At 45.6% G+C, this 144,179-nt stretch overlaps 1 protein-coding gene across 3 annotated transcripts; it reads left to right on the forward strand.

Moving 5' to 3' along the window:
* Positions 1–7,039: 7,039 nt before the first annotated feature.
* On the forward strand, positions 7,040–97,148 carry ZDHHC22 (zinc finger DHHC-type palmitoyltransferase 22). Of its 3 annotated transcripts, none has more exons than XM_069638014.1 (3): positions 7,040–7,480; positions 44,552–45,069; positions 89,911–97,148. In XM_069638014.1, the coding sequence occupies exons 1-3, from the start codon at positions 7,401–7,403 to the stop codon at positions 90,159–90,161; spliced, it is 849 nt and encodes a 282-aa protein (XP_069494115.1). In that variant the 5' UTR covers positions 7,040–7,400; the 3' UTR covers positions 90,162–97,148. The 3 variants fall into 3 exon arrangements, with proteins under 3 accessions (XP_069494115.1, XP_069494116.1, XP_069494117.1); XM_069638015.1 differs by lacking the exon at positions 7,040–7,480 and adding an exon at positions 7,502–9,147; XM_069638016.1 differs by lacking the exon at positions 7,040–7,480 and adding an exon at positions 7,502–9,115.
* The last annotated feature ends 47,031 nt before the right edge of the window (positions 97,149–144,179 follow it).

Genomic DNA, 144,179 nt, shown 5'->3' on the forward strand with positions numbered 1-144,179 from the left:
CGATTTGGGCTTTCAAGGGTAATTTGGTCGGACAATGGTCCCCATTTTGTTGCAGCAGTAATTTTGCAGATATGCACAGCGTTAAACATTGAAAAACGATTTCACTCAGCTAGACATCCTCAAAGTACTGGGTTGGTAGAGAGACATAACGGCATCCTAAAGAATAAGCTTGCAAAAACATGTGCCGACACCAAACTGAAATGGCCAGATGCCTTACCTATTGTATTGTTAGCCATGCGTACCACACCTCAAACTAAGACTGGGCTCTCTCCGTTTGAGGTAGTGATGGGGAGACCTGCTAATTTTTGGGGTCTTCCGAAGTCTAAAGCATTGAGGGAGGTTGACAATGCATTTCTTGTAGACTACTGCAACCAGTTGACTAAAAATCTGTATTTCATTTACCATCAGGTCCAATCAGCTTTACCTGTACAGTTTACGGGCCCAGGACACGATATTCAGCCTGGAAGTTGGGTCCTAGTGAAGGCCTACGAAAGGTCTTCCTGTCTCGCTCCTCGCTGGAGGGGACCCTACCAGGTGCTGTTGGTCACCCAGAGAGCAGTGTGGGTGGCTGGAAAGAAGCATTGGATCCACGCGACGCATGTCAAGAAACTTCCTCACCCGACGCCACACGTTACAGAAGAAGCAGAACCCCTCGCTGATGCTACAATCTCTGATCCTGGAGTAGCAAACAGCGCTGTGAGTGCGTCGGAGAATTTCTCTGAGCCCGTGGAGCTTGGGGAACAGTCCATTTCGTCTCCGCACTCTTTGAAAAAGTCACTTCCGGAAAACATTGTTACAAGTTCTGCGACTTCCGTCGCCTCCGATACGTCGCTTCCCTCAGGAAGTGACGTTACCTTGTTTCCGGATCAAACAGTTCTGGGTACCATCAGGTACGACCTTCGACGAAGAAAATAGAACTACGGCACGGGTCTTTTCCACGCACCTGGAAAAAGGAAGTGGTTGAAAGTTTTCTCTTGTAAAAGAAAGTTCCTTTCGAACAAAAGGAAAAAAAGGGATTCTGCTGGCTAGGGTTGGAAAGGACTAAGAAGTCGCGCAACCGTAGTGTCGCCAGCAACAAACATTGGGGTCGTCGATTGAGAAACTACGATGCCTGCCACCTCCACCGCTGCTCCCCGCATTGGACTTGTAAATAAGGGGGTGACCAACTCGGACAACGAACAATGTGCCTGGGCCCCGAAAACGTATTGCTGTGTTGTGTTAATAATAATTGGAATATGTGTAATTACTGCTGTGGGACTTTGGTATTTCAAAGAAATTTACCCTCTAAAACCTCTACTGCCAATTGAGATTGTACCTACTGCTTTGACTCCCTCTGTACACCTTCACACCTTGTCACCTAGAGACTCCCAGCATAGACGAAGGTATCATAATACGTTAATGATAGTAATGAATGCAACGCATGCCATCTTTAATAAGAGTAATTGCTGGATTTGCACCCATTTATCGCAACATGGAAACAAGGGGCTAGGATGGTATATTCACCCTTTACCTTTAACGACTGCTTGCTATGCTTCTCGTAGGGCACTATTCTTTGGCCGTTGGAATGATAGCATCTCAGGGAACTTTGATGGAACTAATTTAAATGATTTTGAGAAACGTGAATTGATTCCCCTGCGGTGCTCGCTTTTCGCAAATAGAAGTAGGCCTAATGTCACTTCTATTAGGCCATCTGATACACTATCTCTTCCTTTTCAAACTCTAATTTCCTTTAAAATGGCTCCGATAGGCAATAAGGACGCTGTGCCCCCTTCCTACTCTATTAATCATAGCCCCGATTCAGTCCCCTTTTGTTTACAAAGAAATGGCACTCGGCCAATGGGAGATTTTGAAGGTCGTGTGAATATTGTAAATTTGACCGGGGAGAACAGGCCTCTGTATGTAGGGGGGGCTGTTTATTTCGTTTGTGGTAGTTCAGCATTTCCCTGGTTGCCCAAGGATTGGCAGGGAACCTGTTATTTAGGAATCCTGTTGCCTGGGGTATTCATAGCTAGTACATTGGAAGTTTCTAAGGCTCGCCCACGGCGAGACGAGAACGTAGATACCCCTGGGGAAGTATTGGGAGATATAGCGAAATCAGTTGTGCCATTTTGGGGACAGATAGCAAACTCTGAAAACATTAGGGGGCTAGCAAGAGTACTGGAGAGAACCATCAACCGGACCACGGATATACTCTACAATATGACACTAGAACAAAAGGCAATAAGATTGGTAGCACTCCAAAATCGGATGGCATTAGATGTCATCCTGGCAGAACGTGGTGGAGTATGCAAATTAGTGGGGTCCGCTTGCTGTGTTTTCGTACCAGATTCCTCACCGACAATTTTCAAAGCAATACAGAACTTGCACATCCTTAGTTCTGAGGTGCATGTTCCTGTGGGAGATTGGAATATTAGCGCCTGGTTCTGGGATTCTCTACGATCCTGGGGTTGGAAGGTGCTTTCTGTTATCCTGGTTATTTTGGGAATCCTGCTATTCCTTTGTTGCTGTTTCCAATGTCTACCTAGTATATGTGCAATGCTAGGGGGATGTTGTGCTCAAGCGGTGAGCACAGATGCACAAAATGTATGCCCCAGATACAGCATCTAAAGAGTTTGTGTTACAAGAGGTTCTGATGAACGACCTAATGGCTATAGACATTACAGATAATGATTCAGGATGTATAGACGACAATGCATGGAGTTATTTACAGAAGTATTAGAAATGATATTAGCACTTGGCATAGGCCAAAAGGAGGGTTTGTCGGAATTGAAACAATATTATGCCTCCTATCGCAACAATTGTATGTGTATTGGCCTACGCCAAGTTGTCTAAAAACTGAACATCAAAATGGAGGCCGAATGACATTCTGAGTAAAATTCTGGCCGTAGTGACCTCCGTACACATGAATGATTAATATGCCTGCAGGCCACTTGTCGGGGTCGCAAACTGAGACCTTGTCCTACCGTTGACCTATGTGTAAATGTACAACTATATCAGCGAAACTAATCAAAATGCATATATTATAGGATTGACCTGGCAAGGAATCCATAGGCCCGACTCCTAGAATGGTTAACCCGCGGGGGGGTTGGCCAAGGGCTGGATAAAGAGTATAAAAAGCCCAAGTATTTCAATGTATGGTCTCTCTCACTAATGCATCGAACCTTCGTTGAAGTTTGTTACGTTACTCTGAGAGCCGAATAGCTATCTGTTTGTCAATTGACTTTGGTAACTGTTGTAGCTTTTAAATAAAGCACTTGTATGTTCTTTGTAACCTGTGTTGGTGTGTTTCCTTTTGGGCTTCCCTGCCTCATATTATCTTTCTGTTTCCACAGAGTCTGTGGTTCATTGGAGGTGGTGCGTTTTAATTCAAGCTCTTTTAGACGTTGTTCCCTGCTCGCCAGTTCGCGTCGAATCAGTTTCAGGATACCATTCTCTTTTGCCATGCATACTCCACGTATATAGCATTTTAGTGTTTCCCATAAAGTGCCAGCGGAGCTGATAGAGTTTTGATTTACCTCAAGGAATGATGTGATTTCTTGTTGTAGTTCTATTGCGAACACCTGGTCCGATAGCGATCTTGGTTTGAATCTCCAATTGAATACTGGTGTTTTAGAGCTAGGTAGAGCGTATTCAAGTGTCACCATCGAGTGGTCGGAGAAGGATCTTGGGAGGATTTGGCCACATCCCCATCGGAACGGGTTGCGAGCAGACACCATAATATAGTCTATATGCGAGCTGGTGTTGTGGACGGCTGAGTGGAACGTGTATTCTGTTACGTCTTGGTTGGAATATCTCCATATGTCAATTAGGTTAAATGCTTGGCAAATCTCCTTAACCTGGAGACTTGCTTTGGAGGGTCTACTAGTTGTGTTGTGCAATTTATCTACCAGGGGGTCCATTGGCATATTAAGATCCGCTCCCCAGATGATTGTCGCTGAGCTGATTACTCCCAGGTATGACATAACCCAGTTGAAATTGTTCGGTCCATCTGTATTTGGGGCGTACGAGTTCACTAGTGCTATTTCTTTCCCCGTGAGGATCCCTCTTACCAGCAATGTTCTTTCCTCTGTGTCTTTCTTTGATTCGATCAGACTGAAGTTGGCCTTCTTGTCAGTTAGGATGGCCACTCCTCTTTGCATAGGATGGGTATGACGAGAAGTACCTATGACATCCCCAGGACCGGGCCCAGACCCGGGCGTGATATGAGATTTGATCTCATATCGATGGAAGTGTGAACAGCCCCAAGGACACTATCTGGAGAGTTGGAGGTGGGAGCTATGTTCACCTCGCTGCTTCGGGGTCCCTTTTCCCTTTACTGCAGCTTGGCAGCACCCCAAGTCATGGCTAACTCAACGTGGACCCCATTTCTCCTGCATTAGCCACAGACGTGGGAGTCCCTCCATTGAGCACAATCATGGCCAAACCTGTTCTACGGGAGAGCTCCCAGCTGTGGGGCAAGGGAGGACGTGATTCGGTGGGAAATCCGCACCCACGTTTTAGCTCACTGTGCCTATCACAGAGGAGGAATGCCCATTTGCATATCAGGCTGGTCCCATCCACAAGAGCAATCCAGCGCCGAAATGCCAGGCAGGTACAACATGTAGAAGTGCTTTATTTGAGTTTCAGGGCATACGTTAGAAGAAGAGGGAGAGCAGAGATAACACCCTCCTCTTAGTCGTGTCTCCTATCCTGAATCCCGTCCATGGAAACCTGAGGGACCCCAGGGATCCACCACTAGTCAACATTCCATGGCTTGCATTGCAGATGGCAATGCAAGCCCCATACTACAGGCATCCGTGAGATGAAGCTACGGGGCACAGAGATCAAGGGATCCGGGTCTGGATTACCCTTCTAAGGTAGGGGGAGACCCCAAGTCTTCCAAGAATAGAGAGACATGCCAGAAGCCCTCCACTCAGAGAACCAAGACTGCTCAAATAGCCTGCTCTGCAGCAGGAAAGGTCCCCACTCTGGATGCTGCCTCCTGCACCCGTGCTCCCCTGTTTGTGAAATGATGCCGGGACAGACTTGCCGGCACAGCAAGACGAATGTGTATCCCAAAGTCCAGCTCGCGCGGTATTGCCTGGAATCATTATCTGTGATGTTGACCAGGTCAAGTCCAAACACATGCTTGTTTTTGACATTCAAGACTCCATCCTCTGGACAACCTATGGAGATATCATCGGTGACCTGTGGCTCCCTTAACCAACCGTGAAGGAACAAGGGCTAGTCTTGATTTGTCGATGGTTATGAAGACAGGATAGAGCGCCTGCACGGTGCACCGTGCTACGTGCTATTATGTGCGGTGTGCTGGGCAAGCCAAGCATTGACCGCTGTTCTTTGTAGAAATTGCTTGACATATTTCCTTCAGGCTGCTGCTCGGTGGAGCATATAAGGGTTATGGATTTAGAAGGCAACTGCCCTCGTGGGATGCTGTCATGCAAGACCTTGGCGGAGGATTTCTGCTCTAGAACTTTCCATGAAGGTCTTGGGGCAATGTTTGTTCACGGGGTTTGCTGCTTTGAACATGGCTGCCGCTAAATAGTGCCCACTGCTTGCATTTATTTAGAGAAGGGATGGGGAAAAGGAAGGAAGGAAGGAAGGAAGGAAGGAAGGAAGGAAGGAAGGAAGGAAGGAAGGAAGGAAGGAAGGAAGGAAGGAAGGAAGGAAGGAAGGAAGGAAGGAAGGAAGGAAGGAAGGAAGGAAGGAAGGAAGGAAGGAAGGAAGGAAGGAAGGAAGGAAGGAAGGAAGGAAGGAAGGAAGGAAGGAAGGAAGGAAGGAAGGAAGGAAGGAAGGAAGGAAGGAAGGAAGGAAGGAAGGAAGGAAGGAAGGAAGGAAGGAAGGAAGGAAGGAAGGTAGATCTCTGGGCAAAATATAAAATCAGCGATTGGTCATCAACAAATGAAAGATTTATAATAAAATATAGCCTGGTCTGAAATGAGTGAATAAAGGGAGACAGATGAAAAGCCGGAGAGGAACCGGGGAAGGGAGAGGGTGTAATAAGGGAAAGGTTGTGGACAGTTTATAAAGGAAGGTCATTCCTGGGACGGTCCAGCTTAGAGGGGAAGAGACATGGAAAGGCGGGGGGGGGGGCATTGGGGGCATGTGAGAGACGATGGATGGGAATTAGCCGGATTTGAGTTATAGAAGTGTGAATGCGGGGCAGGTAGATATCAAGGGAGGTATGACGGTGAGAAGGGCGAGAAGGATGGATGGGACTTTGAGGGGATGGAGGGGAGAAGGGAGAGGGGCACGAGGGAGGCACACTCCAGGCAGGGAAATACGAAAAAGAGGGATATGATGTTAGGGATGGGGGCATAGGAAGGAAAGAGGCGTGACTGAGGGATATCGAGCTGTGAGAGGGATGCGAGGGAGGAGGGCATTAATGAAGATAACCGACCACCTGAGAAACATAGAGCCAGCTGTGGGGAGGTGAGAAAGATGGGGATGGGGAATATAGGTGTTAATTTACAGGAAGCAACAGAGAGGGGGGAGAGGAAAAGCAAATGACGGTAGGAGAGTCCCTGGCCGGGGGAGAGAGGGAGTGGGAAGAAGGACGGCGGAGAGAGGGCAGGGAATGAGTGAGGAGAGGAAAGAGACAGCACTGGCCGGAAAGTTTGAATGAGGGATGAGGGGTGGCGGAGGGCAAGAGAGAGAAAGAGACGTCTGAGGGGGTGGGAGGAAGAGGTAGATACAAGAAAGGAGGAAGCGCCGCAGAGGGGAGAAAACACTCAAAAGGGAGAGACAAAAAAATGTCAAGGTGCAAAGAGGCGAAAGGTCTGGAGAGGGAGAAAAAAGGGAGGCAGTGGGGATGTAACAGGGCGAGGTGAGAAGGTTAGGGGGGAAGAGGATGACACGTTCAGGCGGATGCAGATAATGTGGGGCGAAGAGAGCTAGTGGCAGGGAGGGAGGAGGGGCAGAGGCAGAGGCATAGAGGGTGGAGTGAGGGAAGGAGACGTGGAGGCAGAGGAGAAAGATAAGAGCGACAGAGAGACAGGGGGAGGGGAAGAGGAGTGACACGGGAGAGGGAACAGGGGCTAGCAGGAGGGACAAAATAGAGGCGGGAGAGCCAAAGGAGAAGAGAGGGTGGGGCAGAGGGGGCCCGGGGAGTCTGCCTCCTCCCCCTCATCCAATCAGCGCCTTCCCCTAGTAATTGGGGGGAGTTCTCCGGCAGTTTTGGGATTCTGTGCCCGGCTGACGCAGCGGATTGCAGGTACCCCGGCCTCTGCCTGCCCGGCTTACAGCCGCGTGAAGGACACCTCCCACAGCATTCCTCCAGGGACGGAAGCATCCTCTGCCGGAGACAGACCCGAAGCGAGGGGTGCCGCTGGGCCAGGGGTGCTGAGCATGAGCAGGGGCGCAGCACGGACAGCAGTGGGTGCTGGGCGAGCAGACTCGAGTGAATGGCATGGGGCGCTGACTGGCCAGCCCCAAGACAGGCGTGCCAAGCCAAAGCATGGGGGCTGGGCGAACAGCTCTTAAGGTGGGTATAGAGTACAAGTAGCCCCAGGAAGTAGCTCTGAGGGGCCGGTGTGGGTGCTGCAGGGGCAGCTGCAGGGCATGGGTGCCGAACGGACAGCTCCTGGGCATGGGTGCTGAAAGGACAGCTCCAGGGCATGGGTGCTGAACGGACAGGTGCAGGGCATGGGTGCTGAAAGGACAGCTCCAGGGCATGGGTGCTGAACGGACAGGTGCAGGGCATGGGTGCTGAAAGGACAGCTCCAGGGCAAAAATGCTGAACGGACAGCTCCAGGGCAGAGGCGCTGAACGGACAGCTCCAGGGTATGGGTGCTGAACGGACAGCTCCAGGGCAGAGGCGCTGAACGGACAGCTCCAGGGCATGGCTGCTGAACGGACAGCTCCAGGGCATGGGTGCTGAACGGACAGCTCCAGGGCATGGGTGCTGAACGGACAGCTCCAGGGCAGAGGCGCTGAACGGACAGCTCCAGGGCATGGCTGCTGAACGGACAGCTCCAGGGCATGGGTGCTGAACGGACAGCTCCAGGGCATGGGTGCTGAACGGACAGCTCCAGGGCATAGGTGGTGAACAGGACAGCTCCAGGGCATGGGTGTTGAACGGACAGCTCCAGGGCAGAGGTGCTAAATCCACAGCTCCTCAACAAAAGGGCTCCACAAACAGCTCCAGGGCAGAGGTGTTGAAGGGACAGCCACAAAGCATGGGGCGGTGAGCTCACAGCTCCAGAGCAGAAGTGCTGAGCGGGCAGCCCTAGGACAGAGGGTGCTAAGCTCCAGAAGACAAAGGGTGTCCAAAACCAGTTCGAAAGTCGGTTTGATGAACGAAATGCTTAAAGGCATATAGTGGGCGCTTAGCACACAACATCCCCCTCCCCCCACCCCGACCCTCACGCCACAAAAGCAGGGAGTGCTAAAAAGGCAGCTTCGGACAGAGGGTTTGAGCCCAGAAAAAGAGGTACGAGGCTAACAGCCCTGGACACTGGAGCAAGACCTGGTAGGCAGGCAAGCTAGGAAGAGGGCGTTCTACAGAGCAAGAGGTGCAGATCCCTGAAGAGGGGTTGCCCAGTAGAAACACGCAGAGTAGGGCATGCACCGTGGGCTGCCCCAGAGCAGGAGTGCTGCCCCAGAGCAGGAGCGCCGCCCAGAGCAGGAGTGCTGCGCGTGCACCACCGGGGCAGCGGGCGCTGAGCCCAGAAAGGGGCGCATTCACTGGACGCCTTGAGAGGAGGAGAAGCGGAGGGGTTGCAGTTTCAGAAGCGGGCGATAGACCCAGAGCGGGGGGTGCAGAGCAGACTCTGCTCCAGGACCGGAGGTCTGAGTGGGCATCTCCTCTGCCTAGCCCGCCTGATGCAGGGAGACAAAGCAATGGGCACTGCCAGCTCCCCGCCAACTGCCACACAGGGCCATTAAGGAACTCCTCAAAGCTGCACCTGCAAGGGGACTCCAAGGTTAGCCTCGGCATCCCTGGCTGCCAGCCGAGCGCACAGGGCTCCAAGAAGCCCCGGCACTGAAGCGCTCAAGCAGAGAACTTGCGCCCGCCGCTGCCAGAGAGTTGGCTCTGCCTGTGCAGGTGGGCTGGCACACACGCTCGGTGCCACATACCGAGAGAGGTGGCGCTAGTGCGGCCTGGTGGAGCAGGAAGGTGAGCAGGGGACTGCACATCCGTGCCCCAGGGTAATATGTCTTGCATATGTGATGACGGCATGTTCTGTGTTCTTAAGTGATGTGAGATTATCTTAAATCATGGCAGGTGTTGTTATGTCATGTGTTCGTATGTGATATTACCTGTTGCTATGTGATGTGGCACGACGTTGGGCCGGATTTACAAACATGTTTTTCGATGGGAAAGTCCCATTGAAAATGCTTTCGTTAATCAGGCCCTTTATGTTCTGCTGTGTTCTTATATGATGTGCTGTTTAGTCCCAAATCCACCAACCACACAATTGCATCCCAACACAATAGACATCCGGGAGTCTGGCCCCTCATGGATGCAACTAACCAGTGCCCACAACCACATTCCACCCCAACATAACACGACACATCACCAACTCCCACATGCAAAACTGCGCTCACAGACCCAAGTTCCTCCTGGTTCTGGACTTATCCTTTCATCCTATCCTCACTAACACTCCCAGCCCCCTCTCTTGCAGAGCCACGTGAGCGCCTGGAGACCGATGGTAGCGGTGCGCGGTATACATCAACATAGCATAACATATCAAGTAAGGTCATGTCTTATGTCATGCCACGTTATGTTTTTTTGATTTGACATTATGTTGTCATAATGTGTTAGGCCAATAAGCTTTTGTACTGCACCCATCACTACCCTAGTGGCCTTACGGTGCTGAGGCGTGTCCAAATGGTGCACATGTTGTCCCCGCCCGGGGTAACAAGACAGTGGCATACTGCGTCCCCACCAGGGGTAACTGACTGTGGCATATCGTATCACCACTCGGTGTAACCAGACTGTGGCATACTATACTGCGTCGCATCCAGGGGTAACCAGACAGTGGCATACTGCGTCCCCACCAGGGGTAACTGACTGTGGCATATTGTATCACCACTAGGTGTAACCAGACTGTGGAATACTATAGTGCGTCGCATCCAGGGGTAACCAGACTGTGGCATACGGTGTCACCGCCACTGGTAATATCACTGTGGAATGCTGCGTCCACGCCAGTGATAACCACACTGTGGCATACTGCGTCCCAGCCATTGGTAACTGACTGTGGCATGTTGTATCACCACTAGGGGTAACTAGACTGTGGCATACTGTGTCACCGCCAGTGGTAATATGACTGCGGCATACTGCGTCCCCACCAGGGGTAACTGACTGTGGCATATTGTATCACCACTAGGTGTAACCAGACTGTGGAATACTATACTGCGTCGCATCCAGGGGTAACTATGCTGTGGCACACTGTACTGCGTCGCATCCAGGGGTAACCAGACTGCGTCCCAGCCATTGGTAACTGACTGTGGCATGTTGTATCACCACTAGGGGTAACTAGACTGTGGCATACTGTGTCACCGCCAGTGGTAATATGACTGTGGCATACTGCATTGTATCCCAGCCAGGGTAACCAGACTGCGGCATACTGTGTCACCGCCAGTGGTATTTTTTTTAAAATTAAATTGGCATATTGATTAGTTATAACCTTTAACACTAAAAGGAACTAGTATTTTATATGCATACATGTTAAGAATATTTCATATAAACATTTCAAGTCGGTAATAAAATAAGTTAAAATGTTATAGAAAGTTAAAACATACAGTTCGTAAACCACATATAGATTGATCTAACATCCAAGGTAAAGCCTTGTATTGGTTAGTCTGCGTGATAAAACATATAAGGACAATCATTTCATAATTTTTTGCCAGATGTAATAAACAGTCAAATTCATGATCAGATTTCTTCCCTCGTATATGAGGGACCAAAACTGGTTCATATGCATGACATTCATATCGTGTACTAGTTTCATGTAACCTTTTTCATGCAGAGGTGTTAAAACAGTGCAGTCAGTTAGAAGGCGCGAGAGCTCTCAAGTTCTTTCCCACATAATCTACATACGCAACCTTTGGTGGGAATGTTCCCACGCTCCCCCTTTTCTAGCGCTGGGAGCTTATTCGGCCTCAGTAGGAGGATTCATCTTCTTCCTTTGGTGTTCTGTAGGTGAATAATATATGCACATGCAGGGTCAATGGGGAACGCCTGCATAGAATACATCACGTGGCTGGATTTCCCAGCTAAGTAGGTAGTCTGTGTGCTCCAGTCCCAGGCCATTGACCTTTTATTTATTGCTAAACATTTAATTGCCATGTTGTCCTCAGGCAGACACGAACACCCTATTGCTTCAAGAAACCCCTCCATCTCTTTGCGGCAAGCCTTCAAGGCTGGGTGTGTGCTCAGCCTGCCATCATGATCTAGAAGGTATGAATAGACAGAATTGGGGTTTCCTTGGCTCAGCATCAATTTGATATACAAATTGCAGGCTGCTATCATTTTTCTTGTAGATATGGAGATAAGAACCAATTCAAAACAGATAGCCTTCACTGGTAAAGATTGCAGTAGTCCCAGAGCCCTCCTCCAGTGCTTCCCCTCAAGGACCTTTAACCAACAAGTTTCCTTGGCTGAGAATACCTCAAGGCCATATAGTGCGCTTGGAATTACACAGGAGTTATATCATTTCAGTAATCCCTCTATCGAGAACCCACCAGATTTAGATATAAAAGACCTGATTGCCTTAAATGTAGTAATGGTTTTACAGGTTACAGCTTTTTGAAAGGGCCTCCTTACCCAGTTCATTCGATATTATCATTCCGCGATAGGAATAACTGGATACCTCTTCCAAGATGGTATTTTGGACAGTCCAATTTGATCTCTTTATCGTTTTTACAACTAGCTTTCATTGTCATAATTTTTGTTTTAGATATATTGATAATTAGGCCATGTTGTACGGAGTGCCTTCTTAATGTATCTAAACTGTGTTGCAGTCCTAACGCACTATGGTCAAAAATGACGATGTCGTCTGCGTGGGAGGCCCAGGCAATAGGGTGAGTCGCGATACGTCGCAGGTGATTATTACAGTTTTTAAAAGCTCCTTCAAGATCTGAAATATATAAATTAAAAAATACTGGGGCGAGTGCACAGTCTTGTTTTAGGCCGTAGTGGACAGGTATTATTTGTTCTCCAACTGTAGCTTCTTGCTGCACTCTAATCTGTACAGTATTATCAGCGTATAGACATTTTGCTAACTATATTTCAGGGTGTAAACCACCTTTCTCAATTTTTCCCAAAGAGCCTCCTATCCACTAAATAGAAAGCCTTGCTAAAATCAATGTAACATATGTAAAGTGCGTTCGTTTTAGAAAGTTAGATGCCACGAATAAAGTGCATTAAAGTCCAGATGTTTTTGACAAAGTACTATGAACTTTTTTCGAAACCCGGATAGTTGGTTACTGAAAATCCTCTTTTCATCGATCACATATTTATATGGCTCAGGAGTAGTTTGCTAAAGATTTTGGCACTAGAATCTAACATCGCCAGAATTCTATATCTGGATGGGTAGTTTCCTGGGCCCTTTTTGTATACTGGGATTAGCACTGACGTTCTCCAGGACATAGGGTTTTGACCAGTGCATACGATCTCGCAAAAGATGACATAAAGTATAAAAGCCCATACTTTTGCATTGGTCTTATAAAGTGAGTTCGGGAGGCCATCAGGCCCGGGTGCTCTAGAGGCCTTCAGGTCTCCTATAACTTCTTCAATTTCAAATCTCTGTGAATTTAAAGTATTCTTTGTCCCCCAATGGAACTTATCGATTGTTTCCCTCAATAATTTTGCACGATGATATAGGGATAATATTTATGTTTTCCACATGGCACCAGAGATCGGATTAATTTCCCTGATGCCTAACATGCCAAAGTAATGTTTTTTTATAAATGTGCCGAAATCTTTGCATTTCATTGTCCTTTAAAGCCAGATACATTCATGTCCATTGAATTGAGGCCATAGACCCTCTCTGCAACCTGTACCAATGTTTATATTGCATTTTCAAATGTTCTTTCCTGGATCGACCTAATTTCAGGATCATGTACATTTCTATGTATCCAGTGGATATTAGTTCTTAACTCTTTTTTCCTACTTGCCACTAGTTGATCATGTACATTTCTATGTATCCAGCGGATATTAGTTCTTAGCTCTTTTTTCCTACTTGCCACTAGTTGATCATGTACATTTCTATGTATCCAGCGGATATTAGTTCTTAACTCTTTTTTCCTACTTGCCACTAGTTGATCATGTACATTTCTATGTATCCAGCGGATATTAGTTCTTAACTCTTTTTTCCTACTTGCCACTAGTTGATCATGTACATTTCTATGCAGGCAATTAAAGAAAAGTCATTCTGTTTTGGAACTTTACACTTTTGTGTACAGAGTCCTATACTATTGTGTAATAATCCTCTATGCTACCAAAAATAGGATCAGAATTATTAGTTAACGCATCCAACATTTCATTGATTCTACACAATTTGTTCTCTGATTATTTTATACAGTTTCCATTATTGTTTAAGCAATAGTCACCTTCTAGTTTCTCCCTTATAGGCTTGTCATCAGTTGTCAGGGAGAATTCTAAGATAACATGGTCACTGAGTTTGTTATGAATACGCCTAAACCTATTCATTTATGTGAAACCAGAAAGTTCTGTTAATATAAAATCAATCCAATAGGATTGCAAGCCATTTGCCCAAGTATACTGCAAGTCTTTTTTTCGTCCACATTGATCATTTGATGTATTTGGCAACTCCCGACTAAGGATAACCAAGGGCTGCCATCCACAATAGTATCTTCCTCCTCTGGTCCAATGGCCCACACCTGAAATTAATTTTTTGATACAGGAATAGTCTTTTAGGACCTCTACCCACTTATCTGGGAACCAGGGCCGCTGATGGGTTGGGTCTACTACAATACAATAATAGCCTTTAGGCGGTGCATAGTGTTTATATCAAAAATTAAATATTGAAAGAACATATATTGAATATTTTATATCGAACTTTTTTTATAGTGAATGCATTTAGTAGTGGGGTAAAGGGTTCAATATTTTTAGGAAATGGTTCGGTGGGTTTTTAGGGGTCGGAAATGAGGGTTTGAGGGGGATTCCGCCCCCCAAAAAGTGCAATCACTATAAAAAAAAGTGATATAAAATATTCCATACATATTCTTTCAATATATAATTTCCCAATATAAAGACATGTAACCCCTTTAGGGTAGATACGTTTCCAGGATTCTATCAGCAAGTCAATTTGGTTTATTACCAAGTCTGTGTTACCATTTCCTGGAGGGTTGGAGACATTTTATCAGCAGGAAGGCTTACTTCCCTCCCATCAGCGGAATTTCCACCATGATAGCTAACACGTGATCTGATCGACTGGCCAGAAGAAGCTCTGAAGCTCTCAGGTGGGTAGAGACGGCAGTGATCAGACCCACAAACGGTCTACCAGATTAATTTTTCCATGCAGGCACTTGACATGTAGTGTAGCCATCTATGAATAAATGTGCCCTCAAACAGGCTTCTTGCAAAAGATGATGTCTGCAGCAAGTAACAGATGGGTACCTAGGGGGTTAGATACAAAAGAGTGATAGCCCCTGCAAGACCTGATTTTAATCAGCTGGGATGAAAGGCTCCGACCGTCAATCGACTTCATCGAAATGTTTGACTTCTGATGGATAATTGGCTCATCTCACAGACGGGATACGTCTTGTTTGTAGCGCAAGGAAGACTCTAGTAACTATTATCTCTTTTATGAAATTCTCAGATGGTTGAGTTACCGACCAAGGGGAACGGCTGGCTTTATTTATCAAAGCCTTAGGTTTCATCACTTTTACAAATTCATAGCCAAGATTTAAAAAATTGGGTACCTGTGTCATGATGAGTTCGATGATGATCGAGGACACGAAATGCAATATAGTCCAATTAGGTTCCCATAATTGTAATTGTAAGGGGTTAGTTATAACGTGCTTAATACGCAGAGGTTTCTTAGCGCGTTCCCTGGGATCGAACCCTTGATGCTCTGCGTCATCTTGCTTCCAAGACGAGCGGGTTGCCCTTGAGCTAGCCTCTCAAAAGGAGCGAGGTATTTAAACTCTTTTTAACGCGTGGGTAGTGATCTTCCTCAATGCTGGTAGTTGATGCATTAATTCTAGGACATTGGGCTGGTCCAAAAAAGAACTGGCTGAGGTGGCAAATAAGTCAGTAATCTTTATTTTGTCAGAGCTTGTGTTATTCACACTCCATCAGAATATTATTAGATTGTACCATTTTAACAGAGGGGTGCGATGGATCATTTGCTTCCTCTGATCGCTGACTTACGTTTCTTTTCTGGGGTATTAATAGTTTACTCGGTCAACTTAATTCCCTTACCTCTAATTCTAATTCCACTAGAGCAGCTTCCTTCGTCACGGTGGGCTCTTGTGTACTTAAGGGACTTGAAGAGGTTTTCTCTAGTGGTCTCATTTCCTCCTGGGATTTCAGTATTAGGCTGTTTAGTAGATGCTAACTTTAAGCCAGGGATATATCCCTGTTGTTTATTTTTCAATTTTGGGTTTTCCACTATTATAAAGTCTTTAGAGGTTTCTTGGCATATCATATTGCTAGGCAGGACAGAGGCTAGTGCCTGTGATACAATCGTGGCATTAGTGGTCCCATTGGTCCTGGCAGAAGTGTGTGGTATTCTATGTAATGTCTTATGCGTATGTTTCTTACCAGCCTGGGGGTGTTAAAGCAAAAGGAAATATCGAGGCTGAGTACCCCAAAAGGAAATACACCAAACACGGGTTTATAAAGAGTCACAGATCTTTATTCTATTACTACGTAGGTTAAAAAAAAAAGTTTTATTGAATTTTAACAAACATTACAAACCAAAAACTGCAGTAAATACAACAACTTCTCATGTATACATTGGTCAAATATGTTCACTGCTTCCCTTTACCCTCCCCCCGTTCTGAGCCTACTACTGCTGACGTTCCTTTCCTGCGTTTTATGGTGAGGTTCCGCTTTCCGTTATATCTGCAGGGTCCTGGGTTGTGCCAAATAGTTCTGCTATAAGCAGTCTCCAGGCTATCAGGGTCTCAGTTTCGCCTTCTTCCCCACTGCTGCTACCTTCTTGCCATACCATGGTTTCAGCCTCCGCCCACTTTTGCAGGTCCATCCACCATAACTCCAGCCTCGGCTTGTGGCATGTCTTCCACCCCATAGCAATGCTTCGCTTAGCAAGCGCATATGCTAAATCTTTTAATTTGCTAATATGCCTAAGTTTTTGCGGCCTAGGGAACCCCCTTAACAAGCAGGCCCACACAGAATCCACTACAAGGCCAATACCCTCTACTTCTAAGGCGCACACAACTTCTCCCCAAAAGCCTTCAATAACCGGGCATGACCAGAACATATGTACCATGCTCGCATTCTCCTCATCGCACTTGGGACAAGCCTGCCGTCCCACATTCTTAAACTTGGCCATTTCTTCGGGTGTCAGGTACGCTCTATGCGTAATGTACAATTGCATCTGTTGTAGCCTAGCATTTCTTGACACTTTCTTGTGATACCCCTGAACTTGTTCCCACATCCCATCCTGCATCGAGATACCCACTTCTTCCATTCCAGTCTTAATTGCACTAACTCCCTTCCCACTCTAGACATCACCAACTCATATATCCTAGATATCTCGTGTCCCCCTTCGGCTATATCATAGTAATATCTGGTTCTTCCTCAAGTACCAGTTCAGACCACGTTCCCTTAAGTTCCCTCACCAGTCTATGGTACGTAATATACTGGCCGGTGTGCAACCCTGTTTCTACCCCCAACTCCTCAAAATCTGTTATGGTCCCGCCCTGCCAGATATCTCCCACTGTCACTATCCCAACTGACTCCCATCGGTTTCTAATTGTCGCCCTAAATTGTACATCTCCGCCCGCCAGCGCAACCAACGGTATCAGAGGGGAGCATGGGGATGGGTTCCCCATCAGTTGGCACGCCCTGCGCCACATCTTCCAGCCTAGCACCATCATCTTGGGGGTCCCTTCTAATACAACCCGGGGCAACCACATCATCTCTCTCAAGTAAAATGGGGGACAGTCCCGTCGGAACAGCCTGATTTCGGTGGTCACCTCCTCCGAGAGCCATTTAGCCACATATTGCAGCTGGCTCGCTACATAATAGGCTTCATAATTGGGCAATTTTATACCGCCTTTTTCACAGGGGTTCTGCAGCTTCCATAGTGCTACTCGCTTTCGCGTGCCCTGCCAAATGAAGTCCAAACACATACTGGCTAGCCTGCAGAAAAACTTCTTAGGTATCCAATACAGGATGTTCCCAAAGTATTGGAGAAGCCTGGGCAGAACCACCATCTTCAGCATAGCGCTACGTCCCAACATTGCCAGGGGGAGCTTAACCCAGAACCGCATGCAGTTTTCAATTTTCATGACCGCTACTTCTGTATTGCGCCTGTGTTCTTCCTCTACAGAGTGGTAGATATCTATTCCTAAATAGCAGAATGTGTTGGCAACCCATGGAACCAGTAGCACTGGGAGGTGATCCAGGGGAATCCCTCTATACATACCCAGTGGGAACATGCTTGACTTCTGAGGGTTCCCCGCTATACCAGACATATCTGTATATCTTCACATCACCCCCAGTATGTGCTGAAGGTTCTCTTCTGGATATCGCAGATACAGTAGTATATCGTCAGCATACAATGATATCAGGTGTCGCTCATCTCCCACAGGGATGCCTATTGTGTCATACTGTTGTCTCAAATAAATAGCAAGAGGTTCTAGAGCCAATATGTAGAGCATGGGGGACCATGCGCAGCCGTGTCTGGTACCTCTGCTGAGTTTCCACTTCTCTGATATTACTGTCCCTGTCTTAACCGTAGCAAGCGGTTCTCTATATAGCAATTTGTCCCACCGTAGGTATCCCGGACCCATCCCGTAACCAGCAAGGGTCGCCAAGAGCCACGACCATTTGACTGAGTCAAAGGCCTTTATTGCATCCAGCGACACCACCGCCAGGTCATCTCCACTCGTGTTCCCATATTCAATGACTCTGTGGAGCCTTCTAAGATTGCGAGATATGTTCCTGTTTGGGACATAACCCGTCTGATCCGGGTGTTTCAATTTATCTTTGACTTTACGCAGCCTATTAGCCAGGATAGCAGTCAGAATTTTACTATCTTGATTCAACATTGACAGAGGTCTATAAGAACTACAGCTGTGTCCAGGCTTGTTAGGTTTGAGGAGCGGTATTATGATCGCTTCTCTTAATGGCTCTGGCAGTCTGCCTCGCTCGTGCGCCTCATTTAGCATGTCTAACAGCGGGGGGAGTACCTCCTCCTTGAATGCTTTATAGAACTCGCTTGGTAACCCATCAGCTCCCGGGGGCTTACTGGTCGGCAACTGCCTTACCACTTCTCCCAGCACCTCCAACATAATGGGTGCGTCCATTTCCTCTCTCTCATCTGCACTAATCTGTGGCAATCCTATGTCCTCCAGTGTTTCTTCTATTCTCTCGCGATCATCCCCCCCGTCATCACAGTACAACAACTCATAGTATTTCGCAAATTCCTGATTTACTCCTTCCTGGGTGTCTGCCTCCCCTCCATCCTCCCGTTCTATCACTCTAATCGGGGGTCTCGGAGTTTTGCTCTTGTATAGCCATGCCAAAATCCGACCTGGCTTGTCACCCCCTGCATGTTGCCTCTCTATATACTTCCTATAATTAAGGTTACTCAGTCTTTCCCAGCGCTCAGCACACGTTTGCTGCAGTCTCAGTAACAGGTCACTGTCCAGAGTGGCCTCATTCCCGCCCCTCAGTGCCTTTTCCAATTCTCTTTCAGCTTCCTGTTATTCCGCGAGGATCCCTCCCTGCAGACCCTTAGACTTCGCTATAGCCACTCCTCTAATCACAACCTTGAAGGCCTCCCACAGAGTACCCGCCGAGTCTACGCTGCCCGTGTTTGTCTCAAAATAGCTGACCATTTCCTCCCTTGTGTCTTCCCTAAAGATGGGATCTCTAAGCGCCTCTGCTCTGAGGCGCCATGTCGGTATCCTTGCTCTAGGTGGACAACATTGCCAATGGAGGAGGAGGGGCAGATGCTAAAATTAATAAATTACAAACAAAAATGGAGATTAAGCATTCCTTTGAAGAGTTATCAAACAACGTGTGTGGAGGAAACACCCCGTACTAAGCTGTACAAAAGATTAAGCAATTTTCGTGGAAATCCAACATTTATTTGCATTAAGGATCTGAGAGCGAGTTACATAAACATTATAAGGTGTGAAGAAAACACCAAATTTGAAGTACTTTTCGTTTGTATATCTTTTAATAAATTGTGAAAAATAATAAGAAATGACTGACTCACCTTGAATAATTTTTGAAAGGTTGGCGCATTTGAGCAACTTCTCTAAACCTTCTCTTTCACTGTCCAGAGTGGCCTCATTCCCGCCCCTCAGTGCCTTTTCCAATTCTCTTTCAGCTTCCTGTAATTCCGCGAGGATCACTCCCTGCAGACCCTTAGACTTCGCTATAGCAACTGCTCTAATCACAACCTTGAAGGCCTCCCACAGAGTACCCGCCGAGTCTACATTGCCCATGTTTGTCTTCCAAGTAATTATTCTAAGGTCCCCCATGGCACAACTGAATCCCTCTCCTCCTCCCACCAGCGCAGTACGATCCGACTCTTCTATGTAGGCTCGTATTTAAACTAGAACTCCCCAAAACTATATACACCACAAACATTCCCTCCTCCCTCCCACCCATCTCCCCATCCGCACCCAGCAACACCCTCCCCAACCGTTGCCCAGCTCCATCCCTGGATCTCAGGCACCCCCACATCTAGCCCTGCCTAGCAAGTCTATACTCAGGGCTCAGCAGGGTGAAGTCGCCCTAATGGCCACTTAACTACTAATTCTCAAGGGTAGGTTGCTTCCATCCCTTTGCTCCTATTTCCCATACTACTACGCATGATGTTAATGCTATTCAGCTCCAGCATGCATTTAATTCTCTATATTGTAGTCCAGCCAGCGCACAAGGTCCAAAGGCTACACAAATGTCAATCAAATCTCCCATGTTCTCATAACAAGTCCACCTTCCCACTTAATGTCCGCGACACAGACTCCTCACTTATCATGCTCCAGACGATCTCGATCAGCCTCCTGTTCCAGGCAGCCCTGCAGATCCAGCCACGACGCCGCCTCCTCCGGAGTGTCGAAGAAAAGCACCTTGCTCTTGTGCAACACCTTTAGCCTCGCCGGGTACAGAAGCACATATTTGATGCCCGCTGCACGCAGCCTCCTCTTGATGGCCACGTAACTGTACCTTTGCCTCTGCACCAGCATCGTGTAATCCGGGTACGCCGTGATGTTGGTGGATGCTCTCTCAATTGTTCCGCCCTTACAAAAATACTCCAGGATCTTCTCCCTGTCTTTGTAGTTCAGGATCCTTGCAATTATCGGCCTCAGCGGGGCCCCAGGTCGTGGTTTCCTCACCAAGGCTCAATGTGCACGCTCAACAGTAAACCCATGTGAGAGTTTGTCTGCTCCTATCTCCTGGAGAATCATGTTCACCACATAGTCCGTGGGGTCATGGCCTTCTTCCCCCTCGGGCAGGCCGACCACCCGTATGTTGTTCCTTCTCGCCCGTCCCTCCGCTTCTTCCACTCGATTTTCAAGGTTGGCGACCTGCCGTTTTAGCACGTGGACCTCCTTTGCATTGTTTGTGCTGACATCCGTGTTAACCTTCACTGCGCTTTCCAAGCCACTTGTTCTCTCCGCCAGCACTCGGACATCTTGTCGCAGCAGGGTAACTTCGATTCCCACAGCATCAATTTTGTTCTCCAGGGCTGTCCGCAGGTCCGCCATTGCTGTGCCCCATTTGGTGCTCAATTCTGTTATGGCCGCTAGGACCTGGGTCCGCTGCGTTTTCTCAAAGACCTCCATTGTGGATTGTTTAGATTTGGCTCTCAGTCCTTTCACAGACATCTCGCAATTCCCCTTCGTATCTGGTTCCCACAATGCAGTGACGTTGTGTCGTGCTCAGGTCTTCTGGGCGCTAGGGCGCTAGCCACGGGGGGATGCGTTATTTTGCGGCGCGCGACAATATGTTTCCAATGGACTGTCTTCTCCCACGTTTTCCTACTGCGCACAATTATCCACGCGCCATCAGCGTGTTGCGGGGGATCACACCGAACACAACATTACTTCACACCCTCCTTGCATTGGCCTGCCAGGTCACGTGTAGGTTTTCGCAATGTTACAGTATGTCCTTGTCAGAATGTGTCACGCGGTCACATGCCTCAGCCGCCAGTTAATATCCATTACTCTCAATTTTCCTCATCAGGAGGTACTGCGACGCTCCACTTCCCAGGTTGCCTCCAATGTTCTTATAGCCAGCAGGGTCTATCATATGTGACTGTAATCTGCTACTTTTTTGGTGCAGGACCTCCCTAGGTCGTAATGTCCAGATGTAATGTGGCAGGGGGTCTACTCGCGCTCCACGTAGCATACAGCACTATGCTCCATCCCTGTGCACCCACTAACCTGCTATTTATTGGCTCTTATGAGTGTGGTGTGCTCCGTTTTGTTTCAAGGGGTGATCTACCAGGGATCACGCTCCAGTGCGCACAGCACGTAGTGCCTGTTTCAAGGACTCCCAGCCGCGTGCCGACATCAGCTGTTTATGGAAGTGGCAGCCCACTGTTGTGCTGGGTCAGCCGCTGCTGTCCGCCTCGGGCCTCGCGCACAGCGGGCGCAGCCCCTTCATCAGGATTTCAGGATCGGGCTCGCGCACCCGACGTGCCCCTCCGGTGCAGTGCTGTCCAAGGCTGCGCCGGCAGACGAGGCACGCTGTCAGCAGCCCGGAGCAGCTGCGAATGTCTTTTCAATTATTTGTAGCCGCCGCGTGATACTGTAGCTGAATAATGGAACCGGCAACTCCATTACGGAGACGCATCCTGCGGGATCCCTTTGTTCTCTGGGGTCGCCGCCATATTAATGTTGCATTCACGGCCGCTCTCAAGGATACAAAGTATCTGTCTAGCTGCTCCTCGGTCTCTCATGTGCCGCTCGCTCGCTCATGCTCTGCCAGGTGCCTTCCGACACGTTTAGATGTGTTCTGCTGCTCGAATCATGTAAAATAAAATGCGTTTTCAGGCGGATCTGGATGCCGGATCACGGAGCACACAGGGCCCGCAGACTATTCCATGGCTGCCCAAGCCACGCCCCTTCTATTACTACGTAGTTACAAAGAAACAAAAACAGATCTGATGCAGATGGCTATCTGGCTCTCTGTGCATAACAGCAAATACCAGCCCTTTCGGTGTGAGAAGTGAGAGGTACTGGACATCTAAACAGTTGTGCATTTTATACATTTTCGATAATAATGTCCAGCCCCTCTGCAAGTTAATAATCCATGGTCTAGAGTTCGTGCCGAGTTCACTTATGGCTTGTCCGACAATATGCACATGGATCATCCTCGGCTTAAATGCAAACAAGTTACAATGGCAACAGTGTATTCTTGGATTTAGCAATAAGCCTTAGCACATGTCCTTTGCAATGCAGTTCAGCCAGTGTCCACGTTAGATATTTGCTCAAAATTGTGGTCGATGTATGTCCGCGGATCAGACTTATTGGTGTAGACAATCCTTAGTATACAAGTCAGGCATGGGCTAAGGTCTCTTTACACAACCCAAACATTTGGCCAACGGACAGTCTAAACATTAACTTCAGTACAAGGTTCAGAATGGCTCAGTTACAAGCGGGAAACACTGTCCACAATTTTAGAATACAGAGTTACATTTGAATGGGAAATCAAAATGGGTGATAGACCTAAAATGGCGGCGAAGTCGATCTAAAATCGGAACTTTGCAACGCGGTTTTCTTCGCAGAGCAACTGCGCTTAGGCCAATATATACAGGAAAGGAGGCACAATATGATATCCCGTTTAACGGGGGGGGAAGCGGATCAACCAACCTTCTTTGTTTGTCTTTGGAATATTTATGGGTGGCACACCATCATCGTATTCTATCGACTGTCTTGCTTCGTCTGATCTATGCTGTACAATTCTCAGTGGTAATTGTGAGTCCTGGCTAATTATAATAGATCGATCGCCATGAGGTCAGATGCTGAGATTTCTTTCAACACAAATTCGGTGGTCATTTTCTCAGGGGCGCATACCTTGTGTCCTAATGTACCCATTGCCTGTGCACAACATCCTCCTAACACCGAACACATGCCAGGAAGACATTGTGTACAACAACAGAAAAGCGACAGAATAATCAAAATGATCAGCAAGATCGAGAGTAGCTTCCATCCCCAAGATCGCAAGAAGTCCCAGAACCAAGCGCTAAGATCCCAGTTTCCCTCGGGAACATGCACTTCTGAACTAAGGACGTGCAGATTTTGTATTGCCCTAAAGATAGTTGCGGAGGAATCTGGCACGAAAATGCAACAAGCGGATCCCACTCATTTTCATACCCCACCACGCTCAGCCAGGATGACGTCTAATGCCATCCGGTTCTGAAGTGCCACTAACCTTATCGCTTTTTGTTCTAGAGTCATGTTATAGAGTATGTCAGTGGTCCGGTTGATGGCCCTCACCAGTACTCTCGCTAGTCTTCTGATATCTTCAGAGTTCAATATTTGGCCACAAAATGGTACAAAGGATTTAGCTACGTCCCCCAGAACTTGTGCTGAAGTATCGCCATTCTCGTTTCGCCTTGGACAAGCCTTTGAAATTTCTACACTGCTTGAAATGAATATCCCGGCTAACAGAATCCCTAAATAACAGGTTCCCTGCCAATCCCTAGGTAACCAGGGGAAAGCTACATTACCGCAAACAAAGTAGACAGGTTCGCCTAAATACAAAGGTCTGTCCTCACTAGTCAAGTTCGCAACGTTGGCGCAACCCTTGAAATCACCCATTGACTGAGTACCATTCCTCTGTATGCAGAAAGAACCTGAATTGGAGCTGTGGTTAACGGTATAAGAATGTGGCGTGGCATCCCTATTGCCTATATGATCCATCTTGAAAGAGATCAAAGATTGAAAACGACAGGACAGTCTATCAGAAGGCCTAATAGAAGCAACATTAGGCTTGCTCCTATTCGCAAAGAGTGAGCATCCCAGGGGCGTTGGAACACGTTTCTCAAAGTCATTCAAATTAGTCCCATCGAAGTTCCCCGAGATGCTATCATTCCATCGGCCAAAGAATAGTGCCTTTAAAGAAGCATAGCATGCAGTAGTCAAAGGTAAAGGATGAATATACCAACACAGCCCCTTATCCCCGTGTTGCGGTAAATGCGAGCAGACCCAACAATTAGATTTGTTAAAAATGGCATGTGTGGTATTCATGATGAGTAATAGAGTATTGTTATGGTAACTCTGTCTATGCTCTCTCTGTCTCTAGAAGATAGAGTGTGCAGATGCACGAAAGGTGTAGAAACAGTAGGTACCTTTTCAGTGGGTAACAGAATTTCAAGCGGATGTACTTCTTCCAAATACCAAAACCCTAAGGCAATTACTATTGTGAAACCAGTTAACAAGATCACAAGGCAACAATACGCTTTCGGGGCCCACGCATTCGATTGTACATTTTTACGGTCAGTCACACAGTCTCTTATCTGTTCCGTACGAGTGGGAGCGGTTGCAGGTATTGTTTCTTCAAACAAATACACTAAAGTTAGTTTGCTGGCAATCTCCAGATCAAGCGTTTTCTTAGTCCTTTCCCAAACCCTAGCCAACGGAATTCCCTTACGTGCAAAAGAACGGGCCAAAAAGACAAGCCCTTGGATGATTTTACCCTTGATGGTAGAGCCGAACAGTGCAGTAAGTCTAACTCCTCGGATGCAGATCGTACCTTGTGACTCCTGGCACTGCATGATCTGCGAACAATGTGTCGTTGCTTCCTGATGGAAGTGGTGACTTCAAAACAGGATTTGACACAGGTTTTGACAATGGTGCAAAAGGATCTGTTGGAGAGTGTGGAGAAAAAGCAACTGTTTCCCCATGCCCCACGGGCTCAGGGAGAGTCTCCGACGCACTCTCGATACTGCTTGATGCTTCGTGATCGTTGGTTGTAGCACAGGTAGGGGAATCTGTGTCTTCTGTATCGTGTGGGAAAGGGAAGGGAATCCTCTTGATGTGGGACGCGTGGATCCAGTGTTTCTGCCCTGCCACTCGCACAGCGGTGTGTGAGCAAGAGAACTTGATGTGGGCCCCGCCAACGAGGTGCGAGGCAAGATGATCTTTCAAACGATTTGACTAAGACCCAACTGCCTGGCCGTATGCTGTAGCCTGGGCCCTCGTACGTAATGGGGAGAGCTTCTCTCACCTGTTGGTAAATCAAATACAGATTTTTAGTTAACTGGCAACAGTAATCGGAAAGAAGTACATGCTCAATGTCACGCAATGATCGGGGTTTAGGGAGATTCCAAATGTTAGCTGGCCTACCCAGGACCACCTCAAATGGAGAGAGCCCAGTCTTAGTTTGAGGGGTCGTTCCCATAGACAATAACACAATCAGTAAGGCGTCCGGCCATTTCAGTTTGGTGCCAGCACACGTCTTAGCGAGCTTGCTCTTGATGATGCCATTGTGTCTTTATACCAAACCGGCACTCTGAGCGTGTCTAGCCGAATGGAACCGTTTATCGATCTGTAATCCCGCACATATCTGCAGAATTAAAGCAGCGATAAAATGTGGACCATTGTCCGACCAGATGACTCTTGGCAAACCAAACCTAGGAAAATATTCCTTTAGTATGGTCTTTGCCGTTGTCATGGCTGTGGCATCTTTAACAGGAAAGGCTTCAACCCATTTACTAAAAGCGCAGACAACCACTAGTACGTACTTGTAGTTGTTGCAACGCTCCATTTCAATAAAGTCAAAATGTATCAGCTCGAAGGGGACAGAAGGTGGACCAAAACTACCCCTAGGAGTCGATGTGCCCTTTCCCACATTATGCTGCAAACAGATCATACAACTCTGGACGAAGCGTTCAGCTACTTTGGAGATTTTATCGTTCACCCAGACATTTTGCAACATTTTGGTAACTTTTGTGCACAGATATGGGTGGGACCATGAGCCATAGCTACCATCATCGTAATGTACGCATCTGGCAACAACCATTTCCCTTCTACCTTGTCCACCCAACACCTGTCATCATCCAATTTTGCCAAACCCTCAGCCCATTGTTTAGAGTCCTCTAAAGTGGCATCAGCTTGAATATTTTTCACAGATTCAATACCCTCATCCAAAGTACAAACATTTGTGGCTTCCCTTGAAGTATACATTTCTGAAGAGAGATCAGCAGCAGTCTGTTTGGCTATCTGGTCAGCGAAAGCATTCCATTTTCCCACGTTATCTATTATCTTCTGATGTGCTGCGCATTTCATAATCGCTAACTGAGTGGGGAGTGCAAGCGCTGAGAGTAACCGTACTATCAAGAAGCCATACTGGATTTTAGTGCCATGTGAGGTCAAGAAACCTCGTTCTGCCCAAAGTCTGCCGAAGTTGTGAATCACCCGAAAAGCATACTGACTATCAGTATATATATTTACGGTAAGCCCTTCGGAAAGTTCACAAGCTCGAGTCAATGAATAATCTCTGCGGCCTGCACGGAGTTATGTGTGATTCTTTTGGTCTCCACAACCGTGCTCAATGTGGTGACTGCGTAATCAGCCATGGATGTACCATCCGTAAGTTTGAAGCAGGACCCATCACAAAACAGCTCCCCTTGTGGATTGTTCAAAGGAGTGTCTTTCAAATCGATTCTGCCTTTCGTCTGTTGCTCTGTGGTGTAGACACAGTCATTTGACTCTTAGTCACTGCAAGCAGTACCTTGCGGGAAAGGTAAAAGTTCAGCCGGATTGAGAACACAACATCTCTGAATTTTAATGTGCAGTGCAAACAAGATCAATTTGTATCTCGTTAATCGTGCGGATGTGAGATGTTGCGTTTGTGTTCTGTTTAATAGAACATCTACAGAGTGAGGTACCATCAGGGTTAAAGCATGGCTTAGGACCATTCCCTCACTCTGTTTCACGGACGCAGCAGCAGCAGCGACAGCTCTCAAACACCTTGGCAAAGCGCATGCAACAGGATCAAGGGCGGAAGAAAAGTAGCCGCACGGCCTATTCTTCCCTCCATGTTCCTGCGTTAATACAGCCAAAGCACATCCATCACGTTCATGCACATACAACACAAAGGCCTTTTCATAATTTGGTGTGCCCAAAACTGGTGCTGAACACAGTGCAGTCTTGAGCAGATCAAACGCTTGCTGGTGTTCCAAGTTCCACGGCAATGGCTAAGAAATGCCCTTCTTCGTCAAAGCCAACATTGGTTTAATCGTTAACGAGAAGTTCGGGATCCACTGCCTACAGTAAGAAGCCATTCCTATCAAGGCTCTGACTTCCTTCTGTGTATTTAGGACAGACATGCTAGAAATGATTTTTATCCGCTCAGGTGTCAACCTTGTTCCCTCCTTTGACAGGAGATAGCCTAAATAGGCGACCTCCTGTCGACAATACTGAAACTTTTTGAGTGAAGCTGTATGTCCAAGTTTAGCTAGATGAATAAGCAATAACACGGTGCCCTCCTTACAGGCACTCTCTGAGTCAGCAGCTAGGAGTAGATCGTCTACATACTGGAGCAGTGTACAAGTGGTGGGCAACTCGAGTGTATCGAGCTGCCCTTTCAAAGCCCTACTATAGATACTAGGACTCTCCCTGTAACCTTGTGGTGCACGGGTAAAGGTAAACGAGCGCCCCCCTAAGGTGAACGCGAACAGATATCTACTATCTTTGTGTATATGAATACTAAAGAAAGCGTTCTTGAGGTCCACAACACTAAAGTAAGTAGCAGAAGCCGGAATCATGGTTAATATTGTCGTCTCATCAGGTACAATGGGAAATTGTGGAGCAACAATTTTATTGATGGCACGTAAATCAATAATGAAATGAAAAGGAATTGCATTATCGCCTTTTTTGTACACAGGCAAAATCGGACTATTGCACAAACTACCTGCAATTTCCTCGATTACCCCACGATGCACAAAATCGGACACTATGCATTTCAAAGCTTGCTCACCATCGACCGAAATCTTATACTGGGGAATACGTGGCAACTTTATTCCATGTTTCAAAATAATCTTAACAGGCTCAATTTGTAGAACACCGACATCATTATCATCAATTGCCCACAAACACTCCGGAACATCACTAAATTCTGGCGGCAAAGGTCTGGCCAGGAACTGAGAGACAGAAAGTTGCTGTGGTGAAATCGTCAAACGCACTCCATCCGAAAGAACAATGAATTAATGCATTTAATCCCTTCATCAGATTCAACCCCAATAAATTCTCTCCACAATTCGTAGTCTAAAGGAATGGACAGTGGCCCGTACATGGAACCAATGTAATCGGTACCGGTGAAGAAACCAGACAGACTACTGGTGTACCAGAAAACCCTACAGAAACATTGGTTTGCCCTGACAGTTGAATGTTTGGAACCCATGAATGGTCAATGGCACACTTCTGTGCTCCTGTATCTATCAAGAATAGATGTTTCCTATTTCCCACTATCATCTCAACGTAGGGACCTTTCTGATTAACGGCAATAGGCGTCGGTTCAAAACCCTGCTTCGGGCAATCCTAATGAAACAGAATGTCGTCAAAAGGAAGTTCTTCACAGAGGTAAGCAGCAGAAGCATGATCAAAAATGTTTCTATTATCCACCCTCGGTGCCTGATTATCCTGTGAAAAAGTTTGCAGATTTTGTGACAACTGACTTCTACCAGGACCCCCAGCCCCAGGGCGGCCTCTGGATTGTCTACCCATGGCACCAAATGCATCATTCGACCTCTGCTGGAGGATCAGGCATTGTCATGCCAATGACCCTCTTGATCGTCTACATACTGGAGCAGTGTACAAGTGGTGGGCAACTCGAGTGTATCGAGCTGCTCTTTCAAAGCCCTACTATAGATACTAGGACTCTCCCTGTAACCTTGTGGTGCACGGGTAAAGGTAAACGAGCGCCCCCCTAAGGTGAACGCGAACAGATATCTACTATCTTTGTGTATAGGAATACTAAAGAAAGCGTTCTTGAGGTCCACAACACTAAAGTAAGTAGCAGAAGCCGGAATCATGGTTAATATTCTCGTCTCATCAGGTACAATGGGAAATTGTGGAGCAACAATTTTATTGATGGCACGTAAATCAATAATGAAATGAAAAGGAATTGCATTATCGCCTTTTTTGTACACAGGCAAAATCGGACTATTGCACAAACTACCTGCAATTTCCTCGATTACCCCACGATGCACAAAATCGGACACTATGCATTTCAAAGCTTGCTCACCATCGACCGAAATCTTATACTGGGGAATACGTGGCAACTTTATTCCATGTTTCAAAATAATCTTAACAGGCTCAATTTGGTCGAACACCGACATCATTATCATCAATTGCCCACAAACACTCCGGAACATCACTAAATTCTGGCGGCAAAGGTCTGGCCAGGAACTGAGAGACAGAAAGTTGCTGTGGTGAAATCGTCAAACGCACTCCATCCGAAAGAACAATGAATTAATGCATTTAATCCCTTCATCAGATTCAACCCCAATAAATTCTCTCCACAATTCGTAGTCTAAAGGAATGGACAGTGGCCCGTACATGGAACCAATGTAATCGGTACCGGTGAAGAAACCAGACAGACTACTGGTGTACCAGAAAACCCTACAGAAACATTGGTTTGCCCTGACAGTTGAATGTTTGGAACCCATGAATGGTCAATGGCACACTTCTGTGCTCCTGTATCTATCAAGAATAGATGTTTCCTATTTCCCACTATCATCTCAACGTAGGGACCTTTCTGATTAACGGCAATAGGCGTCGGTTCAAAACCCTGCTTCGGGCAATCCTAATGAAACAGAATGTCGTCAAAAGGAAGTTCTTCACAGAGGTAAGCAGCAGAAGCATGATCAAAAATGTTTCTATTATCCACCCTCGGTGCCTGATTATCCTGTGAAAAAGTTTGCAGATTTTGTGACAACTGACTTCTACCAGGACCCCCAGCCCCAGGGCGGCCTCTGGATTGTCTACCCATGGCACCAAATGCATCATTCGACCTCTGCTGGAGGATCAGGCATTGTCATGCCAATGACCCTCTTGATCGTCTACATACTGGAGCAGTGTACAAGTGGTGGGCAACTCGAGTGTATCGAGCTGCTCTTTCAAAGCCCTACTATAGATACTAGGACTCTCCCTGTAACCTTGTGGTGCACGGGTAAAGGTAAACGAGCGCCCCCCTAAGGTGAACGCGAACAGATATCTACTATCTTTGTGTATAGGAATACTAAAGAAAGCGTTCTTGAGGTCCACAACACTAAAGTAAGTAGCAGAAGCCGAAATCATGGTTAATATTCTCGTCTCATCAGGTACAATGGGAAATTGTGGAGCAACAATTTTATTGATGGCACGTAAATCAATAATGAAATGAAAAGGAATTGCATTATCGCCTTTTTTGTACACAGGCAAAATCGGACTATTGCACAAACTACCTGCAATTTCCTCGATTACCCCACGATGCACAAAATCGGACACTATGCATTTCAAAGCTTGCTCACCATCGACCGAAATCTTATACTGGGGAATACGTGGCAACTTTATTCCATGTTTCAAAATAATCTTAACAGGCTCAATTTGTAGAACACCGACATCATTATCATCAATTGCCCACAAACACTCCGGAACATCACTAAATTCTGGCGGCAAAGGTCTGGCCAGGAACTGAGAGACAGAAAGTTGCTGTGGTGAAATCGTCAAACGCACTCCATCCGAAAGAACAATGAATTAATGCATTTAATCCCTTCATCAGATTCAACCCCAATAAATTCTCTCCACAATTCGTAGTCTAAAGGAATGGACAGTGGCCCGTACATGGAACCAATGTAATCGGTACCGGTGAAGAAACCAGACAGACTACTGGTGTACCAGAAAACCCTACAGAAACATTGGTTTGCCCTGACAGTTGAATGTTTGGAACCCATGAATGGTCAATGGCACACTTCTGTGCTCCTGTATCTATCAAGAATAGATGTTTCCTATTTCCCACTATCATCTCAACGTAGGGACCTTTCTGATTAACGGCAATAGGCGTCGGTTCAAAACCCTGCTTCGGGCAATCCTAATGAAACAGAATGTCGTCAAAAGGAAGTTCTTCACAGAGGTAAGCAGCAGAAGCATGATCAAAAATGTTTCTATTATCCACCCTCGGTGCCTGATTATCCTGTGAAAAAGTTTGCAGATTTTGTGACAACTGACTTCTACCAGGACCCCCAGCCCCAGGGCGGCCTCTGGATTGTCTACCCATGGCACCAAATGCATCATTCGACCTCTGCTGGAGGATCAGGCATTGTCATGCCAATGACCCTCTTGATCGTCTACATACTGGAGCAGTGTACAAGTGGTGGGCAACTCGAGTGTATCGAGCTGCTCTTTCAAAGCCCTACTATAGATACTAGGACTCTCCCTGTAACCTTGTGGTGCACGGGTAAAGGTAAACGAGCGCCCCCCTAAGGTGAACGCGAACAGATATCTACTATCTTTGTGTATAGGAATACTAAAGAAAGCGTTCTTGAGGTCCACAACACTAAAGTAAGTAGCAGAAGCCGGAATCATGGTTAATATTCTCGTCTCATCAGGTACAATGGGAAATTGTGGAGCAACAATTTTATTGATGGCACGTAAATCAATAATGAAATGAAAAGGAATTGCATTATCGCCTTTTTTGTACACAGGCAAAATCGGACTATTGCACAAACTACCTGCAATTTCCTCAATTACCCCACGATGCACAAAATCGGACACTATGCATTTCAAAGCTTGCTCACCATCGACCGAAATCTTATACTGGGGAATACGTGGCAACTTTATTCCATGTTTCAAAATAATCTTAACAGGCTCAATTTGTAGAACACCGACATCATTATCATCAATTGCCCACAAACACTCCGGAACATCACTAAATTCTGGCGGCAAAGGTCTGGCCAGGAACTGAGAGTCAGAAAGTTGCTGTGGTGAAATCGTCAAACGCACTCCATCCGAAAGAACAATGAATTAATGCATTTAATCCCTTCATCAGATTCAACCCCAACAAATTCTCTCCACAATTCATAGTCTAAAGGAATGGACAGTGGCCCGTACATGGAACCAATGTAATCGGTACCGGTGAAGAAACCAGACAGACTACTGGTGTACCAGAAAACCCTACAGAAACATTGGTTTGCCCTGACAGTTGAATGTTTGGAACCCATGAATGGTCAATGGCACACTTCTGTGCTCCTGTATCTATCAAGAATAGATGTTTCCTATTTCCCACTATCATCTCAACGTAGGGACCTTTCTGATTAACGGCAATAGGCGTCGGTTCAAAACCCTGCTTCGGGCAATCCTAATGAAACAGAATGTCGTCAAAAGGAAGTTCTTCACAGAGGTAAGCAGCAGAAGCATGATCAAAAATGTTTCTATTATCCACACTCGGTGCCTGATTATCCTGTGAAAAAGTTTGCAGATTTTGTGACAACTGACTTCTACCAGGACCCCCAGCCCCAGGGCGGCCTCTGGATCGTCTACCCATGGCACCAAATGCATCATTCGACCTCTGCTGGAGGATCAGGCATTGTGCATGCCAATGACCCTCTTGTCTGCAATAAGCACACTGGTTTATGTTTACAAGACCCAATGGCGCATTTCCCTGTGGTGCATACTGACCCCCAAATTGTGAAGTACCCCCTCTAGGGCCTCTGACAATTTGCTGTGATAAAACCTTTGTTTTCATGTCTCACTTTCATTTTTCAATTGTTTCTTTTTCATTGTTGACACGATTCTCATAGTACTGAGCCATATGCAACACTTCAGTCTGAAATTTAGCTTGCCAAGCGCTCTCCAAAGACATAATTTGCGACTGGATCGCAGGCAACAATCCACGCACAAATCTGTCCACAAATAATCGTTTCCCAGACTCTGTGCTCAAATCTTGTCCACTGAAATCTGAAAATACTTGTTTGAACCAATTAAAGAATTCGTTAGCACCCTCAGACTTCCCTTGGACGCAAGCAGTAAGTTTGTCCCAAATAATCCTTCTTTCAGGAATTATAGCTTTCAGCTTTGTAACTATTCTATTAGGCAAAGTCAGTATTACCTGCGGCGGTCTCTCACCAGCTGGCCTTTTTCTATCTAGTCTAACCATATTATCCCATGTATCTCCTAACCCTGGTACATCGTCTACAGTCCTCATCTGTTTCCACAAATCGACAGGTAGGAGCACAGGAAATAACAAATCAATATCGCTCAAGGTAAATACTGATGACTGCAAGACAGCTTCTATTTCTTTGTAGAACCCTGTCGGATTTTTCCTAATAGGAATGGATTGTTTAATGGTGTTCACTTCCTGTCTCGAGAACTGGACGTGAACAAACTGCGACACATAATGTGCAGGGATTTCTTGAGTAGGTGTACCTGCTGCGACATTAGCGGGAATCTCAACTTTTGGGACAAATGCCGGTGGAACCTCTCTCATAGGCAACTGAGAAGTAGGCAACTCCGAACGCTTGCTGAGCAACTGAACTAAATCAAGCGCTAAAGCAGCTGAAGGAGTGCCAAACGAAAAAGCTCTCTTGTTGATATTCAATAATTCTGTGGGAAAACAAATCTTTCTTTTTATACATTCATCCTGCAGGTATTCTACCATTAGCTGTATCACTTTCCTCTGCATTTCTGGCGTATACTGACTATACGTGTCGTATACTTCTACGTGAGTTATCGTCATGTCTGAAATCCACCTAATCGCATCTTTTGTGCAAATTTGTGTTTCCTCATTTATCAACTTATGACAAGGAAGGAACCGTTTCTGTATTAACATACCGTCCAAACTATCACCATCTACATCTTCATTCCATAACTTTTCCAATTCCCTTCTATACTCAAAAACCCTCTCGACGTGCTCATGTACTTTCTCCGCAGTATCTCTTGAATATGCAAAAATATTCAGATCCCTCAACCCTTGTGGGAGATCTATATCATTTAATCTGTTCCATATTATACGTAAATGAACTCCCAACCCTTCAATAAAAAACGTTTTTCTCAGGGATATTGTCTAAGTTAGAGAGTGTGGCAAAAACATCAGCTTGTTCACTCCTCTCCATACAATGTCTAGCCCATGCAGTCAATTCATGCTTTCTCTCTGGAGACACAGTATTACGAGTTACAATCCTTGATCCCGTTCCCCGATCAACTACAAGCGGTGCAGAACCACTTGGAAGAGGACGAGTAGGCAAATCTTGTAGATTTGGTAACAGAGGTGCTATTACTGGTGCAGTAGGCAAACCCATCAAACCCGTAACGCAGGCAAAGGTGGAGGAGCAGGTGGAGGAACAAAAATAGGAGGAGGAACAACAGCCGGAGGAAGAGGAACAACAAGAAGAACGAAAGGAGGAGCAGGAGGAACTACGGGAGGAGGAATAACAACAGGAAGAGGTAAAACAGCAGGAATAGGAACAATCGGAGGTGGCGCAGTGGCACCAGGCCTTCGTTCATTTAGAAGTTTGTCAATCAGCTCATCAGATACATGAAAGTCTTTAGATGGATACATTTTATGGATACCAAGTGAAAAAGCCCTATCCATATTCCTAATTGACTCAGACTGTTTATTTTGATCATACAACAATGCTTTTTCGGCATTAGTCATATGACGGCGCGCATGTTTTTCCCTACTTTTAAGTTGCTGCATAGCTTCTTCCTTCGAATTTTGTAATACATCAAATGCTGCAGGTCTAGCCTTTTTCTTTAATAATATAGTTTCTAAGTATTCTATGCGAGGAATTTCAAAACTACCATTGATTGGCCACTGAAGTTCGGAAGCATGTCTAGTTTGTCTGTGCAAAATATCATTAAACACTATACTACCAATGCCATGCTTACAGTACATAGTACACGCCAGCGACCCCTCCATTGTCGCCGGTCGGCCAAATTCCAAAGATTGTCTGTCACTGCGGAATAACGCCCTGAAGCAGGCTGACAATTTCCCAGGCATATCAGATTACTGGTGTTACCTGGTCAATAATTGTACTTGCGAGTGCAATGCGCAAAAACAAATTATCAGGATACTTAAGAATCGGGTCACGACTCACCTGATCAAAGGACAAAGGAGGTCCGATCAGATTTCTAAGAACTCAAAGGACCTACGTGGTTGGTGATTTCGGCAAATCTGCCCGCCTCGATATATGGACCCTCGTCAAGATGCCGTCTCGGACCGTGGGCTCACTGTCCAGGGATCGGGTCGTGCAGTACTGTCAAGGTATCGCGTCTCATCCAAGAAAGGGGCCGCCTTTTTTCACCGTCCAATCCCGGTCCGATAGCCGCGTCAACCTTCAACGAGATGGCATCAATTTTGAGGGTCCCTATTCGGGCGCCAATCCGTAAAAGAAAAGGAAATATCGAGGCTGAGTACCCCAAAAGAAATACACCAAACACAGGTTTATAAAGATTCACAGATCTTTATTCTATTACTACGTAGTTACAAAGAAACAAAAACAGATCTGATACAGATAGCTATCTGGCCCTCAGTACATCACAGCGAATACCAGCCCTTTAGGTGTGAGAAGTGAGAGGTACTGGACTTCTAAACAGTTTTGCATTTTATACATTTTCGATAATAATGTCCAGCCCCTCTGCAAGTTAATAATCCATGGTCTAGGGTTTGTGCCGAGTTCACTTATGGCTTGTCCGACAATATGCACATGGATCATCCTCGGTTTACATGCAAACAAGTTGCAATGGCAACAGTGTATTCTTGGATTTAACAATAAGCCTTAGCACATGTCCTTTGCAATGCAGTTCAGCCAGTGTCCACGTTAGATATTTGCTCAATATTGTGGTCGATGTATGTCCGCGGATCAGACTTATTAGTGCAGACAATCCTTAGTATACAAGTCAGGCATGGGACATGGTCTCTTTACACAACCCAAACATTCGGCCAATGGACAGTCTAAACATTAACTTCAGTACAAGGTTCAGAACGGCTCAGTTACAAGCGGGAAATACTGTCCTCCATTTTCAAATGCAGAGTTACATTTGCATGGAAAATCAAAATGGGGGATAGACCTAAAATGGCGGCGAAGTCGATCTAAAATCGGAACTTTGCAACGCGGTTTTCTTCGCAGAGCGACTCGCCTTAGGCCAATATATACAGGAAAGGAGGCACAATATGATATCCCGTTTAACGGGGGGGGGGGAAGCGGATCAACCAACCTTCTTTAATTCTTTGTTTGTCTCTGGAATATTTATGGGTGGCACACCATCATCGTATTCTATCGACTGTCTTGCTTCGTCTGGTCTATGCTGTACAATTCTCAGTGGTAAATCTGAGTCCTGGCTAATTATAATAAGGCAGCTATCGACCCTCGTCTTCATATTGTTTTGTGCCACGATATCTTGTGTGTGTAAGATTTCCTTTCATCGCGGGATGTTTTTACTGTGATTTTTTTACCAAAATAAACGTATTTAATTTTTAGGGGGGTTAGGCAAATATATATATGGGCTGTGGGTGTTCCAGAATAGCAAAGAAATTAAAGGGGATGGGGGTTGGGGGCAGAACCCCCACAAAAAAAATACAAATTCAATGAGTTTTTTTCATTAAGAAATCCGCTGTAAAAACCCCTGTGAAAAAACATCCTGCGATAAAATGACATGGAACCCTTGTGTGGAGGAAATTAGCTTGATTGCCTTAGCAAGTACATTTTTCAAGTGTTGTTGGTCATTGTACATGTGTTTACACAATAAAAACAAAGAGTTCAAGGTAGTTAAAAATTCTGGTTCCATTCTGGTATTTTCTATACATGAGTAGTCGAAAGAGGAGGAACTGTCCTCATTATATGACAGTGATTTCTACGCATTTGTTGCAATCGCCATCAGATTAGGGGAACTGGACAGGTCCGTTGCAGCAATGCAATGTGGATCCGGCAATAGATGTGGATTTCCTATAATAGGGGTTCTTGGAACCTCAAAATCTGACTCAGATTGCAAACTCATGGCTATGTCCATCACCTGAGCATCAGATAGTGTGGTTATGGGCTGGGCAATAGACACAGGAGGTGTAATCAGTCTGGTTTTTCGTCGGTTACAGGTTTACTCTTAAGTTTGAGTAAAGGTGTTCTCTTCCCTGGGTCACTTTGATCGATAACATTTAAATCACAGATTGAGCTGGTGGTGCCGGCCAGAGTAGATTTAACTTGTTGCCTCAGTCTCTTTGTAGCTTGTTTTTTCAAAGTGCGTGCAGCATTAAGTGCTCCAGTGCACGCGGCGCGGTCACAAGAACGTAGTTATTACTGGCATTTCCACTTGAATATTCAAATGTCAAAAGTTTGGCCGCTGAAATGTATTGAATTTGCGCGGAGGTGCCTGGGAACACTTTGCCGAGGCTCAAGGGTCAGAGACACGCAGTCGCCTCCTAAGTGCATTGCAAAGCTTCCTCTGTAAGGGAGTTTTGCGGAACACTGCTTACCGGCAATACTCAGGGCCTCATTACATGGTAGGCGGTAAACCATGGCGCTATTAGCGCCATGGTTCATGCCGGTTATTTACCGGTACCGCCTTGGAGGAAAGGGGAATTACCGCCCTATTCCAAGGTTGGGAAGGCGGTAAATCCTCCTTCCTCCATTGCCCTTCCCCATTCCCATTTTTGCCCCATAGGGCATAATGGGAATGGGGAAGGCGCTAATTACGGTACTGCAAATTGCGGTACCGTAATTAGCATCCTGGTCCCTTTGCGGGTTGGATTTTTAACGCCTGCAAAAAGCAGGCGTTAAATTCCCCAACCCGCAAAGGGACCTCGTAGTAAGGCGGTAAGGATTTACCGGTACCGGTAAAATACCAGACTGTGGCATACTGTGTCACTACCAGTGGTAATATGACTGTGGCATACTGCGTCACAGCCAGGGGTAGCCAGTCTGTGGCATACTGCATCCCAGCCAGGGGTAACCAGATTGTGGTATACTGCATCCCCGCCAGGGGTAACCAGACTGTGGCATACAGCGTCCCCGCCAGGTGTAACCAGAATGTGGTGTACTGCATCCCCGCCAGGGGTAACCAGACTGTGGTGTACTGCATCCCTGCCAGGGGTAACCAGACTGTGGAGTACTGCGTCCCCGCCAGGGCTAACCAGACTGTGGCGTACTGCGTCTCTGCCAGGGGTAACCAGACTGTGGTGTACTGCGTCCCCGCCAGGGTTAACAAGACTGTGGCATACTGCGTCCCCACTAGGGGTAACCAGGCTGTGGTGTACTGCGTCCCTGCCAGGGGTAACCAGACTGTGGAGTACTGCATCCCCGCCAGGGCTAACCAGACTGTGGCGTACTGCGTCTCTGCCAGGGATAACCAGACTGTGGTGTACTGCGTCCCCGCCAGGGTTAACAAGACTGTGGCATACTGCGTCCCCACTAGGGGTAACCAGGCTGTGGTGTACTGCGTCCCTGCCAGGGCTAACCAGACTGTGGTGTACGTACTGCATCCCCGCCATGGGTAACCAGACTGTGGTGTACTGGCGCCCCACCAGGGGTAACCAGACTGTGGTGTACTGTGTCCCCGCCATGGGTAACCAGAGTGTGGCATACTGCATTCCCACCAGGGGTAACCAGACTGTGGCATACAGCGTCCCCCCAGGGGTAACCAGACTGTAGTGTACTGCGTTCCTGCCAGGGGTAACCAGACTGTGGCGTACTGCATCCCCACCAGGGGTAACCAGAGTGTGGCATACTGCGTCCCCGCCAGGGGTAACCAGACTGTGGCATACAGCGTCCCCACCAGGGGTAATCAGACTGTGGCTTACTGCGTCCCCACCAGGGGTAACCAGACTGTGGCATTCTGCGTCCCCGCCAGGGTTAACCAGACTGTGGTGTACTGCGTCCCTGCCAGGGTTAACCAGACTGTGGTGTACTGCATCCCTGCCAGGGGTAACCAGACTGTGGTGTACTGCGTCCCCGCCAGGGGTAACCAGACTGTGGTGTACTGCGTCCCCACCAGGGGTAACCAGACTGTGGTGTACTGTGTCCCCGCCAGGGGTAACCAGAGTGTGGCATACTGCATTCCCACCAGGGGTAACCAGACTGTGGCATACAGCGTCCCCCCCCAGGGGTAACCAGACTGTAGTGTACTGCGTTCCTGCCAGGGGTAACCAGACTGTGGCGTACTGCATCCCCACCAGGGGTAACCAGAGTGTGGCGTACTGCGTCCCCGCCAGGGGTAACCAGACTGTGGCATACAGCGTCCCCACCTGGGGTAATCAGACTGTGACTTACTGCGTCCCCACCAGGGGTAACCAGACTGTGGCATTCTGCGTCCCCGCCAGGATTAACCAGACTGTGGTGTACTGCGTCCCTGCCAGGGTTAACCAGACTATGGTGTACTGCATCCCTGCCAGGGGTCACCACACTGTGGTGTACTGCGTCCCTGCCAGGGGTCACCACACTGTGGTGTACTGCGTCCCTGCCAGGGGTAACCAGACTGTGGTGTACTGCGTCCCTGCCAGGGTTAACCAGACTGTGGCATACAGCGTCACCGCCAGAGGTAACCAGACTGTGGCGTACTGCGTCCCCGCCAGAGGTAACCAGACTGTGGCGTACTGCGTCCCCGCCAGGGGTAACCAGACTGTGGTCTGTGGGGGAATGGAATAGGGGAGGACAGCTGTAGTGGGAGCAGGATAAAAAGAAAACATTATGTTTAAATGTTCTGATGAATGAGGGGCAGTGATGCTGCATTATGCTACGCTCTGCTATGTGATATGACGTCATGTCATGACACAGAGCGTGCCATCAGTTGGGTTGGTCAGGTGAAGTTTAGCAGAGGCGAGACCACGCACTTTTCCCTCCTAAAACGCTCCTTTCGCATGTCCCTGCACGCTCGTCCCCGCTTTCACCCGTGGGCATGTCTAGCACCTACGAGCAGCCTGACCGTTTCTAAGCACTTTACACATTTCCCAGAATAAGAATAAAATTAGGTAATGTCACAACTACCACAAAAGAGTGCTAATGCTGCACTTTGAGACAAAATGCTGCCACGTGGCATTCTCTTGGCTTTATTTGGCCGCGTGCTATGTTGCTACTGTTGTTATGCTTTGTTGTATGAAGAGATGTGGGGCCAGATGCCACGGACCGCACTGGGCGGCGCATGTCAAGAGTGTGGTGTTGCGTTGCACGACTGGGAAGTGAAACCGCCCAGAGCAAGAGTGCACGTGCTAGGGAGAAAATGCACGGGGGGACCCTCGCTACCGAGAGGACGTTTCCAGCTGGATTCTAATCCTGGCATTCATGCTTTATCCAACTGTGTGATCCTGGGGAATTTGCATTAACGCCTTATGACTTAGTTCCTTTATCTGCCTAAACTGGGAGTGCTTAGAAATGAGCTAATGCTGATATTGAGCAGCAGATCAAGTAATCTTTAGATCACTGAATTCCTGAGAGTGATACTTCAGTGCCACGAAGACTAAGCACTAAGCACCACACGACAACCACCCCTTGCACTTCACCTGCAGTCCGGAGTCACTGAGCAATGCACTGTGGGTCTGCCTATCAGCCCAAAAGCACACAGTTTGCTCCAGAAAATTGTCTTTTTCTTATAGGGCACAGCGATTTTATACGTAGCATGGCCAATCCAAGACAGATTGCTCTTAAAGATGCTAATTTGCATACCCACAATGCATTTCTCTTTGGCTCCGTCCTGGAGGAGAACTTGCAGGGATTGTTACTGGCCAGTGCAGTGACATATGTGGCTTTTTAGCTGGAATAGCCTTTTCGACTCTCGCATTCCAGACAGAAGTTTTGTCATGCTTTTTTTTCAAACCCACCAGAACACTGATGGTGTTTGCTAAACATACCCCAATCCTCCAATCACAAGGATGCCAGACTATGGGACACCGACAATCCATGATGGAGTGAAGCACTTTGTGGTTGTCTGCATCCTTGAGAACTGTCTGTCTCGGGTTGATAAAGGTAGGTTGATGTTTTTAAGCTCTTAATGTACCGCACAGTGGCTTTGAACTGGAAGAGAACTTTCAGTGATGGCTGCTGGTGGCCCCGTGGCGTGGCATTTTAGCTGAAATGTAGTGGTTGGAGGGAGCCATAGAACTGTGGGACTGCCGCGCTTCCAGGTGAGATATGATCGTGTCCTGCTGCGCGTGTACCTGGTCTAATAGAAACAGTGCCCCACTGTTTCTGGATGGGAGATCGGGATTGGTGGTTAAAACCAGACACCTACGCGCCAGACACTAAGAGGTGTCAAGCGAGTATTTCGCTCCTAATAGATTCCATAGAAACACGGCATCAGTATCACCAGGTACCAACCTGCACCGTGGATAGCCACACTCCTGAATGAATCCATCCTCTAACTAAAGAATTACTGCCTTGATAATGACCCTTGAGGTCGAAACACATGTCGGTGAAATCGCAATGAATATCACAGCACTAGAATCCAATGCCTAGCTTTTGTGGAATTTATTAAGAGCAAAATACTCTCTTGACACCTCTTAGTGTCTGGCGCGTAGGTGTCTGGTTTTAACCACCAATCCCGATATTAGCTGAAATGGCCTATTTCATTATCTATTTTAGCAGTGCTGGTGGATTCCGATGTTCGGACTCTGTTAACATTGTGCGGGTGGCTAGTAACTCCAAACGCCACCATACTAGTGAGGAGGTCAAGGGGAAGTTCGGGCATCCATGTTCACTCCTTAACCAAAGAGGGATTAATCCGCACTTGCAAAAAACTAAAGTGAGCAGCGATTGGGAAAAGTACCTTGAAAAAGCACAGTCAGTGCGAAACACGAGCTGGCAAATTTCGAGCAAATCGGCAAATGTTATCGGAATGTAGTTCTTATATTAATGAATATTTTGGTTTCCGATTGAATGAGCGCCTTTGAAAAAATACCAAGAATATGCACATGTGAGAAGCATAAATGGCAACTTCCACAGGAAACCTAGATTGACGACAGAATGATGTAATAATTACAGTAAATTTGCCGATTGAAAGATAAGAACATAATTGGTTATTTATAACGCGCTGAATACCTAGGGGTTTCTAAGCGCGGACTCAGGGATCGAACCTATGGTGCTCCGTGTAGTCTTGCTTCCAAGGCGAGCACGTTGCCCCTGAGCTATCCTCCCGAGACTAATGCATTGCACATGATGTGTTTTTAGTGCATGCTACCTGGAAGACTACTTTTGTGCATCATGAAATAGGCTGTGTGGCAGCTCTCTGGCCATCTGGATAAGGCGATGCAGAGCACACGCCATTGGTTCCAGACTATTAGCTGCCTATTGTCTCGCCAATATTGTGTGTGTTCCATCACTCCTCTCTACTGGAGGCAGAGCCCTGCCTGTGTTTGCCGGGGATTCCAGAGTCGCGGGGGATTACTGGCTCTGCCTGGAGCCGGGTTGGCAGCAGCTGGCATGCGGGCCTCAGGCTGGCACTGAATCTCTACAATCAAGCATTTGCTGTCAATTGACTGCAGCGGGGGTGACCCTGGCAGGCTGGCGGAGCAGGAAGCGGGGGTGGCAGGTGCTCAGCTTGACAAGCCTGGGGTATGGTGCACACTTCACTCAGAACACTAAAAGGTCATGGCTGAACATGCTCAAGCAAGGTGTTCTTCTGGAACATTCTTCTGGCCATCATTTGATTCCATTGTCACTTACATTATACAATGTGACCCCCCTGAATAGGCACCCGTCCTCATACCCCCTAAACTTGCACCCAAAGGGAACTGTTGAACACCAGCACCCCAAGTTTAGCACCCCATTAGTGGGGTGAAGAAGAATCCCGCCATGGGTTTCGGGACATAGCCATCCCACTTAGGAAGCCAAAAAGGGATCTGTCGAGATGGCGCGACAACACTTCTCAGAGCGCCAGGAATTCTGGTTAACATTAAGTTGCATCAAGGGCGGTCAAGCTCCGCCTCCTGATGAAGTGGAGCAAGGCAGAAACACGCATTGGCCTCGTCGATGAGCATTTTTTCTCAAGTGGTTCCCTTTGGGAGTGCGACAACGCCTAGTTGCCCTATGGTTTCGCACCTTCTGCAACAGCACACACAAAGCCTAAAAATGAAATGGAAGACAGACCACAGAAACCCCCCATGCTAAGATCCGCTGGCGCCGGCATTTCCACCCATGGCTTTTCGCTCTTCCCAATATCTGGCACGGTACTGCCGTGGCATAATGTGAACCCACAAGTCCCGGGTTCAATTCCCAGCTGGGTGGACACAAACTTGCATCTTCCCTTAGTCCAACCAGTGGTCTTCAAAGGATGTCCGGGGGAGAAGCGGACGGTCCCCGACTCTTTAAAAAGGGATTAAGATGACTGTTTTTAATAGAATATATAATCAGTAAACAATCTGCTTATATTCCAAAGAACCTGCCCCCTCTTCCCACCCAGGCCCCCTGGACATCCTTTGGGCTCCCTAGCGACCCACCCCCTAGGTGAGAGGGGGGGCAGAAACTATATTTCTACTCCAACGGGGGGGGGTCTAAGTTTGATAAAGTTTGAATACCACTGGGTTAACAAAATGGCGGCCAAGGAGTTCGGAAATAGGAGCCACTCTTAATCCCTGGATAGAGAAATAACGTTTTTGTCTAATTGCTACACGTGTGGATTCCATGGGTTAAAATCGCAACAAAAAATGGCCGTTGACACAAATAATTGCTGCAAAAAGGCAGTGGTTTTGCCGCCGAAATCCATGCAAAGGATGCAGGGGGACACCCCCGCAAGCCCCACTCCCCTTAAATGGTATAATGGGGTACACCTTTACCGGGTCAAATCACAGCATTTTTGCGGCGATTTTTTGTAAAGGCGATATTTTTGCCACGGTTGCATTACTGCATTACTGCATTACTGCTTACCCACATGTGACAAGAATATCTCAGAATTTAGGAAAGAACTTCATTGGTTGCCCAAAGTTGCCAGAGTACAATTTAAGAAGATTACTCTGATACACAAATGTGTATATGGCAAGGCCTCTATATTGTAGGGACAGATTGATTAGATACGAACCAAAAAGAATTCTGCAGTCAAGCAACTCTAATCTTCTTTTGTGTCCCAGACATATCAATGGAAAAGGCAAGTTCTTTCCTGTCCTGGCAGCTTGTGCCTGGAACTCCTTGCCATCGAGTCTGCGCCAGGGAAGAAGCCTGTCACTGTTTCGGGGAATCTTGAAAACCCTCGTATTCAAATTACTTCCTAATCTGTTATCCTATATCCTTTCTGTCCTGAGCTTGACATTGTGTCTTATGTGTTTTGTGCTCCCTGATGCCTGTGGGCTATGGTGCGTAATAAATAAATAAATAAATACATAAATAAATAAATAAAATCAATGTGCTCCAGCGAGCCCTGTCAAGCATGCACCTTACCTCCCCCACCTATGCTTGGTCTTGGTTGGGTCTACGCGTCTGGCGTACATGCAATATGTAGTTTACTAACCAGCACCCCCCTCTCTTCTCTCCAGGAATGTGGACCCTACCATGCTGATACTCCGACTGCTCAATGTGATTGCTCCATTCTACTTCCTCGCACTCTGCTTGGTGACCTTTGCCCTCCAGGTTTTCTTTTTCCTACCCAGCATGTACTCCGGGGCACTGCCCTCAACGGCTCCCCTACTTCACGCCGTATTCTTCTTCTTCCTCCTGCTGAATGTCCTTGGCAACTACACCTTGGTCACCCGGAACACCCCCGCGGACGTGCGGGGCAGCGCACGGTACAGCCCGGCGCCGGCCGGCAGCCACTTCTGCCGGCTGTGCCACCGCATGACTCTTAAGCACGACCACCACTGCTTCTTCACCGGCAACTGCGTTGGTGGCAGCAACATCCGCAACTTCGTGCTGTTCTGCTTCTACACAGCCTGCAGCTGCTTCTACTCGATGGTGCTGGGCGTGGCCTACATCTCCGCACTCTTCTCGCTCTCTTTCGCCAGCCCCCTCACCTTCCTGCGGCTCTTGCCTCTCTCCATCGAGCGCTTCTTCTCAGGTGAGCATTCACCAGGTGCAGGCTGAAACACTAAACTCAAAGGAATGAGGGGCTGGCGTCCTTGTTTAGAGTGTGGAGTCATTTAGGAAAGAGAAACCTGTGTGGTAGAAGTGGGGAGGGTGGGATAATACTCATTACTCCAGAATATCAGCACACCGCATGTAAACACATTGGAACACAGAGCCGTATAAAGCTGGCACTCATGTATTGCTCCCCCACATCTGTTTATTTTTTATTTTTTATTTTTTTTATTTATTTGTATTTGCAAAGCGCACTAACAGCCCTTAGGCATCGAGGCGCTGTTGCAAGAAAGTGTCTTAGTAGCAGGAACATTTCATTGCTCTGGGTTACAGTGAGCCTAAAAGTGACCACTAATGACCTTCTGCAGTGATGGGCTGCAAGTTTTTATTTTTTTATTTGTATTAACTGTTTATGGTACATATTATACCTTTACATTTCCGCCACCTAAAATTGAACTAAAGGAAACAAAAATACAGATCGTGAAAAAAGGAAAACTAATCTCCTCAGCAAAAGATACATATCGTCTCAGGGAAACATTACATGTAAATAAGATCAAACACCATCTCCATTTAAATGTATAGCATTTAAAAAGTGCAAAACCGAAAACATTCCATTTTTTGAGTGACAACACAGTAAATAAGACCACGAGACCGGTCCGGCTGTATTACCGTCGGATCACAAGTTGGGTGGTAACGGTAAATCCCCATTCCCCATTGGGTCCATTGGATTCAATGCAGCATTTTCAGAGCTAATACTGCGGGTTAATACAGCCGGCTGTAATACAGCTGAAAACAGGGGATTTTCACCTCCAGAGAAAGGCTGGAGGTAAAACCGCCCATTTAGCGCCCAACTCGTGATAGGGCCAGCCCTTAAATGCGGCACTAATACCGTTACCACCACATTTAAGGGCTACAGCCCAACTCGTGATGAGGCCCTATGTTGTGTAAAATGTAACATTTGTTTAAAGTGCAGCAACGGACAAAATACCACACAGTGCTTTAGTGTTGGCACAATATTGGTTTCTTTACAAAATCCACAATTTATACATTCCTTTGGTAGCAGTCTCCTTCTAACCAAAACTTCCCTTGTTAAAAGAATATTTAAACAGAACCTTAAAAACAGATGGGGTGCAAATACCTACTTGTTATGATGAACCTTCTGCCCTCACACTTGTAGTTTATCACCCAAAGTGTGGCAGGTCATGCACCCACATGTGGCTCCCTGTGCCATAAGAACACAAACTTCACCTCACCGATTAGGCACAACAAGGCAGAAACATGTCTGGGGTTGCTTGTGTATCTGTGCAGAAGGGGGTGTGGCCTAGCAGTTGGGGCTGGGCTGCTCCGAGGGGTCCCCTTCTGCTGTGGCACAGACGGGATTAAAAACTGTGGTGTGGTAGGCTGCTCAGACCTATGGCAGCCGTTAAGATCATTCAAAACCTTTCACTCATTGCATTTTTTGGTAATGGAGTTCAAATGCTTAACCTGAATTTCATAAGTAAGCAACATGGGAGCACTCGCCCACAACAATTTTGTCTCCAAATGTTATTTTTTCATTCGTGGTATCTAAAGTTAACTAATTTTGTCACCAAACATCCGTTTTTGACTTAGTGACAATATGCACAGTGAGTCCCCAAATATTTTTTTCATTTTACTAAATAAATAAATATGACCCTGCATTTTTCTGAAATCATAGTCAATTTTCTGAAAGTTTTGTCTCCAAGCACCATCTTTTTATTTAGAGAAAATGCACTCATGTTGTCGGTAAATATAAGCCAGAATTGTGATTCCCTGATCTTTTACTGCTGCCTACAATTGACAGACACCATCTCATGTTTTCTCATGCGGCCTCGTATTTTTTGTTTTTTATTGCTTGCTTGATAGGCACTTATACAATAAGAAAATACTGTTCAAAGCGCCCACTGGGCAGGGAGGAAGGGAGTGTGGGAAATACATTACAACAGAAATATTTAAGAGCAGAGGAGGGAAGTGACGAACCTACTCTGCCTTGTGAGTATTCAGAACGTGCAAGTGAAGAAAGGAAGAGGGAAGAGGGGGTAAGTGCTGGGGAGTCTAGCTCGTGGGTGAGCCATAGACGAAGTGCTAGAAATGTTGAGTGCGACACGGCCTGGGCTGTGGGAGGTGTAAGTGCGAGCCTCCAGAGCAGAGGGTGTGCAGATGTAAAGTGCTATGGAAAGACAGGAGCTAGGGAGAATTGATGTGGGAGGTCAAGGCCTCGAAGATGCATAAGGGCAAAGGATGCCTATTCAGCAACTGTGGGATTCGGAGAGGAGAGAAGGAGGAGGAAAAGAGGAAAGTCTTAAGGAGCTTCTGAAATTTGAAAAGATCCTGCTCAAGATGCAGGGGCAAGGGGAGGCTATTCCAAACGAGGGAGCCCGCAGAGGAAAGTGATCGACCCCCTGCCCTCTGTTTTTCAAAATGCTTTACACACAAATAGTTGGTGCCAGAGGACCAAAGTGGTCTAGAGGGAGAGTATTTAGTGAGATAAAGTTGAAGATACTGTGGCCCAGACAGTCTTGTGGATGATACAGAGGGATATGAATTTAATCCGTGCAGCAACTGGGAGCCAGTGAAGACTTTTAGTGCAGGAGAGATGCAGTCCCTGGGCTTAATGCCAAGGATAAGTCTTGCTGTCCTATTCTGGATAAGCTGGAGGGATTGCAGAGTGGAAGAAGGAATGTTCAGGAGGAGGCTGTTACTGTAGACAAGTCTAGAGAGAACCTGGGCTTGGGTCACATTGAACCTCTGGGGGAAAGTGAGAAAAGGTAGAATTCCTTTGAGAAGGAAGAGCTGATAGGTGAACTTCTTGGCAATGTCCTGAGTGTGAGGGAGGAAGGAGAGAGAGGAGTCAAAGATGACTCCAAGGTTTCTGGTTTCAGTTGAAGGCACAGAGGGAGAGCCCAAGGAGGAAGGCCAGAGTGAGTGGAAGAAAGAGGGAGCAGAGGTCCCAATGGGAAGGATCTCAGTTTTACAGGCGTTGTGGCAGAGATCATTGGAGGCGCACCAGGACTGGATGGCAGAAAGGCAGTCAGGGATGATGGAGGGTGCAAGAGGGTCAGTAGAGAGTCTGAGGAAGATCTGTGTGTCATCTGCTTAACACTGAGAAAGAGGAGATGAGGTGTGCAAGTAGAGCAAGGTAGATGTTAAAGAGCCAGGGGGATAGTATAGAGCCCTGGGCGACACCACAGGAGGAGATGGAAGTAGATGGAAGTATACTTGATCAGCTGTTACATGAACAAGTACTTCCAGCACGTGCCTGGGACACGCTCAGATGTCCAGGTTCATTCTCACATGCCTAAGTCCAGACTTGCATGTCCATGTACTGCATGCATGCCTACGCATGACCATCATATGACAGGGAGAGCCTCACATGGCCAGGTGCAGCCGGATCTCTACATGCACTCTTGCCCCCCCTATCCATTGTGTACTAACTTACAATTCTCCAAATCTGACTTGGAAACACAACACAACTATTAAACAGTGCAAGAGATATCAGCCACCTCCCTTTTGCAGAACTATGGTCGGCCTAAAAAGACACCCGTGCTATTGCAAAACCTTCATCCCCGCTGCATCCCCCTCTGCCGGTGTTTCTGGCATCCATTGCCTGTATCCCATATTCTGCCCTCCAACTGATTAATGTCTGTTTACCACTGGTGAGGGTCAAGAGTCCACCAATCAACAGACAAGCCTCAGTGCTATGAAGCTACCACGGTGGTGAATTGGCTTAGTGTCAAAGAATATTAACTTAACATATCATAACATCACATGTTGCGGGCCTCATTATGAGTTGGGCCGTATTCTGGCGGTTAATCTGCTGGAATACAGCCGAACAGGATTACCAAACAGGATTAACGTTACCGCCACTTGGTCTGGCGGATTTACCGGCAGATTACAAGTGGTGGTGGCGGTGTTAGTCCCCATTAATTTGGACTCTGTAGGACTCCATGGGGATTTCGGAGAAATCAATGCCGGTGGAATCACTGCCAGTTGTGCAGATTTTTCAGTGGAAAGTGGATTCATTTACCTCCAGCATGATGCTGGCGGTAAATCCCCCACTCCAGAGCCAAACCTGCAGTATGGCGGAACAGGAAAAGTGGCAGTAATTCTGTTACCACCACTTTTTCCCCGCACCGCCCTACTCATAATGAGGCCTATATGCCCAAGTTTAACCTCATGTGCCCAAGGTCAGCCAAATATGGCCATGTGCTGCCTTCAAATGCCAGGTTCATGCTTCATGTGCTCATGTGCCCATGGACGACAATCATAGGCCAGGAACGGCTTTATCAGCCCAGATAGATTCAGTGTCACGTACTCAGGTACAGCCATATGTTTCTATGTACAACCCACACATTCCTAGAACTGTAGTGTATTACACAGTTGACTATCATGGGTCAAGGTTCAGGCGTAGTGCCCATCTATCACCATCACATGCTGGTCCCAGCTTTATATGCCTAGGTGAAGCCTCACAAGCCAACACGTCCCATCACAGATGCCCATGCACCAGAACCATAGGTTTTGAACAGGTCAATAAGGTGTTGCCAGGTCCCAAATGCCCGTGCTTATCACTATGTACCCTTGCATCACCATCACAAACCAGAAACAATGCCACGCACCTATATGAGCTTGTCCAATACCAGGAAAAGTCATAAAAGGTCAGAACAACTTCAGATGAACACATTTAGCTTTCGCTGTGTGACCTGCAGGTCGGAGGTTCGAATCCCGGCAAGGCCAACTCAGATTTTCATCCTTCCAGGGCCGATAAATGAGTAGCAACTTTGGCCGGGTGATAATTGTATGGAAATATGTTGTATGTACAGTGCTTTGGCTAAATGAATATGTAAATCACAAATCATTATCATTTAGCCTCCAAGGCCTCACATGGCCAGGTACAGTTATGTATGCCTAGGTAACATCACAGAATGCCATACGCAATGTTACATGCACACACCGCCTTCATCGCCCAACCCTCCTTGGGACTGAGAATTTCAACACAGCCCCCTGTGAACTGCTGACAGTTAAATTTCCTCTCACTAACTAACGCACCACAACGGCACATCTAATCTATAGACCTCCTGAACCTATCGGTTCCTTTGAGGAAGATATCCTCACCCTACTCTCTACCAATACTGAGCCATCTTCGCAAATCCTAATATTAGAAGACGTTAATCTCGGCTTCAACGACCTCAATGACCAACCTGCCTTGGCTCTGGTCACCTCCTTGACTGAACTAGGCCTCTCACAAAGAGTCCTTCACCCTACGCATGAAAGGGAAGAACCCTAGACTGGGTAGCCGACTGCAACTGTGAGACCACCATAACCTCTATTGAACCATACCCTTGGACTGACCACTGTCTAGTCACTTTTACTCTCCAAGGCTGTGCACTACCCAAGAAAAATAGTCTTATAGCTCCACTCATTCTTACTAGAAAGAAGCATAACATCACAGTGGACAACCTTAGGCCTCTCCTCCAACCTATTCTAAATACTCTGCCTACCTCTTCTGATCCAGCAGCATTAGTGGAACTCTATTACAATACTATTACCTCAGCCTTAGACAATATCACACCTCTAAAACTGTGCAAAGGTAATCCAAAAGCACATTTCAACACTTGGGTTACACCCAAACTTAAAGCCTTGCGAAATGAAAAAAGAAAATGTGAAACCACCTGGAAAAACAACCCTACCTTGGCCAACAACGACAACTTACTCAAAATCACAGCCAATCACAAGGAGGAAATTCTTCTAGCAAAACGTGACACCTATTATGACAGGATCAACAAAGCAGCTCTAGAACTAGAGAGCTCTTTGTTATCCTAAGAGAATTTGAATCTCCTACCCCTCCACCAGACAACTGCAACAAGGACAAAACTTGGTGCACCAAGATCCAAGATGCCTTAGCTAACAAGATTGCATTCTCCAAAACAAAATAGCTATAAAAAAAACATACCCTCCCCACTCAAGTCAACAACGTGAAACCTGGTCCTAATCCTCCAAAACCTCTACAGCGATTTAAATTTTCACAAGTGTCCACACAAGAAGTAGAAAAGATTATAGCCTCACTCAAACCCTCCAGATGCCAGTGAGATACCTGTTCAGCGCCCATAATTAAAGAAGCGGCTGGTGACCTGGCCCCCTTTATCGCTATCTTAATTAACTCCTCTTTCCGTAAATGCGCTGTTCCTACTAACCTAAAGAACTTGTGGGTACTCCCACTACTAAAGAAACCTTCCCTGGACCCTAGCATCCCAACAAACTATAGACCCATCATGCCTGTCCCCTTTCTACTGAAGATCATTGATAAAGCAGCATATATCCAGATACAATCATATGTAGAGACCAATAATCTACTAGCACTCCGACAATCTGGCTTCAGACCCCAACATGGCACAGAAGCAGCCGTGATTGACCTGAAGAACCAGATTGATGACCTGAAAGATAATGGGAAACCTGCCCTCTTGCTCCTCTTGGATCTGTCAGCTGCCTCTGATCTGGTGGATCACAAGTTGCTGTGTAAACACCTGTCAACAGCGGCTCACTTTTCCACGGAAGCATCGGCATGGATCCAGTCTTTCCTAACTAACAGATCCATGAGAGGTTTGTCACCATCAGCAGCAGCTGAGCCTATCCCTATTACATGTAGAGTACCACAAGGCTCTTGTGTATCACCCACAATGTATAATGTGTTTACCAAACCATTGTTTGATGACCTACACTCTCTGGGTGTCACCTACACTAATTATGCAGATGACACCCAGATCCTCACACCTTTGACAGGCGACTACGACAAAGATCTGGCACTGGTCGACAAAATGTACCTCATTATTCAGGCCTGGATGGCTTCACATGGCCTTTGCCTGAATGATGAAAAGACTGAGCTACTGCTCCTAGGTACGCCAGCCAATCTGAAGAAACTTAGCAACCCTACCTCTCCTTTAACATTGACGGAAATGACATCAAGGTAGCTAAGGAGGTAAAAACCTTAGGTTTCTACCTTGACCCTGCCTTGAGTCTGCATAAGCAAGTCAGTACTACGGCATTAGCGATTGCTTACACCTGCAAGCTGATACACACCCGCAAACTCTTTCTGTCTACAGAAAGTTGCATTACGTTGGCCAGAGCTCTGATACTCTCCAAACTTGACTATTGCAATGCATCGTACTTAGGCGCCAACAAATACATTGTTAATAAACTACAAATACTGCAGAATAATGCACTCAGAACAGCCTTAAGTATCTCCAGAAGACAACAAGCCTCATTACGAGGCTGGCGGTAGCCGTGCCCTTACTAAGGGCATGGCTGCCGCCGGTAATGATTTTTTTACCGAGCCCATGGAATGGGCAATTACCGGGTCATGCCGACCATGGCGGACCCGGTAATTGACCATTCCATGGGCCCGGTAAAAGTTGATCCCCATTCCCTTTGAGCCCCATAGGGGCTCAATGGGAATGGGGAGGGAGCTAACAATGGGCCTGTTGGTCTGACCAGACGTCCTTTCTGAGTTCCGCGAGGGAACCTCGTAATAGGACGGAGTGGGTTTAACGGCACCGTCACCGTTAACTGTGCCGTGAAACCCATTCCGCCCGCATCGTAATGAGGCCGAACATATTTCAGTAGTCAGACAAAATAATAACTGGCTCTCCATCAAGGACACAATTCAACTTAAAAAAGTCTCCCTAACTTACAAATGCCTTAACAACGCAGCCCCGCAATACCTAACAGAAAAATTCATCAAAAATAATCCCAATCGACCTATGAGAACCACCAACTCCTGCTGCCTAAGAGTCCCGGAAGGTTCAAATTAAAAACAGCAGGCGGTCGCAGCTTTCCTGTCATGGCTGCCCAACTTTGGAACTCTCTACCGACTATCTTAAGAGTAGATCAGTCCTTTCACAATTTCAGAAAAAACATGAAACACTGGCTCACCTCCAAAGACCAACCGCAATCTCAGCTGACCTAACCTAGAACGCTTGTACCTAGCATCTGTGTTGTTTTGGTACCTATGTAAATAATTCCTGTATATACTTTATGTCGATTTATGTACAGCATCATCACGCGACACGATGCTGCTATGTAACCTGTGTCTTGTAACCTGAAATGCATGTTATGTAACTAATAATCTGAAAATGCCTGCAATGCGCCCAGATACCCTCAGGTTTGGAGTGCTTTATAAATAAATAAACAAACAAACAAACAATATCCATCTCACAAGAACACTTAAAGCCATCAAAGGAATGTCAGGGGATGGCCAATATACCCATGTGATGCCCTTGTGCTAATAACGTGTCAATGTTCCACCATCATTTGCCAGGGAACACTTGATTTTCTCAGGTTCATTCGCTGATGATGACTTTCAGCCATATATGCCCAATGAATGTGGGGGTCCTTTGGAATATGTTGTCTGTGTACAGAAAGACAATTCTCGATGAAAGAGTGCCCCAGTTTGAAATATTATTCGAGCTAGAAAAAGGAAATCCTGACTCTATACCGGTCAGGTGGGCAAACGCCTGCGAAAATCATCTTAAAGAGCTAAACACAGACCGTGAAACATTGAAGATGAACCCGAATCAGGTGAAAAAAAAACCTATGGGAACGTGACTGGTGAAAGACCCTGCAAAAGAGGGAAAAAGCCAGAAAAATCTCAACCAATATCTGATTAAAGCCCCAAATGCGAATTATCGGAAGACCTTTATGAAATTTCGGCTTAACTTATTTGATACAAGAGTAAGCCTAAATTTGAGACACAGGACAAAGCAAGTAACAGTGACCTGCCGCTTCTGTGGAATTCATCCTGAGTCCCGTAAAACATCTAACATTGTACTGTGTGGGATTGACATCCTCGAGAACGTTACACCTGAACAAAGCGGTAAAGCTTTACCCAAACCTCGGTGGAGAAGAGCTGTGGTCGAAATTTGCCAATCCAAGAGAAAGAGATATCTACGGTTTGATAAACTTCCTATGTTAAATTAATGCACTGTTAATAGAGAAAAATGAGTTGGACAGCGGTGAAACTGCGATGTAAGATGTGCGCCTGGTAACAGAAAAAACACTAGTTCATTGACTGAATGAAAACTGTAGAATTAGTTGGGACTAACAGAGCTGTAAGAATCGAGGGAAAATGGAGAGGGAAGTGGAGAGGAGTGTAATGTTCCTTCTCTGTTTGGAATTCTTTTTTTATTTTTATTTTTCCTTTTAAAAAGTTTGTATAAACCAAATGAAATTAAATATATATATATATATATATATATATATATATATATATATATATATATATATATATATATATATATATATATATACCCATGTCACACCATCATATGCCAGGTACAGATTTTGTTTTCCACATTTCTCCTCAGATGCCCAGGTTGAGAAAATAATCCCAGGTCCAGCCTTGCATGATCAGAGGTACATGTTCATGTATGACCACCTCATGCCAGGAAGAGCTTCATATGCCAAGGTGTAATCCCGCAAACCTAGGTTCAGCCATACATGTGCATGTATTGTCACCCAATGTCAAATGCACCTTTGCATGCATAGGTTAGACTTCCACCCCCTGACCACCGTCCCCCCAACCCTATTTCACTAACATGGGTCTCCACTGCTCTTCAAGGGGTGTGCAGTGAAGGGGCGCGGGGACCGCACCGCCACCCAGCACCCAGCCGAGTCCGATGCAAAGTGATTGAGAATTCCAAGGTGCCAAGGAGCATGGGAACAGCCAGGGGCGTTGCTAGGGGGGGGCTAAGGGGGCTGAAGCCCCTGATCTTTTGGTTGTAGCCCCGGATAGAATCTCAGGAGCTACAGCCAAAAGACTAGCTAGCCCCCAGTCCCAACAATTCGGACATCAGCGTAGCCCCGGGTCTTTTCCAGACCTAGCAACTCCCCTGGGAACAGCAGTGCTTGCTCATGCCACTCAACTTCCACTCCCACTCCCACCCACTGTCCACAGACTCATCAGCCCTGTGCCGCTCATCACTGCACGACCCAGCCTGTTCTGCCCCATACTCCAGTCCCATCCGCAGGTAAAGTCAAAGCTCTTTTAGGCAGACCATATTAGCCAACACATTTTACTACCTGGCATCGACCATTAGCAGTAATAGAGATGTTAAAGTGAAAGCTCTGTTAGGCAGGCCATATTAACCATCACATTTTACTATCTAGCATCACTCATTACCAGCAATAGAGATGTTAAAGCCAAAGCTCTGTTAGACAGACCATATTAACCAACACATGTTACTATCTGGCATCTCCCATTACCAGCAATAGAGATGTTAAAGTCAAAGCTTTGTTAGGCAGGCCATATTAACCATCACATTTTACTATCTGGCATCTCCCATTACGGCATCTCCCATTACCAGCTATAGAGATGTTAAAGTCAAAGCTCTGTTAGACAGACCATATTAACCACACATTTGACTATCTGGCATCTCCCATTACCAGTTATAGAGATGTTAAAGTCAAAGCTCTGTTGAGCAGGCCATATTAACCAACACATGTTACTATCTAGCTATCTGGCATCTCTCCTTACCAGTAATAGAGATGTTAAAGTCAAAGCTCTGTTAGACAGACCATATTAACCACACATTTGACTATCTGGCATCTCCCATTACCAGTTATAGAGATGTTAAAGTCAAAGCTCTGTTAGACAGACCATATTAACCACACATTTGACTATCTGGCATCTCCCATTACCAGTTATAGAGATGTTAAAGTCAAAGCTCTGTTGAGCAGGCCATATTAACCAACACATGTTACTATCTAGCTATCTGGCATCTCTCCTTACCAGTAATAGAGATGTTAAAGTCAAAGCTCTGTTAGGCAGGCCATATTAACCATCACATTTTACTATCTGGCATCGCCCATTACCAGTAATGGAGATGATAAAGTTAAAGAAATGCCGGATAATACAGTTTCCATGTCGGATAACCGGATATCTAGATGGCAAAGTGGCATTCAACACAGTAAAAGTTGTACGAAGCTTTGATGGGCAGCCTTTTTGCTCTTTGAACTGCCCATCTGCCACCCAGATACCCGGCATTTAGTTGTCCGGCACATTTCTTTACCTGGCATCATTTGCTACCCAATGATTCTGAATAACAAAGCGTTTACCGTATTAGGCCTACTTGGTCGAAAATATTTGACCTTTTCACATTTGACCGAATTCTTTTAGGTCGTTTTTTGGTCAAAAATGCGAGGAGAGACTCTCGCAAATCCCCCCCATTCCTTTACACAACCCCATAAATATATTTAATTAAATTTGACCGAATTTCGACCAAGAAAACGATCAAAACAATTCAGGAAAAAAAGTGAAAGGTCAAATGTTTTTCGAACAAGTAGGCTAATGCCAGTGTCTCTATGTTGCTTCTCTTGAATACCTACATGTAGGCCATTTGGGGATCCACACTGGTTCTGGATTTTGGGCCCTGAAAGAAATGTAAACGCTACTTTTATTTCTTTTTCAACTAGTTGCCAACCATGTTTCTTTTTATTACAGCTGACTTTAGTTCTTTTCACCTTGAACTTTCAAAAAATGAGGTCGTCTAAGGCCCAAAGACCTTTGCATTAAAGCATGCTTTATTCTTTCCACGGTTTAGGGAAAGTACCAGAAACATGTTGTGTTGATGCCTGAAAGTACCGATTCTAGAGGACTTCAACCTTTGGCTTGTCAGATGTTTCCGAAAACAACTACCGTCAGCCTCTTACCTTGCATAGTCAATGGAGAGGAATCATGGGAGTTGTAGTTCAAATGCTGAATCCCAACCTGAATCCTAATCTATTTTCTAATATCCCTACAACTGCAATCTGATCAATATGACTCTTGATCTTAAGGGATTGTGAAGGGAGTTTCAAAATGAAGTAGAAGGCCTCAAAGAAATGGTGAAATATTGCCGTACCCATTTTCTAAACACCTTATCCTTTCAGGCCTACGGCCGTCAGATATGCATTCTTATTCGGTATAACCACCTGCGCGTTCAGCCCTTAGCCTTGATCATATACTCCAGTGCTCTTTCTTCCATCATTGGTCATCAGAAACTAGATATACCCTGACTGCTCCTTCTTACAACTTCAAGTTAACACCCCGCTGCCTGCCACCCTTTCGCTCCCTGTGTCCATTGCTCCGGCTCCCATCAGATCCAATTTGACCCCCAAAGGGATGTATCAAGATCAGGTGTGTTGGGGGCACTGTGGGCAGGTAGGTTTGGTCCTTTGGCCCCCAGCTTTGCTCACTTGCCTGAGGGGGGCTTAGTTTGAGCATGGAGGACATTACAGGTCGTTAGCCTGAACCCTAGACTCTCTCCGTCCCTTGCCACTCTTGCATTCCTACATTGAGGAATTTTGCTGTCTAGGAAATAGAGATTTACTGGGGTAAAGCCCTGGAATTATAAAAGAGAAGCATGTCCCCTGCACAGTGCCCCCACTAGTGTCCACAAGCCAGATGTGGAAGACAGTGAAAGCAAGTTACCGGGAACTGCAGCCGAGATGGTCCGCAGACCTCTCTATGCCTCGAGTAGCTGGGTCTTAGCAAGCCCCGCCCAACTGGTGCATTCCTGGTTGCCGCTCTTTTCCCTACTTAAGGAGCCCTCCAGCCTCTTTTCCTTTGCAGATGGGGAGCAGGTGCAAGTAGATCTTGGTCACCTGGCCTAAGCCCCACCCACCTGGTGCCTTCCAGGTTGCCTCTCTTTTTCCCCACTTAGCAAGCCCCGCCCACCTGGTGCCTTCCTGGTTGCCGCTCCTTTTTCCACTTAGCAAGCCCCGCCCACCTGGTGCCTTCCCGGTTGCCGCTCTTTTTCCCTACTTAAGGAGCCCTCCATCCTCTTTTCCTTTGCAGATCAGGAACAGGTGCAAGTGGATCTAGGTCACCTGGCCTAAGCCATGCCCACCTAGTGCCTTCCTGGTTGCTGCTCTTTTCCCCACTTAGCAAGCCCCACCCACCTGGTGCCTTCCTGGTTGCTGCTCTTTCTCCCTACTTAGGGAGTCCTCCAGCCACTTTTTCCTTTGCAGATGGGGAGCAGGTGCAAGTGGTTCTTGGTCACCTGGCCTAAGCCCCGCCCACCTGGCACCTTCCAGGTTGCTGCTCTATTTCCTCACTTAGCAAGCCCCGCCCACCTGGTGCCTTCCTGGTTGCTGCTCTTTTCCCTACTTAAGGAGCCCTCCAGCCTCTTTTCCTTTGCAGATGGGGAGCAGGTGCAAGTGGATCTAGGTCACCTAGCCTAAGCCCAGACCCACCTGGCACCTTCCAGGTTGCTGCTCTATTTCCTCACTTAGCAAGCCCCGCCCACCTGGTGCCTTCCTGGTTGCTGCTCTTTTCCCTACTTAAGGAGCCCTCCAGCCTCTTTTCCTTTGCAGATGGGGAGCAGGTGTAAGTGGATCTAGGTCACCTGGTCTAAGCACCACCCACCTTCTTAGCCCTCCCTCTTCCTTCCTGCTCTTAACTCATCAAGGGCGTCTCTCGCCCGGGCGTACAAAGCGAAGGGCAGACAAAGAAAAGGGCAATTTCTGTTTAGACCTGTTCAGACCAAGAGGACCCATGGCCCGACCCCCTGCTCAGACAGCAGGTAAGCATGCACCAACATGTGTTACTCCCTCTGTCCCCACAGGCCATCCACACCGCCTCTGGTCCCCCCATGATGTTCCCTTGTCCCCCCCTTCTCGCACACAGGTGTTGCATGTTTTGCTTGATTCTTCTACATTGCCCACTCCCAACCCCCTCCAGCTTATTTCTGCGGGAGTCTGTCCTGATACATTCTGGTTTCACCATCACCGTCTTGTGGCCAATGCTGGAATTTAACTTTTATGGACTTCATTGTTTCACGGTGCGTCACCCTTTCTCAACTCTCATGCTGGACTTCCTTTGCATCTTGTACTCATGGTGGCCCTGAATCGTGCTGTTCCCATCATCATCTTGGCTCCTGGCTTGCAACATTAGGTGTTACTACTGACTTCTGCTATTGTATTCGCTCTCCACTCTTGCTTCTCCACTCTTTTTAACTGCTTACTCTCTGTTCTCTCCTCCTCTCCCTTTCTCCCTTTTCCTATCTCCTCCCCTCCTCCCCTTACTTTCTTCTATGCACATAATCTATCAGAATTGTCCCTGGATGTAGTATGATAGCAGCCCGGTCTGTCTCCTCCCCCTCCCCTTACTTGTTTTTTTCCTTCCCCCTCACCCTCTCCAGCACTATCTGAAATGTCGTCAGGCCTAGTACGGTAGTCACCTGTCTGTTTCCATTTCCTTCCCACTCTCCCCCTCCCTTCCTTATCTATGTCTTAGCTCTTTCACTATCTGAAATGTCGCCAGGGTGAGTCCCATAGTTAATTCCACATCCTTCCTGGTCATGGCCTGTAAGAATGTGGTTGGATTTTCCCTGGTTCCCTCCCTTGCCTTGACGCGCTTTGAAACACATTGTGTATAGGGGCTATATAAATAAGCTATCCTATATCATATTGGTCATACAAACACCAAAAGGAATCGAGAAATAAGGAACAACAAAAACTCTGAATAAACAAGGTGGAAACCGCGCGAAGGCAAGGGACTGAATGATTCCAGTGATGGGCGATATGGACATTTGGATATGCAGTGTTTATAACGAAAATAAAATAATAACACACTTTTTTAACGACACCTAAATAATGACAAAGAGTTGAATTCTTTAGTAACAGTATATGTGGGGTGGGGTACGGGTTTAAAGGATGTGGGGCTAGTTGGGCGCAGGGTAAAAAGGCAGTAGAACCGAGGGGATTGGGGGGCAGAACCCCCAAATAAAAAAGAAAACAAATTCGATTTTTTTCTTTATTCAGGTGTTGTTTTAAAAGTATGTTCTTATTTAGGGTGTCGTTCTAAAGACATGGAATTGACTTTTGAGGGTATCCAGTGATATTATTGCTGGTGAAAACACTGAGGGGGACTTGATATTTTTTTTAAAGGCTTTATCCAAACTTTCCAAAAATATTCTAGGACTGGAGTTTGTTTATATAATTGCACCAGTCCTAAAATATGTTGCGGAGGGTGTTTAGTGCTTTAAAGAAAAGAAAATGGAGTCCCCCTTGACATTTTCACCAGCGATAATATCACTGATAACCCTTTTGAGTCCTCCGTCGGTGGAGTCGCATGGCGTTCCACTAGCCGATACCTCTCAGCTGGGGAATCTGGAGTCTGCAGAAGTTGCCCCCAATCACAGAGGATGCTTGAGCTAGCAACACGAGTGTTCTCGCTGAGGCAATTGCACACACAGGCCACAATCTTGCATAACTATAAAAGAGTGATGCCACATGGGTGGAGCGTGGATGCTAGGAGCAGAGACATTGGGCCTCATTACAGGTTTGGCAGTAACCTTGTCGGTATAAACCGGCAGGCTGCCGCCAAACTTGCGACTTTTTCCGACACCCACGAATGGACAGTTACTGAGTCATTACGGCCCCGCCGGACCCAGTAATTGCCCATTCGCTGGTGCCGAAATCTTTATTCAGGTGTTGTTTCAAAAGTATGTTGTTATTTAGGGTGTCGTTCTAAAGACATGGAATCGACTTTTGAGGGAAAATATTCTAGGATTGGAGTTTGTTTATATAATTGCTCCAGTCCTAAAATATGTTGCAGAGGGTGTTTAGTGCTTTAAAGAAAAGAAAATGGAGTCACCCTTGACATTTTCACCAGCGATAATATCACTGATAACCCTTTTGAGTCCTCCGTCGGTGGAGTCGCAGGGCGTTCCACTAGCCGATACCTCTCAGCTGGGGAATCTGGAGTCTGCAGAAGTTGCCCCCAATCACAGAGGATTCTTGAGCTAACAACAACAGTGTTCTCGCTGAGGCAATTGCACACACAGCCCACAATCTTGCATAACTATAAAAGAGTGATGCCACATGGGTGGAGCGTGGATGCTAGGAGCAGAGACATTGGACCTCATTACAAGTTTGGCAGTAACCTTGCCGGTATAAACCGGCAGGCTGCCGCCAAACTTGCGACTTTTTCCAACACACACGAATGGGCAATTACTGGGTCATTACGGCCACGCCGGACCCAGTAATTGCCCATTCGCGGGTGCCGAAAAAAATGCTCCCCATTCCCATTTGAGCCCCATATCCGACATGCTCTGCTCGCGGGTTCCGGTATGCCTGCCAGGTCAGACCTGGCGGGCGAGAAGGCACCCGTGAGCAGAACTCGTAGTTTACCGGACCGGTAACAACGGTACCGGCAAGCTTATAATGAGGCCCATTGAACGGAAGAGTAGAGCATGGTGGTGCGTTGAGGAGGTGGAAAGGAGAGATAAGAGAATCAAGAAATGGAAAGGAGGAATACGAAGACTGAGGAGAGAGGAGGTGGAAAAAAAAGAGTCACGAAAACAGAGGAGGGGGAGGGGAGACATGAGCATGGAAGAGTTGGAGCAGAAAGAAAGAAAGAAGGCTGGAGGAGTTGTCAAAGAGAAAGGACACTGGATGAGGAAAAGGCTTCAGGGATAAGACCATGCAAGGTGGGAGGAGAGACAGATGTGCAAAGAGATAAGAGAAGAGCGATGAACGGAGGAAGAGGAGGTTAAAATAAAAAGGAGGGAAGGAGGAAGAAAGGGTGAAGAGAAGTACCGAGGACGTAGTAGGGAAGAAAAAGAAGATAAAGTAGGAGAAGGAAATGAACGAACAGAGGAGGGGGGAAAAGGACGAGGTGGCAGAAAGGCGAAGAAGTGAGAGAAAAAAGCAAAGCAACAAGAACCTGTGAGGGGTATTCAACTCCCGAAAAGTGCCCAGGATCTCAGAGGGACAGTGGGCATTTTGAAAAGTTCCTAGAACCTGGGGCTGTCATTGAGAAGCCTAAAAAGTGCCTAGAAACTGGGAGGGGCCCTGAGAAGCCAAAAAAGTTCCTAGAACCTGGCAGGGGCCCTGAGAAGCCTGATAAGTTCATAGAACCTGAGAGTTGGCCCTGAGAAATCTGAAAAGCAACTAGAACCTGGTAGAGGCCCTGAGAAGCCTGAACATTGCCTAGAACCTGAGAGGGGCCCTGAGAAGTTTGAACATCAACTATAACCTGGTAGAGGCCCTGAGAAGCCTGAAACGTTCCTAGAACCTGGGTGGGTCCCTGAGAAGCATAAAAAGTGGCTAGAACCTGGGAAGGTCCGTGAGAAGCCTGAAAAGTTCATAGAACCTAAAAGGGGCCCTGCGAAGTCTGAAAAGCACCTAGAACCTGAGACAAGTGCTGAGAACCCTGCAAGAGACTGGAGTGTGCTAGCAACTCTCTAAAACCCAAGAGGGGTGCTACAAACCAGAAAAAAACCTAGACTTAATAGGAGTGCTGAGCACCTTGCAAAGCACCTAGAACTCGAAAGCGGTGATGATAACCTTACAGAGCACCTAGAAAGTCAGAGGGATGCTGAGAACCTGGAAAAGTGCCTAGAACTGGAGAGAAACACTGAGAATTGTTGAGGACAAGAAAAGGGGGTGATACTCCCAAGCAAAATATTGTGAAGCAAGAAGCTCTAAGAAACAGACCGTGAGACAATCAAGTAACCCAGAACTTCCACAAACGTGTTGGAGCGCGTTTCTTGTGTTCGGATCATTTGTGTGCACTCCGCCACACACGGCGCCTGAATCGGGATCCTTGGGACTTGCTGGAGAGGCTGGAGGACAATGCAGAAAGGCATTCAGGGGGTATGAATGGAGGAACATAAGAAAGGAATACTTCCCTCCATGGTGCCACCTCCAGCCACTGGGACCAGTGCTCACTTTATAGATAAAAAAAGGCTGTCCTTTAGCTTGTTAACTGCATTTACCCACTCAAAGGGTTTCTTTGATCTGCCATGATCCTGTTCCCAGGTGCGCTCTACAAATGTCAAATAAATAAAATAAATAAATACAATTAGACCAGTGAGTGGCCCTCCACCTCTCTCTCCATGCACACATCTGGAAGGGCAGACTGTTTCAGCTCTTCCCACTGGGCCAATGGGGCTCATTCCCCCTTTTTTTAACGCTCTGGAATACAATTTCCTTTAGATCTGAACGGAATGCTTCTGTTTCCCCTCTAATATAACTCTCAACTCACGCGCTTTTGGGGATGTCACCCACCTTGGTGTCAGTTCTCTCACCCGCCAAGGCCCTAACACGTCCATTCACTTCAATTGCCTCGCACCCTGCCAAAATGAAATGGTCTGTTTTCACCCGCCCAGGCGACTAAAAAGGTTGAGTGGTATGTTCTAATGTACATCATAGCAGGAACGTCATTTCACCAAAATGCCAGGCGTAGCGGAAGTGACATCACATGACCCTTGACCTCTGATGACATCATAGGAAGTGATGTCATTTGACCCCACCCCAAAGTGATATCGCGGGAAGCAATGGAACATGACTGACCTTTCACTGCTTGAGAAAACAGGAAGTGGCATCACATAGCATTGTTCCTAAGTACACTGAGAAAAATGTTATGATATCACTATAATGTAATATACATTTCATACAAGAATGGATCGCCATATGTATCGTTAATATCAGTGTGTATAGGCCCATATTACCAAATTACTGTGAATACAAGCAGACGTCCATGGCCAAATGATACTGATGTGTTATTTTATGGCACTTACGCTTAAGCGATTTATATAGAACAAATATACATACAATATCACCCAGTTATCGGCCTCAGAAGGATGAAAGGCATAGTTGGGGTGTTTAAGAACAGACTGAATCAGTGACTCGCCCCCTGAAGTGTGCCTGAAATAAACCTTTAATGAGTCTAGCCATTATTGTAATGAATTCCAGAAAGACACATTATTTGGTATTCCTAATCTTTCTTATTTAGGGTCATTGCTGAAAGTGTTAGACTTGTGGAACCCCTGTTGTTTTTTTTAAGAGTCCAGAACAAGAAAGCCAGTCACTCCAGACGCAAAGAGCCACATGGCACTGGCCACAGCACAGGACCTTGCATTTAAAAAAAATACTTTTTAAATTTTCTTTTTAGCAGTAGCAAGGGAGACCCCAGGGGTAGCAAGGGAGACATCAAGGATAGCAAGGGAGACATCAGTGGTCGCATTTGCGACCCCTGAATGACGTCCCTGCATCATAGATTAGGCTGAAGATGCAGTCAGATCGCCATCTGGGGCTTCTCTGGAGAACTGAAACACTGTGACTAGAAACCTGAACCTTTTAAGGGCAGTGTGATCAGATTTTTAAAGCCTAAAATCAGGCGAGGCAACTGACATGGAAGTAAGACTATAAATGATAAAGAGCATGGACACAGGACTGCAATGAGAGTGCCCAATAACAGAGAAGAGGGACTAGAGCCGCACAGCTCTAAAACATAAACAGCAGACTGCATGTAGGAAAGACCGCCTGCAATGCATTTCAGGGGAATAGTATTTTCCACAATTTTTTGAGATTTTGAATTCCTCTGAAAAAAAATAGCAAGTAATTAAAGGTATTTAATTATTTTAAAGCGGCAACTCTTACAGAGCTGGTCTAGGCTTTACCACTTTGGGGCTGCCATGGCAGGGGGACCCCGGTGGAACACGTAGGGGAGCTCCCGAGACAATCCCCCAGTTCTGAGGTGAATGGGTGCCCTGGCAAATCCCATGAAGCTGCAAAGGAAGTGCCCATAGACAAGGTGACATGCCCATGGTAGCCTGCGGGCCACAAGTGGGCACTTGACACCCTACGGTTTTAGGAAGCAGGTTACTGCTTTTTAAGTAGTCCTACTGTCCACTTATTCCAGCGCTTTTACCCGGTGTATATATAAGGATAATTCTGAAGTAGTCACATTGGTATTCCAAGCCCTCCTTTGAGACTGTTTAAAATACTGAGTTGTGGGCCCAGGTAAAAGGTTTCAATGGGAATTGCATATTATCAGACACGTTCTTCTCACTAATTTCTTCTCATTCGCCCCGGTCAGTTATCCTATTACCATTCATCTCGTTTTTTCGGAGGCTATTAATCTATTTCCTGGATTTAACACGGAGTTTGTTTGTGCTCCAGTCATCTCCAATAAGAAGAACTGTGTCTATTTGAAAGCACAGTTCCTGGTTGGCCGATGTAAAACACGTTCTCATTTGCTGCTGGTGATTGGTTTACTTCTGGTCAGAAAAGGCCCTGCAAAGGCTTCCGGGATCAGATGAACCGTCGCTGATCCAAAGGCTTCCGGGATCGGAGGAATCGTCGTTGATCCAAAAAAAAATCATGTCATCGAGTCAAAGGTCACATGATGTAATTCTCTGCAAAGTAAGCATGATTCGAATTACTATTTTTGAAGCACGGAAAATCGTACCACTTTTTGTTAGAAGAAAGTTGGGAAGTGTGCAGCCATCGAAGGTTTAAAGAGACATGGCCCATACCTCTCAACCTATACGCTTTTTGCAGATGTCAACCCTCCATGTCATCAGTTCACTCACCCGCCAAGCCCCTTACACGCCTATAGAGTTCAATGGGCTCTCGCCGACCAAAAACAAAATCGTCCAGTTTCATCCACCCTGACAACACAAAAGGCATGGCGTTTCTAAAATCTGGTCACCCAGCTCTAAAGTCGAGATTGCATCAAGTGGGCGATTGTACCAGGAAAATGTGGGGTGGGGGGCACAACGAGGTAAAACAAAATCTATTAGTCATTTCACATATTGAAACGTTTATAGACATTCAAAAGATAATTCTTTAAAGTTCCAGGTGCACCAGGGTAAATCTCGAGGCCACCCGAGATCCAAAAAGCAAGATACAAGAACAAACACCGGACGTTGCCAGCCGGTAGCCCAATGGTGCACTCCTAAGGGCTTGAAAGCCCTAAAACAAATAACTCTGGAAGAACTCAATGGATAGTTTATCCAGAGGAAACATTCACTCTTTTTGTCTTGAACAACGTCAGTTCATTTTAAATTTGTGAATTCATAATTTGCATGATTTTAAGTATATTGATAATTTTGACATCAGCAAAGTAATGACAAATCGCAATACGGATGGTTCAGTCACAATGAGTTGTTTTTTTATTTAAAAAAACTTAAGGCAGGAATATACAGAAAGGTCCTTTCATTCACCAAAAACGAGAATAACAGGAATAATTTTACATTGGGGCCAATACACAACTCATTGACCCAAAGGGGCACATTGTACATGTAACGAAAACAAATATAAAAGGTACCAGTCACAGTTATTAGATACTGATAAGACATCCCCAAACACTTCTTTCACAAACATCAATGCCGACGCGTTTCGGATTTAATCCATCTTCAGGGCTAAAAGCGTTAAGTTTCAAATAATGCTCAATTCTGAATTTTCAGATTTGGTCCTAGGGAAACACAAATATACTAATCTTAGTCCTATTACTATAGAGTGATGCACAACTAAACAAATGATTGTCATACGCTGACCTCATATCCAGGTGGTTACACAGGATAAAGGGCTACTACCTGCATGTTAAATAGATCGTGTTACTTTAGTGAGACAAACGGATGGTGTCTCTGCAACATTCGAAAGGACAATTGGAGTGAACATGACAATTAGAGTGGAAAATTGAAGTAAGAAATTGTAGACCTCGTTTATAGCTGGCAGGAGTGCTACGGACAGCGGGCAACTAGACCATATCAGCCACGTACTCCCAGAACTGGATCCGGGAATCCAGATCCAACCTCATCAGAGGCATCCAGTACGGAGCTTGATGTAACGACTGACACAGGAGTGACAATACCTTCTACCTCGGCGGTGGAGAAGACAGCATCCGGATCGGCTGATTTTTTAGAAAGGGACCCACTAGACGTGGAAAAAAGAAAAAAAATCAAAGAGCAAGAAACTAACGGGGAAAAAGATATAGTAGTCAATATCTCATCCTATAGACTATCACGTTTGGAGCTACAGGTTTTGAGGAAAGGCCTATCCTTCGTGCCCCAATGTAGCAACAACTTACTGAGGGAAAAGATTGAATTCTTCAAGTTAATGCGAAAACTTAAATTTAAAGTCTTCTTCAACACAATCGAGGAAGACCAAACCATGAACGAACCTTCAGAGTACTTGGAATTGGCGCCCAAAAGTAAGTTCAATCCTTCTTTACAGAATCACATCCTAACAGTTTTTGAAAGAACGTTCCTTGACCAATTCAAGAAGATTCCCTTTAAAAACAAGGGGCAAGGCAAGAGAAAGACAAACACTAAGGAATCTGTTAGACAACAGTCAGATCATTTTCAAGCTTGTGAACAAGGGAGGGGCATTGGTGCTGATGGATAAGAGTCTGCATTTGGCTGAAGTAGAACGTCAATTATTGGGTCAAGAGACATACAAGGAAATTCAGTTTAATCCGACAGAGAAAGTGAGGGCCCTCATCAAGGAAGTGCTGGATGAGGCAGAAGGAAGGGGAGTGATTTCAGAAAAAACATGCACATTTCTGGAAAAAGAACACCCAGTAATGCCGGTGATCTACATTCTCCCGAAGATCAACAAATGATTAGTGGATCCACCAGGCCGCTCTATTATAGCGGCTACGGACAGTTTACTGGAGCCTCTGGCAAGGTATCTGGATCAAATTTTGCAACCACTCATCCAGGATATAAGTACATACATAAACGACACGACACACTTTCTACAGAAACTTAAAGATGTGGATTTTGTCTGTGGAAGAGACATCCTATTCACGATGGACGTTGCATCCTTATACACAAACATCATCCATCAAGCTGGCCTTGAAGCCGTGGAGTGGCTTCTGCTGAAATCGAAGAATTGTCAGTGGGACAAAACTTTTGTTTTAACATTATTAAAACTGGTTCTATTTCTTTAAGTTTCAAGACAAATTCTTTCTGCAACTATCCAGGACAAGTATGGGTGCCGCAAACTGGCACCTGCATACGCCAATACATATAAGTTCTTTTTGGAAACAGAACACATTCTCACCTCCACACGGTGCCTACGCCATCTGGCCATGCATGTGAGATACATAGATGACATTTTTGGCATGTGGACGGGCCCTGACAATGAACTGGAAGATTTCTTTACCATGATGAATGGGATGCATCCCAGAATAAAATGTACCGCTGAGACCAGCAAATCAAAGATCAACTTTCTGGATGTAGAAATGTACAGTAAAGGACATAGGGGGTCATTCTGACCTTGGCGGTAGGGGGTTAACGGCACTGGTAAGGATGCCAGTGGCGTTAACTCCTTACCGCCCTATTACGAGGTCCCTTAGCGGGTCCCACCAGGGCCGGCTGGTTTTACCGGTCGGCCTTTGTGGGACCTGTTAAGGGACAGTGGAGCTAATAACGGGCCCGCAATTTGCGGGCCCGTTGTTAGCTCCTTCCCCATTCCCATTGACTCAAATGGGAATGGGGAATGGTTTTCGAAATGGGGACTTACTGGGTCCGCATAGGTCAGAATGTCTGGGTAAGTCCCCATTCAGACACACGGACCCGGACCCGAGTTTGGAGGCAGCCATGGTGCTAATAGCACCATGGCTGCCTCCAAACTCGGAATGACCCCCATAGTATTGAAACCAGGATTTTTAATAAGACAAACGACAGCAACAGCCTCTTGTTAGTAACTAGTTTCCACCCACGATGATCGTCAGCGTGCCACTAAGACAGTTTTTACGGTATCAGAGGAAAATCTCTGAACATGAGGAATTTGTAAGACAATCTGAATCTTTACAGAACAAATTTCATGAAAGGGGATATAACCCGACATCGATTATGGAAATTTCGGACAAAGTGGCACTAATTGACAGGCAAACACTGCTCACACCGAAAACTAAGAAGAAAGATGACTTTATGGTATATATTACCAACCATTCGATTCAAAGCAAGAAGATCAGAAAGATCATCCAACGCAACTGGCCAATGCTACAAATGGATCTGAAACACAGCCGCTCTTTCAACAAATGCCCATCTTCGCTTATAGAAACAGCAGAGCCTAAAGAAACAGCTTGATCAGAGCAGATTTGCATTCGAGTCAGATGAAATCGACGAGATACAAGGGGACTCAACCCTGTTATAAATGTCAGCACTGCAGTATCATCCTAGTGGGAAATACCATCTCACACCCGCATACAGGGAAACCCCTGAGACTAAATCACTCTTGCATGTGCGATTCGACTAATGTGGTGTATGCATTGAAATGTCCTTGTGGTTTTTACTATGTAGGGATAACCATGAGAAAAGCGAAAATAAGATGGACTGAACATAAGTCGAACATTCGTACAAAGAATCTAAAATCACCAGTGGCCATGCATTTCGTTAAGGCTCGACACTCGATTGCTCAAATGAAATGTATCATTTTGGAACAAGTGAAAGTGGGCCCAAGAGAGGGTGATGTACATAAGAGATTTCTGCAAAGGGAAATAATGTGTATAGATCTACTAGATTGCCTAAGCCCAAGAGGCATGAACTGTGACTTTGATCTGATGTGCTTTGTCTAACCTTGGTCAATAAAACTTGAGACTGTGATAATAACAAAAAGTGGGGAACACTTTTGAGACTGTGGAAAGGATGTGCCTGATAAGGATCATGTCCATAGAGGGTGTAAGCGAGCCATGGTACCGTATAGTGAACATTCGATACATAGAAAGACACCAGTAACAACATAGCAGTGAATTCTTTAAGCACAGCGATGCTGACATTGTGTTAAAGCAGATGAGTATTGGTTCAGAATTGAACTGGTCACAAGAGATTGTGAGCAGGATGTTGCTCCGAGTGAAAGAGGTACTGCACATACTGTTGAATGCAGAAGATTGGGAGCAGGGCAGCACTCTGAGAGATTGAGATACTACACGTTGTATGATTGTATTTGGAGATGTGATCACAAGACTTCATTGATATCGCAAAGGGAAACCGTAAGGTTATATTAAATGGTAGCGAATGCTCTGCACCCCACAACCACTGGTTACCCCCAGGTGACATATATTGATTGATTGAGAATCATTATTATGATCCTTAACCCTTGGCACGACCAGTGGGGCAACCCGTGGTAACATACTACTTGTTTGCCCCATTGCTCGTACACACCTCTCCATTCCCTCAGGGCCTGCATTGGTTATATTTCTGAAGCTAGTCGATAATTGGTATGTGCACACATATTGTATGGTGCACACATCTTGAGAAAGGACACAGAGATATACCCCACCGTGTATCCCAAGCTAAAATACGCTATCAATACAGATGACCATGAACTTTCATCATTATCTTTAAACCTTGATACGACCAGTGGGGCAACCCGCAGTTTCTTACTGCTTGTTTGCCCCATTGCTCGTACACACCTCTACATTCCCTCAGGGTCTGCATTGGTTATATTTCTGAAGCTAGTCGATAATTGGTATGTGCACACATATTGTATGGTGCACACATCTTGAGAAAGGACACAGAGATATACCCCACCGTGTATCCCAAGCTAAAATACGCTATCAATACAGATGACCATGAACTTTCATCATTATCTTTAAACCTTGATACGACCAGTGGGGCAACCCGCAGTTTCTTACTGCTTGTTTGCCCCATTGCTCGTACACACCTCTACATTCCCCTAGGGTTTGCATTGGTTATATTTCTGAAGCTAGGCGATAATTGGTATGTGCACACATATTGTATGGTGCACACATCTTGAGAAAGGACACAGAGATATACCCCACCGTGTATCCCAAGCTAAAATACACTATCAATACAGATGACCATGAGCTTTCATCATTATCTTTAAACCTTGATACGACCAGTGGGGCAACCCGCAGTTTCTTACTGCTTGTTTGCCCCATTGCTCGTACACACCTCTACATTCCCGTAGGGTTTGCATTGGTTATATTTCTGAAGCTAAGCGGATTATGGTGTACCTGCACACATATTGAGCGGGGCGTTTCTAAGCCTCACATTCTGCATGTTATACATGATGAGTGTATTTTTATACACTAGGATTAATATGGATGTGACCTCCGGGTGCGCACAGCCGGTCCAATGCGCCTCTTATTTCATAGAACCTCATACATTCTTTTAAATTTTTAATTTAGAGACCAGCTCCTGCTCGATTACATTTTATGACCTCGACTGGCATTGCCATCTAACATAACATTCTAGTCCTCACTTAAGATGGCGACCATGGTGGCGAAGCGCGAGCGCAACGCCTCCATGGAAACCATAAACACACTGGCGAGCCGAGGGGCTCGTCTTGACGGGTGGCTCAGAGGCATTCCAGACATCATCCGGTAAGCGGCACGGAGGGACACGCGTCCCTGCACTGAGGACGCCTTTCTTTACTTTACTTAGAAACTTTAATTGTACCGATCGTTAATGACAGTAATGTGATGCACACAGTCGATTGACGATTTTTTCAGTTACAACCCAGTGGAGCGGCTTTTATCTTATCTGCAGCTACAAGTATCTTTCCCTAATTAAAGTGTGCCACATAGTCCATGCAATGTAATAGAGCAAGTGTTGACTGTTTTGACAATGGCCCAGCGAAGTGGCATTACTCTGCTGCCACGTACCATTTTCTTTGATTGAAGTCTGCCGCATTATTAGTTGAGGGCAAATATAGAAATAGACTTAAAAATAGTCAGACTTAAAAATAGTCAGACATGAGAGGGGATTTGAACATCTTCCATCTCCACACTAGCGTTCACAGTGGGAGGGTGCGCACAGCGGGTCCAATGCGCCTCTTATTTCATAGAACTTCATACATTCTTTTAAATTTTAAATTTAGAGACCAGCTCCTGCTCGATTACATTTTATGACCTCGACTGGCATTGTCATCTAACATAACATTCTAGTCCTCACTTAAGATGGCGACCATGGTGGCGAAGCGCGAGCGCAACGGCTCCATGGAAACCATAAACACACTGGCGAGCCGAGGGGCTCGTCTTGACGGGCGGCTCAGAGGCATTCTGGACATATCATCCGGTAAGCGGCATGGAGGGACATGCGTCCCTGCACTGAGGACGCCTTTCTTTACTTTACTTAGAAACTTTAATTGTACCGATCGTTAATGACAGTAATGATGCACACAAACGATTGACGATTTTTTCTGTTACAACCCAGTGGAGTGGCATTTATCTGCAGCTACGAGCTTCTTTCCCTAATTAAAGTGTGCCACATAGTCCATGCAATGTAATAGAGTAAGTGTTGACTGTTTTGACAATGGCCCAACGGAGTGGCATTACTCTGCTGCCACGTACCATTTTCTTTGATTGAAGTCTGCCGCATTATTAGTTGAGGGCAAATATAGAAATAGACTTAAAAATAGTCTAGCGTTCACAGTGGGAGGGTGCGCACAGCGGTCCAATGCGCCTCTTAACTTCATACATTCTTTTAAATTTTAAATTTAGAGACCAGCTCCTGCTCGATTACATTTTATGACCTCGACTGGCATTGCCATCTAACATAACATTCTAGTCCTCACTTAAGATGGCGACCATGGTGGCGAAGCGCGAGCGCAAACGCCTCAAAAGGATCGAATGCAATATATTCGAATCAAAAGGACTGAAAACAAAAGACCGAAAGCCTTTTTTTTTAATGTATTATTTTTTTTGCGGTTTCGGTATAGGTAAAATTAGTGATTTTTGGCCAAAAAACAGGGGTTGGGGGGACACCACCAAAAAAAATAATAATAATGATAATAATACATTCGATTTTGTTTTTTTCGGTCCTTTTGTTTCGAAAGTATTGTATTTTTAAACTTTGTATTCGAATCTTTAACCCTAAACCTCCTCTGTAACCACCCGGATATAAGCACAGTGTATGATAATGATTTGTTTAGTTGTGCATCACTCTATAGTAATAGGACTAAGATTAGTCTATTTGTGTTTCCCTAGGACCAAATCTGAAAATTCAGAATTGAGCATTATTTGAAACTTAACGCTTCTAGCCCTGAAGATGGATTAAATCCGAAACGCGTCGGCATTGATGTTTGTGAAAGAAGTGTTTGGGGATGTCTTATCAGTATCTAATAACTGTGACTGGTACCTTTTATATTTGTTTTCGTTACATGTACAATGTGCCCCTTTGGGTCAATGAGTTGTGTATTGGCCCCAATGTAAAATTATTCCTGTTATTCTCGTTTTTGGTGAATGAAAGGACCTTTCTGTATATTCCTGCCCTAAATTTTTTATATTTTTATAAAAAACCAACTCATTGTGACTGGACCATCAGTATTGCGATTTGTCATTACTTTGCTGATGTCAAAATTATCAATATACTTAAAATCATGCAAATTGTGAATTCACAAATTTAAAAATAACTGACGTTGTTCAAAACAAAAAGAGTGAATGTTTCCTCTGGATAAACTATCCATTGAGTTCTTCCCGAGTTATTTGCTTTAGGGCTTTCAAGCCCTTAGGAGTGCACCATTGGGCCACCGGCTGGCAACGTCCGGTGTTATAGAAACAGTGGGCTTTTACAAGATCATCCCAGTAAAGGCTAAGCGGCACAGCCGCGTTTTTAACAAGTGTCTTCCCGCCACTCCAGACTCAAGATGGCGGCATGTACACAAACCACGCATGGAAATCCTGCTGGATTAATGGCGTCAGTGACGTCAATAGAAAGGAAGCGAGAGAAAGTAAAGAGACCACTGGAAGTTTCAGCATACACAACATTTTAATGTTATATTGTGCTTTCTCAATTAACTCTCTTTCTAAAAACCCCAGCGGATATGTATTTCATTGCCTAAAGTCACAGGATACCGGTACAGGCCTGGATAACCAGCGACTGTCACTTGTATCACCCTAAAAACTTTTTTTTAGTAATTTACAATTCTAGAGTATTTTATACATCTGAAGTAAATTACTAAACTTCTCATTAAAAAATTGAAACTGCCATGGGTTTCCCCCCCCCCCCCCCCCCAGTGCCAAGGCCTTTTTTGGTGATTTTGGTATTTCGCCATTCAATGCCTTCTAACGTTTTCTGTTTCATTAACCCCTTTAAGTGCCAAGGACGAGGTATCTCGTCCTTGGCAAAAGGGAGGTAATCCCAAGGATGAGATACCTCGCCCTTGGCACTTAAAGAGTTAAGTCTTATCCGAAATGAATTACTCGAATGCTTTTCATCTTTTTCCTGCCACTGCAGCCTATATTGCGTCTTTGCTGTTATGTCTGTTTCTCATCAATGTCCCATTGATTATAATAGAACTCCGCAGTGTTCATGCGGTGGACTGGATTAAAAAAAATGTTTTATTTAACACACTGCTGAATTCTAAATCATGCATTGCAATCTGGAGAACCTCTGTGCTCAGAAGACAGTTGAAGGCTTTGGCGTTAACGCTCTGCTTATTCTGCTTCTAAGCACTTTAGTATAGAGTGCTCTGGTTTCTGAAATATTCATTAATGTTTCATTTGCAAAGTAAATGCTTTTTAAAAGAAATGAGCAGTCGTCTCAGTATTGATGCAGAGGCTGGTCCAGCAAAGGGCACATAAGGGACATATATGCCATTTATGTCACTTATTTTGCTGAAATGAGAACTACTTGAGTCGCCCTCTACATGTTCTGAACTACAACACCCATGAAAACTCGCCTCTGACCGCTAGGGCTGGTGAGAGTTGTAGTTCCAAGAAACATCTGGAGGGCGGCGTAAACAGGCTCTCGTTTAGCTAGCCATAGTTGGAAGTGCAGTTCTGCGCTCAAATATCAGGAGCAAATCAGCAATCCTTCAACAGTCTATACATTGAAATTCATGGAGTTTGGAGGACAGTGACAAGTCTTGGACTGGCCTACTGCAACCACTGACGCTTCGGATGATCTGGACTACAACTCCCATCAGCTCCAGCCAGCAAAGTCAAAGGTGAGGGATTCTGGAGTTGTAGTCGAAAGCACCTGGAGAGACACAGGTCGCAGTCCCAGACAATAGGCCTAACTGGATAGTGTCAACCAGCATTTTTGGGCTAATCTGGCCAGTTGAATGATCAGTTCCTGTGCAGCTGGAAGTTTTGACCAATGTTCCTGACCGGGGTACCCGAAACGCCCCCTTGGACAGTACTCAGTTTGTCACAAAAGGTGATGAACTGGGGCACATTTTTTATGGGTGCCCGGGCCTATAGTATCTTGTATTCAGACACTGACAAATACACCTGTTATGATATCTTATTTCTAACCGGACCCGGGGATCGAACCTGTGATGCTCCGTATCATCCTGCTTCCACGGCGAGCGCATTGCCCCTGAGCTATCCTCCCGAGAGGTTACATTAGGATCTGTTAATTAGAAGACTACGACATTTTTAAAAGAGCACCTGCTGCAGCTCTGTGTGGGGCGAAACACACCCCTCTAACATATTGTAATGTCAAGCCAGCATTTTAAGAAGGCTTAAGGTAATTATGTGTGCTCTCTCTCACCTGCTCCACTCCAAATATCTCCCAGGAAACCTGGATCAAGGCTATTCCGATTCACTAATTATCTTCCGTTCTGCCCCTCCTTCCTTAAGGGACATTTCATAGCGGAAGACATGCATCACCCCCAGAAATCTTGCAGACAGTCGTCTACTGAGAATCCGCCCTTTTTTAATTGCCAAAAGAACGTGTCTTTTGTTCAGGGCCTTGCAGCCTTCAGTGTTGCATGTGTCAGCCGGCGAGGGACGAGTATGCTTCAACCTGGGCCCGAGCTTCCTGTCCTAGAGACCCAAGCTACACCTCACTGATGAAGCCCAACAAGGCTGGCACATGCCTGCGGTTCCTGGAGGTCTTGTGCATAAGGGATGCGAGATGGAAGTTTGGCTGGGATGGCACCTTTTGGCATGCAGTCGTCTCCCCTTCTGTAATGGCTTGGCACGCTGGAGATCATTGGTCTGGAGGGTTGCCCAGAGCTGTGCCAGTGGTTATGACTGATTCCAAACCTTCCAGCCATCAACCTTCAATGCTGCAATGAGAGTCATGAAACAACCCCCCACCAAACCCCCCGCTCTAACACGCATCAATGTGCCCTCATGTCCTTGATATGATATGATAAGTTATTTATAACGCACTTAATACCCAGAGGTTTCTAAGTGCGGACCCGAGGATCGAACCTGTGTTGCTGTGTGTCATCTTGCTTCCAAGGTGAGCATGTTGCCCTTGTGCTATCCTCCCGAGACTGAAACCTGGCGAAGAGCTTGATTTGCGTAGTATCGGGACATTGGCTTTTAAGGTCATTTCTGCCACTGATTGCTGTAGAGCGTGAACCTGGTTGAATATGTGGGATGACTCCACTTCAGCAAACAATGACCAAAATGCACCATTCAATGAGAACAAGAGGGCGGCCATCTTTGCAGTAATGGGACAATTGGAGGTGCTGCCCTGCCAGCGCATCGTGCCTCATTAAGACTTCGGTGGGAAATCCTCTGGAATCACAGCCCATTTCGATAACCGTTACTGCCACCTGCTCTGGTGGTAAATTCACCGTATTATGAGTGGCAATAAGGGGTATTAGCCTAGTTGACCTAAAACAATTGACCTAATGACCAATTTTATCAAACTTTGCATGGGTGATTTGGCCTTTGGGGAAATCTGGTTGCATATATTAGAAAATACCAACCCTGGAGAGTGAGGGTTGTGGGGGTATTCCCTGCTCCCCATGTTTGATATTTTGCAATTTTGGAGGTGCAGGGGTGTCCCCTAAATTGGAGGCGGGGACAAAAAAAACAACAAAAAAATGTATGTGCGTTTAAATTCCGCCCTGAGTAAATAAATTGCGGTCAGTTTGCGTGATCAAAAACAATTTGGTGAAACACACCCACAGCGCAATAAGGCAGTGCTAGTCCCTCAGAGTCATGGGGATTCTGGAGGAATTACCATGGATGGCAATTCTGATCACAGTATTCCTCCTGTATATCCTCTGCTTAACCTTCAACCCCTACGTTAGGCGGCACAGTGGGGTGTGGTAGTAGTTCTGCTACTGTCAGCTTTCTATTGCACCGCCATTCGTAATAAGCCCCACAGTCCCTTTGCGGTACAACACTATGTGCAAAGCATGACTGGTTTTTGGGTTACATCTTAACCACAATTGTACCCCAAAATCAACCTCTGTATACATTATGCTACTACTCTCCGTGAGAAACCAGAAAGTGTCTCAACCGCTAGTCCCTGTAGATCTCTCTCTCAGGTGGCCAGGTCACGGCCATCGACTTTGGATTTAGACCCTGGCGGTGGACCATTGCGGGAGGATCACCTGAGGTGAGGGTCCTGGGTGAGTGGGAGTGGGATACCGGTATCCCTCTCTTACCTGTAAAACCTTTATCCCATCCTACCCGATGGGATATTTAGAAACTCAAACCCCTCGCCCCGCTTTCCCTGCACAGTTTTACAGACAGCCTGCTCTGGGAGAAAACAGACTCACACCCGAGCCATGTCTGAACCTCTAGTCCCTACCTATGCTTGCTGTGTATAGTAACACTGCTCCCTGAATCTCTCTAACCCCCCATGCTTGCTGTGTAGAGTAGCACTGCTGTGTGAACCTCTATAGCCCCTATGTTTGCTGCATATAGTAGCACTGCTCTCTGAATCTCTCTAGCCCCCATGATTGCTGTGTAGAGTAGCACTGCTGTGTGAGCCTCTAGCCCATATTCTTGCTGTGTATAGTAGCATTGCTCCCTGAATCTCTATAGCCCTCATGCTTGCTCTGCCATGCCACAGTATGAAATAGCTAGACTGGCTGCACAAAAATACCATTCTAGCCATGTAATAACACGTATCACGCTTACTTGATCACAGGTGCCCGGATGGAAAAAAAGCACCATGCGACTGTAAGTAACACATTGCTGCACCAAAATGCCAGTTTAGCCACGTAATAACACTCAACAGGCTTACTTTATCATAGAGGCCCAGAACAGAAATCCCACGCTGCAGTAAAAATAAATAGCTACACTGGCTGCACAAAAATTCCAGCCCAGCCATGTAATAACACTTATCATGCTTACTTTATGATAGATGCCATTACAAAATGCTGTAGTAGCCTTAGTTGCACCCCACCTACCCGCCAACAACCCTCCAACCCCCTGCTCACACGCCCACCAAACTCAGTTTCCAGGCCCAGCAAAAACATAAGCACACGCACATTCACAGAACATTCACTCGCTCATTCACACCATGCCCATACACGATGCAATTGCTCATTCACACACATAGCTTACATAAGAAAATTCAACTTACCTGCAGCCCCGGTCCAGACTCTGCTCTACTCCGCTAGAGCCTGCACAAAAGCTCTGAAGCTCCCATGCAGCAAGAACCAAAACCAGGAAGCAAAGAGCACTTCCTTGTTCCTGCACATGTGTGCATGCGCTGTAGTGCTCCATTGTCGGTGCCCCGGTTGGTCTGAATGTGTAGGGGTTTGCCAGGAGCGCCCCCTGAAACACATCCAGATGTACAGTTCCCCTGCCTGCATCCGCAGAACGTCCCCGGGCTTGCAAGGTCCATTGAACATGCCTGCAGGGGAAATTAACTGTCAAAGGAACCCACGTTTCCCTTTGACAGTTAGTAGCTGAGGGAGCTCTCAATGTTTCCACTGGGCCGGCGCGGCTCCTCCATGATGGGCGAAGGCGCAGGCAGCTCAGTGTCCTTGCGCCCGTTATGGCCAAGCAGCTCCTGCTCTGAATGCTCATAGCCTCTACATTTGCTATATATTGTCCAGCCTCTCTCTTATTTCTCATAGCTCCTATGGTTCCTGTATCTTGTGCATGGGCGTAGGACATGAGGGGTCATGGGGGACAAATCGCCCCACAATTTTAAATGGGAGGATGTAATGTCGTTTATCCCCCCCAGAATATGTGTTTGGTGTGTTGTGCAGGGATCTGTTTTTGAAGTGGGGGGAGGGGCTGCTTACTATGTAAGCTGCCCGCTCCCCCCTGGCCCCCAAAGCATGGGGGCAATACCCTTGGGGCAGATGGGTGATCATCTGCCCCCAGGGAAGGGGGGCAAAAAAAAAAGATATATTTTCTTAAAACTTAGTTTTGGGTGTGGGTGGGACCACTAGCCACGAGGGATTTTTGCAAGGGGGGTGACCCTCTCCCTCCCACCCTAAGTGGATGGGGGCACCCTATGTAGCCCTCCCTGGGGGCAGTTTTCTGCCCCTAGGAAGGGGTACATGAGATGCCCCCATCCATTTGGGGAGGGGGGAGAGGCCACTGCAAATATTGGCAGAGCCACCCCTCCCAAGCCTGGGGCAGTAGGTTTTGCCCCCCCAGGGGCAGATGGCCACACATGTGTGCCCATCTGCCCCCAGGAAGGAGGCAAACCAAAAACAAAAATAAAATGATAACTTGTTTTGGGGGTGGGTGTGGGGGTCACTAAACTAAAATCTGCTTTGCCGAAAGGCTTGGGGTTACCAGTGGGTAGCCTTTTCCCTTTGCGCCGAGGTAGGTGCATCCACACATGTGAGGTACCGTTTTCGTCGGGACACCTGTGGGAACGCGGGAAGGTAGGACAACTGTTGTTGGCGGCGTGTTTCGGTGGGAGACCAGAGTGAAATGTGCGGAAATTTGGTGGAAAAAAACACAATTTTCAGACTTTTCACTCTGGCCACCCACAGGGAACCCCATGCATTTCCAAAAAGAGGACACCCATGCGAATCCACAGAGGTCTGACCTGCGCAAATCGCCCCAGAATGTATTACCCACAATCCCCGGCAACGTCTGAGATTTGGTGAAAAAAACTTTTTTTCAGATATTTCCCTCTTGCCTCCCACCGAAACACACCGCCAACACCACATGTCCTACCTTCCCGCGTTTCCACAGGTGCCCCGACATAAACGGTACCTCACATGTGTGGGTGCACCTACCTGGGTGCAAAGGGAAAAGGCTAAACCACTGGTAACTGGGTCATAAATTATGGGGCGATTCGTGCAAGTCAGACCTCTGTGGATTCCCACGGGTGTCTTCTTTTCGGAAATGCATGGGGTTCCCTGATTTCCTTCGTGGCTACGACACCCTAGGCCCAAATCTGTAGGTTGTCCACATGAGCAAAACTCCTGAAAATCTGCTGTGCGAAAAGACTTGGGGGTACCAGTGTTTTAGGCGTTTCCCTTTGCACCCAGGTAGGTGCACCCACACATGTGAAGTACCGTTTTAATTGGGAAACCTGTGGGAACGCGGGAAGGTAGGCCATGTGTTGTTGGCTGCGTGTTTCGGTGGGAGACCAGAGTGAAATGTGCGGAAATTGCGTTTTTTTCTCTCAATTTCCCAATTTCCCCCAAACTATGGAATCTTTCCCCACCTAGTTGTTGCCTGACCTGCGCAAATCACCCCTTCCTAAACGTGAAATATTGTCTACTTTTCATAAATGTATGTATCAAAATATGTTATTTTGGTTTCCACGCAATCTGTTCTTGAAAGCCTGGAAAATGGTGGATCCAGCACAGCAAACCATTTGTTCCTAGCTCTTACAAGGAAAACACCACAGGCTTCTTTGTACAACATTTGATTGGCATTTTCTGAAAAAAAAAACAAATGTTCTCCTTTTTGGTTATTTTCTCTCACCCCCCTACAGCAAATTAGGATTCCCGGGTGGCGTTACGGCAGCCTACATGTGGGGAAAAAAGAGGCCAACTTTGGCCGAGATATCCCATGTAACAAAGAAGTTACAAGGGATTGAATGGCGACATACCGACATCACCAAAAAAGGCCTTGGCACTGTGGGGAAATACCCATGGCAGTTAAGGGGTTAAGACGGTAAAGCCCCAGAGGAGATATCATTTGTAAGGTAGCTCAGTTAGTTAATGCTCCAAATGCAGATTGTTCAAAGGAATAAGTAACACCTGTGTTCAGCACCTGGCTTAATCTTCTGGTGGGATAATAGGCAGAGTGAATGCATTCAGCTTCAGATGCAACACAGCATTTTCCAGGTCAATTGGTTCAGAAAAGTGGTGGAAAACACTATTACTGTCACTTTTTCTAATTGGCCAGATTTTTGCGCATTTTCTGGGTGGAGTTCGGGAGCCGAGTGGACACACCAGTACCCCCTGTATTTCCCGCTCCACCAGGCAAATGCGGCCTTACTGCCAGCCTGGATTCTCATGCTGGAAATAAGGAAAGGGATTCCTCTGGGATCTGCTTGGAAATTAAACCTGGTAAAAGGGGGTGGAGTCCAGAGGAAGCCATTGTCAATTCTGCCAGCAACCGCTAATTGCACGAGGTATTTACACTCTTCCAAAGTGGAAAAGCAATGTGATTTCACCTGCCTTTTATGCTAAAATCTTCCATTTTGTGGCGGAAAAGTAAAGACATGCGCCATTGGAAGTGGTCCACTCCACGCAGTTTACTTTGCGCCTTGATGCTTGGGGGTTTTGCGTGATGCTCCAAATGTAATAAATAAATAAATACATTTAACATGACCCCAGATAAATGGCAATTCGTGATCAGAATGAGTGAGCATGGCATGTCGCTGGTAATAGGGTGTCCTGTGCTCCTTGAGTGCGTTGGCAAATGCCCTTATTTGCCATCCCACGTTAAGCAGGTGCTTAAACCCATCAGTGTGGATTGCGTAATAATAAGTCGACAGAGGTATTTCAAATGGCCAATTTCGCTCTTTGGGTGACACTGTCAAAGTGGGAGAATGCTGCCCAGCATGTGCCACTTTCTGTCATGATGCCTACCATCAGGCATCCGGACCAAGCCCATAAGCCCCCAGAGCAGGCATCCAGGTGCTTACTAAAAACCCAGCAGCCCCGGCTAGGGGCTGTCTTGGTACAGTCCTGGCGCCATTGGCACCAGGCTCATTGAGGATATCAGTCCTGGCGCCAGGCTCATGTACATTACTTACCTCATGCAGACCATGCTGCAATGAAGTCAAGCCAACGTGAGGCCTGAATGGGACTACTTTACTTCAGGGACTATTTTTTACTCGGGTGTGGTTCTGGGGGAACTTCTTACCTGGGACTACTTTGAAAGCTATTTAAACCACGCCCAAACAGCAGCACATGCTTCGCGTTATTCTGCATCCAGCAGCGTAACGCTCACCGTGCCTGCAGTCAGCATCCAGTCTTCTGCCACGCCCGCCTCGTATCCAGAGCTCCTAGAAAAAGAGGAAAGAAGAAGGAAAGGTTAGAACACAGACTTTATTTTAATTCCTTACCTGATTCCGGATCCATCACGTCTTGGAAAGGACATTATTTCTGCACGCGTCGCATCGCCAGCTGCAGCGCCGAGCCATACTCACCAGTCCTCACAGCATTTTTCGATTCGGCGCTGCATGCATCATTTTCCTCGCCGAACTCCAGCATCTAGGGGGCAAAAGAAATATAAGGTGAGCCGAGAGAGCCAACAAATACAATCTCTTTTTACCACCATAGACTTACCTGATTTACCACCGGAGGCATTATTCTTTAACATCCCGCAACTTCTTACGCTGCACCTGTAAGGAGCGAGAAAACAACAAGTTAAATACACGCATCTTTTACCGGACAGTGTTGGGTAATACAGACTCTTACCTGTACGCCATCAGCTGCCACAAGACAATCTTCTCTTGGATCCAGCTGCAACACAAGAAGTGAACGGGACAAGAGTGAACATCGGACATATTGAACTCTTGGGACTTTATACTTACGGGTTCTCGCCAGGAACCTCAGAGTCAATATTCATCCGGAACTCTTCCAACGCCTTTGAACCAGTGAAGTAACTGGTATCTATGCGCCCATGCATTCCACATAGGACGGAGAGCTCATCCTTCAAAAACATAAGGTGAGATTACTGAAAGGGAATATCGGAGGTGATTAGTGGGGAGAACAGAGGGGTGCCATTACTAGAATCCACGGGTGGCTAAATCCCTTTCTCCACTTGCAGGAGAATACTTCTACGGGTCAAGCAGACGAGATTAGGCGGGCCAGTCCAGTCTGTCATCTCTGCACTACGCTTCACGTTGGAGGAGACCGCAGCTGTCTGGGTCCGATCGACGCCCCTGTGGGAGCCAGGTGAGCGTAACACTTTCTCTGCGGAGTGAATTGTGCCCACCCCGAGGAAGAAGTGTGAAACACCCACAAGGGCACTGTGCCCTGCTCTTTCTGTGTGTGTCTTCCTCACAGGGCGACAGATGCAGACTCAGACATGGGTAAGTCTCAGGTGGCAAGCCTGTACCCTAGTTGATGTGGCAAAGAATTCCAGACTTCTGAGGCTGATAACATTAGTAGCATTGAGTTACATGCCATCTGACAGGTATGTGTGATAAAGTTGCAAAGCAGAGCTGTTAGTGGGCTAAAGCCGGAGGCAATGTCTGCGCACCCTCAAAGGGTACGTACAACCAAAAGTAATAGGCCCCGCCCCCATCATGGCTGTAGGGGCCAGGCTCCAAACCAGGGCAAGAATGCCCTTCAATCATCCATGCCCATGAGTAGGGTACCCCTCGTGGTCCAAGGAACCCTGTTGAGCAACCTCTGTGCTTTCCAGGTGATACTAATGTTATTTAAAGCCAGAAGTCTAAAAGGTAATCGCTTAATTGCAGCTGGAAATGAGCTCCTGGCGTGATCAAAATGTCTTAACCAAGTGTGACATCATCCCCTTCATTTATAAGCAATATGTGTGTTCTCGCATTTCTTCATCCACTGAATTACAGTTAGAAACAAAGGCAAGAGGTGTGTCTCTTGTGTAGGCATTAGAAAGATAGTTGCCAGCCTCTGGCATAATATGCCCATGTTCTTCCAATATTGGCTAGCTGTTGCCCTCTTATGGCCAAGTAGAACCATCATGGCAGTGACTGGCAAATGCCTTTCCCCTGCAGACAGAAAAGCGGAAATAAGAGGCCAATTCAAGACACAGAACAAATAGAAGGTAAGACAGACTTCAGCTGCCATTACTGTGTTGGGGAGAATATGTTGAGTGTTCAAGCAAGGAGGTATGTATTAAGCAAGCAAGCAGTGAGACAAGGGAGAGGCAAAGAAAGGCCAGAGGGGCTCTTTTAATAATGTAACAGGGCAGAGGACCCATGCTCTGCGTCCTAGTAACATAGGAGAGAATCAAATAGATCAGCCTTTGCAGCAAATGTTAAACGAGAAAGGAACAGAGTCCAGCTCTGCATTCAGAATAACAAAGGCAAAGAAAGGCTAGGCTCTGAAGCCAGTATGAGATGGAATTAGAGGGACCAGACTCATCGTGAGAGGCTGGCCCGGCCATCGCAGGGGCGCTAGAGGGGCAGCCTACATAGAGGGCTGCCCCTCTGGCCACCCCCCCGGGTCCACATACACCCCGCCTACTAGGCATCCCCCGGGTCCGACGCATCCGGCTGCGGAACTGGGGAGTGCTTATAAGGGGGTGGGCTTGCGATTGCTCATCCTCCTTGTTTGCTGTACCCCCCTCCCCCACTGGAGGACAGTCAAAGCAGCAACAACACACACCTGGTCCCTCTACTACCATTTCAGGGCTTACTCAGAGGTACAAACAAGATTTCCTCTTTCTTTGAAAACCCCATCCTTCCGTTCCAATAGACACACACGTCCCCTTGCTCCACACAAAAAAAAGTAGCAACTTGCAGTTGGCAGAAAAGGCTTCAACTCCTTTATTTGGCAGGAGTCCACTTGCAGGTGATCTGCCTCTTAACGAGCTGGCGTCCTAGCTGTGGCCCACTGGAAGCAAATGTTATTTCCTCTCTCTTACCATGAGCTCATAGTCAGATGAAAAATCCAGAAATGCAACATATAAAGACATGTTCTTTGCTGCTGCATCCTTTAATTTTCTTCTGTTTTCTTTTCTTCTTTCCTCTTGGTTTATAAAGTGATATTTGTAATTTAATACGTACTGCTATTTTAATTCTAATTTTGTGAAAAGTCGAGTTCTTTGACTAAAACACAATAAATAAATAAATAAAGCAAAGTCCCCAAGATGTCCTCCGCCCCCCCCCCCCAGATTTGATGTGTCTCCTACGCCCCTGATATTGTGGTATGTGTTTCTGAATGCTCATAGCCTCTACATTTGCTGTATATTGCCCAACCTCTCTCTTATTTCTCATAGCTCCTACGCCCCTGATATTGTGGTATGTGTTCCCGAATGCTCATAGACTCTATGGTTACTATATAGTGTCCCAGCTCGGAATGCTAATAACCTTTATTTTTGTTGCATAGTCTAGTGGCTTGCTGGCAATGCCTACAGAACCTATGGTTGCAGGATAATGTTGTGTCTTTCTCTGAATGCTCATGGTGCCTATGTTTGCTGAAGAGTGTGGAGTCTCTCAATACTTACAGCCCCTATACTTGTGCTCTCTCACACTGAATGCTCAAAGCTGCCATGTTTACTGTGCACTGTGCTGTCTCCCTCTGAATGTTCTTTGCCACTGGGTTTGAAGCATGGTGTGTTGCCTTTCTCTGAATGCTGATAACCTCTAGGTTTCCTATATAAGTCACGCACTCTCACTAAAAGCGCATGTGTCCTCTGTTTTCTGTCTAGTGTGGCATCACACTCTGAATGCTGTTAGCCCCTATGTGTGTTGTATACTGTTGTGCCTGGCTTTGAATGCTTGTAATCCCTGTTTGCTCTATGGATTGATGCATTTGAATACCCATAACCCCTATGTTTGCTATACAGTGCAGTGCTTCCTCTGCTCATAGCTCCAATGTTTGCAGAATAGTGGGGCATCTCTCTCAGAATGCTCATAGCGTGTCTAATTCCTGCAGAGTGTGGCACGTCTCTCTGACTGCTCACAGGCACTATGCTTGTCTTATAATGTTGCACCCCTCTCCGAATGTCATAGGCAAATCATTTGCTGTACAGTAGCCCCTATATTTGCCATACAGGGTGGACTCTTTCTCTGTATGCCTATAGCCCCTATCCTTGCAGTATAGTGTGGTGCCTCTCTCTGAATGCTCACTACCCCTATGCTTGCCATATGGTATCACGCATCTCTCTGAATGCTTATAGTCCCTCTGGTTGCTGTATTGAGGGTTGCCAATTTCTGAATAGTCATAGCCCCTATGTTTGATGTATACTGTAATGGCCCTCTCTGAATGCTCATAGCCCCTACGCTTGCCATATGGTGTCACGCATCTCTCTGAATGCTGATAGTACCTCTGATTACTGTATTGTGGGTTGTCACTTTCTGAGAGGTCATAGCCCCTATGTTTGCTGTATACTGTGATGCCCCTCTCTGAATGCTCATAGCCCCTACGCTTGCCATATGGTGTCCCGCATCTCTCTGAATGCTGAATGTCCCTCTGGTTGCTGTGTTATGGGTTGTCACTTTCTGAATAGTCACATTGTTTATTGTGATTTTCTCTGAATTCTGCAAGCCGCTGTGTTTGTTATATAGTGTGGTGTGGCATCTCTCTCTCGCTCTAGCCGCTATGTTTGCTGTTTTTTTTTATTGTGCTTTTCTATGAATTCTGCAAGGTGCAATGTTTGCTGTGTAGTGTGGCATCTCTCTCGCTCTCTCTCTCTGAATATTCACAGCCCCTATGTGTGCTGTGTAGTATGGCATATCTGTCTCTCTTCTGTCTCGCGTTCTCTCTCTGAATGTTCACAGCCCCTATGTTTGCTGTGTAGTGTGGCATCTCTCTCTCGCTCTCTCACTCTGAATGTTCACAGCCCCTATGTTTGCTGTGTAGTGTGGCATCTCTCTCTCTCTCTCGCTTTCTCTCTGAATGTTCACAGACCCTATTTTTGCTGTGTAGTGTGGCATCTCTCTCTCTCTCTCTCCCTCTCTCTCGCTCTCTCTCTCTCTCTCTCTCTCTCTCTCTCTCTCTCTCTCTCCATCTCTCTCTGGATATTCACAGCCCCTATGTGTGCTGTGTAATATGGCATAACTGTCTCTCTTCTCTCTCACTTTCTCCTCTCTCTGAATGCTCATAGCCCCTATGTTTGCTGTGAAGTGTGGGATATCTGTCTCTCTTCTCTCTCTCTCTCGCTCTCTCTCTGAATGTTCACCCGCCCCTATATTTGCTGTGTAGTGTGACATCTCTCTCTCTCTCTCTCTCTCTCTCTCTCCTATTAGTCACAGCCCCTAGGTTTGCTGTGTAGTAAGACATATCTGTCTCACTTTTCTCTACCTTTCTCCTCTCTGAATGTTCACAGACCCTATTTTTGCCGTGGTGTGTGGCATCTCTCTCTCTCTCTCCCTCTCTCCCTCTCTCTCTCTCTCTCTCTCTCTCTCTCTCTCTCTCTCTCCATCTCTCTCTGGATATTCACAGCCCCTATGTGTGCTGTGTAATTTGGCATAACTGTCTCTCTTCTTTCTCACTTTCTCCTCTCTCTGAATGCTCATAGCCCCGATGTTTGCTGTGAAGTGTGGGATATCTGTCTCTCTTCTCTCTCTCACTCTCTCTCTGAATGTTCACCCGCCCCTATATTTGCTGTGTAGTGTGGCATCTCTCTCTCTCTCTCTCTCTCCTAATAGTCACAGCCCCTATGTTTGCTGTGCAGTAAGACATATCCGTCTCACTTTTCTCTACCTTTCTCCTCTCTGAATATTCACAGCCCCTATGTTTGCTGTGTAGTAAGGGATATCCGTCTCTCTCCTCTCTCACTTTCTCCTCTCTCTGAATGCTCAGAGACCCTATGTTTGCTGTGTAGTAAGGCATATTCGTCTCTCTCCTCTCTCACTTTCTCCTCTCTCTGAATGCTCATAGCCCCTATGTTTGCTGTGTAGTAAGACATATCTGTCTCTCTGCTCTCTCACTTTCTGGTCTCTCTGAATGCTCATAGCCCCTATGTTTGCTGTGTAGTAAGGCATATCTGTCTCTCTTCTCTCTCACTTTCTCCTCTCTCTGAATATTCACAGCCCCTAGGTTTACTGTGTAGTAAGTGATATCTGTCTCTCTCCTCTCTCAATTTCTCCTTTCTCTGAATATTCACATGCCCTATGTTTGCTGTGTAGTAAGGGATATCTGCCTCTCCTCTCTCACTTTCTCCTCTCTCTGAATGCTCACAGCCTCTATGTTTGCTTTGAAGTAAGGGATATCTGTCTCACTTCTCTCTCACGTTCTCCTCTCTCTGAATATTCACAACCCCTATGTTTGCTGTGTAGTAAGGCATATCTGCCTCACTTTCCTCTCATGTTCTTCCATCTCTGAATATTCACAGCCCCTATGTTTGCTTTGTAGTAAGGCATATCCGTCTCTCTCCTCTCTCACGCTCTCCTCTCTCTGAATACTCACAGCCCCTATGTTTGTTGTGTAGTAAGGCATATCTGTCTCACTTTTCTCTCATGTTCTTCTCTCTCTGAATATTCACAGCCCCTATGTTTGCTTTGTAGTAAGGCATATCTGTCTCTCTTCTCTCTCACGTTCCCCTCTCTCTGAATGTTCACAGCCCCTGTGTTTGCTGTGTAGTAAGGGATATCTGCCTCTCTCCTCTCCCACGTTCTCCTCTCTCTGAATATTCAGAGCCCCTATGTTTGCTGTGTAGTAAGGTATATCCGCCTCTCTCCTCTCTCACTTTCTCCTCTCTCTGAATGCTCATAGCCCCTATGTTTGCTGTGTAGTAAGACATATCTGTCTCTCTGCTCTCTCACTTTCTGGTCTCTCTGAATGCTCATAGCCCCTATGTTTGCTGTGTAGTAAGGCATATCTGTCTCTCTTCTCTCTCACTTTCTCCTCTCTCTGAATATTCACAGCCCCTAGGTTTACTGTGTAGTAAGTGATATCTGTCTCTCTCCTCTCTCAATTTCTCCTTTCTCTGAATATTCACATGCCCTATGTTTGCTGTGTAGTAAGGGATATCTGCCTCTCCTCTCTCACTTTCTCCTCTCTCTGAATGCTCACAGCCTCTATGTTTGCTTTGAAGTAAGGGATACCTGTCTCACTTCTCTCTCACGTTCTCCTCTCTCTGAATATTCACAACCCCTATGTTTGCTGTGTAGTAAGGCATATCTGTCTCACTTTTCTCTCATGTTCTTCCATCTCTGAATATTCACAGCCCCTATGTTTGCTTTGTAGTAAGGCATATCCGTCTCTCTCCTCTCTCACGTTCTCCTCTCTCTGAATACTCACAGCCCCTATGTTTGTTGTGTAGTAAGGCATATCTGTCTCACTTTTCTCTCATGTTCTTCTCTCTCTGAATATTCACAGCCCCTATGTTTGCTTTGTAGTAAGGCATATCTGTCTCTCTTCTCTCTCACGTTCTCCTCTCTCTGAATGTTCACAGCCCCTATGTTTGCTGTGTAGTAAGGGATATCTGCCTCTCTCCTCTCCCACGTTCTCCTCTCTCTGAATATTCAGAGCCCCTATGTTTGCTGTGTAGTAAGGTATATCCGCCTCTCTCCTCTCTCACTTTCTCCTCTCTCTGAATGCTCATAGCCCCTATGTTTGCTGTGTAGTAAGGCATATCTGTCTCACTTCTCTCTCACTTTCTCCTCTCTCTGAATATTCACAGCCCCTAGGTTTACTGCGTAGTAAGTGATGTCCGTCTCTCTCCTCTCTCACGTTCTCCTCTCTCTGAATATTCACAGCCCCTATGTTTGCTGTGTAGTAAGGCATATCTGTCTCACTTCTCTCTCACGTTCTCCTCTCTCTGAATATTCACAGCCCCTATGTTTGCTGTGTAGTAAGGCATATCTGTCTCACTTTTCTCTCATGTTCTTCTCTCTCTCTGAATGCTCATAGCTCCTATGTTTGCTGTGTAGTAAGGCATATCTGTCTCTCTCCTCTCTCACTTTCTCCTCTCTCTGAATGTTCACAGCCCCTATGTTTGCTGTGTAGTAAGGTATATCCGTCTCTCTTCTCTTTCACTTTCTCCTCTCTCTGAATGCTCATAGCTCCTATGTTTGCGGTGTAGTAAGGGATATCTGTCTCTCTGCTCTCTCACTTTCTCCTCTCTCTGAATGCTCATAGCTCCTATGTTTGCTGTGTAGTAAGGGATATCTGTCTCTCGTCTCTCTCACGTTCTCCTCTCCCGCTCTGTCTCTCATTGCTCATACGCCCCACATGTGCTGCACGCTACTGCACCCCTCCCTGAAGGCCCTTTGTTCCCCCCCACCCACCTTTGCTGTGCGCCCCCCTCTGACTCTCCCCTCTCCTTTGCCTGCAGGGGCCCTCCTTTGCTCGGAGATGTTCCTGGTCCTCATGCTCTACCTCTGGTTCGGGGTGGGCCTGGCCTGCACCGGCTTCTGCTGCCATCAGATGCTGCTGATCCTCCGAGGGCAGACCCAGTACCAGGCGCGGAAGAGGCGCCCCTGGAGGGCCAACCTGCTGCAGGTCTTTGGAAAGAAGTGGATCCTGGGCCTTCTCCTGCCTGTGCTGAATGTGCAGAGTGACCCCTACCGGCCGAAAGGGGACTGAGCCCCCTTCTAACTCGCCTCATCATATCCTGACTGGAGGACACCACTGAACTGGGGGACAATGTATCCCCCACTCAGTAAGGAGGCTGAAAAAACACAGCTGCGTGACCTCCCTGACCAATGAGACGAGAGTGGGTATAAAAACAACCTATCACACAAGGCCACCTGGCAGAGGGCTCCAAGGAGGACAGAACTAGAAAAGACACTTTCTAAAAATATCAACGTGCTCAGGCAGAAGGCCATTGCTCATTCCCGGCGCCATTAGGGAGCCAGAGATCTGCATAATGGCTGCCACCTCCTCAGAATACACAAGGAGGGCTGATGAGGAGGCCGCGCTGGCAGCCTGGGAGCCTGGAGAGGGGGGACCAAGGGGCGCTCGCTATTAGTAGACAGCCTGATTGCACAAGGAGACAGCCTGCACAGTCTGGGAAGGGGGCACGCGGCGACGCGCAAGACGAGGCTATGGTCTGAATGCACAACGAGACGTCATAGTGAACCAGGACACATCCACAGATAGTCAAGGGTATAAATGCGCGAGGGTGTGCATTCTGAGGGCACAAAGAGGCATCCTTGGGTACTCTTTAATCTCCAGATAAGATGAAATCGCCAGGAGTCGCTCTTAGTGTATAGCCTGGAGTGAACACGCAGGTGCTATTTGCTCATCTGGGTCTGAGCACTTGAAGACACTACTCGGCACACTATGGACTGAATACACTAGTAGCCACTGTCCTGCAGGCTTAATAAACAAGTGGGTGCTCTTGACGGGCCTCTGAACTGCGGGCGCGACAGGGCATTCTGAGACAGTCTTTAGTCTGACATTAGAAGGCCCTCTGAGACAGTCTATACATGCAATACGTGAGCTGGTGCACTTACATAGTCTATATATATAGGGAGGAATCCTTGGGCAAGGTATAGTATACAGATAAGAGGGGGTACCTGTGGGTAGTCAGTAAGGTGAACTGTTTGATAACCTATAGTCTATTAACACAAGGAGGCAATCGTGGCTGCTCTGCATGGACGGTGGCACACTTGAGCAGACTATAGTCCATAGTCTATAGTGTAAGATGGAGCAGCTGTGTAGTCTATAGCCTAAAATACAACAAGTCACCCAGGGACAGCCTATAGCTTAAAAACTCAAAGATGCACCCTTGAGTAGTCTATAGTGTAAAAACACTACAAGGTGGCACCCTTGGGTAGTCTATAGTCTAAAACCACTACAAGGTGGCACATTTGAGCAGTCTATAGTCCATAGTCTATAGTGTAAAATGGAACAGCTGTGTAGTCTATAGCCTAAAATACAACAAGTCACCCAGGGACAGCCTATAGCTTAAAAACTCGAAGATGCACCCTTGAGTAGTCTATAGTCTAAAAACACTACAAGATGGCATCCTTGGGTAGTCTATAGTCTAAAACCACCACAAGGCAGTCTATAGTCCATAGTCTAAATGTAACACGTGAGATGGCGGTTTATAGTGACATTTTCGAATGTCACATTTTCGAAATGCCATTCTTTTCGACACCAAAATGCCAAAAATAATTGTTGAATGTTTTTTTAACATTTTATTTTTTAAATGGGGGCTTATTGGGGGGGTTCCCCCCAACCCTCCATTTTTTTTATTGACACTTTCTTTTACTAACGAAGCAATTTTGTTTCGACAAAATGGCATTTCGAAAATATGTTTTCGAAAATTTAACTGGATACCGAGATGGCAGCTGTGTAGTCTATAGCCCAAAATATAAGGAGTCACCCTTGGGTAGTCTATAGCTTAAAAACCCAAAGATGCACCCCTGGGTAGTCTATAGTCTAAAAACAGTACGAGGGGGCACCCTTGGGTGGTCTATAGCTAAAAGCCTGCAGAGAAATTCTTGGGTAGTCTACATTCCAAAAAATGAAGAGGAATCCTTGGATACACTAAAGTCTACAAATATGAGAAGTCCCACATGGGTAGTCTACAAAGATGCACTCAATGATAGTATATAGTCTAACAACACGGGGATGCCCACTGCGCATGCCTGAAGTCCAAATACACAAATGCATGCGCATGGATAGTCGATATTCCAAAACACAAAAAGTTATCCTTGAGTACTCTATTCTTTAAAACATATGAGAAGGCACTCTTTAGTAGTCTGTTGTCCAAATACTCATGGAAGCACCTTTATCAATAGTCTAAAAACATGAGGTGGAACACTAGGGAAGCCTGTAGTCTGAAAACATGAAGAGGCACCGATAGCTAGTCTATACTCTATAAACATAAAGAGGCACCAATAGCTAGTCTATGCTCTGTAAACATGAAAAGGCACAAATAGCTAGTCTATGCTCTGTAAACATGAAGAGGCACTGATAGCTTGTCTATACTCTGTAAACATGAAGAGGCACTGATAGCTAGTCTATACTCTGTAAACATGAAAAGGCAATGATAGCTAGTCTATACTCTGTAAACATGAAGAGGCATACTCTGTAAACATGACGAGACACCTATCGGTAGTCTGTACCCTGTAAACATGAAAAGGTAGTATTTGGTGATCTGCAATCTAAAAAAGACATTGTGGCACCTTTGGTCTCCTATATACTCTACGGCAAAATACAAGGTGGCACCCTTTGGTAGCCTATGGTCTAAAACATTAAGAGGTATCCCTGGGTAGTCTATAGCTTCAAAAATCAAAGAGGCATCCTGTGGTGGGCTATAGTCCAAAAACACAAGGAGGCATTCTTGTGTAGTCCGTAAACATCCGAGGGTACCCTTGCATGGTCTAAAGTCTAAAAACATGAGCATACACTCTTGGGTGAGCCCAGACTTTGCCTTCACAAGGAGGCATGCTTAGTTAGCCTCTAATCAAAAGGAGGTCCTCTGTATAAGTCAATAGTCTACATACAAGAAGAAGAGGTATTGATTCGTTTAAAAGTCTAAATATCCAAGGTATAGCTCCACCATAGCCTAGAGAATAAAAACCAGTGGGGACACTCTTAATTAGCTCAGCCTCGGCACACACAAGGAGGCACGCTTCTTATCTTCACCTTTGCTCTCTAGAGGAGACACCATGATTATATTAGACTGTGCACACAAGAAGGCGGTCTTGATTAGTCATGACTTTGCACAGACAAGGAAGGGCTCTTGATTACCTTAAGCTTTTCTTGAGAGGAGGTGCTCTTGATTACCTTAAGCTTTTCTTGAGAGGAGGTGCTCTTGATTACCTTAAGCTTTTCTTGAGGAGGTGCTCTTGATTACCTTAAGCTTTTCTTGAGAGGAGGTGCTCTTGATTACCTTAAGCTTTTCTTGAGAGGAGGTGCTCTTGATTACCTTAAGCTTTTCTTGAGAGGAGGTGCTCTTGATTACCTTAAGCTTTTCTTGGGGAGGTGCTCTTGATTACCTTAAGCTTTTCTTGAGGAGGTGCTCTTGATTACCTTAAGCTTTTCTTGAGGAGGTGCTCTTGATTACCTTAAGCTTTTCTTGAGAGGAGGTGCTCTTGATTACCTTAAGCTTTTCTTGAGAGGAGGTGCTCTTGATTACCTTAAGCTTTTCTTGAGAGGAGGTGCTCTTGATTACCTTAAGCTTTTCTTGAGGAGGTGCTCTTGATTACCTTAAGCTTTTCTTGAGAGGAGGTGCTCTTGATTACCTTAAGCTTTTCTTGAGAGGAGGTGCTCTTGATTACCTTAAGCTTTTCTTGAGAGGAGGTGCTCTTGATTACCTTAAGCTTTTCTTGAGAGGAGGTGCTCTTGATTGGCTTAGACTTTACAAACACAGCGAGACACTGTTCATTCCTGAACACTTTCTGCACATAAGGAGGCCTTCTTGATTAGTCCAAACTTTGCAAACATGGATGCAATGCTAAATATGCTATACTTTGTACACACAGGCAGTCACTATTAATTATTCAATCTTTGCACACGCAAAGGGGTTCTCTTGATTACTGTATGCTTTGCACAAATGTGAGTCTTTATTGACTAGCTTAGACTTTGCACATTTCACAATGTTTGTCAGGAGTTTAGATTTTGCACACGCGGAGCAGCATATGCTTAGACTTTGCACACACAATGAGGCACAATTCAACAGCTTAGACTTTGCATACGTAAAGCAATGCTTTTTTCTTAGAGTTGGCGCACACAGGGAGGCATTGTTCCTTAGTCTAGATTTGCATGCATGGGGACGGCACTCAGCATTTAGCTTAGCGTTCCCACATGAGAAGGCTATCTCGGTAGCTTAGTCTTTGCACACAAGCGGATCCGCTATTCCTTAGTTTAGACTTTGATCTTACACAGTGGAGTCCTGCATTAGTTCAGACTTCGCACATACAAGTGTGACTGCACAAAGGAACACCCCGCCCCCTTAGCCTAAAGAAGCTATAGAATGAAACGAAGAGGAGGCACTCCTGATTTGTGTTGTTTCAACTATGAGGAGTCACTCCTCATTCTTCTGTTTAAGTAGGCATGTTGGCATTCTAGATGTTCACTGACTGCAGAAACGAGCATGTGCTTTTGGTTAGTTCAGAGTCTAGTTTATATGGGGGTGCTGGTACTTACCACAGAACACTATTCTGTCCTAGGATTTCTGTTATGAGGCATACATTAGGGAAGCACTAATAGTGCAAGCAATCGGCCATGGCCCGCTTTTCATTTTCCTAAGAGGCGTGCTGTTAGTTCAGCTAATCTAACATAGAGAACTGTTAACTAGAACATGAATCAGTCATGATGACCATACACACGGGCATAGAAAATCAGGAGGAAAATCACAGTGATTTGACAGAACCCCAAGTGGACTCAACCAACACACACAAAAGGAGGTGGGGTTCCTCTAAAATGTTGAAGACGATTTTAGAAATGATTTCAACCGGGGGCGTTGATAGTGATTATTTCAAATGTATTCAAAATATAAAAAATGAGTGTCAATATCATACAATACAGAAAATAAACAATGAAAAACTCACAGAATACGTAGAGATTGGAAACATGAAGCACCGGTATAAAATAGATGACTCAGTCAATATATGCAATTGGCGCCAGCCCCAAATTGGGGTATATAGTTACCCTTAAACACTTAGACTCACCACCACTAAAGAGGACAAAGAACTGGCCCAGTCCCAATATGCTACCAACATCAAGAACGATAATGGGTAAGAGAAAAAGAAAGTACACAATGAGCAAACAAAACACAATTAAAAATGGATTAGAACGAATCCTACGGACACGCAAGGGTCATACATCTGGGGCTGAATTAGCATGTCAGTCTCTTATGAATGAAAAAACATTAGCATTCCATGTAATACATTTAAGAGGGGTAGAAAAGTGAGCATTTACGTAGTCCCTATCCCCTGACCTCAATCACAAGAGAAGGATTTCAAATGATAAATTAGTGTTGCCAAAATGTATGTCGCCAACTCGAGTTTCGGCAAGAATGGCCCGAGTATTGTAGTAGGACCAAGCCTTCTTCAGGACAGAAAGAGCTTCATGTGGTGAAGTTGTTGCACTGAAAACAAACATGTACATTAATACATATGTTGCATGCGTACTAGTAGACAATATATATTGGATTATCTATCAACATTTCCTCCAACAACACCCCAACTCCTTCATACAAACGAGTTTGAGGACACCACCATGGCAGTTGTAGATTCATTATAGTTTAACCCACATTTACTAAATTAATTGTGGTTAGAAAAGGGGTACCACTGTGGCAACATGCTCATGCTCCCCAAGGGAAACGGGAACTCCCACACAAGGCGAATCAAAGACCAAAACCAGAATTAAAAACTGTATTTAAAACTTGTAAGGTTGAAAGAGCATCACCTGACTCCTAAGCGGGGAGAGGGATTTTCCAACACACTATGCGAGCAAAAGAATGAGGTCAAAATTCAGACGAGCAACAAACAAGAAGTCACTCAAGAATGCTGAAGCTGAAAACAAGGAAACAGATCACTGACTGATCAGCTAACACCTAGACCTACGTTGTGCAAACTCACCAATTAATGCACTGTGAAGCACCCCCTCAGTGGTCATTAAATACCAGGGCGGGCCATCTACAATAGCTAAGCCCGCCGCACTTGAACAATATATATGCCCCCCCATCCAAACCACCATCCCATCAGGCACCTCCTGGTTCATTCCAAACAATCCCACAAGCTGCCTGACACAGCACCCTCCTGTCCTATGACTGGCACCCTTTGTCCCTCTTCTCCTGATCTTTAACTCTACCACTCCCCGAATAGAATCTTGACTCACCCTTTGAGAGTCTCGCTCTGCACGTGAAATATCCCGCCCACCAATGAAGCTATCCCTAAAGTGTGCATTCTATCCCCACAGCCATAGCTCCATGAGACAATGGCTGCCTCTGTGCGCTCCCATTCATTCTGAGTACGGTTATGCTCGGGTAATAGCAACACCTATTATATGTAGAGGAATTAAGCCGCAGGCCAATGGCTGCCAGTGCTATATGCAATGTAAGGTATTATAATTGCCCCCCACTCAGTAGCCCCTTACCCTTAAATAGTCCACTCTTCCCTAGTATATACTTCTCCCTACTCAGTTGGCGGGCCAGTAGATTGCACTGAGATGTCATTTTGCATACCACCTAGATGATTAAATGGCCCATCCAGTCCCCCACTGAGATGGGCATGGTCCTGGACACCCACTTAAAAGCTGGAGATCCAGGATGGAGGTTCCCTGTGGAGATCCTTTGATAGTTGGTGGCTTCTAAAAATCAGTGTGGTGCCGTGCTATTGAACAACACTACCAGGCCACTGGCCATGGCCTTTGGCCATGGCCAGTTGGGCTGACTAGCCAGGGCCTTTGCCATGGCTAGTGAGAAGGGCCTTCACCTGTGCCCACTCTATTGTTTTAAACACTACTATGGCATCGGCCGTGGCCAGTCTGGCCCACAACCCAGGGCTTTGGCCTTTGCCCTGGCTAGTGAGAAGGGCCTTCACCTGTGCCCACTCTATTGTCTAAAACACTAACAGGCCACTAGCCATGGCCTTTCACCCCCTACCTCACTGTAGCTGTATATATATATATATATATATATATATATATATATATATATATATATATATAGATATATATATATTTTTTTCTTTTTTTTACTACCTTTTTCCCAATAACCGTGGGTATAATTATTATGTACTACAGATAGCCGTGGTTATTTATAGTTATCCGATATCTGTGGTTACTGGGAAAACCAATGAAAAGAAAATACTTCCCTGCCCTTTCAGGCACTCACCAAGTGCCACCCTCATTTGTGCACGCTCCACCCACTCCCCTCAAGGCCTCCTCACCTTCCCAGCCCTCTCCTATTGCACCCCCAACACTCGTTGTTTCCGTAATGCACCTTCATTACCGATGTCGGGTAGCTGCGGATATCCCGCCGAATAACTGCAGCTACCAGAATATTTTTAGTGATTTGTGTTCTGAACTTCGTCCCTAGCCCCCCTCCAACTCCCAAATTTCACACAGTGTCATATTGCCTCCCACCCCACCTCGAGCCTGGTGGTATTTCATTGTATTTTGACCTGCAAATAGCTTTTTTCTGCCTCTTCCTTTTCGGGCAGCCACGGGTATACCTGCAGTTATCTCTCGCAACGAACACAAAAAATAAGTGGCTTTTTAGTCCTGAAAAGCCTCCATGCTGCAATGCACCATGGGAGATATACATATTGTGATAAATCTGACAAAGTCATCACTGGACCCCAGGTGAGGGTCTTCCCCCATGTGGCCAGGGAAGGGCAGAGGTTATCTGACTCCAACCCTGGGGGAGGGGGGCTATCTGTCGGAGGAACACATGGGGGGAGACCAACCTAAGTGGGGTGAATATGGCTCACTAGAAGAAGACCTGTCATACCCCCCTCCCCTGCGAGGAGTAATCGTCACCAGTCATTGCCTTCCCAGCTATGTATGGTATATTGTAATATTGAACTTCCTGTTAAAAACCATAGAAAAAAATATACTTGTTCTTATGGGCCTACTGGGAGGAGGAAGAGACCCTGAGTAATGAAGAACATGCCTGCCGAGAACCACACAGTACGGGCAAGTTGCTTCGAACAGTTGAGCAATGCCGAGAACTTTAAAACACCTGACAAGCAGGGAAGATGGCGACGCACCATACCCAATGCTGGTTGGGCAACCAGAGGATTGCCGAGCAGCCTGGAGAGGAGAGCAGGCGAGATTGTGACAGTGTTGGAAAAGGAGGCTCTGAGATTAGAGGTCTGCTGCACGGCAGTAAGGAGCAAGAGGCACTCTACTGGAAGAGCCACTGGAGTGCGAGTACCAGGAAGCCTACGTGATGCTGGCCAGAAGACGAAGCTTACAGCTGGGAAATGCGCAGACTGCAGAGAATGCTGAAGCAGCCAAGAGAGACCGGTGAGCCCACACATGGAGATTTGGGCACCGGGGCGCTTCGAGGCATACACCGTACGCCAATTGAAAGTAGTTGGAAAGCCTGGGAGAACTTGAGCAGGTTAGCTGGGGGAAACCTGCAAGCACGTGAAGCTGTGAATGAAAGGTAGGCAAAGGGCATATACTCGTATGGGATAGAATATGAACATATAAGGGTGTTACAACATTGGCAAAGTCCTAGCAGGAGAGTATACCATGCACCTTGCATGCGAGTCAGGGACCTGCACCCAAATAAAGAAAATAAAGAAGTCTGATAAAGTCCTGGCAGGAGTATCAGGTAATATTATCCCCATATAAATGGTCGGCGATATTTTTGCATGGCGATATTTTTGTGGGGACATTATTACATGGAACCCTGGCAGGAGAGTATACCAGCCACCCTGAATGTGAGCCTGGGAGCCACACCCAAATAAAGAAATGAAGAAGTCTGATAAATTGCTGGCAGGATAGTATACCAGGCAATGTAAATGCTAATCTGACACCCACACCCAAAATATAAGTAGTCAAGTTTTAACCAAGTCCGGGCAGGAGAGTACACCAGGCCCCCTTTGTTTATGTGCCAGGAGTTTCACCCCTGAATTGTGTTGAATACAAACAAGGAAAGAAAGCAAGTTGTGTGAATGATTGAAAAGACCAGGCAAGGAAGGAGCTACTTCTTGGTGTCTTTTTCTAGGAACTTGGATAGAGAGAAACCCTTTCTACCAAGAGAGTAGGGTAATCTCTCCAAAAGGCAAACCATTTCCAATTATTTAAAAGTAGTTGAAAGACCAAGAGGAGGCAAATACTTTCTTGGCGTTTTGGGGGTTAACCTGTAAGCCACTGTGCTGAAAGCGAACAAGAGGAGAAAGTAAAGAAACCTTGTAAATGTGTGAAACCCCGGGGAAGAGAAACAAGTTCCTTGGAAGGAAGAGATTGTAAGAAGAAGAAAGGGCAATCTCTTGATACCAAATCCTTACCATATATTTGAAAGTAGTGGAAACACTGAGAGGAGGCAAACACCATATTGGCACTTATGATACTGTGAAACAACTAAGAAACTTAGGGAAAGGGTACCAATGATGCTGGAACTTTTGGTTGCTTATTTCTTTGACACCCTTTTGGAACTTTGAGTTTAACTTGTGACCTATAGCTGCAGTTTGCAGCAGGAGGACATTGAGCCCTTTTGCACTTCATGATAGGTTTAGCGTGTGAGGGTCAGCGTAGGGTTTGGGACGTAGGACGGAAGACTTTTGCTTTGAACATATTGATAGAGACCGTAGTTAGTTTTGCTGAGGCAGGGAAACTGCCATTAGAGTTAGGGAAAAACAGGCTTTTCTCCAACCCATTTCTTTTAATAAAAGTTTATAGAAATCAACAATGTACCTCTGTGTCCGAGTCTTACTCACGATACCTCACATTATCTTTTGGGAGAAGGGTGCACCCTCTTCTCTGTCAAATAGTTGTAAAACGAGTGGACGTAATATCCCCAGCCCCCCCAGAAATCAAGTAAATGCCCTGTGCCCAAGTTGTTTCATACCTTATCCAATTCCATCCAGCGGTTTTGGCTTTGCTCGTGCAAACATTTAAAAATAAAAAAACATTTTAACACATGTTATTATCATTTAAACAAGACATGCCAGAAATTCAACAAAACAGAAGCAGCACAATGGTTTACATGAACAAAGAGAGAATCGACCAGGGACAAAGCGGGGTAAAGGGTACGACATCCTTTCATCGCCGTATATTTCAAAGCCTGGCATTTAAACGTGCACATTATAACGAAAATGTCCATCACATTTTTTAGGGGGTGGTGGGAAAGGGCAGATAAGGGTTTGGGTGGGTAGTGAATAGGTCAAAATAGGTGGAGGAAGAGGGGTCTGGCGGGTGGAACCCCCCCAAAAAAATAATTCAATCAACATTGTCGTTATAATATACACGTTTAAATGCCAGGCATTGAAATATACGATGATGAAATGACATAGAACCGGGGTAAAGTGCGTCTCCAGCTCGCACCCACTACACAGATAGTCTATATCTATAGACAGACAGTAATATCTCACGTCACACCACAGATTCCCATCAACCAGCCTCCTCCCATTTATGCCATATTTTTTAAATTTAGTTGGGCTCCCCCGTGCATTGTATATTCTCTATTCATAGGACATGCACACATCCATGTCAGATATACATTTGCTATGTGTGCGCACCTCCGATTCCCCCCCCCCACACCATGGCTATATTTCTCTTTGCCAAGATAGCTGCAGTTGATGTCAGTAGATCATCCCACAGGTTATATCAGTGGCCGCCCCAAATTCCAACAACAACAGTTTGGGATCTGCAGGTATCAGCTCTCCAATCCCCCCAGCAAGCGTGTTCGGGACTCTACCCCAGAAGCGATGGATAAGCGGGCGCTCACATATAATATGGGAAAACTTACCATCTGTTCGATCACACCACCGGCACCGCCTGTGTATGGCCCAGCCTCATCTGAAAAGCAGTGTGCGTGGATAAGAGTGCTCGAGCAAAAATTGGCCTTTTTTGTCTATGGGAAAATTAATTGGAACTAGGCCATCAATATGGCGATCAAAGTGCCACGATCAAACAGTTCACGGTACAAAAAACTGTGGTGCTAAAACTGCTGCAGACCTTCAGGAATGGTTGTATGTGAAAAGCTGAATGCAGTTATAAATGTTTGCTAGTGAAAGAGGGCAGGAATATGCAAGCCCATTCATTTTAATAGTGTCTGCAATCTTTCTGCAATGTTTCCACGCGTTGCGATGAAGTCATGCAATGTTTGAATAGATCACATCGGAGAATTCAATATACGCTTGGCTGTCAAAGTTGGTTCCTTCTTCCTCTTTTAAAAATATAAAAATATTGAATCCACTTGAAACCTTGTCTTATAGTAACTGTGGAGTGCAGGATTTTGCAACCGGAGCTTCTGGACTACCACTCCCATGATCCTTCATCATTAACTATGCTCGCTAGGACTGATGGGAGTTGAGGACCAAAACACCTTGAGAGCCAGAGTTTTCAAAGCCCTGCTCTAGGGCCACCTGTATTTATCTAATGTTGTTGGATGTTGTGAGATGGATGTACCAATCCTATCGCCCCAGGGAATGTATTTATTTTCAGCCTATACATAACACAGTGGCGCCGCCTACAGTCCCAGTACAGAATGGAAAGGCCTTTAGCTACAGAATGTGAGCACTAGACACTAGATGCTGCCAAACAAATATTCCTGTCTTCCCATCACTGTCCCATTCCTTCATGCATTTACAAATATTGGAATAATATATATATATATAAAGATCTATATGGTATCAAAAATTCTACTCTGTATAAACTCAATGTACCAACAATGTGCAATAACCTTAAAAACGGCGTCCGCCAAATATATATTATATATATATATATGAAGTATAGAGTAATAAATAGCACATATTTTTACATAGCCAAAGTGCATAGAATTTAAGTTATTTATTTAGGTGCTGTTTTCACTTGGAAATAAAAAAAATAAAAATAAATGTTGGGTGTGACGTATTCTTTTTTTGTTTTGTTTTCTGTAACACATTCTGTCATTTTAATCAGGGTCAAGGAGTGAAAGGGGGGTCGCAGGAGGAGGCCGACACAAAAGTGGCAAGGTTCCCTGACTCAAGACTAATAATAATGGGGCTGTCAGCAAGTGTGTCAAAAAGTAAGGTCCTCCGTCCTGTGTTGCAGACTACTTCTATCCCTCACACTATAACTAAAGAAATAATGCAGTTCAACAGAAAGTTCTTTCGTCAGGAGGATGACTCCCTGCTCCTGGTGTACGGGTAGGGTCTCAAGCAATGTTCGTTCACAAAAAGTAACCAGGAGGATGACTCCCTTCTCCTGGTGTATGGGTATGGCCTCAAGCAATATTAATTCCCAAAAAAGTAACCAGGAGGATGGCTCCCTTCTCCTGGTGTACGGGTAGGGCCTTAAGCAATGTTCGTTGACACAAGAAGTAACCAGGAGGATGGCTCCCTTCTCCTGGTGTATGTTTATGATCTTAAGCAATGTTAATTCCCAAAAAAGTAACCAGGAGGAATACTCCCTTCTCCGGGTGTACGGGTAGGGTCTGAAGCAATGTTCGTTCACAATAAGTAACCAGGAGGATGGCTCTCTTCACCTGGTGTATGGGTATGGTCTCAAGCAATGTTCATTCCCAAAAAGTAACCAGGATGATGACTCCCTTCTCCTGGTGTACGGGTATGGTCTCAAGCAATGTTCGTTCCCAAAAAGTAACCAGGAGGATGACTCCCTTCTCCTGGTGTACGGGTAGGATCTCAAGCAATGTTCATTCACAAAAACTAACTAGGGGAAATTACTCCCTTCTCCTACTGTACAGGTATGTTCTCAAGCAATGTCCGTTCACAAAAAGTAACCAGGGGAAATGACTCCCTTCTCCTGGTGTACGGGTATGGCCTCAAGCAATATTCATTCCCAAAAAAGTAACCAGGAGGATGACTCCCTTCTCCTGGTGTACGGGTATGATCTCAAGCAATGTTTGTTCCCAAAAAGTAACCACAAGGATTACTCCTTTCTCCTGGTGTATGGGTAGGGTCTCAAGCAATGTTCATTAGTTTGTTAACAAAAATTAACCAGGAGGATGACTCCCTTCTTCTGGTTTACGGGTATGGTCTCAAGCAATATTAATTCCCAAAAACGTAACCAGGAGGATCGCTCCCTTCTCCTGGTGTATGGGTAGGGCCTCAAGCAATATTCGTTGACACAAGAAGTAACCAAGAGGATGGCTCTCTTCTCCTGGTGTACGGGTAGGGCCTCAAGCAATGTTCATTCCCAAAAAAGTAACCAAGAGGATGACTCCCTTCTCCTGGTGTACGGGTATGATCTCAAGCAATGTTTGTTCCCAAAAAGTAACCAGGAGGATTACTCCTTTCTCCTGGTGTACGGGTAGGGTCTCAAGCAATGTTCATTAGTTTGTTAACAAAAATTAACCAGGAGGATGACTCCCTTCTTCTGGTGTACGGGTATGGTCTCAATCAATATTAATTCCCAAAAACGTAACCAGGAGGATGGCTCCCTTCTCCTGGTGTACGGGTAGCGCCTCAAGCAATGTTCGTTGACACAAGAAGTAACCAAGAGGATGGCTCCCTTCTCCTGGTGTACGGGTAGGGTCTGAAGCAATGTTCGTTCACAATAAGTAACCAGGAGAATGTCTCTCTTCTCCTGGTGTATGAGTATGGACTCAAGCAATGTTCATTCCAAAAAAGTAACCAGGAGGATGGCTCCCTTCTCCTGGTGTACGGGTAGGGCCTCAAGCAATGTTCGTTGACACAAGAGGTAACCAGGAGGATGGCGCCCTTCTCCTGGTGTATGTTTATGATCTTAAGCAATGTTAATTCCCAAAAAAGTAACCAGGAGGATGACTCCCTTCTCTTGGTGTACGGGTATGATCTCAAGCAATATTTGTTCCCAAAAAGTAACCAGGAGGATTACTCCCTTCTCCTGGTGTACGGGTAGGGTCTGAAGCAATGTTCGTTCACAATAAGTAACCAGGAGGATGGCTCTCTTCACCTGGTGTATGGGTATGGTCTCAAGCAATGTTCATTCCCAAAAAGTAACCAGGATGATGACTCCCTTCTCCTGGTGTACGGGTATGGTCTCAAGCAATGTTCGTTCCCAAAAAGTAACCAGGAGGATGACTCCCTTCTCCTGGTGTACGGGTAGGATCTCAAGCAATGTTCATTCACAAAAACTAACCAGGGGAAATTACTCCCTTCTCCTACTGTACAGGTATGTTCTCAAGCAATGTCCGTTCACAAAAAGTAACCAGGGGAAATGACTCCCTTCTCCTGGTGTACGGGTATGGTCTAAACCAATGTTCGGTCACAAAAAGTAACCAGGAGCATGACTCCCTTCTCCTGGTGTAAGGGTAGGGTCTCAAGCAATGTTCATTCACAAAATGTAACCAGGAGGATTACTCCTTTCTCCTGGTGTACAGGTAGGGTCTCAAGCAATGTTCATTAGTTTGTTAACAAAAATTAACCAGGAGGATGACTCCCTTCTTCTGATGTACGGGTATGGTCTCAAGCAATATTAATTCCCAAAAACGTAACCAGTCGGATGGCTCCCTTCTCCTGGTGTATGGGTAGGGCCTCAAGCAATGTTCGTTGACACAAGACGTAACCAAGAGGATGGCTCCCTTCTCCTGGTGTACAGGTATGGTCTTAAGCAATGTTCATTCCCAAAAAAGTAACCAGGAGAATGTCTCTCTTCTCCTGGTGTATGGGTATGGGCTCAAGCAATGTTCATTCCCAAAATGTAACCAGGAGGATGGCTCCCGTCTCCTGGTGTACAGGTATGGTCTCAAGCAATGTTTGTTCCCAAAAAGTAACCAGGAGGATTAATCCCTTCTCCTGGTGTACGGGTATGATCTCAAGCAATGTTTGTTCCCAAAAAGTAACCAGGAGGATGACTCCCTTCTCTTGGTGTACGGGTATGATCTCAAGCAATGTTCGTTCACAAAAAGTAACCAGGAGGATGACTCCCTTCTCCTGGTGTATGGGTATGCTCTCAATCAATGTCCGTTCCCAAAAAGTAACCAGGAGTATGACTCCCTTCTCCTGGTGTACGGGTATGATCTCAAGCAATGTTCATTCACAAAAAGTAACCAGGGGAAATGACTCCCTTCTCCTGGTGTACGGGTAGGGTCTCAAGCAATGTTCATTCACAAAATGTAACCAGGAGGGTTACTCCCTTCTCCTGGTGTATGGATATGGTCTCAAGCAATGTTGAGTCACAAAAAGTAACCAGGAGCATGACGCCCTTCTCCTGGTGTACGGGTAGGGTCTCAAGCAATGTTCATTCACAAAATGTAACCAGGAGGATTACTCCTTTCTCCTGGTGTACGGATATGGTCTCAAGCAATGTTCAGTCACAAAAAGTAACCAGGAGCATGACTCCCTTCTTTTGGTGTACGGGTATGGTCTCAAGAAATGTCATTTACAAAAAGTAACCAGGAGGATGGCTCCCTTCTCCTGGTGTACGGGTATGGTCTCAAGCAATGTTTGGTCACAAAAAGTAACCAGGAGGATGACTCCCTTCTCCTGGTGTACGGGTATGGTCTCAAGCAATGTTTGCTTACAAAAAGTAACCAGGAGGATGACTCCCTTCTCCTGGTGTACGGGTATGGTCTCAAGCAATGTTCAGTCACAAAAAGTAAGCAGGGGAAATGACTCCCTTCTCCTAGTGTACAGGTATGTTCTCAAGCAATGTCCGATCCCAAAAAGTAAGCAGGGGAAATGACTCCCATGCTCTGGCTTAGAATTCCAACAAGTCTTATTACCAGGAGAATGACTCCCTTCTCCTGGTATCTGTTGGCTGTCCCTTTGATAAGCTAGTACCCCTAAATCCTTCCATGGTAAAAAAGACGTACATTCTAACGCAAACCAAAACGCAGCCGAAAGAGGTTGACAGAGGTTCCCTCTTATGAATACCCCGGCCCTTTACAAAGAGGCAGCCAAGCACTACAAAGATGTTATCCTTGGAGCAAAAAACGCTAAACTGGAGGAGCGCATCTTTGCAGCTAAATCCAGCACCAGGGAGCTGTTTAACATTTTAAGAGAGCTCAAGGGAAAAACTCAGGAACCTCATCCAGTTGTGAATGACGCATGGTGTTAGAAATTTCACAATATCTTTGTGCAAAAGGTTAAACAACATCAAGGGACTATTTCGACAAATCTTCCTAGTTGTTATGAGACCGGTGTAGAAGCCAGGACGGTCAGCAATGATGAGGAAAGTGATGCAGATGTTTTCTCGTTCAGGCAGGACACAGTTGATAAAAATATCGACAATCGTCGAAAACCTTAAACCCACCTCATGTACGGGTGACATTTTCCCTGCATCAATGTTTAAAAAATATTTCTCCAGCATAGCTGCCCCCGTTACATTGTTCATAAACCGTTCGTTTCAAGAACGAACAGTTCCAGAATGCATCAAGGAAACCTGGATTACCCCTTTACGGAAAAAGGAAGGGCTTGATTCGCAGGAGCCTCTGAACTATCGCCCCATAACTAACACCACCTTCCCCCTTAAAATCATTGATATAGTTGCTTGTATACAATATGATACTTTTGTTGAGGAGAGGGGCCTTTAGTCCAATGGACAATCTGGATTTAGGAAAAATCACGGTATGGAAACGGTGCTGGGGGATGTTAAATCCATGCTAACCGGAATTGTTGACCAGGGGAAAGCGGCTATATTGCTGCTGTTAGACCTGTCCTCTGCATTTGATCTTGTTGATCACGATAGGCTGGCGTACAGGCTAATTGAGGTGGGCAGATGCCTGAAATTCGCAGCAAATTGGTTTAGATCTTTCCTGGGACCCAGGAGAGTGAAGGTAGCTCACAGGGACTTCAAGTCAGAAGAGGTTGCTCTTAGTTGTGGCGTCCCTCAAGGTCCAGCGTGTCTGCACTGCTTTATAACATCTACTCTAAGCCCTGTTTTGATCTCCTGGACGGTCTGGGTGTCAAATATGCAAATTGTCCAGACAACACCCAGATTGTCCTGGAACTAACAAGCTCTCATGAGGTGGACTGCTGGTTACCGAAGTTTTTGACACCATCAAAACCTGGATGAGAGACTTGTGGCACTAAATGTCAAGAAGACGGAGATCTTGATTGTTGGCAGTGTGGCTAAACCTAAGACTCTTGACCCCCAATACGAAGCATTCCTAGTTGGAGGGGCCACCGTCCAGGTCTCCAGCTACGTCAAGACACTGGGAGTGGTCTTTGACAGTAATCTAAATTTTGAAAAACAAGTTGCCAATGTAAGCTCCAGCTGTATGTATACAACTCATTTGTTATGGAAGATTCAACCATACCTCTCAGAAGTCAACAGAGCTTTAATAGCAACAGCGACTATTAACTCGAAGCTCCACTATTGCAACGGCTTACTGGTCGGCACGACAATGGCCAACGTAAAAAAATTGCAGATAATCCAGAACAGAGCCATCAGAGCAGTGTGTGGCTTAGGACGCAATGACCACGTATCCAACGCTCGGAGGAAGCTGCACTGGCTCCCAGTTCATCAAAGGGTTCAGTTCAAAGCATCCTGCCTAGTATACAAGTGCTTTGCAGGCACAGCCCCCAGGTATCTTCAGTCACGTATCAAGAAACTGCCACGTAGACAAACCCTGCACTCCAATGATAGGGACCTTCTAACACAATCACGCTTTAAACTGAAGACATACGGTGACCTGAGTTTTGATGGCTGGGGGCCAAGAGTTTGGAACAATCTCCCCCTATCCATTAGACAACTGCCGTTGTCTAGTACATTTTGGAGAGCCCTCAAAACCCATCTGTTTGATGGAAGCAGTATTTAGGCTCTTTTCCTCTTACCCTACCCATTGACCGAACATTTACCTCAGTGTAATTTCTGCTACTCATTTCTTGTTTTTACTCTCTGTTGAGCACTCTGAGGCCTGCGGGCGAGTGGGCGTCTTACAAAAATCTATTAGAATGAAATAGGCACGTTCCAATGTAGTTCACCACAGCATCAGGGGGAACAACTCCCTTCCACTGGTATCCAATCCTTGGGTTGTAAATATTGTTTCACACAAATGTCCAGGGGTTTATTCTGTAACTTTCTCCAAGTCTCCACAGAGTTCCAAGTTCCTGTCAGGTTTCTGGTGGACTGGTACCTGCCAGTTTGGTGAGGAAGACTTCCTCTATTGCTCGTAATACTTTTGTCGGGTCCCAGACCCTTCTCTTTTGCTCAGTGGGCCTATCTCGGCCACTGAAGTGAGGGACGTTCCCTCTGAGGCTTTTCTGAATGTGGTAGGGGTTCTCAGCCCTTCCCTGGTGGACAGTGGTCTTTACTCTGCCACTGTGGTGAGGGGGGTCACCACTCAGGCTTCGCTGCTCATAGTAGGGGTCCTTGACCCTTCTCTGGTGGTCAGTGGTTTTATCTCCTCCACTGTGATGAAGAGGGGGAGATCTGCTGCACTTCTGGGTTTGGGGTACGTCCCTAGTGATAAGCTGGCTAAGGGGCCGAGGGTCAATTGCCTTGGCCTGCACATTGTATGTCGCTGCATCCTCTCTGGGTCTACTGTGCCGCCCCTTACCTTGACCAGGATTTCGGCATGTCGCCGGGACTTCCTGTGACAGTGAGTAGTCTGCGCGGCTTCTCCGGCGTCTCATTCTTGCTATGGTCGTGGGACAGCGTTCCCACTGACAGCTTGCTTCAGCTTGCCCTCCTTCTGTGCACAGGTCCTGCTGCGGGCCTATCAATGAACATTCTCGACCGACTGCTCTCGGGTCTCTGAGATTAGTTTGAATCTCCCGCTATGGGTGCACTCCACACCTGCAGCCTATCGTGGCTGGCCTCGACCAAGATCACAATCCATTGTCAATCTTTATACATTGTTGCCAGTGCTGTTGTAACCCATAGTCTGAGTTCTTTGTTTCTTTTGCTGTCTCAATCCTTAGGCCTCTGTGGGGCCACCTCGTACCAGTACTGGGATGAGCAGTACTCCTGTTGTTCTTCCTCGTCTAAGTACTTTTGCTTCCCATAAGATTTTTAACCTTGCAGCAGTAGAGGGTTTTAGGTTTAAGATAAAGGTTAGAAGTAGAGAGGGGGCTAAAGTATGTTGGGGGTGATGTGATGTAGAAGACTATACCCCAGGCGGTTGTCCCCAGGAGGGGAGTCCTTCACTGAAAGGTCCTCCTGCATGTTACCACTCCTAGAGGGAATTTCGGTAAGTGGCCGCACCACCCAAGCCTTACAGGGAAGGGCTCCATCCTGGGGAGAAGTGACATCATTCAAAGATCCGTCACAGGAGGCAGAGTGTCCTTGGAGCCTCCAAGCCACTATCCAAAACCTAAAAATGGCAGGGAACTCCCACCAGTTTACATAACATTCTCAGCAAGGAAACTGGTTGCACCCTCAGTGCAGAACCTGGCAGCATCACAGAAGCAGAATATGGTGACAGTTTGAGCACAGAAACTGTTTGTATTTCTAATTCAGAACTTGCAGGAGTTACATGGTTCCAGGTTCCATGCGTGAGAAAGCTACCCAGTCCCGTTTCTTTTCTTGAAATACTGCGACTAGCATTTTTTTCTTTTTTCCATTTTAAAGTTAGGACTACGAACCCCAGAATTCAAAGAAAAAAAACAGGACTGAGAGGTTTTCACACACGTGGAAGTGGGAAAACATGGGAATTCTGAACTTGTAAAGGATTCCATAATGCAAAGTGCCATCATCTCAAGCCAATAAAGATGGCTCAGACTAGAATAGTGCAGGGAGTCTTGATTCTATGAACACAGAGAGGCAAGACTTCTTCAGCAGCTCACAAGAAAATACACAATTAAAGATCCAACAGAAAAAGAAATCACTACATCTAACATGCATAGTTCTGATCTTCTGATGACTCTCCCAATCCACCTCCTCCTTCCTGAGAACCTTTAAGAACTGCCCCTCCTCCAGCCCTTCCCATTTCTTTAGCAATCTACAGCCTCGACTTCTGAACTGAAAGAACTTACTGGTAAAACCGAACCTCAGAACCCTCGGAGCTTGGGTCTGAATGCAAACCTTTCCCCCACTGCATAGACGGAACCGATGTGTTCCCCTCCGTAGAGCTCCACAGGAATCCATATACTCTGTTTCTCTTCCTCTCCTGACACAAAAGGAAAGGGTTGGGTGAAAAATTGTCTGAAGCTTTCAGCCCATTTACTTTGTCCAAATGTACATTCACGGAGGGATAATGCTCGCCTCCTTGACTTCATTGGAACCAAGACTCCCTGCGCTATTCTAGTCTGGGTAATCTTTATTCTATGGCCAGACTGGAGGCGAGCATTAAGCTAGTTCAAAGCTTTTCTATAATCATTAATGGTACTCTCATGATAGGCTAACATAGAACTTTCTAAAGGTAACATCACTAGACCAATCAGCAGTCTAAATAACGGTGTGCAGTCATAATGTCGACAGTCAAAATGTCGACAGTCAAAATTTCAAAAAATAAATGTCGAAAAAAATAATGTCGACAAACAATAATGTCGACATTTTTTGATATTTTTTCGAAATTTTGAATTAATTGTATACATAAATATATATATATAAGATGTGTTGAGTATGAGGGGTGGTTGGGGGGTGTGGGGGGGTGGCAGGGGGGTGTTGGGTGAGGGGGGGTTGGGGGGGACCCCCCCATAGTAAATGATACTATTTTTATTTATTTAATTATTGACTAAATAAATAAATAAATAAATATATAATTGGTATGTGTTGAGTATGAGGGGTGAAAGGGTGGTTGGGGGAGTGTGGGGGGGTGGCAGGGGGGTGTTGGGTGAGGGGGGTTGGGGGGGACCCCCCCCCATAGTAAATAATCCTTTTTTTGGTTATTTGGTTATTTATTTATTTAATGAATAAATAAATAAATATATAATTGGTATGTGTTGAGTATGAGGGGTGAAAGGGTGGTTGGGGGGCTGTGGGGGGGTGGCAGGGGGGTGTTGGGTGAGGGGGGGTTGGGGGGGACCCCCTCCATAGTAAATGATCCTTTTTTTTGGTTATTTATTTATTGAATAAATAAATAAATAAATATATAAATAGAATGTGTTGCATATGAGGGGTGGGAGGGTGGTGGTAGGGGGTGTGGGGGGGTTGCAGGAGGGTGTTGGGTGAGGTGTTGATAGTTTTAAGGGTTTATAGTCATAGTATAGGATGTCGACATTATTATTTTCGACATTTTGTTTCGACATTTTTGACTGTCGACATTTTTTTTTCGACATTATGACTATAAACCCTAAATAACATCTTCCAATCTGGCTCCCGCTGAGAATGCTTTAGATACCATCGGCCCCCCCTAGCAGAATGAGCACACATCTGGATACGTTGATCCCTGCTTCGGCCATAAGCCATTTACCACATTGAGCAATCTTAGCGGTAAATGCTGCCGCGAAAGGTTTGCACTATAAGCAGCTTTGTTGCATTGTCTGGTCTATGCTCTGCACTCATCCTCTCGTAAACATACAGAGAATTCAACACGCGCAACTGCGGCCTGTCAACCAATTTTGCAATCACTGTTAGTGCATCTTCTCACAGTGAACCTTACTCCTTCCTGTGAAAATATCTTGCGCGATACGTCAAGAGACCTCCAGCACGCTCTTGCATGAAATCAAACGACGCAGAATGGCAAGCTCGGAATAAATATGTTTTAGATTTAAATCATCGTTATTTGGCTATTTTTCCAGTTTATAAAAACTAGAGTTGCACCCCACAAGGATGAGTATCGCGGTTCTGGAGGTCTGATGCAGCAAATCCCTTTTTCAGCCAAGCCACGGCGTGATGCTCACCTTTAAGGATTCCCCCTTCCCAGAGCTTGTGAGCCGCTAAAATTGCTGATCTATAAACTCCCACCATCCTAAATGCTGTACCTGCTCGAGAAGGAGCTGCAGGTAATTCAGCACCTCAACTAGAGGTGCCGAAAAAGGACAAATGACTCCTTCCATGCAGCATATGCTCCATACTCCCCAAGCTGCCCGTACCTCTTGGCTGTGCAGGGTGTCCAGGAGTCTGAAATGAGCTCCCAGGCCACCTGTGCCATTACAGGCAATCTCCATCTGGCCCTAAAATGCTGCACACTAGAAGCACCAGGGATCCTGAGGTCATCAGTGGATGCTCTGTTCGCATCGATCCATCACCAGATCCAGAAAGGTGGGCAGAATCGATGGACTGTCTACTGCAAGCTCCATCAGCACTGGAAACCGTGCTCAAGATCTTCAACAAGGAACCCCCTCACATGTAGAAGGACTTCTTCCACCTTACTTTCTTCAATACTTTTTCCATCACCTCAATGGGGGGAGCATGTAAACCCCCTTCCTCTGCCAGTATCGCAGGAAAGCATCCGTTGCCTCCACTTTCGAATCCTGCCTCTAGCTGAAAAATCGTGCAATTTGAGTGCGGGTACTGAAAGTAAAGCGATCTATGCAAAAAAGACCTCATTGCTTCTTGATCCCTTGAACAAGCACCCTGCTCAGCTTCCAGTCACTGGAATCTGAGAGATGTTGAGAGTTCCAGTTCACTACAATGTTCGCTGTCCACAGCAGGTACCCCGTTGTCATGCAGACTCTCATGAAGTACTTCCAGAACTCCTTGGCCATCTCTGTCCACACCCTGGACTTGGTGCCTCCCAGGAGGTCTATATAACTGAATCCTTCAGCAGGGAATCGATTGCAAAAGGAATTTTCCGGGAGCTTGAGACAATTGCTCAGTCCATCCACCCCCGGTCATTACCTTGTCACATCGGACACCCCATCCGAGTCAGAAGGGGACAGAGTCCAGAATGACATCTGGAACCTTGCCGAAGATGGCCCTGCATTCCATGCTGTGGTTCTGCCATCAGTATAGCTCTATCCTCACTTCTGCATTTAGCTCGACCAGTTAATGGTACACCAAGTCTGTCTATAGGTGTCAAATCTTTAGTCTTTGCAACTCTCTGTAGTGCAATGGCCACAGGAAAATCGTCAGGATCCACGAAGAAACCCAAACTTCCTGCAAGCTCTACCAGTTGATCAGGAAGCCTAGATCCTGCAGCAGCTGGATTGGCCTTGTCTGTCTCTTCCTGTAGCTTTTGGGCTTCTTGTGACATGAGAGTCTTGTCATCCGATAGATAATAAATCCCATCCCTAGCTCTCGTAGGGACCCTACCACTGATCTCATCAGTTTGGTGAAGCACCAATGCACTGAAGAATGACCAAAAGGCAGACATGGGAACTCCAAAGTCCTGCCCTGCCAGATACATTGTAGGAACCTCCAGTGGTCCCGGAAGGTGGGGAGTGTAAGGTATGCATCCTTCCTATCCATCCTGGCTAGCCAGTCTCCTTCCCTCAGGAAGCCCCTCAGCAAGTGGAATGCCTCCATCTTGAAGTAGAGCTTGGTAATCAACTGGTTGAGCTCACTGAAGTTTAGCACTGCCCTAACCTTGCCTTGTCTGTGAATGAAAAATAGGTTGCTCATGAAACTGTCTGATCTATGCTCAATGGCTCACTTGCTCCAGAGGTCTTGAAACTCGTTGTGTAGCAGTCGACTCTCTTCTTTCGACATCGCTGTCGAATGCCACTCAAAACTCGAGTTGAAAGCCTTGCACTGTCCATAAAACCCATGTAGTGTTCAGTGACCCTCTCCACTTCTCTGTGAACAGTGCTGTCTTGCACCTACCCGAGGATAATCCTCCTGCCTTCTCACCTGTTGTAATGCTGGCTGCCTGCTCACTGTTCTCCATCTTCTTCCAGTACATCCTGTTCCAAGGCAAGGAAAGAAGATGTCTGTCTGGATGTAGTCCCAATACTGGGCCGTGCCTCTCCCTCGCCGTGGGCTTCTGTTGTATGAAAAGCGACCAGCTGAATGACCCTACCTCAGCCTGTCTCTCCAAATGTTTTTGTTAGAAAGCCTTTCCATATGGAGACTTGTGCCTTATCCAATGCCACAAAAGTTCTAATGAATTTGCCCAACTCTTTGCGAACGCATCTCCAACTAGGAGTCGCTGACCCAATACCATTCTTATATCAGAACCTGATTCTTAGAGCAGTCCCTGGCAACATTCCCATCATAGAGCCAACAGCATTCTTACACCTGCACCCATTTCTTAGAGAAGAATGTGGCAACATTGTCATCATAAACCCAAGAACATTCTTACACCAGAACCCGATTCTTAGAGAGGAACCTGGCAACATTCCCATTATAGACCCAGCATCATTATTTCACCAGAACCCAATTCTAAGAAAATAACCTGCAAACATCCTCATCATAGAAGCAACATCATTCTTACACCAGAACCCAATTCTTAGAGAGGCACCTGGCAACATTCCCATTATAGACCCAACAGCTTTCTTACACCAGAACCCCATTATTAGAGAAGAACCTTGCAAGATTCAGTCACATAACCAGAAGCATTATTACAACATAACTCGATTCTTAGTGAAGACCCTGGAAACATTCCCACCATAAAACCTACAGCATTCTTACACCAGAACCCGATTCCTAGAGAACACCCTGGCACCATTCCCATCATAGAACCCACAGCATTCTTACTCCAACCCAATTCTTAGAGAAGAGCCTGGCAACATTCCTATCATAGAGCGAAAAGCACTCTTAAACCAGAGCACAATTCTTAGAGAAGAACATTGAAGCATTCACAGGACATAACCAACAGCGTGCTTACACCAGTACCCAATTCTCAGAGAGGAACCTGGCAACATTCCCATCATAGAACCCACATCATTCCTACACCAGAACCCGATTCCTAGTGCAGACCCTGGCTCCATTCCCATCATAGAACCTACAGAATTCTTACACCAGAACCCTATTACTAGAGAAGGCTCTGGCAACATTCCCATAATAAAACCTACAGCATTCTTACACCAGTACCTGATATTTAGAGAAGAGCCTGGCAACATTCCCATTATAGACCCAACAGCATTCTTATACCACTACCGAATTCTTAGAGAAGAACCTGGCAACATTCATATCATAGAACCCACAGCATTCTTACTCCAACCCAATTCTTAGAGAAGAGCCTGGCAACGTTCATATCATAGAGCCAAAAGCACTCTTAAACCAGAGCACAATTCTTAGAAAAGAAAATGTAAGTATTCCCAGGACATATACAACAGCATGCTTACACCAGAACCCAATTCTCAGAGAGGGACCTGGCAACATTCCCTTCATAGACCCAACTGCATTATTACACCAGAACCCAATTCCTAGAGAAGACCCTGGCACCATTCCCATCATAAAACCCACAGCATTCTTACACCAGAACCCAATTCCTAGAGAAGACCCTGGCACCATTCCCATCATAGACCCAACAGCATTCTTACACCAGAACCCAATTCCTAGAGAAGAGCCTGGCAACATTCCCATCATAAAACCTACAGCATTCTCACACCAGAACCCGATTCCTAGCGAAGACCCTGGCACCATTCCCATCATAGAACCACCAGCATTCTTACACCAGTAGCCGATTCCTAGAGCAGACCCTGACACCATTCCCATTCCCAAGAAGTGGATGGAATGGAACAAATGGATAGAACGGATGAAGTGGATGGAACGGGAATGGAGTGGATGGAACCGAAATGTAATGGATGAACCGGAAGAAGTGAATGGAAAGGAATAACTGGTTGGAACGGGAGAAGTGGACAGAACGGAAGAAGAGGGAATAAAAGAAGTATCCTGAACAGATGAAATGTAACAAACGGATCAAATATAAAGAACGGATGAAATATAAGGAACGGATGAAGTAAACAAAACAGAAAAGTAGATTGAACGCGTGGAAAGGATGGAGTAGATGGATAAAGTGGATAAAGGAATGAAATGGATGGAAAGGGTGAATGAATTGAGCGGAGAGAGTAGCTGGAACAGATGGAGTAGACAGAACGGATAGAGCGGATGGAACGCACTGACTGAATCAAACAGATAGAGTGAATGCAAAGGATGGAACAGAGAGCTAATTGGAATAAGTCTACTTGTCAGAACTAACGGATGGAGTAGATGGAGCAGATGAATCAGATGGTGGAACAGAGTAGACGTACTGGCTGGAGTGGATGGAACGGAGTGCTAGCTGGAGTGGAGGAACTGGCCGAAACTGATGGAACCGACAGAGCGAATAGAACAGCCAAAACACGTAGAGTGGGTGGAACAGATGGAGTGGGTGGAACGGATGGAGTGGATGGATCGGACGGAGTAGATGGAACGGACAGTGTGAATGGAACAGACAGAGTGGATGGAATCGGATGAGTGGATCGGACGGAGTGGATGGAACGGGTAGAGTGTATGCAACGGGTGGAGTGGATAGAACAGATGGACTAGTTGGAACAGAAGGAGTGGATGGAACGGAAGGAATGGATGGAATGGAAGGAGTGGATGGAACGGATGGAGTGGACGGTACGGATGGAGTGGATGGAACGGATGAGTGGATGGAACAGATAGATCGGATGAGTGGATTGAACGGATGAGACGAACGAGCAGATAGAACAGATGGAGTGCATGGAACGGATGTAGTTGATGGAACGGATGTAGTGGATGGAACAGACTGAATGGATGGTAGGAATCGAACGGATAAAATGGATGAGTGGATTGAACAGGTGAGAACGGAATGAGTGGATTGAACAGGTGAGACGACCTAGCAGATTGAACGGATGGAAAGATGAGTAGATGGAAAGATGAGTAGTTTTAACAAATGGAACTAATCAAATGGAAGGAACGGATTCAGTGGATGAAACAATTCTTAGAGGGGAAGCTTGAGGTTTTCCATCATAAACTCTGCAGCATTCTTAAAACCAGAGCCAGATTCTCAGAGAAGAACTTACAACCACTCAATTTTTCACAAAATATGATTTAATGATTTCAGGAACTTTGAATATGAAAGGGGCGTTTAACATTACGGACATAAACCTAACGTTGTCAACACTATAACGATGGGGCAGTGAGGAACAATTCTCTGGCTGAAGAAATCTTCAGGTATCTTCAGAAACTGTTGGGGACCTGATTGCAAGCAGGAAAGAGAGGTGCAGGTTGTTCACCTTGTGGTCTAAAAGAAAGGTGTGGCGTGTGTAAAAGGAGCAAGAAGGAGTGGAAGAAATGTAAACAAATGAAAAGAATACATATGGATTTAGGATAAAAAGACTGAAGTTAGGTGGGAAACTAAAACAGAGAAAAATTTAAAAGGTAAAAATAAATAAAGAAGGGGCCCATTTAGAAATGTGGTGAAGTGCCACTTTCAGAACATCCAGATCATGAAAGGCAAGAGTATTTTCTCCATGCGTATGAACATCTGACTGAGCCCCCAGTGCCATGCCTACTTCAAAAACAAAGAGGAGAGAGAATTGGAGGGTGTAATGTAGTGCCTCTTTAAATGTGGGCGTGTTCAATCGTGACAAGACGCGTGTCATCACAGCGCCATGTATGTTAATAAAAGGGGCCACAGCAGGCACGTGCGGCACTGCAGTGGAGACACAGTTAGTGGCAACTACTCCTGTGTACTGTGGTCATTGGCTGTCTGTGTTTGCCGTGTGACCACGGCTGTTAATCCTGCCTCGGCACGTGAGCCTGAAGGGCAGAGGCACAAGTGTGCTGGGTATCCCCAGTGCTAGTGATCCAGCTGACAGAGGGTGCCCCCATCTGCCCCAACGGACTGCGTGCCCGCAGTTTATCCAGGTGCTCCTGGATCCAGTGCCCCGCTCCGGTGCCCCTGAAGTGGGACACAACATTGGCCACAAAGGTGGTGCGCAGCCCTTGGCCCCCATGCTGGTCTGTGGCGCGGGCTGCCGAGGGGCTGTGTGATCGCCGGTGTGGAGGTGGAGCGGTGACGGTGCGCAGGCTATGGCTGTATGTACAGCCAGCGGAGGAGCAGCTAAGATCTGCGTGTCCGCACACAGCCATTCCAGACAGAGGAACACAGCGGGCGAGGCCACATGTGTGTGCACAGCACAGAAGGGGGAAGCAAGGGACGCATTCCGTGGGGGGAGGAGCCGCAGGCACTCAGCCTGCCGAGAAAGTGCAGGTGAGGCCACAGTGTCAAGTTCCCCCCATAACCGCACAACAGTGGGGTGGGGCGGATAGAAAAGGAAAAAAACATAAACAAACTCAATAGTGATTAGCCTCTAAGGAACCTGCGGGCTGAGGCAGGGGTAGGCAGAAGCCCCTGAGGGGGGCAACCTGGGGGACAACATAAAGGACGTTGGCGTATAAGGTGCAGTGCCGGCATCCCGCCATGGGTGCCCACGTGTGGGCCTACGCTAGTCAGTGGAGGACTGATCACACCGGCACATGTACCTGGAGGAAGGAAGAAAACGTGCGTGCTGCTGCAGGACTCTGGGCAGCAGAGCACCTCCTTTTGGTGGTTCAACTTCACCCAGTGCATTGGTTGGGCAAAACAACGGTCCCGGAAGGGTAGCGGCTCCCCAAGGAGTGCTTGTGCGCCCTCTCAGACTAACCAAGCAGCGCTGGGTACCCGCCTGTGGCAAGGGCGAACTGGGCTGCACTCATCATGGCCGATGAAGAAGATGGTGCCCAAGGAGCACAGAGGCAAAGTGGGCCCCTAGCACCCCTGCATATCTTTGACATGGTGGGTGCACCGGCCAGTCTGGGGCCTCGCTGGATGGCGTGGGTAGAAAACCTGCAATTGTATTTTGAGGCTGTGGAGGTGAAGGAAAAAGCAAAACGACCAACCCTCCTGTACTCGGCCGGCCCCGGGGTCCAGAGACAGTTTAAAACATTGCGGCGCAGGGACCTAACATATGCAAGGGCCATTGACGCACTGAATGCGTAGTTCATGCCCATGGTAAATAGGGGCTATGAGAGACTTAGGATGTGCAGCACAAGATAAGAAGAAGCAGAGACCCTGGACGCGTTCCATGGGAGGCTTTGTGGCATTGCGCTGTCTTGTGCCCTGGGAAATTTTGAGGAGGACGAGGTGAGAGCACAAATAATATACGGATATAGCTCCACCAAACTGCGTAGGCAGGTTCTCAGGGAAACAGGGCTGAGCCTAGACAGAATCCTGGAGCTAGGTCGGGCCCAAGAGCTGGCGGAAGTGCGCGCTTCAGTAATGGACAGCTCGAGGCAGTTCATCAAGCTAAAAGAGCCCTTACAACGGGTGAAGCTGGAGGAGGCCTGTACCGTGGGTAGATGGCAAGGCGGCAAAACAGCTAGAAGAGGGGAATGGTCCCGGAAGAAGACGGGCAACATGTGGCCCCAGTGCGGATGGGACCTGCCGCATGCCAATGAATGTCCGGCAAAAGATCACACGTGTGGCAGGTGCGGAAAAGATGGACACTTCGCAAGGGTGTGCCTCGCACCAGCACCGGCCATCGCAGGGAAACCAGTACCCAAGGAGGAAGGGAAACAAGGGCAAAAGTCAGAGAGGAAGTCGCCCAGAGGCAAAGTGGTCAAAGCAGCTGAGAACCAGAGGCAGCAATATATGCTCGAGGACAAGGAGGATGAAGAGGGTGTGTTCCTCCTGTCGTGTGGCAGCACAGGCGGCCAAGGACAGCCTTGGCGAAGGATGTCTGCCTGGAACTGACCCTTCCAGGCTGGACAATTTGACCCAAGGATACAGTGAGCAGCTGCTGGGAAGGAAGCACTCGTGTGAGGGGTGCCAAAATGTTTGGTATAAGTTACTGTAGGTTAGTAGCGGTGTGGACTTGAATGCACCCAAAGTTGCCTGCGCATTTAGGGCCATTGTTAAAGTTTGTTCTGTTTTCTTTGTTATTGTTTTGTTATAATAAAGGAGGAATGTAATGTAGTGTCCCTTTAAATGTAGGGGTGTTGAATTGTGACAAGACACGTGTCATCACTGCGTCATGTATGTTAATAAAAGGGGCCACTGCAGGCACGTGCGGCACTGCAGTGGAGACCCAGTTAGTGGCAACTCCTGTGCACTGTGGTCATTGGCTGTCTGTGTTTGCTGTGTGACCACAGCTGTTAATCCTGCCTCGGCCCGTGAGTCTGCTGGACCGAGGCACAAGTGTGCTGGGTATCCCCAGTGCTGGTGAATTAGCTGGTGATCAGCTGATAAAGGGTGCCCCCCCTTCCCCAACGGACTGCGTGCCTGCATTTTATCCAGGTGCTCCTGGATCCAGTGTCCCGCTCTGGTGCCCCGGAAGTGGGACACACCAGAGGGAAATCAAGAAAGCTCTGCGAATGCGAAGGATAAACTGAAGAGTCTGAATTGCCAGAGACCCTATGAGCCAGATATTAAATGAGACCCACCATGTGAACTGACCCTGAGACTGCCAGGGATACTAGTATGTAGAGAAACAGAGGGAGGGTGAGGCATGCACTCTAGTTCCCAGTGTTGAATACCTGCTGCATTTCAAGTTGCTGTTCTCCTCCAAGCGCTTTCATGTCTCTAACAATCTTCAGGGAGACTGTCTTTTAAGGTGTTACACATTAGTCTCAATTGGTCTCAAGGAATTCTGGTAGCTGTAGTCCGTTTTTGGTAACCGGGAACCAACTCCCCTCCAAAAGCACAATTTTTCCTGGTGGGGGAGGGGGCAAACCAATGATGTGGCTCGCCTGGGTAGGGCATGGTGACCCCGATGCCGCTGCCTCTAACCGCTACCTCTAAAGCCTGCGACTTCTGAACCAACATGTAGCGAAACAGAGGGAGAGTGAGGCGCGCACTCTAGTTCCCAGTGTTGAATACCTGATACAATTCAAGTTGCTGTTCTCCTCCAAGCACTTTCATGTCTCAAACAATCTTCAGGCAGGCTATCTTTTCAGTTGTTACAGATTAGTCTCAATTGTTCTCAAGGAATTCTGGTAGCTGTAGTCTGTTTTTGGTAACCAGGAACCAACTCCCCTCCAAAAGCACCATTTTTCCTAGTCAGGGGAGGTGGGAAAACCAATGATGTGGCTCTCCTGGGTAGGGCATGGTGACCCCGGTGCCGCTGCCTCTGAAGCCCGGGACTTCTGAACCAATATGTAGAGAAACAGAGGGAGGTTGAGACGCGCACTCTAGTTCCCAGTGTTGAATACCTGCTGCATTTCAAGTTGCTGTTCTCCTCCAAGCGCCTTCATGTCTCTAACAATCTTCAGGGAGGCTGTCTTTTCAGGTGTTACGGGTTAATCTCAATTGGTCTCAAGGAATTCTGGTAGCTGTAGTCTGTTTTTGGTAACCAGGAACCAACTACCTTCCAAAAGCACAATTTATTCCTGGTGGGGGGAGGAAAACCAATGATGTGGCACTCCTGGGTAGGGCATGGTGACCCTGGTGCTGCTGCCTCTAACCGCTGCCTCTAAAGCCCAGGACTTCTGAACCAATATGTAGAGAAACAGAGGGAGGGTCAGGCGCGCACTCTAGTTCCCAGTGTTGAATACCTGCTGCACCCAGCGCTTGGAGGAGAACAGCAACTTGATATGCAGCAGGTATTCAACACTGGGAACTAGAGTGCACGCCTCACCCTCCCTCTGTTTCTCTACATGCCAGGGATACTAGACAGCCAGAGAGGAGAAGACATGGAGATGCTGTGTGAGCAGGAAGAAAACCAAGCCCAAATCATGGACTCACTGCTGGAGCTCCGAACGCCGCCTGAGCCAGGTTGGGGCAAATAAGGGTACTATTGTGATATAAGTGATCCCCCTTCCATATTTGCTGTACGTGGGCCCTACAAGGATTGCAGTTGTGGATCACTGCACTTGAGACCGAAAGGGGGGGGAGCTGCTGCTTTTGCACTAGGTTCCTAGCTCAATGCAGCCAATGGCATTTGGTGCCGTCTAGAAGAATCCCGGAGTCAGTGGCTCCTGGTAGCTGCGATCGGGAGGTGCCAAGTTCCTGAATGTGGTGAACAGAAATGCGACTGAAGACTACCATGCCTTGTGTCGCCTTACTCCGGCTCACAACAATATATGTCGGGGAAAAGCTGGAGTTCCAAGAGTGCCTAGAAGCCAGGACAGTCATGAGAATGACTATTCAGCTCTGGAAAGCAGGGAAGCTGTACTAGGGTCACCGGTAAAAACTAACAAAGGGAGTGTCTGGAGGATAGACATGCTGCAAACCATGGTTATTCATTGCCTGGCCCTCCAGATGTTTTGGACTACAACTCCATGAACCTTTAGCACTGACTATCCTGGCTAGGGATCATGGGATTTGAAGGCCACATTTGCAGGGCACAGAAGGCTCTGTTCTGACACCTTAATCCAGCTATTGTCCAACAGTTGCAATGTGATGTGGATACCTACCAGGGAATGCATGTATAGAAAATGTATTTGTCAGTTCAGGGATCCAATGGAGCAGGATACAGGTGTTGGGTTGTGCTTACCCGGTTATTATAAAGTGACAACAATTTCAATAGGGAGCGCATTCCTCAGATCATTAAAAGACCATCAAATATATACGTATTGTGATTTTCATTGTGCCCACCTGTATTCCTTTCTGCCAAATGTCACGTTGAGGTGCTCACAACATACGACCTGGGGGCAAGTATCTTCTACATTGATGGCAAATGATTCTTTCTAGTTTGTGAAATTCACAGACACAACCTCCCTTCTAGCACACAGGTGTTACCTGTTTTGCTTGATTCTCCTACCCTGCTCCCCCTCCCCTCCAGCCGACTTCTGCAGGAGTCTGTCCTGTTACATTCTGGTTTCACCATCACCGTCTTGTGGCCAATGCTGGATTTGACTTTTATGGACTTCATTGATTCACGGTGCGTCACTCTTTCTCAACTCTCATGCTGGACTTCCTTTGCATCTTGTACTCAGGTGGCCCTGAATCATGCTGTTCCCATCTTCATCTTGTATCCTGGCTTGCAACATTATGTGTTACTACTGACTTCTGCAATTGTATTCGCTCTCCCCTCTTACTTCTCCACTCTTTCTAACTGCTTACCCTCTGTTCTCTCCTCCTCTCCCTTTCTCCCTTTTCCTATCTCCTCCGCTCCTCCCCTTACTTTCTTCTATGCACTTACTCAATCAGAATTGTCCCTGGACCTAGTATGATAGCAACCTTGTCTGTCTCCTCCTCCACCCTTACTTGTCCCCCCCGCCAGCACTATTTGAAATGTCCTCAGGCCTAGTACGATAGTCACTTGTTTTGTTCCTCCCCCCCTTTCTGTACCCCTCTCCCTCACTTTTTCTTTTTCTCCGGCTCTAGCAGAAATGTTGTCAGGCGTAGTACATTAGTCACCTGTCTGTTTCCATTTCCTGCCCACTCTCCCCCTCCCTTCTTTGTCTATGTCTTAGCTCTTGCACTATCTGAAATGTCGTCAGGCCGAGTACGATAGTTCATTTCACATCCTTACTGTTCATGGCCTGTAAGAATGTCATTGTATTTTCCCTTGTTCCCTTCCTTGCCGTGAAACGCTTTGAAACACATTTTGTATAGGCGCTATATAAATAGACTATCATATCATATCAAACCCTCATCCCTAAAACTGCAAATGCAACTCCCACCCACCTTATCCCCGAGTAGCCCAAGGATGCAACCCAAGGATGCAACCCAGCACACGATCAGAGTGAAGGGTCGGGGAGGCATGAAGCCCCATACTTGGGCTAAATTGCAATAAAAGCATCATATGTAATGTAACTGTTGCACTTGGTCTTCTTGCTTGCCTGACTGTGTGCATGGAACTTGGGAGAGTGGCCGGTGTGCGTCCTGCAGTGGAATGTGATAAGATAGGATATGATACAGCATTTATAACGCGCCTATACACAAGTGTTTCAAGGCGCGACAAGGCAAGGGAGGGGAACAGAGGGGTGACAGACAACGATCTTACTAGGCCCATTGACATTGAGATCGCGCAAGTGCAGGGGGTTCCCTCTCTTCTTGTTCCTTGTCTTACAGCTGGGTCAGTGAGGTCCCCCACTGCTGGGTGAATGATGTCCTTACAATAACCCCACAGTTCAAGGTTGAAAAGGAGTCTGGCACTAAATTGAGGGAAGCACAAATGCAAGTAAGTATGTCTAACAGGATCACCAGTCCTGTCTAAAATAGTTCATGGTGGACGATTATAAGATATGTAGTCCAAAACATCTGGAGAGCCACAGGTTGCAGACCCTTGAGAAAGCAGGAAAGAGAATAAAAAAGACCACACGTTATTTATTTATTTTTTTAAAAAGGCATTTTAAAAAGTTCCAGGAGAAAATCCAAATGCAGGTCGAAGGCCCACACATAATATAAAAAATGCCAGGCCTTACAATAGAAGACGGAGGTCTTTACAGGTGCAAGGCAGAAAGACATGCATAAGGTCTAAATAAAACATCAGGAATCCGGGTGGAGGTCAGAAGGCAGGCCCGGGCGGGGTCAGGAATCCACAGACCTCAACAAGCGGGAGCAGAGGTGCAAGCAAGGGACAACTTGCTTTCAAGCTAGGTTGACTCGCACTGCAGGGATTTTATTGGCAGTCCTTGACTGTTGTTGCCAAGAGTACTTTGAATATCGGGCGAGGCTGGGTTTTACAGAATATCTAGTTTTTCCTATCCAGCACATGGACTGTGGAAGCAGCGTGTTGCATGCCTGTGTATGGTTTACTGTGTCTGGTGGGTGTCAGTGGAATGCTTTGAATGCATGCATGTGTGCAGTGCTGGACTTTGGGATCAGGCACATAATATCTCCTAGGACCTCAGATCCGGAAAACACATGTTTGCAGCCTTTAGTGTGTTTGGACATTAAACGATGCAACCAGGATTGGAACCCAAGTCGTTAGACCCTTCTAAGAGGATGCCTGTGAAATCATGTGTTAGGATTGTGCTCTGCAGGAAATATTGAAATACAGATTGTTAGGTCTGAAAGGGGGGCACCTTTTTATATTTTGCCAGCAACATTATAGGGCACGCCCTTCTTGTGTTACTGTCCAGGTGTTCATGATTAATCTTCTGCGAGGCAAATGTTTATGTGAGAAAGGGGTGAGACCAACACACCACTCTCCTGTCCACCATCCTCGACAGTCCCTGATGGGATCCCACAGTAAACCGTTTCCATTTCCAGCCCTGCAGGTGAGAGTTTCAGTTAAGGCAGACAGGATGGGAGCTTTGGTCAGTGGATGTATCTTAATATATCTGAACCTTTGACCTACTTATTTTATTTTATGTTATTCCTTAAAGCACGGACCTAGCTCAAAGGTAGCAGAGGACTATAAAGAGCGTTGGTAGCCAGCGTTTGGGCTGGCAACTTTTATCAGTAGCGCAGTACTGTGAGCTTAGTTCTGTCCATCGGTATGTGCTTCCACTGGGATTAGTCCTTGGTCAGGTGTTGTTGAAAAAGCATGTTTTGATCTGTAACTTTCACATAGAGACTTCTTTTTCTACCTTCCGCGCCTTGACTGATGCCTGCTTGTCCTCTCACTTCTACCTGAGGCAGGATAACACATAACTTCTTTGCAGCACAACCTCCATCCCTCTCGCTGGCTAAACACAAGAAACCGACCAAGGAAATAACAGGTTCAAGCTGACATTATGACATTTTTTTCAAAGTAAAAAGACCAATATTAACCAATGCGTTGTGTGTGCCTCTTACTCACTATTTACAACCTATTGCGATGAATCTAGAAAAATCATCACTGGTTCCCCAGGGAAAACCTCCCATCATGTAGCCAGGGAAGGGCAGAAACTACCTGGCTCAGACCCTAGGGTGGCTATCTGCGGGGAGACCACATGGGGGAGACCAACCTTGGTGGGGTGAAGATGGCTCACTAGAAGAGCACCTGTTATAACCCCCTGACCCACTTGTTAGGGCTAATAGTCAACAGTCATTGCCTTCCCAGCTATGTATGGCATATTGTAATCTGGAACTTCCTGTCAAAAACCATAGACATACACATACTTGTTCCGATGGCCCTACTGCGATGAATATTGCGCATCCAGAGAACCATACAGTGAAAGCTAGTTGTTCCGAACAGCTGACCAATGCCGGGAACTTTAAAGCACCTGACAAGCCGGGAAGATGGAGACGCATCACACCCAAAGCTGGTTGGGAAACTGGAGGGACACCGAGCATGCCGGAGAGCAGGTTAGATTGTGGCAGTGTTGGAAGAGGAGGCCTTAAGTCTGGAGGTCCGCTGCACAGAAGTAAAGAGCAAGAGATGCTCTACTGGGAGAGCCGCTGCAGTGCAAGGACCGGGGAGCCTACGCAATGCTGGCCAGAAGATGAAGCGTACTGCTGGGCAATGCGCCGAAGCAGCCAGGAGGGACTGGTGAGCCCACACAGGGAGATTGGGGCATCGAGGCACTGCACGCCAATTGAAAGTGATTGGAAAACCTGGGAGAGCCACACCAGGGGATCTGGGGGAACCTGGCAAGCACGTGCAGTTGTGAATGAAAGGGGGGGGGCAAAGGCCCAATACTCAAATGGAAAAAAATATGAGCATATGAGAGTGTTACAACATTGGCAAGGTCCTGGCAGGAGAGTATATCAGGCACTTTGAATGCAAGTCTGTGGCATGCACACAAATAAAGGAAATAAAGAAGGTTTATATAAAGTCCTGGCAGGAGAGTATACCAGGCATCCTGCATGTGAATCTGGGACTCGCACCCAAAATACAAGTAGTCAAGTCTTAACTAAGTCCTGGCAGGAGAGTTCACCAGGCCCCTTTTAGTTTATGACTCAGGACGTTCATCCCTGAACTGTGTTGAATGCAAACAAGGAAAGAAAGCAAGTCTTGTGAAGAATTGAAAAGTCCAAGCAGGGAAGGAGCAATGTCTTGGTCTTTTTTTCTTTCTACCAAGAGAGGAGGGTAATCTCTCCACACAGCAAACCATTTCCAATTATTTAAAAGTAGTTGAAAGACCAAGAGGACAGAAATACTTTCTTAGTGTTTTGGGTTATCTTATAAACCACTGTGCTGAAACACGCAAGAGGAAAAAGTAAAGAAACCTTGTAAATGTGTGAAACCCCGGGGAAGAGAAACAAGTCCCCTCGAAGGAAGCAATTGTAAGGAGAAGAAAGGACAATCTCTTGATACAAAATCCTTACCATATATTTGAATGTGGTGCAAAGTCTGAGAGGAGGCAAACACCCTCTTGGCACTTATGAGACTGTGAACTGAGAAACAACAAAGAAACTTAGGGAAAGGGAACGCCCTTCCAATGATGCTGGAACTTTTGGTTGTTTATTTCTTTGACACCCTTTTGGAATTTTGAGTTTAACTTGTGACTTATAGCTGCAGTTTGCAGCAGGAGGACATTGAGCCCTTTTGCACTTCATGATAGGTTTAGTGTGTGAGGGTCAGCGTAGGGTTTTGGACGTAGGACGGAAGACTTTTACTTTGGACATATTGACAGAGACCGTAGGTAGTTTTGTTGAGGCCGGGAAACCACTCCTTGAATTACGGAAAGACAGGCTTTTCTGCAGCCCATTTCTTTTAATAAAAGTGTATAGCAATCAACACTATGCCTCCGTGTCTTACGCACGATACCTCACACCATGTAGAACACATTTTGGAGGAAAAGGCACAAAGAAAAGGTCGGTATTGTGTTGGTCCAGTTTTAAAATCACACAAGATTTTGATCTTTTCTAATTGGAAAACACTGTGTAGAAATGGAACAACAAATTTGCCTTCACGGTCCATTGGACTTCTTCATCAGATGGTGTAGAGTGAAATTAAATGAAATGTATAGTTGTACTCTATCCCATCTGATGAAGAAGTCTGTGGGACTTGGTGAGATAATGCATTTTCCATGGCTGCATGAGTTTCAGTTATTCCAAAAAGAGGCATCAAATCCTTCATCTTGGCAGCAGAAGGAGGGAAGGTTGCTGTTTGTACATAGGGCTTTTACGACAGCTTTTGTTGTGTAGTGCTATAATTAATAAGAGGTATTGCGATAAGCCCAATTCATACTACTTACTTAATCACTCTTGGATGGGTGAACGGCCGAGTCGGCTCTGCCCGGACCCCAACCTGCAACCCGATATTGAACACAGATCACAGTAGCGCATAATTAATTTGCCGATCTATTGAACCAGCATCAGGTGACAGATATAATAAATATAAAAACAATGGCCAACCTCTGTTCTTAGGAATTCAAAGTTTGTCCAGAAGGGGTAGAGTGATCTTTCGGTGAGTTCCCAATGGCCCGCCGCCAGCCCGTGGGCTGAAAGTCAGCTTCTGAGCAGACTGGGATGAACAGTGACTTGGTGCATAGGGAGCTTTCTTCTGGAAAGAGCACTCACCCCAGGGCAGTCACGGTTTGATTCCCACCTGCCTGGGCGTGAATGTCACAGTCATGGTGATATTAGTGATATTATATTATGAAGGATTAAGAACACACCGGTGTGGCACCACTGCGACGCTTCGTGTTATCCCTCTGACATCTCAGCCATCCTGCTCCTGAGCTGTCCACAGAGAGGAAAGAACACAACATCGTTTGGAAATAATATATGGGATAAGGTGCCCCCTACCAGACCTGGTACTCTGGTACTGATATTGACATCCACTGAGGAGTGGCATAGCCATCTACCTTAAATAATAAAACTAAAGGCTTTAATGAAGTCACAGAACTCTGAAGTGGCTTGCAATATTCTTATTAGGTTTGTTTATTTTTATTTATTTTATTTTTTGGCAGCGCCCAGACCCTGAGGTATCACAGTGCTAAATTACATAGTTAGGACTCGATGGAAAACAGTAAGGTATTTGTTGTTGGGTTATTTAGTCCTTATAATGCAAGGTGACCTTACTTCCCTCATACCCCTACACTGTTAACAATTGGGTTAATGACCCCTTCTCCACCCCTCCACAACCTACCGTCCCCCAAGGCAAGAGCTTCTACACCAGCAGACATTTTGGGGCCAAACTGCCAAAATAGAACAAGTAAAAATGCCCAACCGGATCATTTTTCAGAGAGTTGTTTTATGAACTGTAGTCCACATCAGTGCCGGCTCCTCATCTGCATTACATTTTGTGCAATTGAATCTTTGTTTTAAAGGTAAAAAAGAAAAACACTGGATCTTATAGCAATGATACCTCTATTAGACTAGCTCCATAAGTGTCAGCGAGCTTCGTCTATAGCAGAGGCTTGCAACCTGTGGCTCTCCAGATGTTTTGGACTACAACTTCCATGATCCCTCACCACTCACTATGCTGGCTTCGGCTGATGGGAGTTGGATTCTAAAAAAGCTGCAGAGACAAATGTTGGAGATGAACCCTTTAAGCTCAAAAGAACACAGGAGTGGAAGACCCAGGATTCCAGGGTTAATTGGACGAGGATATTGGACATGCTGCCCAAATAGAGACTCGCTCAATAAGGACCGGCGTCGGAGTCTTTAACAAGGTTGGGTCATTGCTGGGATCAAGGGGCACACACAGGTCATGGTGATGGTGTCAACATGAATTACTTCATCCACTCCTCTCAATGTGCCGAGTAGGAATGAGTGAGAGGAAGGCAAAGGTACCGCAAATTTAGACAACAGAGCCGGTGTGGTGTGGCATAATCAAGGTGATGTGGAGCCGTGTGCGGATGGGCGTGGTCTGCTGTAAGAGATGGATAATGGGTGGCCTGAAGATCTTCTTGGGTAAATTAAACAAGGAAGTCAACTGCAGTAGAGAGATATGTGATGCCAGATGAGTTGGCAGCAGAGCAGGACAGCTCAGAACAGCGAAAGGCCCATCGAGGACTGAGCGGCAAAATGGCTGGGTCATGTTTTGTAGCACTAAGCAGAAGTGGCTTGCCATTGGCATATGCCGTGGTGCAGGCATTTGAAGCATTACTTTAGAATGCCATTGGCTCTCTCAAAGCCAGGGTGTTGCTAAGTCTGGAAAAGATCTGGGGCTACGCTAAGGTCGGGACTGTTGGGAATCGGGTTCTAGCTAGACTTTTGGTTGTTTCCCCTGAGCTTCTATCCGGGGCTACAACCAAAAGACCCGGTGCTATAGCCCCACCCCTCCCCCCCAGCACCCATCACTAGCAACGCCTCTGCTGAAAGTTTCTGCTGGCGTGTGAGTTAGCCCTACTCTATGGCTTTTATTCTCTTGTTCTGGAGTGGTTGTATCTCTTCAGTGGACACCCTATGTCACCTCCGAGGGGAAGCTATAGAATGGCAGTGTTAGCTGTGCACTGGTTGGAGGCCGATTTGAAAAGTTGTACTTCTGCTATTTTCTGTAGTTGGTGGTTGTTTCTTGAGTGGGGCTGTCAATTCTTGCAATTTTCTCATGATATGTGTCAGTAAGCAACCCCCCCGTATGACATCTGGGAACTAGCATACTTAGTTTTTGACATTTGGGCGGAGGGAATTAGACATAGTCAAAGTTACTGTTTCATGTCCATCATGTTTCTCAGTTTTGATCAATGCTTTTCTAGCCGTTCTTCCGTTGTCCTCGTGTCCCTTAGAGTCATCCATTGTTCTCACAAGTCAGTCTATTTCCTTGCAGTACTTCTTGACTTACCACCTGCCTCCCATGCAACAACATCCAGTGCAGGAGCTCTCTGAAGTCTGCCGATCACCCCGGCAGGACCACAGCCATACACACTTGCCTCAGATTGGATCCTGGCTAACCACAGTACACAAGCCTCTCCTAAAATGTATAGCTTTCTAGGGGCCAGGTAAAGGACAGTAAGCCCAGAGTGTCACCTGTAGGAGGTTTTGTCTTATTGGGGTAAATTCAGAATTTGGCAGTATTTTCTTACCTTGATATTTTGGTGGTAAACTGGCAGTAAACTGGCCTTACATTTAGAGATAATTTAGTATTACTCTACTTTGGTGATAATATAATATTAGCTTGTGTTGGTGGTAATTTTAGTGGTATCTTTGTGGTATTTTTAGAATTACCTTAGTTTTGTGGTATAGTGGTGAGCAGGGTTTTTTATACTACAACCCCATCATTAAACAAACCTTTCCTCTCTATTAGAATGTCTTTTGGTCGCTTGTAGAGAACCCCCAAACCTATCACACTTCAGAGAACCCAATGAGTTTATTCAGAACACCACCTATGGTTTGTGGATGGTATTACTGGCTTATGTACATCCAGTAATCTATGTGTCTCATCTGACACTGCCTTCTTTTCAGCATGCAAAGAAGGAATCACTCACAACACCTACACACACTTTCCTACCTTGCAGGTATTTATTCACCTTTCCTTGCTTGCTATTTTAGCTACTGTGGTAAATTAGCAAATGCTTTACCGCTCTGGTATAAACATCAAACCCTTGTGATTCCCATGTATAGAAATGATTCACAGATGCATGAATGACACCAAAATTCCAGCCTTTGTTTTTTTGTACACTCTGTTTACATAACAATTATAAACAGAAATACATCTTACCACATGATATCACAGCATCGCCTACAAAACATAAAAGAGAACAGAAAACAAACAGGCACATTGAAAAAAAAACGAATTTGGTGTTCGGCACTTTTAAACATAGGGAAATATGAACATGCAGTATTTTTTTTATTTGCCTGCACTGCCAACAAATTATGTCACCTCCCATTCATTCTTTTTCCTCACTTGGCACTAACTCACCCATGCCAGTGAAGTCTGAAACTCTCGTGGTCAGGATTTTGACTGTACGACCTTGCCGCTTTGCAGACCCAGTGCCAAGAACTCCTTCGTATGTGTGTTTAAGTTCGTAGCTAGCGCTCACACCCACATGGAGTCCAGCAGCATTTATTATGTAGCACCGTCTGTCTCTCTGTCCGAGCATGATCTGAACTTTTCCCCCTGGTTATTCCTTAAGAAAACTCCTCCTGCCTATCACCCCTAGGTCACTAGGTCAGCCCTCTATTGACGTGGCCCATCTACCCTCAATCTCTACCAATCAGAATAAAAGAATGTGTCCTGTACAAGCTCTCGTTTTTCAAGACAATGAAGATTTGCAAAGCAACTGTTTCTGTTTTCCTTCCTTCCTTCCAGTGGCATATTTCTGCTCTCCACTGTAAAAAAAAAAAAAAACGCTCATATGAACTGCGTGTGCATCTCTTCATGGAAAATAAAGTGAATTTTAAACCGTGCATGTAAAAACATAGAATGCATTTCATTGTGCACAAAAACTGCATTAATAATGTTAGAGGGGTTGAAATTAATATATTAGTAAGGCAGTTAGTATAAGGTTAATTAATTATATATTTCTAATGCAGTTTGCACACATGAAAATATCCAATTTGTAAAAAATGTGCACCTCTTCATTTTAAAATGACAGCACACTGTGCCAAAATATTTTACTAAATGTTCTGAAAAATTGCCTGCTGGCTGTTACTGAACTGCTGTGCACCTATTGTGAATCTATTTTGAAATGGCCGCATTTAGATATTGCATACTCCCCACAGACAAATTGCTTTTAAAAATTATGCCTGCAGTTTGAAAAACTGGGCCTGGCTGCATTTCAATGCTGCATACTGCATACTGGCAATTCGGGCTAATAAGCCCATAATTGGAGGAAACATCTTAAGATGTACATCTCTCTTTTTCCATTGTTATTAAATGAATCACGGTTGAAATAATAGAATCTCAATAAAATGCAAATTTTTAAATATTTCATAACAAACCATTGCTTAATCATCACAAAAGCGAAACAGATCCCAAATGGGGCCCATCAGTTCTCACACATATGTACATGTGCATGTATTACAGAACATTGTACACGTATATTTCCAACCGAAGTGTCCATGTATGTTTGAATGTCTTTTCAATTATAGTCTTTATATATGTGTGAATTCAACATTTCTTATTAGTGTATATGTATGACAATAAAACAATAAAATAAAATAAATAGATAAAACAAATGAATAACATAACTAACTAAAACAATTAAATAAAATAACAAACTTGTGGGTCTCCATTATTCCCATTTTCAGTCACATAAGACAATACTATGCTCCACCAGCAAAGGTGAAAAATTAAGTTCAACTAACTGTTCCATTGATGGCATTCACCATATTCATGACCGCACCTCTGAGATGACCTGATCACCAAATTTCCATTTCATCATCCCTTTAGTGGAATTCTTTCAGCCTAGCGCTCCTGGGCGTTTCTCTACAGAAATCATCTCTTTTAGCATCCCAGTCTATTTGTCTCCACTTCAATATTTCAGTCCGGGCTCACTGATGACTTGTGCTCCCGTGGCTTTAAGACTCAACACGATCAGCGTGCCAAACATCCATGTTGCCGACTCTATTGTCAATGTCCTCCTTCTTGCAGACTTTGTCTTCGCCCACATCCGGGGCTTTCCTGGGACTTCCTCCTGTGGACTCCAGGAATCCGTCATCTCTTGCGTCCTCCGGTCCTGCGACCTCTGACCCCTGTCAAGATGTCAGTTAATCATGTCTAAATCAAATAGAAAAGGAACAGATTAAGTACATAGCACTATACCAATTTTACCCTTTCTACTACCTTACCAAAAACAGAAATGTGGCCCAAAACATTATGATCATTTACTTTCGAATACCTGCAATTAAGCACATATTAGACAAAAACAAAAATATTTACCTTTCACATTATTATACATCACAACAATGTTCATGCAGAATACTTTACCACACTGTACCATAGTAAGTTAACCTGATTCAGCACCTTCCATCAATGCACATTACCACACTTTATCCAAATGTAGAACTTTCATTTGCATTTATCTCCACACTAAACAATATATCTGTTTTCTCATGACCTGAGACATATACCACCTTGTCATTAGGTTACATGCCTTATGAAATAGCCAACTGCATCTTTCCTTTCCATGTAATAAGTACACTTAACCTGTCTCTCCCTGCTCAATTCTCCTGATTTCATGCTTCGGATGACAGGGCTTAATTTGGTTAAGATGAACAAACTGTTCTGTCACCATTTCACCCTCTGTCTTTAATATTTTATAGACCTCCGGGGACACTTTATCTATTATTTCAACGGGACCTTGCCATGCCGCAAGACATTTTGAGTTTTTATGTTTACCTTTCCCAAAATTAAACTTATATACCCGATCACCTATTTTATACTCTTTCACAGATGTCTTTTGATCATAGTATGACTTTGCACTATCAGCAGCTCTTTCCAAATTTTTTTGCACAAATGCAAATGCATGTTGTAAATGCTTTCTCAGTTCTTCCACATACTCGTGAACTGTAGATGCAGTCACTTCCAAGGAGAGGCGGGCCGATATGCGATGTGCAACTTCCTTTTTACCCCCAATATCTGCCACACCTTGCTCATTATGGGGCTTGTGAAATGACTTACTCTGTCTGACTCTATTCTTTGCAGTAACCCAAATCTTGAAAATATGTGATTTACCAGCAATGTAGCTGCTGCTTGCGCACTACAATCTGGTGCAGGAATACATTCTACCCATTTCGACATTAAACATACCACCGTCAAAAGATAATGGTTTCCCCTACTCGATCTCTTTACAGGCCCTACATAGTCGATTTGTAAATCCAACCATGGAAGAGTTAAACCTCTTTTCATCAATGGAGCACTATTCATTGGTGAAGCAGGTTTAAATTGTGCACATACCAGACACAGCCTGGTATATAATTCCACATCTTGGGACATGTGTGGCCAGTAAGCATAATCTTTCAGTAGCTCTAAAGTCTTTTGTGAACCTCTGTGTCCTGCAGTTATCGCATCAAGCGCATGGTGTAACATTATCCCTCTGAATGAAAGAGGTACCACCTACTTTATCTGTCCTGTTATAGATTCCCTAATCATCAGACCATCCTGTAGTTTAATTCGTTTTTTGTTCTTTAATAACACCCTCAACTATTCCTTTTCTGTACAATCATTTTCAGTAAAAGGATTTTGTTCGGGGTCTATCAAATGATTAGAATAAACCCCCAATACAGGGTCATCTTTTTGTGCCTTAATCAGATCCTGATCTGGTGTATCATAACTCCATTGCACTACGGGTTGTTCAACTTCTTTTGGCGCTTTAGAGCGTGTAACTGTATCTATTTGAATTTCACCAATTAAGTGTTCAATGGGAAACAATTCTCCCATAACAGCCCCAATCTTGGCCAATTGATCCGCTCTATCATTTCCCTCCTTATCCTCTCCTACTGTTTTCAAATGTCCACAAATGTTCCTCCAGTATACTGTTAAATCATTCTCAAACACTCATTTGTCTATAACTTGAATCATTTCCCCATGTTTCAGAGGCTTTTTGTTATATGTGAGCATGCCTCTTGCTTTCCAGCCAGGCAAATATTCTACAAAGCTATTTCTTGCATAATCAGAATCAGTCACGAGGATAATTTCACTGAATTTGTTATCAACTACAGTAGTGATTGCTTTATAAATGGCAGCTAACTCTGCTACCTGGCAATTCCTAGCCCCAATTCTCATTCCTATACTAGGAATGTCCTCATATCTCCACCAGACATTTCCTATCCCGGACACCAACTGTTTATTGCTGTCATTTTCAATATAAAAAGCACATCCATCGACATACACAAATGGCAATTCCTCGCATGTATTTGTGTCAAACGCTTTGTGTGGTGATTGTTCAAATTCCTAAACACTGGACTCCAGCTCTACCTCATATGATATACATTCAGCTGCACAGTCATGTTGATCTGCCAACCCTTGAGCAATTGGGCTCTTTTTATTCTGGCCATATCTCACTTCTACAGGAAAGCCCTGCAATGCCAATGTCCATGAGGTAATTCTGGACTGTGCTAGATTGCCTGATTTAATCCTTTTACTCTGTAAAAACTGCAATGGTTGATGATTTGTCTCAATGATTACCTTCTCCCCTTGAACAATGGAATGAAAATGTTGCAATGCCCATACAGTGGTCAGAAGAGCCTTTTCACATTCACTGAATTTAGTCTCAACCTGAGAAAATGCTTTACGCGCATAAGCAATAGTTTTTTGGTTCAAATCATGTTTTTGAGATAACACTGCTGACATACACTGTTCAGTGGATCCTATTTCTATAAAAAAATATTTGTTTTTTATGGGATAGACCAAGCATGGTGCCTTTATGAGGCATTATTTCAATTTAGCAACTGCCTCAGATTGCTTGTTTTCCCATTTTCAGGGCGTATTCAGCTTCAATAGTTTAGTGAATGGTTGAGTGATTTCAGCATAATGTTCAATACATTTCCTGTTATATCCCGTCATTCCTAATAAACTTTTTAAACCTTTCATGTTTCTAGGATCTTTCAATTTCTGTATGGCCTCTGCCTTTTTCTTTTGTGGATTAAACCCGTGTTCAGTAACTTCATGGCCTAGTAAATTCACCTTTTTCTTGCACCATTGGGCTTTCTGTAAAGGTACTCTGGCACCTGCCTTTTGCCAGTGGTCAAGTACATGTCTAATTTCATCAAAATGACTTTTTAAGTTTTCATTTTTTTATCAGGACATCATCTACATAAACTATGGTCCCTCTTTCTGCTGAATCTGGCATACCCTTTCTCAAAAATATGCCAAATTAGCTCCCACTATTGTCATACCCAAATGGTGTTCTGGACCAAGCGTATTGCGTTTTATCAAATGAAAATGCAAATAAATTCTGAATGTCTTCTGCCAATGGCACACACCAGTACCCAGATGTAAGATCTAATGTGGTAAATACCTTTGACCCATGCACCAGAGCAAGGCCTTGAACAATGAATGGCAGCGGCCATCTAGACACTGGCACTCTTTTATGTAATTCCCTCAGGTATGCTCACAGATGCCATTGCCCATTTGACTTTAATACACCCAAAATGGGAGTGTTGGAGGTACTATGAATGGTTCTGATAATTCCCCTAGACTTCAAGTTTTTAATGATCTCTGCCAATGACTCTAAGCATGCCAGTGACAATTGATATTGGCGCACAAATACTGGATTTCTACCACACCCCTCTGGTAATGTGGCAATATGTAAATCAGGTAGGCCGCAATCATATGCGTCTTTGGCAAAAACGTCCTTAAATTCCATAAATATTTTTCTCAATTCATTCTTATCCTCTTCGCTACCTCAGGCATCTGTAAAAGAATCTGCTCCTCTACCATTTTTGAAAATTCCAGGAAATCCTCCAATGAAGGAAACTCTCTGCTTTCTTCTAACTGTGTAGCTGTATCTCTCTGCAAAGCTGCCACTTTTAAATATTTTGGCATATCAGCCTCCATTTCAATGTGCTGATTTCCTGTTTCATTTTCATTTAAATCAAATAATATGCAATTCTCTTGGTGGCAGCACACTGTCTCATTGGAATCATAAGGATACACAGACTGAATTTTGAATATCCCTTTGGGTTGAGAATCCAGGTACTCTGGCAACACACCCTTTGCATCCACATATCTCCCAGGGATATTTCCAATCACCATATCGTTGAAATCTGCAGTATAAATGTGATTTTTGTATGGCCTTTCCTAGCACGTAATTCTCTTCTAAATTAACATCTTGACAGCCTCTATTATCCACCATGATTTTGACGAACCCCGCCCCAATATCTAACAATGGGGTATATTCATAATCCAACACTTGCTGTTTCATGGATTCATTCAAGCACAAAAATGCATCAGAATCCTTCATTTGCTGTCCATTCTTGCACTTTAGTGTTATAACAACCCGCTTGGTGAATGCAGGAATAGTAATATCCTTCTTCACCTGTAGTTCAATTGCATATGGCACCAATTGTGCACAAGAAAAGCCTTTCTTTTGTCTTCAAATTCGGGCGCAGGCCCGCCTAGCCCGGACCATATTTTTTGGTTAAGGAAATCTAACACCATGCACATCCTGTTCATGATATCATTGCCCAGATAAAAATAATTTTGTGTTCCACTCACTATCCACACATTGTGGTAGATGTTTTTTTTTTGTCCAACATTAATCTTTAGCATGCACCTTCCTGCAATTCGATTTTCACAATCTGGATTGTCCAAACCAGAGATGTATTGGTTTTTAATTCTAAATTTTCGGGATCTCCCCCCTTTTCATTATTCTCTGCAGTAGTTTCTCATTAATAAAAACTCCTTTCCTGTTCAAGCGCCAAAGTGGCTTTTATCATTTTAGAATGGCCATTTATACCAATATGAAACCATGGCTGCTCATCTTCCATATGTGTTTCAGCAAGAGTGGTAATGTGTTTTTCTGTGTCAGCTTTAGGGATGGTGTTCTGTTTGCACTTCTTCTCTTTTAAATAGAAGCACAATGTGTGTTCATCTATTTCAGTTTGCCATTTCTTCCTAGGATTCAAATAAATCTGCACAGATAGTTTTTCTTTTTCACTTTGCATTTTGTCCTGACACATCAAAATAACGGTGACACGAGGCACACAGCTATTCTGGAGTTATACCTCCACTGCATCATTCGATTTGGCAACAGTATGGCATTAATTTATGCTGATGTTTTGTGACTTTATTGTCTTAGACCTTAATGGTTTTTTAGTTAAAGACCACAGAACCCCATTTACCCCATCAATGAGAGGAGACAATCTTTTCAGACAATCTGTTCCCATCAAGAATGGAATTTCACAAATAGATGTGATCAATGGTTGTATATGAATTGTTCATTTTACAACTGTTCGAATTACAATTGACCTTTTCACAATTGACCGAATTGTGAAGGTCAATTGTAACATATATGCGGGGGGAAACTCCCTGCAGCCCCCCACCCAACCCAAAACCCCCCAAAACCCCATATATATATATATATATATATATATATATATATATATAGTTTATTTATAGGGAACTTTTTGGGGAAAACCACTCTTAGACCTCTGCGACTTAAGATCTATATACCAAAGTTGGTTGGTGTCGCAATGGTGTGTGCAGAAGGAACGGAGACAATGAGTTCCCCCACTCCGATTGTAAAACTGAAAAACCCCGACGCGTGATGCAGTAAAACTGAACTTTTCAGAAAAACATTTGGAGTCTGATGGGACTCAGCTACCAATCACGTTATCTGTAGCGAACAGACCAGTGGATGGTAAACAGACATTGCCCTGATCTGAGGAACGGTCTCCAGAGTGTGCCGAAACACGTGTTATCAAAAAAGGGCCATTAATAAATTTATTTTCAATATGACCAAGAATTCGAGTTCTTGAAATCCACTTGTGGCGCAGTAAAGAGATGTGTGCAGCCCTCGAGTTCAGTTATATATATATATATTACCAAGGTTACCAGTCAAATGGTCGAAAACATTTGGTCGACAGACAATTTGGTCGACACCATTTGGTCGAATGCCAAATGGTCGAATTTTTTTTTTTTTTTTTTTTTTACCCATATTTTTGTTTTTTTTGGGGGGGTCCCCCCCCCAACCCCCTTTTTTTTCTTTTTTATTTTTTTTCCCCACACGAAAACCCACAAAACACATATATATATAAAAAAAAAAAAAATCGACCATTTGGCATTCGACCAAATTGCAGTCGACCAAATTGCAGTCGACCAGTTGACTGGACACCTATTACCAAAGCGATATATATATATATATATATTTATATATATCTGGTCAATTGTGGAAAGGTCAATTGTGACCCTTTAAAATCGTTCAATTGTTTATTCGAACAATTGTAAACTAACAATTTGGTGTATACCGTGAACAATACTTCCTGTTTCATTCTGTGTTTTCCTATCTTTATGTCAACTTCAGTGGCACCTTCGATAGGCACCTCCTCACCGTTAAAGATATGTGTTGGGCCTTCACTCTGTCCCACTTTGATCAGCTTCTGTGGAGATCTCCATTCATTGATACTTTTTACCAATTGTTTGGACATAATTGTGGCCTGTCCACCTGTGTCAATCATTGCAAATGTATCGCACTTCTCTTCCAATGCAATGGGAGCATAATATATGTCTTCAACTTCCTCTAATACACACAAAAAGTGCACATTTTTACTGATTTCAGGATTCACTTTTCTCGGACCCTTCTCACTCTTGGCTAAGCACATTGGTTAATGAAAGGACTTTTTTCCCTCCTTTCTGTCCATTTCCATTTGAGAAACCTTACTCATCTCCCCATGTTCAGAGGTCATTTGGAGTGTGGCCACTATTCGACCATCCATCTGGGGATCATCAGAGTTCACACTGCAATTCTCCAACTGAATATGCGTATAAACATCACCTGATAATTTGTCATTTTCTAATTCCGGGTATTTGTTGGTATTTGGCATAATACCAGTCTTTTTAATTTCTTCAAAAATCTGTGGCTCAAAGAACTCTTCAGGTGAATGATCTGTACCGTTCTTTTTAGTACTTATTCTTCTGCCTGTATTTTATTAGCATCTTGATTGTCTAGGGAGGGTGTTCTAACATTCACATCTACTCCCATATCAATTATTTTATCCATGCATGAGTTGTCTTTCTTAAATCTGTCTCTTTGTTCCTTTGGAATTTCATGTTATTCTCCTTTTCCTTTTTCATTTGTACAAATTTCCAATGTTTGATTCAATGCTAGGCTAAACCAAACCTCTTTTTTGGATGTGTTTGCAACTTCTGCCTCATGTTCATTTGCAGGTATTTTCGTTTTTAAATCATTAAACAGCTCAGGATCATTACACAAAACCGGATCAGGGGAATCTGTCTTTTTATCATTGCAGGTGTCATGGATATTTAGTCACTCATTATCAGAACAACATTTTTACTTGGGCCTCGAGACACTGGCATCTTTCCATTTCTCTAGAATCTTCTCTTTGTGGCCTATGCCGATATTGGTTGCTCTCCCCCTGGTTAAATCTATTCTGGTATCTCTCATGAGAGTGATTCCTATTTGAGTTGTTTCTGAACTCTTGATTCATGTGGGGCGGGGAGCGGTGTGTACCTATTCTTTGGTTTTAACCCCCTGGTGGCGGTGATTGATTGTATTGACAGAGAGCATAATTCATGTTCTGCCTCGTGTCCTGTCTCTCATTTTGTGAGTACTGTCCCATATACTGATTCCCATTTTCAGAAAATCGATCCACATACCGTGGTCTGTCCTGGTTACCATATATCATGGTGTTGGGGTCAAATCTGCTCTGTCCCCAACGTCTGGTAGGGACTATTACTTCTTTGATCTTGATTTTGTCTCTGATTGTTGTTCATGCCTGACATATCGGGTTGATATCCTCCTCGGGGTCTGTCTTCTCAGTACCTAGGGCTAATGTAACTCTCCCTATTACTAGGATCATGTGACTGAAACATTGGTGCCGAGGGCAGCAACCTCTGTGGAGTACCCCTCTGTTCGGGTGTCATATTATTTTTGCCTGGACTTTGAGCGGACTCAAGTGACATTTTAGCCAACCTGATCTACATTACTGTTGTCGAGGATTCTTTAGATTTTGATCTTGTTTCTTTCATTTCATCGGCTTCTCTACCCTGACAGTAGAGCACTTCATACAGTTTTGTACTTTGGTACAAAATCAATTCAAGGGACTTCTCACGATCAAACTCACGGACTTACTGTGATATAATGTCTTTCTGCAAGCCATAAAAATAGGCAGTTTTAAACTCATTGGAATTGGGATTAAAAGATGCATCAAAATGAGAAAAAGCTCTTTTTAAGTCTTGAAGAAATTGGCGAGGTGATGTATTTGGCCCAGCTGTGATCGTGTATGCAACTTTCTTTGACTCCTGTAATGACTGGAATGGAGAAAAATGACGACTAATCTCTTTTTCAAATTCTGCCCATGACATGTTGTCCTGTTCATTCAATCCCCTGATGATGCTCGCTGTCGGAGCATCCTGAGTTAAGTGAAAGTATTGTCTGTATTGTTCCTAAGGTCTGTCTAGGGCATTAAATATATTGTGCACAGCTTCTAAGTGGTCCTCTATAAAGCACTCCCTCCTTTTTTGAACGGTTTGATCAGAGCCTTGATTGACTTCATTATCTTGATAGGGCTACTTGGCGCTATATCTGGAATTGCATTACTTTGTGGTTCAACCCTTGTCCCAGGTGGGATTGGTGTTAACCCTTAATGGGTGAGTCAAACACCCCAAAGGCGCTGCAACCAAGCCCAGACACCGGCACAGCCACTGGGGCGCTATCTCCACGTGTAGAGATGGAATTCACCTCAATTCCATTGAATGTGGTGCCCTGTCGCTTGTCTTGGGGCCTGAAATCGCATATCTGCTGTTCCAAATCCTTGCACTTTTTAAGAAGTCGGTCTGTCTCCTTACGCAAATATGTGTTTTCATCACCCATTTTATTAATCACATTTTGCATATCGCTCATCTGCATTTGACATTCATTAAACTCTTTGTCCCGCTTGTCCCTTTCTTGAAACATTTTAGCTATCTCTTGTTCAACAGTCTGGAGATCATCTTCTTTCTCTAGATTCTCTCTTTGTAAAACTTACATCTCTAAACTAGCCTCCTCTTTATCTTGTCTAATGTGACCTACCAATCCTTTCAAGTGTTTTAATTCTTGATCACTTTCCTCAAACAGTTTTTTCCTTTGAGACAATTGAGTGTCGAATTCCTTACACTTTGATTGCATGTCCGAGTTCCCTTTAATGCACGTATGGCAGTGTGGAACACACTTTCCATGCCCAGTAGATGCCCTACAGTCCGTTCCCACAGGCCCAATGCACCATTTTCTATCTTATTGGGGTAAATTCGGGATTTGGCAGTATTTTGTTACCGTGATTTTCTGGTGGTAAATTGCCTTATATTTAGAGATAGTTTAGTATTACTCTATTTTGGTGATAATATAATATTAGCTTGTGTTGGTGGTAATTTAAGTGGTATCTTACTTTGTGGTATTTTCAGAATTACCTTATTTTTGTGATATAGTGGTGAGCAGCGTTTTCTATACTACAACCCAGTCATAAAACAAACCTTTCCTCTCTATTAGAATGTCTTTTGGTCGCTTGTAGAGAACCCCCAAACCTATCACACTTCAGAGAACCCAATGAGTTTATTCAGAACGCCACCTATAGTTTGTGGATGGTATTACTGGCTTATGTACATCCAGTAATCTATGTGTCTCATCTGACATGCCTTCTTTTCAGCATGCAAAGAAGGAATCACTCACAACACCTACACACACCTTCCTACCTTGCAGGTATTTATTCACCTTTCCTTGCTTGCTATTTTAGCTACTGTGGTAAATTAGCAAATGCTTTACCGCTCTGGTATAAACATCAAACCCTTGTGATTCCCATGTATAGAAATGATTCACAGATGCATGAATGACACCAAAATTCCAGCCTTTGCTTTTTTGTACACTCTGTTTACATAACAATTATAAACAGAAATACATCTTACCACATGATATCACAGCATCGCCTACAAAACATAAAAGAGAACAGAAAACAAACAGGCACATTGCAAAAAAAACGAATTTGGTGTTCGGCACTTTTAAACATAGAGAAATATGAACATGCAGTATTTTTTTTAATTGCCTGCACTGCCAACAAATTATGTCACTTCCCATTCATTCTTTTTCCTCACTTGGCACTAACTCACCCAGGCCAGTGAAGTCTGAAACTCTCGTGGTCAGGATTTTGTCTGTACGACCTTGCCGCTTTGCAGACCCAGTGCCAAGAACTCCTTCGCATGTGTGTGGAGCTCACAGCTGTTTAAGTTTGTAGCTAGCGCTCACACCCACATGGAGTCCAGCAGCATTTATTACGTAGCACCGTCTGTCTCTCTGTCCCAGCACAATCTGAACTCTTCCCCCTGGTTATTCCTTAAGAAAACTCCTCCTGCCTATCACCCCTAGGTCAGCCCTCTATTGACGTGGGCCATCCACCCTCAATCTCTACCAATCAGAATAAAAGAATGTGTCCTGTACCAGCTCTCGTTTTTCAAGGCAGTGAAGATTTCAGCTCTGCAAAGCAACTGTTTCTGTTTTCCTTCCTTCCTTCCAGTGGCATATTTCTGCTTTCCACGGGGAAAAAAAAATGCTCACATGGACTGCGTGTGCATCTCTTCATGGAAAATAAAGTGAATTTTAAACCGTGCATGTAAAAAAATAGAATGCATTTCATTGTGCACAAAAACTGCATTAATAATGTTAGAGGGGTTGAAATTAATATATTAGTAAGGCAGTTAGTATAAGGTTAATTAATTATATATTTCTAATGCAGTTTGCACACATGAAAATATCGAATTTGTAAAAAATGTGCACCTCTTCATTTTAAAATGACAGCACACTGTGCCAAAATATTTTACTAAATGTTCTGAAAAATTGCCTGCTGGCTGTTACTGAACTGCTGTGCACCTATTGTGAATCTATTTTGAAATGGCTGCATTTAGATATTGCATACTCCCCACAGACAAATTGCTTTAAAAAATAATGCCTGCAGTTTGAAAAACTGGGCCTGGCTGCATTTCCATACTG

The sequence above is a fragment of the Ambystoma mexicanum genome, chromosome 14 (assembly GCF_040938575.1).
Source record: "Ambystoma mexicanum isolate Mex_15411 chromosome 14, UKY_AmexF1_1, whole genome shotgun sequence".
Lineage (NCBI taxonomy): Eukaryota > Metazoa > Chordata > Amphibia > Caudata > Ambystomatidae > Ambystoma > Ambystoma mexicanum.

Excerpts from the sequence above, each read along its gene's own strand:
- ZDHHC22 (XM_069638014.1), top strand. The coding sequence starts at position 7,401 with ATGGCATGGGGCGCTGACTGGCCAGCCCCAAGACAGGCGTGCCAAGCC. Across the intron at positions 7,481-44,551 it reads CTGGGCGAACAGCTCTTAAG|GAATGTGGACCCTACCATGC; the intron begins GTGGGTATAGAG and ends TCTTCTCTCCAG. Across the intron at positions 45,070-89,910 it reads CATCGAGCGCTTCTTCTCAG|GGGCCCTCCTTTGCTCGGAG; the intron begins GTGAGCATTCAC and ends CTTTGCCTGCAG.